General features: G+C 42.1%; 3 protein-coding genes and 1 non-coding gene across 7 annotated transcripts; all 4 read right to left on the bottom strand.

Moving 5' to 3' along the window:
* Positions 1-18584: 18584 nt before the first annotated feature.
* LOC114044862 (nuclear inhibitor of protein phosphatase 1) lies at positions 18585-38262 on the bottom strand. Its single transcript, XM_027864600.1, has 7 exons — positions 38155-38262; positions 36153-36213; positions 29124-29277; positions 26402-26622; positions 23553-23697; positions 22255-22319; positions 18585-21706 (listed from the first exon to the last, which is right to left on the bottom strand). Exons 1-7 carry the CDS (start codon positions 38208-38210, stop codon positions 21353-21355), a joined length of 1056 nt encoding a protein of 351 aa, XP_027720401.1. The 5' UTR covers positions 38211-38262; the 3' UTR covers positions 18585-21352.
* Positions 33335-33501, bottom strand: LOC114045015. The gene has a single exon (XR_003569329.1).
* A 6874-nt stretch (positions 38263-45136) lies between the features above and the next one.
* LOC114044880 (syntaxin-12) lies at positions 45137-74809 on the bottom strand. Its single transcript, XM_027864630.1, has 9 exons — positions 74569-74809; positions 63941-64010; positions 58264-58363; positions 53151-53288; positions 52597-52640; positions 51359-51464; positions 50100-50172; positions 49482-49564; positions 45137-46697 (listed from the first exon to the last, which is right to left on the bottom strand). The coding sequence occupies exons 1-9, from the start codon at positions 74693-74695 to the stop codon at positions 46605-46607; spliced, it is 834 nt and encodes a 277-aa protein (XP_027720431.1). The 5' UTR covers positions 74696-74809; the 3' UTR covers positions 45137-46604.
* Positions 74810-80200: 5391 nt separating this feature from the next.
* LOC114044889 (protein FAM76A) lies at positions 80201-102331 on the bottom strand. 4 transcript variants are annotated; one of them, XM_027864656.1, is made up of 10 exons: positions 102145-102331; positions 99611-99675; positions 97613-97667; positions 96273-96425; positions 93459-93616; positions 89750-89836; positions 89069-89200; positions 84946-85081; positions 83191-83292; positions 80201-82673 (listed from the first exon to the last, which is right to left on the bottom strand). In XM_027864656.1, the coding sequence occupies exons 1-10, from the start codon at positions 102223-102225 to the stop codon at positions 82587-82589; spliced, it is 1056 nt and encodes a 351-aa protein (XP_027720457.1). In that variant the 5' UTR covers positions 102226-102331; the 3' UTR covers positions 80201-82586. The 4 variants fall into 4 exon arrangements, with proteins under 4 accessions (XP_027720457.1, XP_027720456.1, XP_027720459.1 ...); XM_027864655.1 differs by lacking the exon at positions 102145-102331 and adding an exon at positions 101092-101269; XM_027864658.1 differs by lacking the exon at positions 89069-89200.
* Positions 102332-131563: the final 29232 nt, after the last annotated feature.

The raw sequence follows: 131563 nt of genomic DNA, 5'->3' as shown, positions 1-131563 counted from the left end.
TTCAAATTTGCTCTTTCCAAAGTTAACTCAAGACCTCTTAACTACCAGATCCTCACAGCTTTTAATGATTCTTTCCTCCCAACATACACACACAATTATTTTGCATTTATTTATGCCTACACAGGCTGTTTTCTCTGATAGGCTCCCGAAAAAATTTGCATCTCCAGAAACTAGCAATGTGTCTGACAGATAAGTAGGTGCTAGATAAATGCCAGATGAATAGGAATCTCAGCTCACTTCAGGTGCTTAATAAATGCTCATTTATTAAATACCTGGGCTACTTTCCTAATCTGAGATTCTTCAATCCTTAAAAAGATTTGTGATTTTATTTCCTATCCCTTCTGCCACTTCTCCACTCCTACAGCCCATTGAAGATTCCACTCCTTCATGCCTTAGTAAATTACTTCATTGGCTGGTGTGGCCAAAAAAATTAACTGGAAGTCAGCCTATAGGGCAGCGTTAAGAGGGCTGGTTTTAGGGCAGAAGATCTGGGTTTAAATTCCTTAATCCCTGTGTAGCTTGAAACAATTTACTTATCCTTTCTGTAACCATGTTCTGATCCTTAAGGGATTGGGCTAGACGACCTTGAGGTCCCTTGCAACTTGAAATCTGTGATCCCATAAACCTTTTGGGGATGAAACTCTCTGAGGTTGGTCCTTGGATGGCAGACAACACCATGGCCACCATGACTGCACCCATACTTGAGACCTTGACATAAGGAATCCCTCCAACGAGGCAATCAACAAGTATTTATTAAGCACTTACTGGTTGCCAGGCATTGTGCAAGATGCTGGGGATACGATGACAAAAATGAAACCGTCCCAGCCCTCAAGGAAGTTACATTCTACCAGGGGGGACAACACATAGATATGAGTATTTATAAATGTGCATAAAAGGTACAACTAGATGGCGCTGTGGATAGAGTGCCAGGTGGGACTCAGGACTCAGGAAGACTCATCTTCCTGTGTTCAAATCTGGCCTCAGACACTTACCAGCTGTGTAACCCCAGGTAAGTCACTTAACCCTGTTTGCCTTAGTTTCCTCATCTGTAAAATGGAGAATCTGGAGAAGGAAATGGCAAAGCACGCCAGCATCTTTGCCAAGAAAACTCCAAAGGGGGTCACGAAGAGTTGGACACGACTGAACAACAAATTCTGAAAATATACCAAGACACAAAGGTGAAAGCAAAAACAAAGGTGAAGTCAAATAAAAGTGATGGTGAAGAAATGGGTTGAAATACCATGTGTGAAACCTCATAAGACTCTACCCACAAGTGAATCAGGTTTTTTTTTTTTTTTGTGATACAAAATCATAGAATGGGAGGGCACATAAAAGAGTGGAGAGGAAGAAAACAGAGGGGAAATAAATAATGTACCCCAATAAGTCAAAGTCTAATAAATAAGGAAAATAATTCCTCTAGTCTTTCAGAAAGAAGAGAATGGGGTGGGGGGGTGATTGAAACAGAGGGAAAGAAAGGAGGAAATCTTGTTTCAGTGGTGGGAGAGGGTACCACTGATAAACACTCCCATGGTAGAAGAGAAGATGGGAACTTGCAAATTAAAGAGCATAATCTGCAGGGATTTCGCACTTAAAGAGACCACTCATCCTCTCTCAGGAGAATGGAAATCAGAGCTCTGGGGGCAACTGACACCCAGAAGAGGGGGAGAATATAGACCCAGGGAGAAGATTCTGAGGGAAATGGGGGGAAATGACCACAGACAGGGCAAAAGTGAATAATGAACTGTACAATCAGGGACACAGGAAAATTCCTACTATAAGCAATATCCTCTCTGTCACCTGCAGGAATCAGTATTTCTAAGAGTGAGGCACTACAAGAAAAGGGTCAATATCTATTAGGCAATAATATAGAAATTCTTTATGGGAAGAAACCCCAAATAGGTACATTAGAAGCTTTAATTCCATGAGAAGTAGAGAGGATCATGAATCAAAGAATAAAAAATCTAGAATAGACACAAAGGGAAGGATAATAATAAAGAGAATGAAGACAAGGAATTCTTTTTAGACAGGCACAGAAAGTGAATTTTTAAAAAACTAACAAAACAAGTTGAAAGAGGTAGAGAAGACGGGGATGTCGCTGGATTACTTTTCTAAGAGAGGGAAGATCTAACTAGCTAGATAAAAGGAGGAAATAAAAAGGAACTAGTAAGTTAAGCAAAACTTCAAAACTATGGAAAAGGGTAACAAATGGGAAGGAAGGAGCAACAGGGTGAGGAGAAGAGAGCAGGTGGGAACAGGACTGCCTTAAAGTAGATTAAGCAGCAGGCAGCTAGGTGGTGCAGTGGATAGAGCACTAGCCCTGGATTCAGGAGGACCTGAGTTCAAATCTGACCTCAGACACATAACACTAGCTGTGTGACCTTGGGCAAGTCACTTAACCCCATTGCCTAGCAAAAAAATAAATAGATTAAGCATTTTATCTGAAAAGACAGAGTGCTATGATTACAGAGGAAGAGAGAAAAATTCTAATTTGGAAATGAAAAACCCCAATATTAGAAACAAATGGTGGAAAATATAAACCTAGATCCTCATGATATTAAATGTGAATGGATCAAATAAAACAATGATATAGCAGATAAGAAAATAAAACCTCACAATACGCTATGTACAAGAAACACATTTTAAAAACAAAGACATACACAGAGTAAAAATAAGGGACTGGAAAAACAAGAATTGCAATCACACTAATCAAGCACAAACATTCACAATCTAAAAAGAGATCAGCAAGGAAACTACATTATGCTGAAAGGAACCATATACAACAAATCAATACCAATATTAAATTTATATGAACTAAATGTCTTAGCATCTAAATTCATAAAGATTACAATTACAAGAAAACATAGACAATAGATATTAGGACAGGAGATTTCAATGTCCCTCTCTTGGTTTTAGATAGATCAAACAGAAAGATAAACAAAAAGAAAATACAGAATTGAACAAAATGCTGGAGAAACTAGACTTGCAGTGTCTTCTAAATAGGACTGCTAAAAATATACATATTTCTCAGCATCATATGAAACTTTTACAAAAGTTGATCACGTATGTGGGCCAGAGGTATTGCAAATGAATATAAAAAAACAGAAATACTAAATATATAGTTTACAGACTATAACACAATAATAAAAATTATAATCAATTTAGGCAGCACAAAAAAAGGACATGGATCCAAATGAAGAATCAAGAATGAAATCCTAAATAATGAATGGATCAAAGAACAAATTATAGAAACAAGCATTATGTGAAAGAAAATGAAAATAACAAAACAACATTACAAAATTTCTGGAATGCAGCTAAAGCAACAATAAGGGGAATAATATTCCTACAAACACACATTAATAAAATAGAAAATGAGAAGATTAATGAGCTGAATATGTATTTTAAAAATTAGAAAGGTAACACATAAATAAACCTAAAAGATGCACAAATTTTAAAAGATATTAAGAATTAGAGGAGGCCTAGATAAACTGGACCACCCCCCTCCAAAAAAAAAAAAAACTATAGGAATGATGAATAAAACTAAAAGTTGATTCTTTGGAAACACTAATAAAATTGATCAACTTTTAGTCAACCTGATTAAAAAGAAGAGGGATGAATCAAATCAACAAAATAGCAAATAAATGAGATAAAATCACAACAAAACCAGAAGGAAAAAAAATAATTATCAGAATTAAATATGCAGAGTTATATGCTAACAAAACTTCAAATACAAAAGAAATAGATGAATACTATAAAAAATATAAAATACTCAAACTTATAGAAGACCAGATAGAGATCTTAAATAATCCAATATCAGAAAAATAAAAAGAATTAGTTGTAAAGTAACTGCCAAAGGGGGGGTGGGTAGGGAAGGAAACCTACTGCTTCTGATAGATTCAAAAGAGGATTCTGTCAAACTTTTCAAAAACAATTACTATCAATACTAGACAAATTATTCTCAAAAACTGATAAAATACCAGATTCCCTTTATGTCTCATCTAAATGTATACATGACCTTAATATTAAAGATCATGCTATTAAAAATTTAGAAGAAAAACAAATTATAAACCTCTCACAACCATAGGAAGGAGATGGGTTTTTTTTTTTTTTTTTTTGTTTTTTTGCTTTTTGGTGAGGCAATCGGGGTTAAGTGACTTGCCCAGGGTCACACAGCTAGGCCAGATTTGAGGGAGATGTATTCTTAACCAAACAATGGAAAGAGACAATTACAAAAGATAAAATAAATAATTTTCATTACATAAAACTGAAAAGGTTCTAAACAAACAAAATTAATGCACCTAGGATATCAGTCAGTCAGGCAATAAATATTTATTAAGCATTTACTATGTGCCAGGCACCGTGCAAAGTGCTGGAGATACACAAGAGGAAAAAGACAGTCCTTGCCCTCAGGGGGCTCACAATCTAATGGGGGGGGAACATGAAAACAAGCTGTATAGGAAAAATAGGAAGCAAAAAAGGGAGGGTACTAGAATTAAGAGGTATTGGGATAGAAGATGGGATTTTAGTTGGGACCTGAAGGAAACAGAGATGAGGAGCAAGAGAGTACCAGGCATGTGGGATAACCAGAAAAAATTCCCAGAGCCAAGAGACGGAGTGCCTTGTTTGTGAAACAGCCCAGAGGCCAGTGTCACTGGATCGAATAGTACCTGTTGAAGAGAAAGATGTAAGAAAGCTAAAAAGGTAGTAAGGGGTTAGGTTAGGAAGGGCTTTGAACATCAAACAAAGGATTTTGTATTTGATTCTGAAGGCAACTGGGAGGCACTTGACTTTTATTGAGTAGGGGTTGACATGATCAGACATGCACTTTAGGATAATCATTTGACAGCTGAATGGAGGATGGATTGAAGTGAGGAGAGACACCCTCAACCTCATCTCTTTGCAGATGTAAGAGGTCTACAGTATTATAAATTGCATTTATTTTCAGACTTTTTCAATGTGTCAATCAATTATGCTAGATTTTTTCCTTCTTTTTCTGTCTTTTAAAAGATACCATTTATTATACAGTACAGCTATCTAGTATGGAGAGAGAAAAAGGAATATTGGGGGACATTACAGTGAAGGAAAAAAAACAAAAATAAATAAATAAAAATTCATTTAAAACAAGAGAAGAGATAACTGGTAACTTTGGAGAAAGTAGTTTCAGTTGAATGATGAGGTTGGAAGCCAGATTGCAAAAGGCTTTGGCATGAGAGAATAGGAAGTGAAAGCAGAGAGGGTATAAACTTTTTCAAGGCAGGGAAAGGAGAAGAGACCTAGTTTATAGGGATGGTAGTAGGGTCTAGTGAAGTGGTTTTTGTTTTGTTTTGTTTTGTTTTTTTAGGATGAGTGAGACTTGGGCATTTTTGAAGGCTATAGGGAAGGAAGCAACTGGAAGGGTAAGATTTGAGATAGGAAGGGATAATTGAATTGAGGATGAAATCTCCTGGAGAATATGGAAAGAGATGGGATCAAGTGCATGGGAAAGGGGTCAGCCTTGCCAAGAAGGATCATCTCTTTGTCATGGACTGGTAGAAAGGAGGGGAGAGTGGGAGGTGATGTCAAAGGGTTTTGATATGAACAGAATGAATGGAAGGAGAGGGAGGTCATGGTAAATGACCTCAATTTTTTTTCCAGTAAAATAAGAGGCAAAGTCTTCCATTAAGTCGGGGGAAAGGGAGATGTGGAGAGCTAGAGGAGGGAAGAGAAGGTTTTGTATAACTTCTGTGGGGATCAAGATAAGGAATCAATTAGGGCGAAATTAAAAGATTGTCTGGAGGTGGCAAGGGCCTAGTAGAGGCTGAAAATAGTGAATTTGTAATGTTCCCCCTCCTCCTCCCCTTCTCATTAGGAGGTTAGGAGGCTTTCCCCAATCCCAGGGATTTCTAGGTACAATTAGGATGCCAGATCTAAAGCTCTGATGCTTTGACCCTTAAATCTTCCAGAGCCCAGATATCATAGATAGAGATTAAGCAGGGAATTGAGTGAAGCATTACTCCTGCCCTGACCATCAGAGCCAAGACTTCCACTGAGCCTTTTACAATTCGACAAAGCAGTTTCCAATGTCCTTACCCCTCAAAACTGGGGTGGGGATGGCGAGGCCATAGGATCATCAGCTCGAAAATAATCCCGCCATTATTTTGCCTCATAGAAGGCACCAGAACCAAACCACAGACTCTGAAGGAACTAAAGCAGTCTTTGTGGGCTCTGAGTTCTCATGGAACCCTGCACCTATCAACACTTGTCCAGAGGAGAAGTCACTTCCTCTTGTCAATTCCCACCCTCACCCCAGCCCTCAACACCATGCTCAGAATTAATCTTCCTCCTCTCACACGGTTACCAAGAACCAGGTACCTCTGTGTTTGTGGAAGAGAGTCTGACAGAAGGCAGACAGAGGACACTGGGCGGGAACTAGACTGGGTGCCTTGGGTCCCACTGCTTTCACCTCCCTTAACAATCTTGTCAAAGATGCTGTGGAGGGGATTTCTGTAAAGGATAAGGAGTCAGAAGGAAAAAAAAAAAGGCCTCTGAGGTCTCTTCCAGCTTACTAAGTCTATAAAATCATGTTGAGCAGGATCCTCAACATACCCAAAACAGAACTTACTCTTCCCCCCCGCCCCAATCCCACTTCTCCTTCAGGTTTCCCAATTTTTGGAGAAGGCACCAACCAGCATCGTCCTAGCCCCCCAGGTTCCAAACCTCAGCACCATCCTTGACTCTTCTCTCTCCCTCACCCTCAACTGGTCACCAAATCTTGTTCATTCTAACTCAATATTGTAACTAACAATTCTAACAATATTGTAACTCAAGTAATCAATCACCAAATATTTATTAAGTGCCTACTTACGTGCCAAGCCCTGTGCTCTACAACTCTCAAATCGATCCCTCTCTTCTCTTCACTCATCACAGACACTGCCCTAATTTAGGATCGGGAGTTTTACAATGAGGACATAGGTCTACTTGATTCCAATCTCTCCCTTTTCATTAACCCATCCTACCCAGCACATTCTTTGCAAGGAATCTGACCATGTCATTCCCATTCACAAAAAAAGCTTCAGTAGCTCCCATTTCTCTCAAACACTCAAAGGGGTCTCATTGATTTGAGAGTTTTCCTAGTGGTTGTAATCTACGTATCCTCGCCTGTCTCTTATTCATGTCCTCCCATAAACTCATCGTGGGGGTCTACCCAATATATTGAGGACCTGCCTCAATTTCTCCTGACATCATGAGACCAGTGGAGCACTCTATTCACCAGTCATTTCTTCTCACTGATAGTGACCAGTGACCAACCCAAATTTTCCTATCATACAATCTCATGATGATGCTTTAATCCTCTTCATCCATGTATCTCATTGTTTCTATTTCACTACTGACTGCTCATTCATAGCATATGCTTCTCCACTGCCCTCTTGTGGTTCCCATTTTAATTCAGAAGCAGGTGTATTCCATGTCTCACTGTCATATAGCAACCAGTAGAATATTTGTATTAAAGATAGACCTTTTGGGGCAGCTAGGTGGCATAGTGGATAGGGCAGCAGCCCTGAAGTCAAGAAGACCTGAGTTCAAATCCGGCCTCAGACACTTGACACTTACCAGCTGTGTGACTCTGGGCAAGTCACTTAACCCCACTGCCTAGCAAAAAAAACAAAACAACAAGCAAAAAAAGACAGACCTTTCATTCCCTAATTGATAAGCAACAGATGTGAATAAGATGTGAACTCTCAAGAAAAGAAATAAGAACTATAGGTTACTGAGTCATTTTCAGTCACATCTGACTCTTTGTGATCCCATTTGGGGTTTTCTTGTCAAAGATACTATCTACAGATCTACAACCATATGAAAAAATACTCCAATTCACTAACATTTAGAAAAATATAAATTTAAGCAATACTGATGCAGGATTGGTGGAGCCATGAGTTGGTCCAGATGGTGTGGAAAGAATTTTACAACTGTGATACTAAACCATGCATACTCTTTGACCACTACTAGGCCTACACTCCAAAAAAGGTCAAAGAAAGAGAAAAAGGTTCCTATATATACAAAAGTATTTACAACACCTCTTCTTTTGTAGTGGTAAAAGAAACTAATGGGATGCTAATCATGTGGAAAATCGCTGAACAAATTATGGCATATAAATGTAATGGAATACTATTGTATTATAAAAAATGATGAAAGGGGTTTCAGAGAAACCTGGGAAAACTTATATGAACTGATGCAGAATGAAGTGAGCAGAACCAGAAGAACAATTTCTATCATAACAATGCTGTAAAAATGAGCAATTTTGAAAGACTTAAGAACTTTGCTCAACATTATGATCAATCATGATCAATCATGACAGGACAATGTCACCACTTCTTGACAGAGAAATGATCGACTAAATATACAAAATGAGAAACATGCTTTTGGACACCATCAATACGGAAATTTGTTTTGCTTGACTACGTCTCTGTTGTTGTTGTTGCTGTTTTTAGCTTTAAATGTTTCAGTGGATGGGACAGAAAAATTAAAATGTTTGATAGTTGAAAAAAATGACAAATAGATAAGCCTTTGCTTTAATGGGAATATTGGAAGCTTTACAACTTCTTAAAAGCAATCCAGCCCATTTTGCTCCTCATTCAACTCTGGGCCTGACTTGTTCATCTGTACTGTTAGTTTCAGATATACACACTGATGGACAAGCTCAAATAGGGTGTTCTTTCCAATGCATGTTGAAATCGTGGTAATAGGATTTCATAACCCACTTGGCTCTTCTTGTATACCTGGTTAGACTGAACTCCTATGGGTCTCTTCCAGGAGGCGCCATAATGTTCTGGGATTTGATGCTATATTGTGAGCTAGCAGGAGCATTTAGAGGGCCTCACCATCCAATGAGAATCCCTCTTTGACCTGGACTCCGCACTGTAACTCCTCCTTCACAGTGGTGAATACCTTTGCCTAATACACATCTCCCTGTTTATGCTTCACCTGATGTTTATTTGTTATTGTACCTTCCAAGGAATTTTAAATTATTTTGATGGATAAACACAGGGATGTGTTGGTAATGTTTAACAACTAGCCCAAAACACACAATATTTTTATGTTTAAATTACATTAACATTTTCTTCATCACTTCCTTAAGTCTAGACAGCTACAAAATAAATTAAGATTGAGTTTGTAGCATTTGCTGATTTGAGGTATAAATGCTCACCCTGAAAATTTAACAATTAACTCTCGAGAACTGGTATAAGCTAGCTCCAGTAAATGCCTAGCTAGGAGACACTTTACTTTTTAAGAGTCTATAAGGCAGTATTTTGTTCTGCTGAATCAAATGCTTTTTCATAATAAACAAACAGTACAGTGAAATCTTCTATTCTTTACATTTTTTTTCAGTTAATTGTGAAACAGTAAAGGTGCAGTGATTAAGTATCACTTGTGAAAGCCTGATGTTTACCTACTAACACCCTCATTGAAGATGTCCTCAATTTGTGTATAGAACCACGGGACTTTTCCATCAGATTTCCAACAGAAACTTTCTACCTTGTCACCTCCACTAGAATGAGAGCTCCTTGAGAAGAGGGGCTGTCTGATTTCTACGTATATCCTCAGTGCTTAGCTTAGAATAAGCATGAAGTTGAAAACCTCCTCAGTGTCCCCTACCTCTGGGGCCCCTCCTAGACCCGCCATTTGAGCAGGGTGTGTAGGTAATTTGCCTTATCATTTCCCACTCAGCTGCTCTTCTGAATTTCATGGTCTCCAGAAACATCATTCTGCAAGATGAAATCAACTCTGTAACTCAAACTTCCTCAAATACTTTTCCACCCTAGCTTTGACCTTCATCGTTCTCCCCCATTCCCCTTTTCAGTTTCCTATGTGTTGTCTTTCCCAAATAGATTGTGAGCTCCTTGAGGGAGGTGGCTCTTTTATGTAGTTCTTTCAACTCTCAGTGCTTAGTACAGAGCCTGGTGCAGGGGTTTAATAAATGCTTACTGACTCTGACTGATGCGCTTAATAAATACTTTATTCATTCATTCATTGTTTTCTCAGTAGTTACCTTTTTCACTATTAATGACGTCCAAGATTTTTTCCATGCCTTTGGTGTCTTCCCTTTCTTCAGATGTTTTGGGTATTGGTCCTTCAACACCTTCCCAATTATGTTACTTCCAGCATGGATCTCTTCTATATACGCTTTGTCCAATTTGTCTATTCGTTCATCTTCTTCTTGAGCGCCACGTCTACCTCCTCCATAAGCACATCTCTGTAATGTCACAGTCCAGGTGTAATGGGTGCACCATCGTTAATGGAGAAAAGTTTATGTTATAATGATTGGTGCATTATCTAAACCACTCAGAGTGGTAAACCAGCCTACATAATCCTGAATTCACAGACCTCTACAATCTGGCTCCCACCTCCCTTTCCACCTCCTTCATACTAATCTAGCCCAATTGGTTTAGTAGTCGGTCCCTGAATAAATCTACCTTGATACTCCACCTTCCACCTCCTTACATTAATCCACGTCTGGGACGTACTCCCTCCATCCCACCTTTCAGAAACTCTACCTCTTCCTTCAAGGCTGTTTGGTGCCACCTACTTAATGAAGCATTTAGTGACCCTCCCCTGGCAAATGTTGGTGTCTTTTCCCTTCTCAAATTATCTCGTGTACTCATCTTTGTACCTGCTGCAAGCAACTTGAAGGGACAAAATTGTTGTGTTTCCCTAGCACCTAGCATATAGATCTGCACGTGGTAAGCAGCTAATGTTTTCTGAATCAAATTGAATTAGACAGACCACCAGAATCTCAGGTTATAATGGAGGCCTGGCTCTGGCATTCTTCCGAAGCTGACTCTGCCAAGTAGCAGGAAAGAGCAGCAACAGCAGCAGGGGAAGGGCAGCACTGTTTTCAGTCCTTAGAATTAAGGCTTTTGAAATTTTTTTTTCCCTCTTCATCCTTTCCTGACTTTTTAGACAGGCAAGCTGACCCACATCAGAAAAGGTACTAGGTGACTCCAGAAGCCTGATGATGAAGCCTGTTTCCCATCTCTTAGCAGAGACAATGGACTAGGGGAGGCACAGCAAGCTAAGCATTTCAGACACGGGCCATGTAGGAATCGGTTTTGCTTGACTACACATGTTACAAAGGAGGACTTTTCCTTGGGGTGGGGAGAGGTATGGGGTGGAGTGGGTGGGCAGTGAAAGCGATGCCAAAGAAGAGAGAAGAAAGGAAAAATCTTCAAAGAGAACATTCAAAGATAAACAGGACAGAAGGAAGTTCAAATGGGAACATGGATTAGCAGGACAGTGTTGGTATTACTATATTTTTGCATAATTCTTCTAAAAACATATGGAAATGTTCACACTTGTTACTGTTTATTAATTTCATAAAAAAATTTTTTTAAAGCAGTGGCCTGAGTTCCAGGTTCAGCTCTTCACCTTGGGAGCATTAAAAGCTTGCAGGTCCCCAGTGTGAGCTTTCCCTCAGATCCTAGAATGACCCAAGTATCCCCAAGAAAGTTAGAAACCTACATCTGGAATGCTGTATTCCAAGCTCTCCACTCCTTTATCATGATGGCTACAAAATTGTGTGTGAGCCTGACTGTGGCTCCTTGGTACTTTCTTTCTGGCTGCTTGTAGTATTTCTTCTTTGATTCAGAAGCTCTGGATTTTGGCTATAATACTCCGAGAAGTTTTCATTTTGAGGTTTCTTTCAGGAGGTATATTCTATTTCTCTTTGGTCCTCTGGTTCTAAGAGATCTGAGCAGTTTTCTTTCAAAATTTCTTGAAATATGATGTCTAACCTCACTTTTGGTCATGGCTTTCAGTTAGCCCGATGATTCTTAATAGTACTTTTTAATCTGTTTCCCAGGTCAGTTGTTTTTGCTATGAGCTATCTTAAATTTTCTTCTTTTGACTTTAATTTTCTAGTCTCATGGAGTCATTAATTTCTATTTGGTCCTTTCTAATATTCAGTGAAGTTTTTCCCTGCATAGTTTTATACTTACCCGTCTTGTGTCAAGTTATTAATTACCATATCTTTTTTCCATAGCTCTCATTTCATTTACAAAAACTTTTTCTTACTGGCTAGGCAATGTGGTTAAGTGACTTGCCCAGGGTCACACAGCTAGTAAGTGTCAAGTGTCTGAAGCCGGATTTGAACTCAGGTCCTCCTGACTCCAGGGCTGATGCTCTATCCACTGCATACAAAAACTTTTAAAAGTTTTTGCTTTGTTTCTTTCAGGAATACAATAGCTGGAAAACTATACTGGTTCTAAGTGACAGAACTGAAAGCTTCTCTTCAGTTTGGGATTTCTGCCTTGGTTAGTTCAGGCTTCAGACTGGGCTGGAGGGTGGAACTAAACCCCCTCTCCTCTCCTGGGATCAGAAGCACACAGCTACTGCCTCTCACCACACAACTCCTAAGCACAGATTCCCTTCTCAGTCAGTCCTAGATCCGTGCCCTGAACTAGGTGCTGAGCAACAGAGCTACCAGTCGGTATCTGTTCCCACATCCTACACAAAGTTGGTAGGATTTTTTTTTCCTTTGCTGGATTTAGAACCTCTTCTTGTGCTGGAATGTCCCTGGGGGTCTTTCCTGGCTAGACCCCTATCTCCAATGTTGGAAGACCCGTCTTGTCTCTCTACAGGCTGACCTGCACTTTAAAAAAAAAAAAAAGCTGATTTTTCCCAGATTTTCCAATCAGGACTCAGTCTGGTTCATTTTCCAGATCTGTTTGGAGGTGTCATTGGATGGGGAGGGGAGTTTAGGTCTTTGTCCTGCTAGTCTACCTCCATCCTTAGACTATGGCATTGCAGAGACAGCAGTAGCATTAGGAGGTACCACTGTCTCCAGGACCCAGAGACCCTGGATTCTGACACTGGACTACAGAATTTTGGCCCTCTCACATGATCATCCCAAAGGCCCACCTTTTTATTTTACAGATGAGGACAGTGAGAAGTTAAATGACTTACTTGCCCAAGATCACATGGGTAGTAAGTGGCAGGACCAGGATTCAAATCCAGGTCCTCTTATGACAAATGCAATGCTATTTCCAGTGCGGCTTGCTGGACATTCATTTGGCTTCAAAGCTCTTCACAACCTGGTCCCAATCTATCTTCAAGGCCCCACGGAACTTTACCACTCCCATCCCTGGACACACACATTCTGTAATCCCACCAAATTGGTCTTCTCTCTTCCATGTCCATCCTATGCCTCGGCACTTGCCATCCCAGATGCCTACAATGCACTCGTCCCTCCTTACCTCCACCTTATAGTCTCTCTCATCCTTTAGAAAACAGCTCAAGCATCATCCTGAATGAATTAATTGCTAATTCTGTCAGCTGTTTTTCCTCCCAAACTACCTTGTATTTAACTACTTTGTAATATATATTCACTATGTATTTACGTTGTAATTCTTTTAATATATACTTGTTTCCCTCCTCCATGAGATCAGAAGCTCCTTGAGTTTAGGCAGTTCACTCTCTGTACTTGTATATCCAGTATCTAACACAGTGCCTAGCACACAGCGAGGGGCTTAATAACTTTGTTTACTGATTGAGGTGTATCTGAGAGATTGGAATCAGGACACTAGAGACCAGGAACTGGGGAAAGCGGACGTAGTGGAAGCAAGGGTGTAGTAAGGTAACATGGTGCAGTAGAAAGGACCTGGTCACCAAATCAGAAGAGCTGGGCAGGAGTGCTGGTTCACACATTAGTTGTGTGACCCTGGGCAAATCATAACCTCTCAGAACCTGTTTCCTTATCTCCAAAATGGGGATAATATTTGAACCATAGCTCTCCAGGACTGTTATGAGGAAAATGCTTTGTAGTCTTTAAAGGTGAACTTTGAGGATTATGAGGATGGTGTAAGAGAGAAGAGGCATTACTGTGTCTAGTGAGGCAGAGAGAAGGACCAGTGACATAAAAGCAGAAAATGTTAAGCAGGCCCAGAAGGAGAAGCTTGCTATAGGCTGGAAGAAGCCCTGTCCATCTCCTAGCCTCATCCTCTTGTTCCACCACCATGGTCCTGAGCTTGTTTCCCCTAGAGATGGCTCTGCAGAGATACAGGGATGGAGGCACAAACGGAGGAAGCAAAAGTGAGAGACAGGGAGAAAGAGAAGCAAGGAGAGGCAGTGGGGAAGACAAAGGCTGGGCAAGCTGCCTGCATGGGGGAGGGGGGGCCTCCTGTGCTGTTGCTGGAGATGCCTAAGACATGCAGGCAGTCGGAAGATTCTCACTTGGCAAAATCCATTTCCTCTCCAGTGAGTAGTGCAGAGGCCACACCCCACCTGCCCAATCTGTGCCACCAAACCCTTCCCAGAAAAGGATGCCACCTCCTGGTAGCCACTGGCATGGCACATAGCCCCCCACGGGTACTCCCCTGCACCCACACAGATGCTCAGAGGAGCCTTCGTGGAGTGGAAAGCTGTACGTCTTCTTTCTTGACATTTGGAATACCTGCTTCAATAAAGCAGCTACCAAGTACCCACTCTAGGCCAGGCATGTCTGGCGCTGCGGATACAAAGAAAAAATTCCCAAAGTCCCTGCCTTCAAACAGCTTCTAGTTTGCATTCGGCCAGGATGTCCGCGGCCAGTCAGGGCCCTTTCTGGTATTATCCTGGCATTTTTCTCCTTTACTGACTGCAGCTTTCCTTCGTCCTCATCCTCACTTCCCTCCTTATATCATACTTACCTGCACCCATGCCCTCCACTGCCCAGTCCCACTTCTTATTACAGAAGGTAAGTGCCTGGGTACACAGCCGACACTTAAGACACGCTTGTCGAATCTGGGAAGCACCAACCACATGCCGAGGATTCAAGTAACGCGCTCTTTCCCAAGGGTGGCGAGGATGGTGGAGGGTAGGCCAAAGCTGTAGTTGCCTTGGCTGAGCAGAAGGACAGATGGTCCTTTTCCTCTCTCTACCCATTACTTCTTGCATATCCCCCTTTTCTAGATACTTTTTGTGGTGCTCCACACAAGTGGGCTGTGCATACTGGCTGAAAATGGAATCACTTCTTTGTCCATCTACGCTGGAGCAAGGGAGCCTGCTGCAATGCTTGAAGGAGGGCTGGACTTGCAGTCTGAGCTCAGGCTTGTTTTGGAATTCATCACTACTACCTCTGTGTCCTTGAGCAACCCACTGCCTGCTCTGGGCCTGTTGCCTCATCTGTGAGGGTTCCATACAAGCATCTGTCCCGAGCCTATGGGAGCCTGTGCAAAGGGAGCTTCCACCAGGCTCCCTGGCTCCTGGCACGGCACAGCAGTGAGGGATCCTCAAGGTTATCGGTCCTCTGGATCATGCTAAATTCTCATGTATCTGAGAGCAATTCTCTACTATTGTGGCCTGTTATAATTTCTGCTCTGTCCTGTGTCCTCATTTTCCTCCTCAATAAAGTGAGAGGGCTGGACAAAACGATGAACTGGAACAATCCCTGCATTAAGGTGACCTGGACTCAGCTCTGACACAGGCACTGACTCATGGTGCATATGGCCCCTTGGGCGCTCCCTCCCCCAAGTGGCCTGAAGGCTGCTGCTCAGACTCTCTGGGCGCCCTTCTACTCCCCCAGATGCCTTGGAATTGCCTCAAACTCAGTGCATTCTCTTCCCCCGGAATCTGCCTTTCCTCCCAACTTGGCCATTTCTGCCTAGGCCACCATCACCGCTGCCAGTCACACAGGCCCCAGACTTCACAATCATTCACTGCAGGGTGGTGGAAAGAGCCCTGGGGAAGTCACTTAAACCCTCTTGACACTTCTGGGAAATGGAGTGCAGCACACATGTGGTGAGAAACGCACCTAGCCTTAAAGCCCTATCTTTTTATTTTAGATGTCCCTCTTTCACAGCAGACGCCTCCTTGCCCGCCTCATTCCCTGCCACTCCTCCTGCTGCCATCCGAGCCACCGTCCCCATGACTCGCCATGTGTGATGGGCTCCTGATTTCCTAGCTGTTTTCTCTGCTGCTGGAGCATCCTGCACATACTGCCAGAGAAGTACTTCTTCCTAAGGCACAGGTTTGATCACATGACTTCCCTACTTTAAAAGCCTTCTGTGGGTTCCCCTGGGCTCGATGAATAAAATACAAATTCTTTAACAAAGCCTGGCATGTAGGCCTACTAAAACTTAGCTCAAACCTATCCCTCTAGCCTTATTCAAATAATCAACAATATCCTGGGGACACAAAAACAAAAGTAAAACCTTCCCTTCCCCCAAGAGACTTAGATTCTAATTAGGGAGACACCAAATACTGTATGTAAAATATATGCAAAATAAATTGAAGGTTAAGTCGAGGGGGGAAGGTACTAGCAAGCCGGAAAACTTCCCGCAGAAGTTGCCATGTGAAGCAAGTCTTGAAGGAAACCAGAGATTTTACGGGGCAGAGGGGAGAACATTCCAAGCCTGGTCACAGCCTGGGCAACAGCACAAAGACAGGAGAGGAAGCATCACAAATAAGAACAGCAACCTTATTATTCATCTTCCTGTACTCATTGTCCCAGACCAATCAGACTACTTATTGTTTCCTGATTTCATTCCCATTACTATTCCTTTGCTTTTGTGCATGTTACTTTTTGTGGCTAAAATGATCTCTCCCAAGAGAGACTGACTTCTGTAGGCTCAGCCCACTGTCTCAGAGCTGGAAAGGACCTCAGATGCCCATCCCTCAGTGAGCCCCACACCTCCATGAGAACCCCATCTTCAGTTTCTCCAATAAATGGTCACCAGACTTCACTAGCAGACCGTTGGTGAGGGTCTCACTTCTAGGTAACCCTACTTGGGGGTCTTTATGTCAAATCAGAATCTACCTCCTTTTTGCCCCTTTTCCCTGTGTGCTTCCTATTCTGTATTCTGTGAGGTCTTACAGTGAGGAAAATTAATATTATTTAATAACCAATATTTTTCTGTGATCCATCCTTTTCCTCATTTTGACAGACCCCACTTCTGAAGGTCTGACAGTTTCTGAAGGGCATGATTGTGATCAAGCAAAGCTGTCACTCCCAGCCCCCCAATACATCTTTTTTTTTTTTCTTTCTAGTGAGGTAATCAGGGTTAACTGACTTGCCCAGGCTCACACAGCTAGTAAGTATCAAGTGTCTGAGGCCGGATTTGAACTCAGGTCCTCCTGATTTCAAGGCTGGAGCTCTATCCACTGTGGCACTTAGCTGCCCCAATATATCTTGTTAACCAGCTGGATCTATGCCCTCCACAGTGGATGAATCGAGTCCCTGCTTTTCCTAATCAAAGTTAGGGGTGACCTGGTCTATGTGGGGGACACCAAACCAGAAAAGACCTAATAGAGATGACTTGTTTTTCTAGCCAGAAATCACACCTTGTGGTCTCCCCATCCCCACCCCAGTATGAATAGGGAGGAGCTGAGAACTATTAACCTACCTCCTCATTAATACACCCACTAATCAGGATTGCCTTGCCTTTGCCAGGAGAGGTCCAAATCAGGCCAATTAGAAGGAAGATACACCTGGGTTTAAAAAGCCTTTCCGGGCCTCACTCTGGATCTTTGGCACAAATAGAGGCTAGCCACTGACCTTTTTATTATCAGGCTGTATGTCTCTGATAATAAATGATATCCTGCTCAGAGAACTGCCTCCATTTACCTACTTGTTAAATTTCATTCATGACAACAGCACATTTAATTCCTTCTCCATGAAACTTTTCTTCAGATACTTGACTTGGTGATAGTTATCATCCCCCCAAAGTGGTGAAGATGCTGCCGAACTGGGAAGCCACACAACTAACCACCTCCAATACTCCAGACACCATGCCTTCCTTGATGAGACCTGAGCTCCCCTAAGCCTCTCTGCCTCCTGTATCACATCCACTCCAAGGTCGCCTGCAGTTCACCAAACCCAGGTCATTCTTATACTGCTCAGGTACCCCACCCATCCCCCTCCCTCCTCCAAGAAGGCTTCACTGATTTCCTTGGTTCTGGTATCTCCCCGCCCTGGAGACTTGCATCTCAAGGGTGCAGCCCTCTAACATGCACTTAAAATACTGGTCTATCTCTCTGTAGGCTCCTTGATGTCAAAACAGTTATCTCTGTATTTCTTCTAGTGCCCTGCACACAACAGTGGCTTAAATAAATGTTCATTGAATTAAACTTAAAGGTTTGGCCTACACAGCATTTTTCCCGAGCCATGAATTGCTTATTCCATCTTCCGAACTCCTCAGTATCCCAAGAGGCCAAACTGATTCCTGCCCATCTTGAACTACAACTCAAAAGGAGTCCTCTTGCAATGTAGGAAGTCCCCTTCTAATCCACTGATCCCTGTGATGTGGTCGAGCTTATTTAAAATTAAGTGGGGATTTTTACCTTTAAAAAGGCAGTGGGTCTATGAGTGACCATGTCTCTCTCTGCTCCATGCTGAACAAGAGAATTTTGCATAAAGTAGTTTGAATCTGAACAGCTAACGGCAGGGTTCCATTATCCCGAAGCAACGTGCCCAGCCTGTGCTGAGAGGGCTGAGCAGCGGAGAAGCCATCATTGGCCCCAGGTGTTGTAATATAGAATGAAGCACCTCCTCCTTCAGCTGGGCTCCTGAAATGGACAGAATGAAAGCAGAGGGAAAACATTAGGTTTGCTCCACATACAGAAGGAAACACCACGTGTGCATCTCTCACAACAGTTTTATTACCATCAAGGTATAGGCCAGGAGGCTTTGCTGGACAGTGCCCACCTCATCAGAGAGGAACAAAATACAGAAAGTCCCAAAATTTCTGCTTTGAATACAACACACATGCAACAACAACAACAAAAAAAAACCACTTGCCCAGAACTCATAATTCTTTTAATAATTACCTGGACAAGAAAATCTATCATCACCCAAACACATTTTTGAGGCTCTGTATACATATATCCCATAGATTTTAAAAAACTGCTGTAGATCAATCATGTGCATATACCAGACAAACACACACACACTCGCACCCATGAATGGCAAAATATTGTCCTGACCTCAGGTTATTTGTCCTGTGACTGTGAAATGAGGAAACTGACATGGTATCAACAAATCAGAGGCACTTTTTAGGGGGAAAATGTTTTGGACACCCAAGTGGTAGACTCTGGGTTCTTCTAGCTGCTTTCCCTTCAATTCAAGGGAAAAGCAAGCTGTCTGAGGCTATGAGACAGCTAGGAGACTTGGAGGAAATCAGATCTTCAGAGAACTTCAATCATCTACCAGAAACTGCTTTTCATTTCAGGCTGGAGGCATCTTATAGAAGCACTCAGGAAGCTGGAGAAGGAATGCTAGGGGCAGTCAAGATGCCCCTGGCCCCTGGTGCAGTATCTAGAGTTAAAAAATGGAAATAGAAAAACCAAACCAAAAAATGGAAACAAAAAACCAAACCAGTCCCCCAATCCTGTGGTTGATGCCCCACATGCAGAGCGCAGTATATTCTGGGTTGCTGTTAACAACAGAATCTCTTGTAATTAAAAGGGAATGTTATCCCTGCCGACTATGGGAGCCCAAAATCACAGGCATCACAGCATTCAGAATGTATTCGTGCTGGAGTCTGCTCCTGACCCCAAATAACCTGACTTGAAGGCACTTTTCCATCAGCAAACTGATAATGGGGTCCAGTAAATCTAGCCTGTTCAGCTGATTGGACCGAGGGGGGTCGGTGTAAGACCATTCTCCTCAGGGTCCAGGAGGAGGTTCTTATTAATGGCTCTTTGGGGGGAAAATAAGTCCATCCTCTAGATCAATTACTATAAAGGTGGCCAAGTGCTGAGACTTTCCCCACTCCCCTCAATGGTTCATTCCTCTCTATTCTATCCAATTTATTCCATACTAAAATTAGATCCTAGAATAGTAAGAGATACAAGCTTAATTAAAAACCTATTACCTTTATTGAATGGCAAAACTCCACTATCTTAACCTTTGGCTTCAGTTTGTTTCCACCACCACACTGCCTCAAAAACGTGCCTAATTGGTCCCAGGAGGTGGGGGTGCTGCTCAAGGGGTGGGGGGACAGCTTTGTACAAACCATTCTCACACCAAGCATACACCCTTGGTGGGCAGGGCTGCAGCAGCTTTCTCTCCATGATGAAGGTCAGTACATGTTAACCTATTTTACATCCTTCAGCTCCAGCTGGGGGACCTACATAGCTAATAAGAATTTCCACCTTCATCAGGAATCTTCATTTGCAGCACCAAAATGGGAACAGATCAGTACATCCTGGGATGGGAAACACTTCCTAACCATGGGGGAGCAGGTGATGGGGACTGAAACATTAACCCAGCCCAAATGGCAAAAAGTCGCGTTTAATTTACAATGTAGTCAAGGTTACAGGTAAAAAGCTACACAGAAAGTGTGGAAAAAAGTCTATTTCACAAATGTACAAACCTCTGTCCAATGCTCACATTGATGTTCCTACCTTTGCCTCCTGTGTGTGTAGGTCAAGCTCTGAGCTACCAAAGACTCACATTCACAGGGAGGGGAAGGCTGCTGAATCTAGCCATAAAGTCATCCTCTTCGCAAGAGACGGTCAGCCACTTGCCAAACAAAATCATTCAATGTTCAATTTAAACTACCCTCAAATTGGCCATAACCTTTTAAAAAAAATCATCCTTGTAACATATTTTGAGAGGAGAAATAAAGCCTTGAGAAAACAGTACCGTGGAATCAAATAAGAAACATTTGCAAATGGAGTGCTGATGTTTTATAAGAAAATACAGGTAAAATTAAAACCACATTGTAACCCCAAACTACAGACCTGTATCTAACCATTCTCATCCCAACAGCAAGGACAGAAAGGAAAAGGCCTAACTAGGACCTTAACTTGTTGACTCGGGGAAAAGCTTTAAGTTTAAACCTAAATAAGGTTCCCATGAAGAACTTTAGAACTCTCTTCTGACCAGTCTATAATCCATGAGACCCCCTACTGTCACAGGGGAAATTCATTAAAATCAAAACTATGTGGGTATTTCAAGTACAGCAAATACAAATCAGGTCACATGACCTACATCATCAGGAACACCAGCAGCTTTCCTGCCATACAGCCATCCAACTCATCTTGAATTTTTGGAGACGAAGGCCTGGTGTTCATTACAAATGATATACGTATATATATAACTTCAAATAAAAAAAATGATCCTAAAAGGGAGGTCAAAGGGACTAGAGAAAAGGTGGCTAGGCAGTTTAGCTCAAAGGATGCATGAAATAATTTCTATACATAGAAAGTGTTCTGAAGACAGATCTTTAACGGGATATTTCAACCCCAGCCCCAGCCCCAGTCTTAAAATTACATGGTTAGGACACCAAGAGACATTCTGAAAGACGATACTGCACACATGGAAAGTTTTTTTTTCCTCAGTTCATTAGCCCCCCAAACCACCCTTCCACCCAGTTTCCACCCCACCCCAGGACCAAAAATATCAAATCAATAAGGAGGGTGTGGGCTTCTTGCCAGGCCAAGCTTCCTTTGCATATTTCTTCTTCTTGGGCTCGTTTACAGCTTCAGGATTGTAGACCGCAGGGTTTGGTGCAGGGTTCATATTCACTGCTGATGGCACCACAGGGGTCAAGTCCACCTCAGGAGCAAGGTTTGGGTAGGGCATGGGCAGGCCGCCAATGAGCGCAGTCCCATGGATGCCATGGGACTGAGAGCCTGCCTCACTGTGGGTAGGGGGCAGACCCCCATACAATCCTCCGCTGAATGGAAAGTTCTGCATGCGCCTGCTTACTGACTCCTCCAAACTGAGGGAGCCAGGGCCCTCGACACGTTTCTTCTGGGATTTGCAAAGAAAGAGAGTAAAAAAGAAAGAAAAGAGAAAAGTGAAGCAAAATAATGGATGGACCCCTTGCCTTAAATCAAATTCTATGATAACCCTGAAGGTAAGGACAATTCCCCAGCTTCCTGCATCTACCTGTACTGTTGTCTTAGACTCACAGACTCAGAAGGACCTTAAAGGTCAATCAGTCTAAGCACCCAAATAATAGAGATGGAAGAGGCCAAGAAATAAAAGGAAACACTGAACCCTCCTGGAAATAAAATGTTAAACAGACCCATCACTGGAATGCCTTTTTTGTATCCATATCCACAACGGACAGCACACCAAGCTGGCTGTTGGAAGATGCCTCATGAGCACTATGCAGCCCAGGCAGATATAAACCAAGCAATTATCAGGAGACTGGAAAACTGAGACTGACAGAAAGAATCCCAAGAACCCAATGTAATAATTAACTATGCACTCAAACTCCACTTACACGAGGAAAGGGTGTTTAACAAGACCACACCCACAGCTAATGGCACACTACATATACTGCAACCACATACCTTCACTGGGACCACTGCAGTCTGTACCATGTTTCTGAATCTGCCAACAGAAGGATCCACGTCCTCTGCAAAGGGGAGTGAGAACAAGGTGAGTCTGATGCTTAAGTGGGAAGAAGGCAGACAAACCTTCCATAAAGTTCTTCCTGTGGCACTAACCGTCCCTCTGCAACACTATGTTTTTGTACAACTAATCTATGATATTAGAGGCATATGCCACAAGAACAGGGCTACTCAAAGCCTAGCCCAGCATCTGCCACCCAAGTCAATGTTTTGCCACACTTTGCCAACAGACCTGAACTCTCTAAGGGTTCAATTAACTACACTGTGCAGCAGACTGGGGTAACTAACTCCAGCTCTGCAGCTTGTGAACACATTTTACTAAGTCACAATCATGCTCCTGGACTCTCCTATACTCAGCAGGAGACAGATCAGCTAAAATGACTAAGAATACTAACAGTGTGAAGAAGGGCAGCACAGGTAATGCCTTGCCTATACAAACAATGCATCCCTGAAAAAAATGGTCCATAAAATGAATTTCTAAAACCAAAATCCTTTTTTTATAGGCAATTGGGGTTAAATGACTTGCCCAGGGTCACACAGCTAGTAAGTGTCAAGGGTTTGGTCCGAGGCCAGATGTGAACTCAGGTCTTCCTGACTTCAGGGTGGTGCTGTACCCACTGCGCCACCTAGCTGCCCCCCCAATCCTATTTTAAAACAATCCTGCATTGAACCCATTTGCAATATAGGGAATCCCTCTGTTATGTAAATAGAGCGCTAGACTTGGAATTAGGAGACTGGAGTTGGGATCCCTTTTCTGCCACTTGTTAACTACCAACTTAGTCATAAAATAATTAACATTTATAGAGCACTTTATTTATTTATTTATTTTTTGGGCAATTGGGGTTAAGTGACTTGCCCACGGTCAGACAGCTAGCAAGTGTCAAGTGTTTGGTCTGAGGCCGGATTTGAACTCAGGTCCTCCTGACTTCAGGGCTGGTGCTACATCCACTGTGCCACCTAGCTGCCCCTATAGAGTACTTTATATATAGTCTATCTCATCTGACCCTCTCAAAAGCACTTTGCAGCAGGGAGTACAAATTTTATCATTCCCACTTTACAGATAAGGAAACCGAAGCTCAGAGATGAAGACCCTAAGGTTAACAAGGAGCAGAGCCAAGATTTGAACCCAGGTCTCTAACTCCAATCCCAGCTTTCTCTCCACCAAAGAGAACTTTTGCTTGGTTCTCTGAAAGGACAAGCTTCTTCTCCTCAGGGAACCAGCAAGAATACGCGCTCACCTGGATTGATGATCTCATCATCTTCACTGAACGTTACCCTAGAGTTCTTCCGTTTCCGCTTTGGTCTCTGGATGTCCAAATTCCCTTCCTCAATGGTGAGAGTGGAAATCCGTTTGTTATGGGCTGTGTTGAACTCTGTCAAGTTCTAAGGATGGGTTCACAGAGGAGACAGGGAGTCAGTGTACCTACAGATAAAGGTTTCAGGGCAGGGCAACAAGATAAGAGTATCAGGACTAGGAGAGCCTTTGAAAATTCATCTTGTCCTTTCTAGATAGGCAGGGATCTAGGCTGTTGTTAAAAGTCTCAATTTCCTTTGTTCACATGTTCACATACCTAATGATCCTTATTTGTCAGGATCTGGGAACTCCTCTGTGATTAGTGGAACAAAGATCAAAAAAATGAAGTGAGAAAGCAGGGGCAAATATTACTTGGGCTGAATTATTTGCCTGAAGAAAGGTAATTAAGTTAGTCTTTTATGTGTATCATGATGACAGGCAAAGGGAGGTAGCTGGGCGCAGTGAGACTGGGGGAGCTCCAAAGAACTTGGTTTTAAGCAAAAAGGAAAAGCTGCAGGAGCCCCTTCTCCTGTGACCACTAACTTCTGGCATTAAGATTTTGCTCTCCTTGTCTGCTGCCCATTCTATTCATACCTATGGATCCATCTATCTCAATAACTGACTTTGTCTTCAGCACAGTTACTTGCTTTATCTTCTGCTGGACTTACTCCAATCTGCAATGCAGCCCTGGATGCTCCAATTTCTGGAGACCAGTCCTTGGAGGCTGCTTAGCTGTACAGTGTTTCCCTAGCATTTCACTAAGAGTTGGAGAGGAGGATGGGGAGAAGGCAGGAGGGCAAACAGGAGACAGTAATAGCCAAAGGAGCATCTGGCTGCGGAATTATCAAGCCCCAACCCCTCGTTCTACAGAGAAGAAAACAGGCCCAGAGTGCCAAAGCTGGACTAATAATCCATGTCTCCTGGCTCCCGGGGTTCTTTCCACTACACCAATTTCTCATTTTGGCAACACAAAAATGATACGCTTTCTCTCATTTGCCATATTTACACATACATGTGTCTAAAATAATCACATATACATGCATCTATGACACATGGGAACTGCCTAAAATCATATGCACATATGCTGTAAAACCCAATTCCTACAGAGCAAATGAGAGGAAAGGGTTTAATTTTAATCTTGTGAGTTTGTGCCGAGGAAACGAAAAACTGGTGTCATGAAAAGAATGCTGGGAGTCAGGAGACTGGCTTGAGTTTTGCTCCAGATTTGCTATGGATCTATGCAGCTATGGCTCTGGGCAATTATCTCTGTCTGTGAATGTGTACAAATGTATGTATACATACACACACATGACTCCACCTGCACTATCAGCCCATGTATAGACTCAGAGCTTTAAAAACAACATGAAATTTATTGTAGAAAAAGAAAAAAACCTTTGAGGTCAAAAACAATCAGTTTTCAAAAGTTATCCTAGCAATTCTTCAGGGGTCACTGTGGGCTGACTCAGCAGTTTAAAAAAATTAATGTAGGGCATCATGGAGGATATGGACGACTGGAAAAGCAGCAGCCAGTCATGGACTGAAAAGGAAGCATAAGCAAAGGGAGAGTCCAGAGAGCCACATTGGTACCCATTAGAGGAAGGGCTCCAGTGTTGGGGTGTATTCTCCATAGGGGATTCCTAAAGCAATACAGAATAAAAACACACGAGGTGGGAAGTCCTACAGGGGGCTACAATAACTGTGGTGTAAGGAGCACCCACACAAATAAGATCACAGATCCAGCCAAGTATCAGAGGAATATAAGTTAAATTAAAAATGTAAAACTGACTGAATTAAAAGTTTTATGAACAAGATGACTTTTCATTTGTTAGCTCTAATCAAATCAGTCCTGAACATGAGAAATTGTAAGTTTGAGTTTTAAAAAGCAAAGGATCAAATACATTTGTGCATATTTCAGGGTGATAATTATGTGACTGTCTAAAGCAGAAAGTTAACCTGCTTCCATTTTAAAAAGTAACCCAAGGTGGTCAGCAGTAAGGTGCCATAGCATAGAGTGCTGAACCTGAACTCAGGAAGACCTGGGTTCCAATCCCTGCTCAGATACTCAGGAGCTATCTCCTCAGATACTCAGAACCACCTGTAGCCTCAGTTTCCCCAACTGCAAAATGTGAAAAATAATACCTATAGTACCTACCTCACAGGGTTGCTGTGAGGTCCATACAAAAAAAGCATGTAAACGTTCTTTGCAAACTTTAAAGTGTTCTATAAAATGTCAGTTCATATTAAGGTGCATCAGCAGCAGACCCACGGGAAGCAGCTTCCAGGAAAGGCAGACTGTACCGCTCTAGAAATGGCTTCCTCCTGTGGGCAGCAAGGCCCAGAAAACCAGAGTAAGTCCTGTGTTAACATTCTGAGAGTTTCTAAACTTTGTGGTCTACTCAAAGGAACAGCTTAATAAATAGGATAAAGCTTCTATTCTCTCTTTAAGAAGTCAGCTACAGGAGAGGGACGAACACCTGTAACTCACAGCCTACAATGTGGTCCATGAGCCCATGAGGGTGACAAAGCAAGGGAGATGAGATGTCATGAGACAGATGAGCTTAGCCCCCCTCACCAAATAATCTCCCCATTTCCAGGTGTGATGAAGTAAGCCTGCATCACAATGCCCACTCAGCAACAATGCTGATGTACCTCTGGGACTCTGAGGCTCTCTTTGCTGCTGATTCTTTTGTTCTCCCAAGTGGAGAACTACAAATTACAAGAATGGAGGATGTCTCTGCATTATTTACATTCCACACACTAGTCCAAAATATCAAAACAAGACCACAAAATTACATCAAGCTCAGTCTCCTCTTCTGGGAGGCCCAGTAGGCCCTTGAGTTCATCATCCTCTCCACCCATCTTCTCATCTCCTTTCACAGCTGATGGCAATGTCTGAGGCTTCTCACGAAGAGTGTATGCCCGGGTAGAAGCACCAAATGAGACTGTGGAGTCGATGGGGATCTGCTGTGGCTTGTGAGGTTCCAATCGAATGTGACCCAAGAATGTGCCGTGTGCTGGGAAAGATCAGAAAGGTAGGAGTGAGAAATGAGACACTCTGTGGTGTCCCTGAATTTGGAGGGGGGAGAAGATTCTCTACAACCTTCCAGTCCCAAACCACAGTAACCTCCCAGCTCACTAACACCCTGAAGTTTATCCTAATATAGTTTGACAGTAAGAGAACACTCATACACATTCTCTCATTTGAGCCTCACAACAGGCCATGAGGTGAGCAACATAAGTATTCTTATTCTCATGTTATAGATAACAAAACTGAGGTTGAGAGAGACTAAGTAACTAGCCCAAGGTCACAAAGCCAGGAACAATCAGAGCTGGATTTCAAGACCCTAGGTCTCCTGGCCTCTCCCCAACACATCAAGCAACCAGCTCAAGAGACAATTTGCTTATAAGCAATGACTGTATATATGTAGGATTTCTTATATTGCAATCAGGTTTCTCTGGTCAGAAAATTCACGCATTCACTCACACAATCCTGGACACCCCCTTCTTCTGCCTTTTAAAAACCTGGTTCCCTTTCCTGAACTTTGAACGTTTCCAGCTCATTCCCTACAAAGATTCAAATTCAACTGCCCTGGCATTCTGAATGCTACTCTGCTGCCAGGTCACCCTGGTCCAGTCTAAGGTGAAGCAGAAATGTCTCAGTTTCTACCAACTATCACAATGTGTACCGATGCAATGGTTATGAACTGGGCAGCTGAGACCTGTAAACCTGAGTTTCTCTAAGACAGAAAAAGACCTGGCTAAAAGAATGAGTGTTTCAGGACCACCCTGATCCCCTTCCAAGATTTTTCCACTTGAGCTCACCAAAATGAGGATCTGAGACTAACATATATATGAATGAAGAGGGGATTGTGGGAGATGAGGCTCTCCTAAGGCAATGCCAGTGCCATCATATGTCACTCACGGAGAACCAAAGGGGCTGAATAGCCATGAAGCAAGACCTCATGTAATGAACACATGTGGGAAATGAACAAGCTGAAACTTCAGATTCACTGAAGTGATTCTCAAGCTGTATATAAATTATTTGTGGTCAAGTTTTTAATCCAATTTTGGTTTCCAATGGTCACTCAGCATATGTTAAGGCTACCTCTTTTGCTATTAGTTGTCATCTTCTCTGGGCACAAATGAAAATTGTCAGTGATTCACGGAGGCAGCTAAGTGGCTCAATGAATAGAGTGCCAGGCAAGGAGTCAGGAAGACTTGAGTTCAAATTTGACCCCAGGTACTTATAGCTGTGTGACTCTGGGCAAGTCACTTAATCTGTTTGCCTCAGTTTCTTCATCTGTAAAATGGAGATTATAATAGTACTTACTACCCCCTGCAAGGGCTGTTGTGAAGAAAAGATGAAATAACAATTGCAAGGCGCTTAGCACAGTGCTCAGCACATAGGCGCTATATAAATGTTAGCTATTATCGGTCCAAGTAAGCCAACATTCCTAAAGTGAGATCTCTTTAAAAGTATAGTATGAAGGGGGAGAAATGTGTGTGTAAGAGAAATGTCTACATACAGAGTGTACAATACACATGATGGTGGGGAGCGAGGAGGTAGGGGAGAGGAAGAGGAGGAGAGAGCGAGGGAGGGAGACAGGGATGACAGAGAGAGAGAGATTGATGTTGAAAGCTAACACCACAATTGATTATACTCAAGTTTTACACAAGCCAGATTCTGGGATAAAAGTGTAGCACTTATTCAGATTAGTCACAAAGCAATTTTAATATCAGCCAAAGTAAAACAATCAGGATGATGAATTTTCTGCAATAAAAAAATTCAAATTACTTTCCAAGTCAAATAATCCCACACTTACTTTCAAAACTGTTCCCTCTCTCCACTAGTACAGTTAATACTGGCATACTCTGCACAATATTGTGACCTGTCCACTGTTATTTTACAGTAATATCATTACTATACTACAACCAGATCCCACTGCTTTGTCTTTTGGCTGATCACCTCAGGACAGCAGTGACAAACTGAATTAGAGCTCAAGTCCTCCTTGGCATTAAATTCTTTGAATTTTAGGCTCATTTTAGAACACTACTTCCACACAACTAACTGTTCTCCATAATGCTGGTTCATGTAATGCCGCAGTTTCACAGGAGCAATCTCTGATGTTGGGTAGGATTAAGGCCTCTGTCCAAGTGAGGATCTGTCACTTACAAGTTTCTCTATAAATTCTTAGGTTCCAGAAGGCAGCCTCTCCCTAACCCCCACTCCCTGGTCGTAGGGAGGCTGCCTCTCTCTCTGTTTTCCTACTGCCTTCTCTGAAGGAGAGGGAGGGAAGCCTTTCCTATATACCCTCTCCCCCTTTATCATCCAGTTCCCATCATCAGTTATTTCAGGGGAAGAAGATGGCTACAATGGCTGGAAAAGAGCAGGCAAGAGTTAAATTACATTTGCAAAACTGAATGAAAACTTTTAATTTCCCTTTGAATTAGCAGCAAAGTATCATTTAAAAACTGATTAGTCCAAAGTAGTTTTATATGAAGTAAAGTTACTTACTACTGTTGAGATCTATTAGGAAAACTCTCTTCAGATGCTTGTGGTAGACCAAGGCAGCATGGACTCGAGAGCAAGACTGGTGATCAATGGTAAAATCACATAGATCAGGGTTTCTCCCAAACAGGTAATACTTCTTTTCATCAATGATCAGTTTCTAAGGTTGAGTACCAAATAAACAACATTACTTAATCTTGCATTGACAGCTTTCCCCCGAAGCTTTCCAATCATTAAAGATATTTAGTTAAATAGTCTTTTGCAGTCTGATAGTTCTTTGCCGAAGACAAAAATATTTTTTGAGACTATTAGGATGAAGACTTTAGAAATTTTTGATAACGTGGATTCATTACATTTCATAACACTTCTCCTAAACAGAGATCACATGTCAAGTTCAGGAATAAGGTTCAATTTTTTCCCCCACTCACAGAATCTCACATTTGGAAAGGACGCCGGAGGACATTTAATCCAATCCGCCCTTGTCTGTAACAATATCCCAGATAAACAGTGGTTCCAGCTTTTGCTTGAAGACTTCTAGCAACTGGAAATTAATTTGCTTCCATTTCCCATTCTACTTTTGAACAGTTAATTACTACAAAGTTTTCCCCTACACCAAATGGAAATTTGCATCTCTACAACTTCTAAACTCACTACTCCTATTTTGGAGTCAAGCAAAACAAGACATCCCTATTCCATGTGATGGCCTTTCAAATGTTTTAAAAGAGGAATCATGGCTACCCTACGGAGGGCTCCTATTTTCCACAGCTTCTTCAACCAAACCTTTAATAATGCCATCATCTCTGGGCTTCTCCTATTCTGGTGGCCTTTTTCTGGATACATGCCATTCTATCATGGGTCCCCCCAAGCAGCTAATGCTTTCTCTCTCCAAATCCCTGGCCTTTATTCTGTATATACTTATCTAAATATATGTTGTCTCCCCCATTAGAATGTCAAATCCTGAAGCGCAGGGACAACTTAGTTTTATCTTTCTATCAGCAGGCCCTGGTGTATAGCAGCTGCTCTTTAAATAAAGCTCACTGCTGAACTGTCACCCTATGATAAGGGCAGGGGGACGGGGGGGCGCACGCAAGACCCTCAGCTCATTCATTCTCTTTTTAAGTTAACTCGTTTTCTACCCTCTCTCACTATACCATCACCACCACCAAACAACGCTATTTAAAAATTAAACTTTTCATATTGCCTAATTTCAAGCTGAAACTGAAAAGGAAAAGGACAAGGCACAACTAAAGCAACGAGACTGACCTGAACGCATTCATTCGGATTTGCCTATCCAAACCAGTGCTATTCATCACAACAGTCACCCTGGGAAGTTGCTCAGAGCATTCAGAAAACAAATCCTATTTATGAATCCCAGCATAGGCTCAGTCCTACAGGCTGATGGCTTTAACTTTGACCAAAACCACTAGCCTCCAGCGTGACTGCACATCTTATTCACTGGATAAAGCTCTGTGTGACTTTTGACAGTATTCACCTTCAAAGGACAATGGTTGCCAGCCCTGAGGATGCACAAAAGAACACACCACAGATTCTGAAGTCAGCTGCCAAAAGTAAAGGCAGCTCCACAGAAAAGCAAAAGAGGCAGCATATGGGCTCTTCCAAGGTACTCTAGAGAACAAGCCTCACACCTGCAGGACAGGGCTGGGTTTCTTTTTTAAATCAAGTTCCTTTTAAAATCAACTTCATTTTTTAAAAACATATTCTTTCCTAAATAAAGAAGGGTAACAAGGAAGGGTGGCCCAGGGAATGGCACTATTAGGAATCAGGAAATCCTCAGTTACAGGATCCACAGAAGACTACTGCTTCCCTGGCTGCCTCAGTTTTTCTATTACAAAATATAGATAAATGACTTGGAAGACAAAATCTACCACACTGAGGTCACAACATTTTCATTAATTTATTTACACCAAAATAGAGGTGTTTCCAATAAGCTATATCTGTAGCAGATGCCAGGCCCAGTGCAGTGCGAAGGAACGTCAAACTCAAAAAGAAACAAGGCCACTAAAATGCACAAAAGGATCTTTGCCTCAGCATAGTAACTTAGAAAATCACTTATTAACATTTATGTTTTTTAATTTATGTATTTTAATTTATTTCATTAAATATTTCCCAAGTACATTTTAATTTGTTCCTGCATGTCTGACGCCTCTGTCACGGGCCATGGTATTTTTAAATATTCAAACTCATTGACCATAACCTAATTTACTTTGGCTTCAGCTTAAATTAGTTCAAGTTAACCTGGATATGTGGCTCTATGCTCAACACACACAATGTTCAACAGTTGATGCTCAATGGGTGGCTTCCAGTTTGAGCCTGTCGCCTGTGGGCCTGGCAGACCGTGGGTCTGAGTCACTCAGTTACTGAGCTCTATGTAGCACGTGCCCTCCTTCCTGATAGCTCTCTTCTCTCCTGGCTTCAGTATCGTGCATCTCAAACTGTCATGCTCTCATTTTACAGTTGAGAAAATGGGAGTCTCAGAGAATTGCAATGACTCACCCAAGGTCACACAGGTCATGAAGTAACCTAACCAAGCAAGGATCTGAGCCTGAGACCTCTGACTCCAAACCGAGCTTGCCCTTCAAAGCTGGCACCCCTCACTTCTGCTCTTTGCTTCTCTTCTCCTTGGTGACCTTATCTACTCCCATGGCTTCAATTATTAGCAATTATGCAAATGACTCCCAAATTTCTATCTTCCATCTCACTCTTTTCCCTAGGGCTCCCAGGCTGGATCTCCAACTTCTGGCTGGATCTTGTCATCCAGACATACCAACGGAAGCTTAAATTTGGACATGTCTAGGAATGAACTAATTCTCCCTCTAACCTGCCTTTCCCCCTTACCTTCTCCATTCTGGTTAATGGCACCACTACTCTGCCAGTATCCCAAAGAGGTCAATTTTAACTTTTCTTTCTTCCTTGCCCCACATATCCTAGCAGCTGCCAAGCACTTCTACCTTCAAGATATAGCTTGAAGAAAGTAAACGAACATGCCATTTATTAAATGCCTACTATGTGCCAGGCATACTCAGTGCTTTATAAATATTATCTCATCTGATCCTCACAATAATTTGGAGATAGGAGCTATTATTATCTTCATTTTACAGATGAGGAAACTGAGGCAGAGAGGTTTTGGGACTTGCCCAGGGACACACATCAAGTAAGAGTCTTGAGTTGGGATTTGAATCCAGGACTGGTGTTCTATCCACAGCACCACTTAATTGCCCTCAGTTTGGTCCTGAACCCTTTCTCTTCGCCCCACCACCCCCACAAACACCTTTGTCCCATTCTTATTCTCTTTTTATGTAGGCTATAACAACAATCTTTTAACTCTCCATCCTACCTTCATCCTATCCCTTTTCATTCCAACCTTCACACTGCTTCCCAAGTAATCTTCCCAATGCATTGTGACGGTCAAGTCAATCCTCACTCAAAAACCTTCAGGGATTCCCTAGCTGCTACCATATAAAATACAAACTCCAGCATTCGATGCCCCTTAAATTCTGAATCTAACCTACCTTTCTGGCCTCATCTCATTCTAGTCTCGTTCACATATTCTCAAGCCAGTCAAACTGGTCTGTCTTCCACTCTCTCCTGCACTCTGTCTCTGTGCCCCATGCCTAACACAGATTCTCCTTCCATCTCTGCTGCAATCCCACCCAATGTCCTATGCAAAGCTCTTCCCAGAGCCCTCTACACCTCATGCCTCAGGTGAAAGTGATTTTCCTTCTCAAATTGCTCACATCTTTTTGTCTGAACTTCTTTTTTGCATTTATCTCCCTCTGCCTTGTATCAGAGTTATCTGTATCCATGTGTCCTATCATCTTACCTATCTTCACCAACTTGGACAAAGTAAATGCTTTAATAGAAGTCTGTTTGTTGAAGTTTGTTGAAATTCTGAGATAGGCCACAAACTGTAAAAAATATAACATAACAGCTATCCATGCCAAATTTCTCATAGCATTCTCCACTCATGTTTTATAAATATAGATCATGAATTTATGATGGCAAATTGACTCTTTACAGATCTTGAGAATGCCGTCAAATAACGTAAGGCTTATAATAAGTCTGACAACCCACTCCACTGCTCTCAAAGTTACAACCACTTCTCAGACTATGAGATTTCTCTCAATCTGAATTCATTTTAAGCAGGCTAGTCTTGTGCTTTTCAGTCCAGCCATTATTCCTAGTCTGGCTATCATCGGGACTGTACCTTTGAGTTATAACCCAGAGTGCTCACCTCAACATGCTGGGCTTAAAAGACTCATGGTTTACTTTAATATTGCACTTATAAAACCCAGCTATCACAAGGTACATCCCAACCTTCTGGAGCAGCTCAGGATACAGATAGCTTGGTTAGTATCAAGTGCTTGATAATTCCATAGAGATAAGACCTGTTCCGGTCTGTTGCTAATAAAAATGACAAGAAGACACTCTTAGGATTGTGACTTGCCAGTTATGTCTCACCCAGTCATCTAACAGCATTTAAAGAGGACAGAGATTTCACTCTAGGAATCAATAGCCAATCTTACAAATTATGCCTACTTGTCTTCTTCCCCCAATACTGATAATAGAGATGTTGGCTGAATTCTAGTCAAGTCAAGAATTCATCAAAAGCTTAATATGTGCCAGGCACTGTGCTAAGAGACTGGGGAAAAAAAAAAAAGACAAAATCCTGTCCCTACCCTCAGGGAGGTCACAGTCTAATGGAGGAGACAAAATGCAAACTATGCACAAACAAGACATAAACAAGATATACTGGGAGAAGTCTCAGAGGGAGGAAACCTGGGAAAGGCATCGTGTAGATGGTGGGACTTTAGCTGAGACTTGCAGGCAGCCAGAGAAGTCAGAGGTGGAGATGAGGAGGGAGAGGGTTGCAGGCACAGGGGGATGGCCAGTGAAACACTTGAAGTCAGGAGACGGAGAGTAGTTTGTGAGGAATGTTCAGTCAATAAATATTTATTAAGCTCCTACTACATACTAAGCACTGTGCTAAGTGTCAGAGATAGAAAAGCAAAAGACAGACCCTGCCCGCAGGGAGCTCAGTCTAATGGGGGAAACAACTTGCAAACGACCATGCACAAACACGATACAAACGGATCAAGTGGAGGTAATCTCAGAGGGAAGGCACAACAATTAAGAGGGGCTGTGAAAGGCTTCCTGTAGAAGGTGGGATTTTAGCTGGGGCTTGAAGCCAGGAGGGGGAAATGAGGAAGAAGAGAAGTCCAGGCACAGGGGACAGCCAGGAGCATATTACTTGAGAAATAGTAAGGAAGCCATGGGATTGCAGAGTACACGGGTATAAGAGTGAGTGTGTGTGTGGGTGTGTGTGCATGTGCGTGCACGCGCACCCGCAAGCACACACAAACATGTATGTATGTGTGTGTGTGGTGAGGGGGGCTGCAGGTTATAAAGGGCTTTGAACACCAAACAGAGGATGTTCTGTTTAATCCTGGAGACGATCGGGGTCAACGGAATTTATTAACTAAGGGGTGACATGGTTAGCCCTGGATTTTAGGAAAATCTACTGCATAGCTGAAGGGAGGATGGATTAGAGCTGGGACAGCCTGGAGGCAGGGAGATCAACCAGAAGGCCATTGCAATAGTAACTGAATTTCTTCCCTAAGGGTCCTTTAGCAAAGACTATTACAGATTTCTAGAATGCTCTATCATAAAGTGCTTCATATACATTTCAACTCAGTATTCCAGGTTAATCTTCCACTAAATTTCCCAGGTGTCTCTTATCATGTCTCAAAAGTCCCCTGGGCACTTGGAAAGTTATGCCACTGAAATACAAGGTCTGGCAAATTATACCAAGCTTGAAAACCTTTGGGTACAGAACAGTGATGGATTCATCTACCTGTCACTTCAGCCCAGCTTAGCTAAGTCTGGAAAGTTCAGCGAGAGGAGGCTCACTCCCAGGTGATGATTTGGGGGGTTTTTAGACCCAGGGCTTTATGAATGGGTTGTCTACTAAGGGCTGTGATCTGTACTGGTGCACTTCTGAAACCAGATTCACAGACCTTCTGAAGTACTTCGTGCAATAATCTCAACAGGAGGGTCTTGAAAGTTCTACTTCAAAAGTAGAACCTATGACAAAACAACTAGAAGTGACTGGCCTGAGATTAGACTGAATGTGTATGCAGAACAGAGCCAGCTCTTCATTTCAACTCACACTCTAACATAGCGCATTCCAACAGGGACCAATAACAAACAACCCAGTCAGGAGGATCCTTCATACAAGGAGCTGATAGCAGGCTACTTGTCAAGCAGACAGTAGGACAGTACAATGAATAATGTGCAACAAGCAAAGAGAAATCATAATTCAATAATATTGCTTGGACTAAAAATCCTGAGTAAGTGCTGAAACTGATTTAAATCACAGAGGTTGTTTGGTCCACCTCCTTACATGACTTTAGCAACTCTGATCCTGTCTCTTGGTGATAAATATGTTGCAACCTAGGAACAATTCTAACCCCTGAAAGTCTTATATTTAAAAGTTCCATCTGGAGTCTGGTTAAGGACCCTCAGCTTCTAATTATGGGCTCCTTGGACAAAGTCATCATCCTCACTCCAGTTTTAAAAGCATGGCTCCTTATTAGCTTTGTCCAATCCTCTGAGCAAAACTCAAGGACAATCCTTATAAAGGCCTCCTTCCCATGCTCTGTATTCCATGCGATTTATTGAGCTAATTAATTCCCAGTACATTCCACATATCCCAGGCTGCTTCCCAGAAAGAGAAACAGAAGTTTCTTATGGGCCCTTTGCCTGTATCTTCTCCTTAAGAGTTCAAAGATGCATGACCTATTAAAAACCCTTCACTGGGAAGCTGGAGGAGCTAACATATACCTCAGTGTCTGAAAGAGATACATGTAGTTCAATGTGTTACATCATTAAGTGCTTTTAATGAAAAAAATTGGGAACTGAAAATAGCATTACTGGAAAACAAAGCACAGGAATGGGGGTGGGAAGTGACTCATGTTTTCCCATGTTGGAAAAAACACATGATATGTATTTTCATACCTCAATTAACTTGTCTCCTTTGACTACATCCAGATGTAAACCAGGTGGGGGTTTACCTGCCCTAGAAAATAAAGAGAAAAACACCTTCAAGATGAGTACAATGAAAGCTATTTACAGTTTCTGTTCCCATTGAGTGTCGAAGCTCTCAACCAGCCTATAATTAGTTCACGTTCAAGAAGAAATGCCATCTCCTTCGCTGTTATTACAGCTCCTTTCCACTTTTGATGCTGTACTTCTCCAATGATTCAACTGCTCCAAAACAGACTTCAGTTAAGCAATATTTAGAACAGCAGGAAAGAAACCTATATTTTAAAACCATATGTCTACCTTGCAGAGCAGGCCTATAAAGATAGAATGCTTCCAGCACAGTGATCAGAGAATCTGGGCTTGATTCTAAGGCCTGCCAATTATAATCTGAAAAGGCAGAATAAACTAAGAGGTAGCTGGGGCTGAAGGTATGAAATAACATGTCAGGAAAGCTCAAAGTTGGTCAAACCACAGTACAAGTAGAGACCAGTAACTTGGACCTTGAGTTCTGAGATAAAAACAAATGCTGCCCAGCTTGGCGTCATAGGTAACCTTGGCATAGGAACCCCCCTACTTGACATTCTTTGAGGACAAATACATAAAAGAGTACTGGAAGCATCTGCTGGCTATTCCTGTCAGGTAGTACTGTCTCTGTATCCACAATAGCTATGATACCTTGAAATTTGCTGCCCACGAGATCATGTCAATGGAGGCCCAGGGATGTATTCAGTAACAAGAGTCAGGAAAGGGATCATGCTGCATCAAAACCCTTCTACTCTACTCTTTCATGTCATTTCCTATGAAAGCCTATGGTCAAATAAGACCTTGCTCTAGCATCGGGGCTAGACCTCAGTGAAAAAAATGCAACCTTATCAATGTCTGCCTAACCCATAAATATCTAACTAAGAGTAGTAATAACAGTCATCTCATGACCTGGACTACATCCTCCTTAGCACACAATGAAAGAGAAGGTATGTGCCCACCATGTCCAGAAGATGGAATGGATGCTCACCAAGTTCAACCCATTTTGTGCCACAACCTTAAGACTGAATTAATGTAGGTGCCAACAGTCTGTGAATGGAGGTAGCACGCTCTACTCTAGAGGAATCCCTGGATTTGAGGTCTGTGGATTCTGGACACCAATCTTAACTCAGCTATTTTTTAAAACTGTGTAGCCTTGGGCAAATGGTTCTGTATCTCTGGATTTCCATTTTTCTCACTTGTCAAAGGCAGGGGCTGGACTCTAAGCTCTATCTCTAAAGTTTCTTCAAATTCTGCAAGTCTAGCTTTTAAGATGCCTTCCAATTCTGACATCTGATGATCACTGGAGGTCAGTGCCCTCGCTCTGCGCTTGCTTCCTTCCCTCTCTGTCATAAGAAGAGGACTGGAGGGAGCATCTCAAAGAGCACAGGGCTTGGCTGCCAAGGGAAGGCTTTGGGGACCCAGCTTGGGGGGTGGGGGAGGGAGGCCAAAGGTGGAGGAGAAGGAGGGAGGAAAAGCCTCAGACCCAGGGAGCCCTTAGAGATGAGAAGAGGCCAGCTCCAGGCTTCCCATCCCGGGCAACAGCCCTCGGGCAGGACAGGAGAGGATGTCTGCGGTTTCTCTCTCCCTCCAGTCCGTCCGTCCGTCCGTCCGTCCGCCTACCTCTCTCTAGATCCAGGGCTGGCCCCTCTCTGCCTGTCTCAGGCGTCTCGGTCCTCAGGGACCTAAGAGGGAAGGCGGGGGGGGGAGGGAGGGAGCCCCTCCCCCTCCGGCCTCCCCCCTCCCCTCCTCCAGCGGCCTCCAGCCCGACCCCCGGGGCCCGGGCCGCCCAGGTGAGGGGAGAGGAGGAGAGAGGGAAGCAAGGATGGAGGATGGAGGCCGACTCCTCTCTCTGTGCCTCACAAGCCCGCCCGCCCCAGGCCCGAGGCCTGACCGCGGTACCCCGGAGACGCTCCCGCCCCAGAACCGGCCCGCCCCGGACCCCAGCGCTCACCAAGTCGGGCAGTCAAACAGCGGGAGACTAGAGCCTGAGTTCGCGGCTGCCGCCATCTTGCGTCTCCCCCTCCCATTTGGAGAACCCAAAGCATGCCGGGAAGTGGGAGGACTGAACTGGGGAGGGGAGGCGAGGAGAGAGATCCCAGCAGTCCATGCGCGCTCCTCCACCCCCTCCTCCGAAACAGACCCCTCATCTCAAAGACCTAATTGCGAGATCTCCGAGAGCGCACGCGCTCCTCTGTCTCGCCCTTCTCATCTGCCTGCGGGTTTGGCGGTTTGAGCCTTGGCCATTATATTTGGGCCTGTTGAGAACTCCTGTACTTAGAGCCTCCGTTTCTAGTTAACACTGACTAGATGGTCTCTAACATCTTGTGTTTTAAGGCCTCTCCCACCTCTGACATCCTATGTTCTAAGGACCCTCCCAGTTCTGACATTCTCTGTTCTAAAGGCCCTCCCAGCTCTGACATCCTGGGTTCTAAGGGCCCTTTCACCTCTGACATTTTATGTTCTTGGGCTCCTCCTAGCTCTGACATCTTTTGTTCTAGGGCCCTCCCAGCTCTGGCATCCTGGGTTCCAAGGGCCCTCCCAGCTCTTACATTGTGTTCTAAGAGCCCTCCCACCTCTGACATTTTATATTCTAAGATCCCTCCAGCTTTTGATGTGGTCCAAGGGTGCTAGGAACCCCGAAATGCAAGGGTACAGGGCAGGTCTGCCTCGAAAGGATTCACCCACTCAAGCCTTCTTTCAGTCAGAGTAATGAGGTTTTTTTCTAACATGGCCTGGCCAGATTCTAAATCTTCACAATTTAATGGGGGTAAGAAAAAGACTGAGAGGGGCAGCTAGGTGGCACAGTGGATAGAGCAGCGGCCCTGAAGTCAGGAGGACCCGAGTTCAAATATGGCCTCAGACCAAACACTTGACACGTACTAGCTGTGTGACCTTGGAGAAGTCACTTAACCCCGACTGCCTCACCAAAAAAAAAAAGAAAAGAAAAGAAAAGAAAAAGACTGAGAAAATCTGGAAGGGATCAAGAAGCAGCAAGTAGCCTAGGGTGGTCCAAAGGTAACAGGGAAAGGGGGGAGGGGATTAAGGAGTGTCAAGTAAGCTAATTAAGTAATCAAAGTGGGGTGGGCCAGATACCTCAGGCCAATGCCAGGGACTGGGTTCCTGCAATTTGTGGGAAAGTTCAGGGGCTTTTCCTTTTAGAGGTCCAGATCCCATCCCCCCATCATTTTGACATTCTGCAACGGATAACTCTATCCATGGTGTGGAGTCAGAAAGACCAGAGTTTAAATCTCGCCTCACTTACAAACTGTGTGACCCTGGGTAAGTCACTTAACTTCAGTCTGCCTCATTTTCCTCAACTGTAAAATGGGCATAATACCTACCTTTGTAGGGTTGTGAGGATCAAATGAGATAATATTTATGCAGTGTTTAGCGCAGTGCCTGGCACATAGTAGACCTGTAATAAATACTTGTTTCCCTCCTTTCTTGTAGTTCTAATTTTCTGTGTTCTAAAGTCCTTCACAGCATTGACACTTTATGCACTACAGCCGCTTCCAGATGACTTTGTAATGTAAGGTTCCTCCTAAGTCTGACCTTCTGTGTTCTATGGCTCTTTTCAACTTTTACATTTTATGTTCTAAGGTACCTTCCAGTTTTGACATTGTGTTCTGAGGCCCCTTCCAGCTCTGAGGTCCTTTTAAGATCTAATATTCTGTGTGTGCTGTCCTACACACAATTTCTTCTAGCATTCTGTTATTAAGGCTGCTCCCAGCTTTGCCATTTTATATTTTAAGGCCCCTTCTAGCTTTGATATTAGGGCAGCAAGGTGCTGCAGTACAGAGAGCACTGAGTCTGAAGTCAAGAAGATATGAGTTCAAATCTGGGCTCAGACACTTCCTGTCTAGGCAAGTCGTTTCACCCTGTCTGCCTCAGTTTCCTCATCTGTAAAATGAGCTGGAGAAGGAAATGGCAAACCCTTCCAGTATCTTTGCCAAGAAAACCTCAAATGGGGTCATAACAAGTAGACATGACTGAACAACAATAACAATAAACTTTTGATGGTGTACATTCTAAGGTACCTCCCAGCGCTAACATTATATATTCAGTGTTCTAGTATTCTATGTATTAAGTAAGATCTTTCCAAGTCTGACATTCTATGATCTAGCCCAGTTGTTGACATTCTGTATTTCACAGCTGCTGCCAGCTCTGACGTTCTGTGTTCTAAGGGCCCTCCCAGAACTGATATTCTGTGATCTAAGATTCAAAGAGATTATGATATCCCAAGGTCCCCTCTTGCTCTAGGGCCTATATGATTTCTATACTTGCCACCTTCATTCAGTGCCTTTCCCCAAGCTCAGAACAGGGAATCCCGCTTTGTAACTGAAATGTAACTGAAAAGCATGTAGAATAGTCCCACGACTGATTTCTACCTCACTCCATTCCCTTAGCTTTGTCTCTTTTGTGATTAAAAATGACCAGAAATTTCTCCCTTCACCCGGGGCTCACAAAACTTTCATATAAACCTTCATTCAAAGAGACTTCAGCTCCTACTGATATTTCTGCAATGAACTTCAATTGTGTTGTATTTTGCATTTTGAACCAGCTGAAGAAAGGGACTTGGTAGAGGTTTAAGGGGGTTGGTAACATATTACCAGCCATGACTTGTGATGAATGATTATATCAAGGCCAATATATTATCCAGGAAATGAAGGAGACTGATCACATCACAAGTGATGACGGATTAGCAGTCCCATGAAATATTTAAAAGGTCCAGAGAAAGGCTCCCAGCACTTAAGCTAAACAGGAGTTATATGGAATGACATGGATAAGATGTATATGGGATGAGAAAGCAAGGGTTCCTAGCTAGGATGCATCTGCTCAAATGAGTACACATGTCCATGAGATTCCAGAACCACTGAAGCATCAATAGTATGCCTGAAAGGGAAAACAGATAAAAGCCTTTCCTGGGGCAGGACGATGAAGGGATGGAGGAAAGGAGGCTGGAAGTCTATTCTTTCTTCCAATACTGATGATTCAGAGACACCTGCTCTGTCTGTCATTCTTTCCTAAATCTATGCCATGCTAGAAGGTGCTGGATTTAACAGACAAATTCCTTAAAGCCCTGATCAGTTCTGGAGAAAGGCAGCAGCTACACACAGAGAGAAAAGAGGAATTAAGGAACAGCCTTACACAGAAAACCAAAATGGAAGTCCAGGGCTCCTAATTAGTAAATGTTATTTGTGAGAATCTGATAAACTTATGCAGCAGCTTATAATACAGAGTTGAAGTTGGTGGCAAAAGAGGTGGTCCTTTCTCCCTAGTTTGACCATTGGCCAAAGTATCAAGTTGTGTTGGCCAAAGACAAACCCATCAAGCCAGGCCTCAGTTGTCCTGGTTATCTTTACTCTTATACATCCAGCCCTTCCTTTTCTTTTTATTGGACAGGGAGTGCAGCCTCTTGACTCTCCCAAAAGAAACAAATTCTTGGATCCAGAAAGAGGGAAGGAAACAAGTATTTATTAAGTGCTTACTATGTGCCAGGCAGTGTTAAGCAATTTACAAATATTTTCTCATTTGATCCTCACAATAACCCTGGGATGTAGATACTATTATTATCATTCTCATTTTACAGTTGAAGAAACTGAGATAGAGGTTGAGGTACTTGCCTAGGTTCACATATACTAAATGTCAGGGTCTTGCTGATTTCAAGCCCAGCCCTCTATCTACAGGGCCTCCTAGCTGCCTCTAGGCAGAGCTAAAGTGACCTGAGCAAAAGAGCAACATACTCCAATACAAATCAAGGTAACTGATCATCTTTGCAAGGTTCAAGAGCCTTTAAATCACCTGTAAATCACAGAGATGGAAGAAACCTCAGAGGTCTGCAAGTTCAAATTGTATCCCAACGATCCCCCTCTACTGCATCCCTGGACAAGTGACCATCCATCTGACACAAAAAGACTCAAAAGTACTGGGAACCACTGCCTCCCCAACACAGGCCATTCAATTTTTGGACTGCTCACATTCTTCTGGGTAGATCCTGTATCCTACCAGAAATACCTCAGCCAGTCCACAACACTTAGATCTCAGCAAAGAGCTGGTCCCCTTTGTGTATTTCAGTGAGATTTGACATCTTAAACCAGGTAGGGCAAACACCTGGTGAGAAGCTCGTGGTGTAACATAGGAAATTTAGTTGGAATTTAAGAAATTCTGGACTCGTGAGGACATTGGTAGGGCCACTTCTTTCTAGGCATATTTCCTGTCCAGAAACAGAATGAGTTTTTGGCTAACTCAAACAGCATTGTGCTGTGGAGATAGGAATGGGCTAGAATACTGCTTTTCATCTATCACCTTAACCATGTGAAAGTCTATAAACTAGGTTCTAGACAGGAATGCTGAATTCCCTCCATTCTTTCTCTCCAGTTAATTTTGTGACTCATGACTTCAGGAAGATGGGAATAGTTTACACACCTTCTTTTCAGGGAGTGATCTCTGAGAAATAATTATGTCTTTAAAATGGTTTAAGCAACCAAGGAGACCAAGGTTCACTCACTAATTTCCAGGGGTTATACAGATCTTTAAAGCTTTCTGTCCTTTTGATCCATACTTCAGTGGTAACTTTTGGTTAACAATAGGTGTGGTATAGAGGAAACAGCTCTGCATTTAAAGGTAGAGAACCTGGACTGAAAACCCAACTCTGTTCCTTACTCCCTATGTGACCCATGAGCAAATGAATGAATCTTCCTAGGCCTCAGTTTCCTTATTTATTGAGAAAAAAAAAAAAAGTTAAACAAGATGGCCTCTAAGCTCTGTTGGCCACTCTCAATCATTACCCTAGAGGAAGACTCTTTGGCCTTTCCATTTCTTAACACTCAATACACCCAGGTGTACTTTCCCCCAAGAAACCTCAAATGCCATTCTTACCCCTATAATCCTTTCTGTTCTAGCCATGTTTCCTCTGTTTCCAGCACAGCGGATGTGAACACAACCTTTTTGGTACAGGGGGGCAGCTTGTACTATCTGGCCCTCTTAAAATGCAAATAACCTCTTTGTTTGAGTACCCACATCATCAGTGATGTCAGGACAGGCTTGCAGACTGGGATGCAGCCATTTAAGTCCTCAACATTGTGAGCTGTAAAGCCTGGGGTGTTACCTTTGCATTCTGATGTATCCACAATGAGACGGGTGGGAAAGGAGAACTGATCTAAAACTTGGAAATGAATTCCTGGATTAGAAATCAGAAGATACTGGAGGCACATTTGGAATCTGAAGCTCACTTGGGTTATCCAACACCAAATGGATTATAGTAGTTGAAGGCAGTAGGGGAATACAAGAGCCAGGGGACCTGCATTCAGACCCTATCTCACACACATTTGCTAGGATCATGGTAAGTCCTTTTACTTTTCTAAGCCTCCATTGCTTAATCTATGAAATGGAGATGAAAGTACTAAATCACTTTGTAGAGCTTAAGGTTCCACATAAAGGTGTTATTTCTAGTCAAATTTCACTTTAGGGGAAAGTATGACAAATCTTCCCACCCTCCCAAACAAATCGATCAAGCCATCTGAAGGCAAAGCCCACCTAAAATGGAATCTCTCATTCATCATCTTTCCAGTGAGGTATCATGGCAGAATGGCCAAAGCCCTGCACTTGGAGTCATGAAGACCTGGGTTCCAGCCCTGCCTCAGATATTTATTAACTGAAAGACCCTAGGCAAATCCCTTCATCTCTAAGCCTGTTTCATTTCTAAAATGTTGATAATCTAGCACCTACTTCATGGGTGTAAATTATTTCACCAACTTTAAAGTGCCACGTGTGAGAGCTATCATTCCCTAGCTCATACGGTCATGGAGATTCCAAAGGCACTACGCTTTGTGAAGCTGCAGAGGACGAACAAAAGAGCATTTATTGGAACCTTGAGAGACACAGACTGGACTCCTATCTCAGAGGCCTCAGGGAAGGTACATTCTGTAGGAGCTGGGACTGAATCCTAGTTTCATTCATCACACTGTGGCCAAGACCCCCTTCTATCTTGAGGAAGGAACTATCGAGGTCCTAAGTACGAATACCATCCTCAGCAGCCTCTGAAACAGCCGTGAAAGGAGGAGGAGAGGCAGTTTTTTCTATTTCTATAATCTATTTTGCATTAGATGTGAGACAATCATTTCAAAATGTTTGCTTGAGAGCCCAGGATACCAGTGGGTCATGAGACATTCCTCTCTCTACCCTTCCCTCCCACACTAGCCTGAGATTTTAGGAGCTGGCAGACTCCCATTTTCAATATCCTCCCAATGGGCAGGTGGGTTCTAACTTCATTCCACCATACAATTCTGATTTGGCTGAGGAAAGGGGTTCCTGGTTTTGTTCAAATTCTAGGGTTCTCCACACCTTTGGAAGAGATGGGGGAAGAGACTGATAAAGAACAGGCTCACGAGGCATCCATCTGGCATTCCTCTGGATAGACAAACCAAATCCCCCGGAATGTTAGTACAGACTGAGGAACCTAGGATTTCAGTGCTTTGAGGAGACCTCTTCTAGAATCATTCTCCAGGCTGAGGCATGGTAGCGATCTCAAAGGCAGTCTTGGTGGATCACAAACTGTGGCAGGTCCTCCAAAGCTGGAAAGGCTCCACATGGTGGACAGACTGACATAGTATGTCCACTATCTGGGGATCAGTAAATCTGAGCTAAGCTCAGAGAGGCTCATTACTGTATCTTGCATTTTCTCAGTCATCCCAATCCTATGGGACAGACCATCTCCCAAGTCACAGAGGGGTTGGCTATGATCTGTACTGGTAGATGCAGCAAGTACCCACACTATCCCCAGAAGTATTAAAGAAAGAAGGGATCTATTAACTCCACAACCTCATGCCCAGAATTCACCTGGTACCACCACCCTTGCTTTTAGGAGCAGCAGAGTATAGATTCACCACTCAGTCTATCTATCAGAACATTGATTCACATAAATGTACTCGAAAAGCTTTTAAAAATGTTTATTGATGTTAAGTGGATGGAATGGTGGTGCAATAGTGCAAAGAAATGTGTGCAATTCTGGGGCCTTGTTTTTCCTAATTTTCACAGCTGGATGAGTCAAAGAGGATTAAAAAAACACCAACAGAGGCTGAGGGTGGGCAGAGGACGTCGATATACTTGGACTGGCCACTTGCTGGCCAGCTCATCATCAGGTGGTGTGGTTCACGTTTGGGTCAGAGCTGGAAAGGTCGAGCTCACTCCGTTCACCCCAGGCTGACACGCAGGGGAAGTAGACCACATCTGTGTGGCACGAGGGTGGGTTTATTTCAAACATTTTCCGTCCGTCTAAACTATATGCAGAGAGCTGAGTCTCCTGTTCATAAATTAGCTTCACGAGTTAGCATTACCATTCCAAACCAGTATTATTTACAAAACAAACCTTTTACCTGCTCTAGCCTCAGGTTCACAGGACAAGTTATTAAAGAAAACTTCTGGCTAACTTAAAAAATCTCTCTTCCATTCAACACCCAGCAACTTTTGAGGGGTAGGGCCTGGGGGGTGTTCAATTTTGTGACAGCAACAATCACCATTCACCAGGAATGCAGAGTCACAAACTAAATGACAGTAAATTTAAGTCACTACAGATTGTTTGCTCCCAGTTAGCTTGTTACAGGAATGCCACTTTGAAACAGGAGTGATTGCTCAGTCATCCGCTTTCTACAGATAAATGAAAGAAGGGCCCCAGGGAGTGCTAATAAATATATTGATTAACAAGCTCATTTGAAAACCAAAAAGTGCTGCCTGAACACAATCCAAATGAGGCGACCACGGACTGACCTTAACAGAAAACTGAAGGATGAAACTCGAAGTCAAATAGGAGGTGTGCCCTTAATTAAGACTGACCAGTTTGCACTTCCAGCTGAAAACACAGGGCTGAAATCTTCCTAAGCAAATGGAGAATATTTTTCTTGGAAATTCCAAATCAAAATGGCAAGTAAGAAAAATTGCTGGTTTATAAAAGGTTCCTGATGGCCTCCATTACACTGGGTGCCAGAAAATCCTTCTGTTCCGGTTGCTGGTAAAAAGGCCATTCTGGCACACACATAAAAAGACGATAGCACAAGAATGTAGTGTATTACCTGTCAAACGAGAACTTCAAGAACGGAATCTTCGAGGACTCACTCATCAGTGAACATTTGGGACAGAGAGCAATCAAAATACGAGAGAAATCAAAAACCCACATAAGTTAATTCCTAATTTGCAAAACTGATACAATTTGTACATAAACTGATAAAGCCCATCTTCACGGCTCACCAATCCCAAGTCCTAGTCACCAGCGGTTAGTTTCTACCTAGATTGCTAACAGGGAGCTCGGGGATGCTCTCTTGAGGGGATTGGTTTGCTCTGGAGACGCTGACACACTCTTGCTTGGAAGCTGTTCAGCAGGAGTGGACTCTGAGGAAAGCGGCCACTTCATTTGGATAACCACACGATAATGAATATCAAGATTCCTATAGCCACTGCTAGGACAAGCACTAGGATGCAGATCTTCTTCCGGGATTTTTTCTAAAGAAAACAGTTAAAAGACTGATAAGACAACAGTCCAAATCCACCTTCAAAAGGCTTTAAACATTTGCCTTCTCCTAGCAGATCTGAATAATAAACACTGCTATACAAAGGGATTCATGAAGACCTGCTCAAGATAGCAGACTTTGTTGGAACAGAGGGCACTAAACTTAGGACCCCTGAATCCAACTAGCCTAGTTTAAAGTACTGGGTAATGGAATTTATATGAAATTCAGTTGCAGGCCCCCAAACCTAATGATATGGAGAAAGAGAATTTAGAGGTGGTGGCACAAGTTGGAGGTGGGGGGTGACAGGAGCCCTGGGTATGATACTGGTCAATGCTCCCAATACTGTGCCTTAAGCACAGTCAAGTGGTTCAGTACAAGTCCCCAGGAGGATCTGCCTGCATCTTTCCCATCTGCTCTTCCTCCTGACTCTGCTATTTCTGTCAGCGCTGTCTCCATTCGCTCTTGCCAACATGCAGAATCTTGCTTGGGACAGCAGACTCCCTTCTCCCTCTCTGCTCATATCCAGTGAATTGTCAAGTGCACCACTTTCCCCTGGGTAGCACCTCCTACCTCTGTGCACTGCTCTCTTCCCATACCACCACGTGAACCCAGGGACTCACGAATATCTACGGAGACAACTGCGCTTGGCCCTATAGGTCTCTGAAGAACTCTGGAATTGATTATGTGACTTGGGAGATGCTGGCAAAGCCCCACACAGCATGGTATGTCTACATCAAAGCAGGCGCCTTGCTGTTCGCATAGCAGAACTAAAGTAGCTTAAAGGAAAATTTAGAGACATCTTCACCCCAAATGGACTATTTGTGCCCGACCTGAGCTCGTACTGGTCCGATCAGCCACAGTTGGACACGCTGTACCTTGACCCCAACATCATGACGTCATTCTGGTCCTCTTTAAGAGTGAAGGACAACAACTTGCCTCCCAACAGCTGTTCTCCACAGTAGCTCCACAATCCTACCAGACTAATTTTCCTCCTCTAGAGTTTTGGTCATATCACTGCTCTGCCCAAAAACCTTTAGTGTTTGTGGCAGCCTAACAAGCGGCATTCTATCATTAAGGTTCCTTCCAGCTTTGCCACTTTGTGCTTTAAGGCCCTTTCAAGCTTTCAAATTAGGGCAGCTAACTGCCGGGCCTGGACTCAGGAAGACTCATTTTTCCGAGTTCAAATCTGGCCTCAGACACTTACTAGCTGTGTGACCCTGGGCAAGTCACTTAACCCTGGTCTGCATCAGTTTCCTCATTTATAAAATGAGCCAGAGAAGAAAATGGCAAACTGCTCCAGTGTCTTTGCCAAAAAAACCCCAAACAGGGTCACAAAGAGTCGGGCTTGACTGAAATGACTGAACAGGATGGCCTAACTTCAAATCTCTTTGTTGGGCATTCGAGGCCCAGCATGAGCTGGGACCATTTTACCTTTCCAGCCTTAACTCATCCTATTTACATTGCAAGAGAGAGTCAGAATTTTACGTTCCAAGCATGCTGGACAAGGAGATGCCCCTCTCCTCCGTACCAGCCTTTCCAGCTTCCATGTTTTTGCTTAAGCCTTTTCTTCTTCCTAGAAAGTCCTTTTCCTTCTTTGCATATTGAACTCCTACCCACAGTTTATGGCTTAACTCAATACTACCCTCCTTTCTATAGTTTCCACTCATCTCTGCCCCTAGGCTGGTAACAAACTTTTCAAGTTTCCCATAAGAGGGTGGGTGAAGTAAGAGACAGAGATCTGGCCTCTGAGGCAGAAAGACCTGAGTTCAGGTCTCGCCTTTGACATGCCCTGGTTGTATTATCCTGAGTGAGTCAGCTCTTGGTGCCACCAGGTAATTAAGACCCTAAACTGCAGAGAAGGTGTTAATTTGCATGGATAGGGAGTTTATTCCTGGGAGCTCCCTACACCAATGAAATCACAGATCCAGGAAAAAAAAAAGCTATCTATGTATGTCTCATGCCACTCACAAAAACTAAGCTCCACTACTCTCAGGGTCTCTGAGCCTCGGTTTCCTCGTCTCATCTAAAAATGGGAAGAATCTCACGCGTATTATCTGATAGGTAAGCTGTGAACATCCAAATGAGATTACGTATATAAAAGCCCTTTATACGCTTAAGGACAACTCCAGGCACAATGTCCCACCTAAACTCTGTACTGCCTCCAGTAAGTGCACCCAGCAGGCACTCAAAGGAACAAAGCTCAAGTCTAGAGGGACGACACTGAAGCAGCTTAACCCTGAGAAACCCACAGTGACCAAGGCCTAGTGTAAACCTCTATTAGATCTAGACAGGAGAGCTAGGATGGGCCAGCCCACTCCCCAGCACTGAGGAAGCCTTCTCGCATAGGCTGATTCTGCACAGACCGCCTCAATCCAGCTTGCTCTCACTCTAACCAATAGAGACACGAAAGCTCAGCCCTTCATTTTTCAGTCACGCCTGACTCCAGGACACAAAGTGGCGGAGAAGCAAGAGGCCTAAGATTTGAATCACAAGCCGTGGCTTTCCCCCTTGCCTTTCCTGAGCCTCCCTCTCTCTTCTGTAAGATGGAGATCATGAGTAGGGAGCATGCTTCACCACTGATTGGAGAGTTCTCTTGTTTCTAACTATAAAGTATGATATAAATAGAGACCTATTATTATTCAACCAAATTTCCCACATTGCCTACTGAAGAAGTGAGTGAGCAGGACCAAGAGCTGATCACAGCTGCTTGTTTCCAGCATAAATTCCAAAAGGCAGCTGTGGCTGTCCTCTGGGACCGTCGGCCCTCAACATTCACCTGATAGTAGGCGGCTCGCTGTAGCTGATCTGTGGCTCTTTCAACGTGCACCTCAGAGCTCTCCACGTTGGCTTCTATGCTATCTGAAAAAGCAAGAGACACTGGCTGTCAACACACACAGAATCACACACACACACACACACACAGAGAATCACACACACACACCCCCCCAACTCCCACGGCAATGAACTGAGAGCCCTCCCTGCTGTCCCTCTGGTGCTCCTCTCTCTGCTGCCCGGGGCTGCTTGTATATATTGACAGCGCAGAGGAGTCAGGAGTCGCTGATGCTACATTTGTGTGGTTGAGGGAGCTGAAGCTTAGGCACAACAACCGTGGCAAAAAACAGCCCGGCAGACACTTAGGTGATAGAGTTAAGATAGAAATAGGCACATGGAGCTTAGACTGTAAGAAAGCCTGCCATGATTCTTACTTTTAAAATGAGAGGGTATTTGTTATGGGAATTCTGTTTCAATATGTCCAACAATACACACAAGGCTCTTGCGCATAGTCTAACTGTATTCTTTTTCAACACAAATGCAAACACACAGTGAGGCTTTTTCAGGGCCCCTCTCCCCGCCCCCCCTTTTTGTTTTTTGCTAAATCAACAACAGTACATACCAATCAAATCTCCCTGATCATGGATCATCATGGCCAAATCTTTAAATATCTGATTGACGTCCAAAATGTCGGCCTGTAGGACACAACAATCTTAAGCAACATTTTGATTCATTTTCTCTATTCCTTCCTCAGGCCTGTTCCATGCTTCAGTTGTTAACATGAGAGGAATGTATATGTTTGCAAGTGTTTATAAACTTAACCATAGGTACTCAGGACTATTTCCCTATAAATTGTGAGTAAAGATGATGAAGTAATTAATGATGGTCAAACAGTTGAATGATAAGGTCTGAAGCCACAGGCAGAGGGTTTAGAAAACAGCAAGAGGACAGGATGTGGAGGGCACTGTAGATGGTTTTCTCAAGGAATTTAGTCATGAAAGGGAGAGGAGATGTAGGATGATAGCAAAGATGGTCTGGTTGGGTCAACTGAAGATTTTTTTCTTTTTAAAGGAAGGAGATGTATGTTTGTAGGCAGTAGGGAGGCAGCCAGTAGATGGTGAGGGATTGAACATTAGTGAAAGAGAAGGGATGATAGAGATGGCACTATGCTGGAGAAGACAGGATACAATGGGACCAAGGGTGCCTGTAGCGCAGGCCTGCACCACATATGGCCCCAGGGTGATATGTTGTGCAAACCTGTTTTAAATCCCCTACATTTTTCACCGGTTGCAGGCTGAATGTTGAGCAGGCCTGCTGTAGAGGGTTTTGTCCTTCTAGAGAACAGCTATCCTTGCCATGATTCCCACAAACAGACACTTATGGAACATAGCCACTTCTGCTAAAAAACTAGTTTTGAAAAAGTTTGTTCCAACATGACAGATATATTAGGACGTGCAATTTCGCTTGCAAGAAACAGCAAGACTATAGAAACCCAAACCTAGCTGAACAAGTCACTGAAGAATGCACAAAATGCACACACTTCAAACAAGTACCAGCTACCTCAGTTCACACGCGCATTACTGTATAAGTTGTGTTCTGCTACTCTTTTGCATCTGTGAACTTTTCTATGTAAAAAACATTCATTCAACAGCGTAAGCTGAATGAGGTTCAGACTCAGGTCTTTAAGGTCACCCTCTCACCTGTACCCACTGACTTAGCCAGCTTGGGCCCCATGGGAACTGGGTGGCAGATGGAGGACTTATGGCTCTACTTCATAAACTCATGTGTTTTGAGAGAAATTCCTGGAGGAATAATATAACAAAAGGACTCAGATAGCTTCATGGACAGTGCAAACTGCAAAGGCCAGGATCCTCCTCTTACCTCCAGTTGCCTGATCGCAGTTTCTCGCTCCTTGATAAGTTCAAGGTCTTGCTCTGTAATGGCCAACTCATCTTCCTGTGACTGCATCTGATTCCACTCTTCATTGCTAAGGAAGTAACAGATATAGCCACTGAGACTCCACAGCTTCTGAGCAGAAGATGCATATGATATATAATACAGGCATCTGGCTTGCCAGAGAAGCTTCTCCAAGGCTGGTTACCAGGCCTTCTCTAGGGAATTATGGTTATCAAGAGGAAAAGTATGGCATTTAAATAGGATTACAAAATTGAGAATAGAGTAGGGAATGAAGAATCAGAGAGGAATTAGACCGTTAGGAATTTCCTTGAGAAAGTTACAGTCTCAAATTCTTCCATTAAAGCCCGTTTCTGCTCAATATTAGCTGGATGATACTGTCTAACCTCAAATTCTTTAACTGTAAGTGATAGGGCTGGACAAGACCGGAGATCATCTAAGATTCCTCTTGGCTTTAAGTCTATGATGTGCATATCCTGCCTAGGCTAAAGTTTGGGAGTGCTCTTCCTTTGTCTCTTCAAATACAGTGTCCAAAAGTCTGAGTGCAGATTTAAGCTTTAATAACTTAATGTAAGCTTAAACTCTAATAGCTTAAAATGCACTCAGACTTTTAGGACACCCTGAGTATAATGAAGGACCTAACTAAATGAATTTTCAATGGACATTTCTTTTTAACCTAACACTAATGGAGAAAAGTTGGTGCAAAATTAAAGGACACAACAGGCTTATTTTCATATGTCAAAGGTGATAAAGAGGCATATTCTATTTTTCTCTAGATAGACTACATTAAAAATCTAGCACTGGACATTTTCTGTGTGCCAAGCATTTGTTGCTTGTTTATTTCATATTATTCCAAATGTTCCTTGGAATAGGAATTGTGTCCATTTTACAGATGAGATAATATTGGTTAAAAAAAAAAAAGGTAAAAGGCCATAGCCTGGTACACAAACAAGCACATACAAATTCCTGGTCTCTAAGTCTGATGACTATTGTGGAGTCCAGTGCATCAGGGTGACCAACAGCAAAGATGGAGCTTCTTTTTGGAAATTTCTATCTTCCTTGAACTTGGTTCCACCATAAAGCAAGAATCTTAAATCTGCCTTCAGCTGCTGTATTTTATGTAGCTCTGTATTTTTTAAAAATTAAGACACAGTTAAATTCCATTTCCCAACATCTAACAAGATGGAGAGATAATCACACTTTACCTGTCAAATGAGACAAGCTGCTCCTCTCTCTGCCTCTCCTCCACCTATGAAAGAGGAGGGATTATTGCTGCTGGTATCCAGAAACACACCAGAGACACACAGCACACCTGATAGCTTTCGCTTAAATAAGAAAGGAAGAGACATGGTCTGAAGAGGAAGACACTCTGCCACGAGTGAGTGGCTGGGTGTAAAGCGGTTAAAGAGAAATCTGTACTTGGGTCTAGCCTTAAGAGGGAAGACTGATCGAATGGTACCACAGAGAAAACAGATGTGACTGGAGAAATCGATCATCAAGAACCACAGCCTGCCAGGCTAGAGAGGAAAGACTGGAAACTTAGAGGAACACAAAATGTCAGCGAGACAGGTTTTAGAAGGATGACATCAATATTACATTAGAAATTGGCTTTGCACAAGACAGAGCAACTTTAAAACCAGCCTGACATTTTCTGAGGACTGTGTTTGTGCTTAACAGCAAGGAAAACAAAAGCTAAAGAGGAAAGCCTGGGAGAAAAAGTCAGAAAATTGAAACACTTTCCTCTTGGAAACAAACTTACAGAGAGGCGGGATCCTGCTCTCGCTCGGGCGACAGTCTCCTTCTCCTTCTCAGACACTTTCCTCTGAACAGCCTGAAAGTTGTTCAATGCTACAGAGAAGTCATTCATCAAACGCTCCTTCTGAAGTTTCTGCAGGCGCTAAGGAGATGAAATGGAATATTAAATTAGAATTTGAATTTCTTTAAGTATTCAATTCCCACTAAGGCCAAAACTACATGCACACCTGGGCTGCTGAAAACAAAAAAGTGACTATAAAGCAGTCTCCTTCTCCTTCCAAAGCCCTTAGTCCTTGGGAAGACCAATCTGTTCATGTTCTAGGCCAAACTGGCTATTCCTTCTTTTAAGCTAACTCATCATTTCACACTGTTTTGTTTTTTTTCCAGAAACTCAAAAGGGAATTCTAAATCTTTATTCCTCACAAAAGAATGTGATGTGGAAGAAAAAAATACTTCCAAACACAGAATAGATGTTTTTCTTCAAAAAGACCTCTGCCAGAATAAGAAAGCTCTCCTCTAGACCACACCCACAGCTGCCTTGAAACCCCCAGAGGCACCTTCTTCATGGGAAAATTTTAAGTTCAAGGGCTAAGTCTTGGTGACACTAAAAGCCACTCTGTCCAGCTGCAGTACTTGCTTAAACTGTAGACTGGGATGCTCCTGTCCTCATCAACAATCATTTATTTCTCACTAAATTAGAATTTGACCTTGTTTAAATGTAGGCATTTCCCACTATGAGCAAACTACCCTCTTGGGTTGCTGGAAACAATAAGAAAGTGACTACAAAATAGTCTCATTCCACAGACCTAATCCTCGGGAACCCAGGTCTGTTCATTTTCTGGGCCGTGTATTGTGTGTGCCTAGCATATGTAAAATATTATACAAGATGTTAAGGGAATGGAAAGAGACAGGTATTAGAGACATTATAAAGTGACATAAAATATACTTATTATGCATCTACTATGCGCAGAGCCCAGCCTTCAAGGAGTTTGCAACCTAATTAGAGACATATGGGACTTTTGTGTTAAAAATATTTAACACCAAGAGGTACATGCTAAATACCAAATGACCATAAGAAAGTGCAGGATAGTGCAGAGAAGGTCTTTACAAAGATTTGCTTGGAGTTTCAGGATTCCTGAGTGTGGCAAAAAAGATAACAGAGTCAGGGTTGTGATAAATAGAAATGAATGGGGTCACATTCAATCAATCAAAAAGGATCTACACACACACACATACTGAACACAACATGCATTTTTTTATAGGGAAGATGCCAGCAGCTGGAAGAAAGGCTATGGGTGTCCCTTGAGCAGAGTTACAAAGGAAACAGGATCCTAAGAGATAACAGTGAGGCTGAAGTGCATTCCAGACACAAGGAAAGCCAGAGCAAAGATTGAGGTTAGGAAATGGAATGTCCTGTGTGGGGAAGAAGGAAGGCCAGTGTAGCTGTACCAGAGAGTGGGAAAAAGGGGAGTAAGATGGCTAGAAAGGTAAATTGGTACCACACTGGGAAGGGATTAAAAAACTGAACAAAGGAGATACTTCTGTGATGATAGACCTCTACTTTTTATTCTATATAGCTGATCTGTAATTATTCCAGCTAACAGGAGTAGCGAGGTACAATGGAAAGGACATGGGATGTGGAGTAAGAACACCTGAGCTCACTTACTTTGTGACCCTGAGCAAATCACTTAACCTTTCTGCCTCAGTTTCCTCATCTGTAAAAAAAGGATAATAACAGCACCTACCTCCTCAAGTTTTTGTAAGAATCAAATGAGATAATAAATGTAAAGCACTCTGTAACTTAAAGTGCTTTATTAAAGTTAGCTGTTATTTCCTCATATGTGAAATGAGGAGGCAGGGCATGCTGATCCCTTTTTGTCCCTTTCAGCTCTAAATCTGTGAGTCTGTGAGAGGAAAATGATAGCACAGATAATCCAAAAGTGATTTTTCTTTGACTTAGGAACATATTACATAATTTTGGTGGGTAACAAATTTAACCAATTCTATTTTGCTTAAGTTACTTTGTGGTCCCTGACCACACGTTAATTGGGCACAGAGTGTAGACAAACTAGAAATGTATTTGTGTGGGGAGGGGAAGTATGCCCAGGATTAAAACTCTGTCATGAGTAACCCAAAAGCAGATAATCTATACGTAAATACAGTCAACTTGTAATTATCAAGAAAAACTTTATTTTATCATCACTATCACAGAGGAAGATGAACACCTCAGATGGTTAAGCTCTTCATTACTCCCAGAATTTAGCTATTTAGAGGGGATGGTACAACTGGAGCTGGTGAAAATGCGCTTCTTCACTTTGGACCTTCCTGCAGATAGATAAGACAATCCTGAGAAAGGGTGCCTGCCTCCAATGCCAAAGCACCTGTTTACCCAAATAGAGACAACACAAATATAAAGTAATCATCATCTGGCCAACAAAGGAAGTTGTTTTGTTTGATTATGCTTGAATACATTACAAAAGTTTTGTTTTTCTTTTTCAACCGAGCAGTGTAGTGCAGGTGGGGGAAAGAAAAGATTTTTGTTAGATGAAAAAAAAATTAAATTAAAAATAATCTGTTAAGATAACTGCTTTCAACTCCTCACTGAGCTGCAATCTTTACCACACGATATCTTGATAAATAAACTGACATTAGTTAAATTATAAGAGATCTTTCAGTGTCTGATTGCGGCCTATAGGATAAAGATCCACAGTTCCCTGGAATGTTTTGCAAGGAAAAAAATTTTAATTAAATTTTATTTATAAAAAATTATAAAATAATATAACTAATGTCACCAAATTCCTCCATGGCTCAGCTTTTCTATGAAGCCTTCCCTAATTACATCCTCCAAATGGTATGTAATTGCGCTCTTCATCTCCAAGGACATTCTCTCACAATCATACTGCACATTCACAGTTGATCTTAGAGTATAGTTATATGTGTACTCTTTGTGTAAGGCTCACAAGGGCAGGGACTGACATTTAAAAGCATCCACAGTCTGGCTCCCCTTGACCTTTCCTGTCACATGCTTTATGTACGCCCTCTATGTAGCAACCCAACTATATTTTTCACTGTCTCTCTTTTAGTCCTTCCCTCTCCTGTCTCTGTGCTATTGCTTATACTCTCACCTATTCCTTGGCATGGATTTACCTTCCTCATCTCTTCTGTTGAAATATCTTCCCTTCAAGCCCCAATTTAAATGCCGTCTTCTCCATGAAGCCTTTCCCTTTCTGAACAGAAAGTAAACCTTCTGTGCAAAAACTTCTCAAAACACTTTGTCTGGATCTTTCTCTCTATTTGTTACATTCTGTTTGGTATTATGTAATTCTGTTTGTAGACTGCTTATCTCCACTAATTGATGGTAAACTACTTGACAACAGGAGATGGTACATAATCCGATCTTTAGATTTCTAGGATCTAGCATCATGTTCTAGACATAATAGGTGTTTAATCACTGAATGATAGTTTTAGAGCCGGAAGGGGCCTTAGAGACCACCTGATCCAACCCTCTCACTTTACTGAGGAGGAAAGTGAGTTGTGCAAGGGGTGAACGGCAGAGCTGAGAATTGTTTGCTAAACTATTCACCTTTGTATCCCTGTAAAGTACCAAGCACCAAGTCTGCACACTATATGTGTACAATACTTATTGTACTGAAATTTTCTGTTTGAGAGAGAAAGTGATTTCTACTTAACCACGGTATCAACAAACATTTATTGAACACCTATTACTTACTGACCCCGAGGAGCTATATGTGCGTTTATATGTGCATATACATATATATACACACACACACACACACATATATATATATATATATCTATACACACATACATATGTTCTAAAATAATAACAACGTGTCAAGATATTAGAAGACACCCTGTTTTCCAGAGCTATGGCCCAGCAAGCAGGCTGTGCCCTGAGCCTGGCATAACAACAATCCTTTGTACTCACCCTCTGGATGACCTCAGCCATGGCAAAACCCCAGAATTGGGACTTATGATTTCCCTTTTTCCCAAGGGATCCTGATCTAAGAGTTGGAGCTGCAGTTGATGTACTGCAGCCGAAAGTGATCAATCACATCTCCTGACACTCTGAATGATCCTTACACTTGTAATTACTAAGTGAACCGAACCAGGTTACACTCTTGTTCCCACCATACTAACTCTGGTTCTGTACCCCACTGAACAGATCACAAGGCTCAATGACCCTTAAGACTTGAGACAATCGCAAGTCTCAATGATTCTTTTAACTTGGAGACTATTTCCACGTGACCCAAGAACGCCCATATTGTCCCCAAAACGCCTGCATAACCACTCCTGCCTGCCACGGGAACTACTTACTCAAAAACTAAGAATGACTGTGTTGGGTCTTGTCTTTTTGTGGTTTTCATGTTTAAAAACCTTACCCCTGCCACAAGTGAGCAAGCCTTCCTTCTCAGGAGGACTTCTGCTTGCAAACATTTTCTTCACTTTGAAATGAAACTTTTATTTGATTCCTGGCACTTCTTGTCTCTACCTGCTTTGTTCGGCTCCGGCCACCCATAGGTTAGAGGCCAGGAAGTTCCGTTGGCTGACAAACACAATGGAAGATATGGTTAAATGTCATATAAGTTGTACACAACAGGACTCACTGGGGGTTGTGGTAATTAGAGAAGATTTTGTGGAGAAAGTAGGGATTGAGCTGGGCCTTGAAGAGCAGGCAGAACTTTAAGTGGGGTGGATGGCGAAATGGGCATCCAGGACAGGTGAATGTTATGAACAAAGGCACAGAAGCAGGAAATCACACAGCCCATATGCCAGGCAATAAGCCTCACGCTGTTTTTTGAAAAGTCTTAAAAGACCCCCCCCCAAAAAAAGGTACATTTTAAAGAGAGTATCCCTTTTACTTATTACTGCTGTCCACCAGGCTGTTCAGAGAACAGTTCAACCCGTGAATGACTCATTTTGGGTAGGGAAAGAGAAGGGGATACTATGTAAAGAATGATATCTTGGGGAATGAATCTAACCTTGCTTTGCAAATATACAACTGTTAAACATTCACCAGAAGTAAGTATCAAGATTTTCCTTCAACTAAAATCCTTTAGAATATAATCTTTCCTCCAAATGGGGAAAACACCAACCTGTTCTGAAGCCGACAGAGGGAGTGGCAATGATCCCAGCTCTTTCAGGCATTCATTTGTCTCCTTAGCGAGCTGATTTGCAGAATGTTGCAGTTGTTGTCTGAGAGAGAAAGGACTGTTTTAAGATGTCATTATTTCCCGGAGGGCTTTTATAGAATGGATCATTTTATTCCACAACTGAGGGGAAGGACACTTGAAAGTGGAGGGTAGAAATGAGTTTCTTGTGCTCAACAGAATCGAAGCAATGTTGCCAAGGTGATTCTCCTTCCAAGTACACAGCAAAGCAGCATCTGAAGAGTACTAGGCACCTACCTGGATGAGGCTTTCTGAAGGGACTACAGACTAAAATGTTAACTATTTCAGCAGAAAGATACACAAAAACATGAGTGAACAGTGAATAAAGAACACCCATCCTTTGTCAATTCTAGAATGTAGCTGCCAGTTTTGACAGGCGAGGGAGAAGAGCAATTTTTGCTTCTTGTAAAATCTGATTAGCTGGGCTATTATCAAGCTTTTGAGCTGGATACACGCAGTCCTGCATGCCTGGTATTGGTCATAGCCCACTGACTACAGGCTTCTCAGGCAAAGACACGTGAATAAAATGTGCCATAGACAGGACAGTTCTCTTGCACTGCCCATATTTCAGCTTCAGCCGTGGCTCCACACTTGCTTCTGGTCCTAGGTTGGTTCGATCCAAGCCTCCCCTGCCTGATTCTTCTTCCCTCCTAACTAACACAAGGTTAATTTTATATATAAAAGAAGTTGTTAACAATTTGTAGTCCCCTCAGAAAGCCTCTTACCTTGGCAACGTTGCTTCGATTCTGCTGAGCACCAGAAACTCATTCTCACCCTCAACCTATGTAGTTAAGGGGGGAAAACTTACAAGGGGTATGGAATGGAATGAATGAAAGAGTAAAGGAAATGTGATCTGTGAGGTGAGATTGGAGAAGCAGTGGAAATAGGAGACAAATTCCTTGTCTTCATGGTTTCCTTCTTTCTGCCCCCCTTTTAAAGATTTCTGCAGGAATGGTAGGGCCATGTACTTTCTTTTATTTTTTTAGTTTAATGTATTCACTTTTTTCAATTAACAAGCATTTTTTTTCCTCCCTCCCCTGGCCACCATAACTGAATAAAAAAAAAAAAAGAAAATCCTTGTAATAAATATGTAGCATCAAGTAAAGCAAACTCCCATATTGGTCCATGTGCTTCCAATTTATTAAATCTTGTCACTGAAAAGAGGCTTCTAGACCAGAGGAAGTAACTGAAAGAGAGAACTGACAAGTCCCACTTTCCTAAAAGTGGTATACCATGTAGCTATTTAGAGGCTTCTGCAAAGAAGTTCAAATACATGAAAAGCATTTTCTCATCCTCTGAATAAAATGAGAGAGGAAATATTAAAAATATTTTAGAGATGGGGAAATTGCAGTTCCAAGAGCAGAAATGGAGTCAAAACAAAGTGATTAAAAGAACCCAGGAATTCACTGTGCCAATCCATTGTTTTTCCTTCCCTTTTTTTTCTTTTAGAAATTGATGCCTCTTAGGGGCAGCTGGGTGGCGCAGTGGATAGAGCATCTGCCCTGAAGTCAGGAGGACCTGAGTTCAAATCCAGCCTTAGACCAAACACTTGACACTTGCTAGCTGTGTGACCCTGGGGCAAGTCACTTGACCCCAACTGCCTTAAGAAAAAAAAAAAATAAATTGATGCCTCTTGTTTTTGTTTTGCATCACAGTTATTTCCCAATATAATTCCTCACTCCATCCCCATTGATCTTTCCCTCAAAGAAACTAAGAAATACAGTTAGGCATAACCCAGATAATCAACAAACCAAGCAGATAAGTCTGCCAACACGGCTATACGGTCTTCTGGACTGGGAGAGTTTTACCTCTCTACCAAGCAAAGGGGGATGGGTATTTTATACTCTGTTCTCTGGAATCAAGTTCATTTACTGAAATTAATTTACAGTCAGCTAACTTTTAGTGATGTTACAATTTATATTACTATGGTCATTCCACTTTTCTTTCCCATTACATCTACCCTGGTACCTTTGGGCCATTTAAAATATTTTGATGGATCTGTGATCTCACTAGTGTGGGTTTTATTACAAGATAGATGGTCATTCATCCACACTTTCTCACCCTGAGCAACTCGTATCCTCATTCTCCTATGTAGCATATAGGAGGATTTTGTATTCTATACAGCTTTCAATCAACTAACTATATGACAGGAAAGATGGTGGTCTGCTGTACAGTGTCATTTGCAAAAGCCTCCCTGTTCCCTTGGAAAAAAAAACAAAACCTAACACTTTATATGTATGTATATTACTCAAAGATTTTGTAGAGATTGGAAAGTAGGCACAGGGATCAGCAGTTAGTAATCATTTATTGGTTGCTTTTTTTTTTTTTTGTAATGTCAGATATTTTTCCTCATCCTTTGGTATCTTTCCTCTTTCAACAATCTTAAGAATTGAGCCTTCACTTCTAGCATAGACTTGATCTTGGTCAGCTGCTTGGTCTTTCTATTTCAACTTTAATCAATCAACAAGCACGACTGAGCACTGTACTAAATGTTGGAGACACACACACAAAAAAAAAAAAGAAAAGAAAAGAAAAAGGAGGCTTCATGGGGCACATCAAGGAGTATGACGTTCAAGTCCAAATGTGGTGGTTCTACTACCACTGACGGAAAAAAAGGATCTGTTAGAGAATTGCTGACATTTTTCCCCCTCCATTTTTCAGTTGATCATTGTCCTCCTCAGTTCCATCCTTCAATGCTCTTGGAATGACATGGCTTGGTTGAGTTCCTTACCAAGCTTTCTGTAAACCTGTTTGTCCCTCCACTGCTTCACAAGGAAATACTGCTTGTGATTTTCCATCCTCCTCCAACATAAGATTTTGGAAATAAGTCTACATTCTAAACTGGTTGTGCCCTTGACTGTCCCATCTCTTCTTTTGGCAAGGAGATCAAACATCTGCTGGCTGAAGCTAGTCCTAGGCTGTTGGGTTTCTCTGTCGGGGCAGATTTACAATGGTTAAACTATACTAGCTAGTGAGTCTATCCATCTCCCATTTTCAGAGCTGACAGGTTGTTCAGATAAGATGAAATGGTCTCAATTGTGTACCAAAACTAATTTTATTCTTTCTCCTAATCTAAGGGATTGATTGTGATCTTTGTTCTAATAAGTTGATGGCCTAACTGTACACAGTTGATTCACAGATGACTCCTACAAAGGTAAACTGGTAATTTCTCATCTACTAAAATATCTTTGTGATGTTGTTTGGTGTTCATCAATCATATCCATTGCTCATTCCACTTCCCACCTGCAGCCCTGCCTGGTTTCAACTGCAAAGAACAAAGATGCCCCTCTCAGATACAAGCCCATCACTTCTAATTTCAGCACCAGGCTGCTAATTCTAAGCTTTGGATATCCCTCAGATTCCTCTCCCGTCTGACTGAAGGTCTGGAAAGCCTTCCTTTATAGAGGGCAGAAACTGGACTTCCAGCTCCCTCCACTTCTCATCTGCAACTATGGCTGGTTTCAAGTCCATGGAATAAGATGCTTGATGCCAGTACCATCCCACTCCCCCAAACTTTGCTTTCTTCCAGGTAATCCCTGGTATCCTGCCCCACCCCATCCTTTCCAGCTTCCTTTTGTGCATTATCTTTCCCCATTAGATTGTAAGATCCTTGAGGGCAGGGACTGTCTTTTTCTTATTTGTATCCCCAGGGCTTAGCACAGTACTTGGCACAAAGTGAGTGCTTACTAAATGTTTATTGCATCAAGAATTGAATGGAATTGCATCCTCACTCTTCTAGAAGAAAGTACTCATAGTATAGAGGTGAGAGGCTTCTACAAGGCAGTGCCAAAGTCTTAATGCAGTTTTAAGCTCTTAAGACTTTTGGGCCACCCCGTATATAATCTACAAGCTTCTGCCCTCTCTCATTCCTAACTCATACCATGCTTTCCAACATATTTTTCATCATCCTCCCTTACGCTCACCTCTACACTGAAGGCAGTAAGTTTTAAAGTATACGATGATTTAATTGAGATAGTCTTATTAAATTCTTCATAGAAATTTTTCAGTCTTTTTGTCCTCTGAAGGTGATGTTGAAGCACTGTTGTTCAGTTATTTTCAGTCATGTCCTACTCATTTGGGGTTTTATTGGCAAAGACACTGGAGGGGTTTACCAAATTCTTGTCCAGACCATTTTACAGATGAGGAAACTGAGGCAACAGGATGCAGTGACTTGCCCAGGGTCACATAGCTAGTAAGTGTCTGAGGCTGGATTTGAACTAGGGAAGATGAGTCTTCCTGAGTTCAGGCCCAACACTCTATCTATTACTGTACCACCTAGCTGTCCCATGTTGAAACACAAGCTATAATTATTTTGGTGATGGTCCTTTTGCAAATTCTATACAAAATGACCAAATGTCTCATGAAATACTTCTGCAATGACACTCATCTCTTACAGCAGTCACCTACTCTTGACCTCATCAGCTCCTGCATAGGCCATTACAGCCACGTCCTCCTTTGTCTCTCTGTTTCCAGTTTCATCCCTCTCTGCTCCATCCTCCACACAGCTACCAAACTGATAGTCCTAAAACAGAGTGATGAGTGATCCCATCCCTTATCTTTGCAAAAATCTTTTGTGGCTCCAGACTAACTTGCAAAATTCTCATCTTGGCCTTTACAATCCTTCACAATCTGGCCCCAGCCTACCTTTCCAGGATGATTTCACATTACTCCCCTTTACATTTAGAGATCTAGTAGCTAATTTAAGGTTTACAGATGGGCTAGAAAATGTGACCCTTATTTAAAATAAATAAATAAATATACTTTAAAAATATTTCTATTAGAAATAAATATACTGTTAATATTATGAGACAGATTGTTTGGAATTGGTTTCCCATTATAGACTTTCATGAACATTAACTACTAATGAGATTCATTTAAATAAAGATTCCAACCTAATTACAATTTTTTGAGAGGTGAGGCAATTAGGGTTAAGTAACTTGCCCAAGGTCACACAGCTAGTAAGTGTCTAAGGCTGAATTTGAACTCAAGTCCTTCTCACTCCAGGACCAGTGCTTTATTCACTGCGCCCAATAACAATTTGGGAATGGTAGGAGATCCCTTTCCAGCTTCCCCTAAAAGCTATGCTAAACTGCCTCAAGAAGAAGGCAAGCCAGATATTTGAGATTTTAGGTTAGGGAAGTTTATGACCTTCCACTAAATTCCTACTCTGGTGCCATGGAAGTGACTCAAGATTCCTGAAGGCTGTTGGGGGATGGGGAGAGGAGAGAAACTATAGTAGGTGCTATCAAATTAGAAAGACTTCAGTTTGGAGCTTACAGATATATGTCTTGATCTTGGTTCAAAGAAATTTGGCCATCAGGCAGTTCAGCAGGGCCACCTCACAAAGACAGTGCCCTACAGCACTGAAGATTTCTGAGTTTCAGTCAATGGGAGAAGTACCAACTACAATGAAAATCACAGATACTCGAAGTACAAAGCTCATGATAAACTAGCATTAAGTTTTGCTGCTTTCTATACCAGATCCAACTGTGACCTTAACGTTCCACAAGCTCTAATCCTGACCTCCAGAGCCCTGAGCTTCAATAAGCCCTGAAGGACCAAGAGGCCTCAGAAGCCTCAATGTTCTTACAGAGTTACTCACAGATTTTCCTGCAGTTTGCTAGAATCTTGCTTAGTCCCCAGTTGGCTCATCAAATTCTTGATCTGAGCAGCTGGAAAAAAAGAAAAAGAGAAAGATTTTTAATGAGGTGATGGGTAAAGGAAGAAAGTGCATCCATCACAGATGCCCTATACTTCTCTTATTTATCTCTTCATACCTTCCCAAATGCTTATTTATGAGGAAGCATGCTGGGATCAAAACCTAGGAAAATCTATTCTAGTCCAAACTAATGACAAGGTAGCTTTTTCTCTCATAGTATAACTATATCCTTTCTAGACATGAATTGTATCCCCCAGACAAGAGGGGCACTGTTTTGTCACTATGAAGTAAGATTTCACCAACACTCTCCCAGACCCACTATACTTCATTTTACCATGGGTCAACTTTGCCAGGGACCTTATGATTCCAGATTTCAATGAGCACCAATATGATATCACTAGCTTGCCTTCCTCATCAAGTTTTGACTAAATCAGGGCTTCTCAAACTTTCTTCCACTCATGACTTCTTTTCATTTAGACAGTATTTGTTGACCATTGCGTGGCCTGAAGGCATACGCAGTTCAAAGTGTGCATGCTTTGTGTTCAGAACCAAGGCTTCAGTGATGCAACCCGGGCTAACACTGCCAGAAACACCTCGGATTCATTACATGTTTGATTTCGAATTAATTTTTGATCATTGTGCATTCAGAAACTTTTTACTGTTGCCTAATTTTTCACCATCCCACATGTTGTCATGACCCACAGTTTAAAAAGCACCAGCTGGACTAGATTCAGTATTCCTACTTTTTTTTTTTTAATGTCCTTCTTTCTACACTTATCTTTCCTGGCTTAATTTTACCCTCCTCAAGTCTCTAGATTTCTAGGGTCTAGAGCTTGATTTTTTTTTCAAAATAGTATGTATTTTCAGATTGTAATTTTTTTTTTTGTACAGTCCAACTATACAAAACTGGTGGAGTCCTTTAATGCTTCATCATGATATCATGGTGATTTTGGATTCTCAAAGGTTTTGTAAGTGAAGGATAAACCATTGCAGGTCCTATTCAAGCTGAAATGGCTTTTCACTTTGGCCCATTTGACAGACTGTTTGTCTGTCATCCAAGGACCAGTCTAGCTAACTTAAGAAGAGACTCATCACTCAGCTGGCAACAGGATAATGAAATTTTTGGCCACAGTAACTCTCAAAGACAATCTCCTGAGTTGTAGAGAGGTTGTAATCTGACAGATGGCATGGGAGTATCCATACCAATAAAAGCACAGATTTTGAAAAATGGTAGCATCTTAAAGTATAATGTAGTGACAGCTGGCCATGATATAAGAACACTTAGAAAGAAAAATTTCTGCACAGATCAACCATATTTTATCTTCATGTTACAACACAACTTTAAAACAGTCTTCCCCATCCTTTCTGGATTATTGTTAAAACTCCAGGTGGCTTAATGGGCAACTTGTGGGAGTGGTTGGAGGAAAGCAGAATTGAATGAAAAAAACGAGTTATATGGCACAATGGATAGTGCTGGACCTAGAGTCAGGAGGACCTGATTTAAATCCTGCCTCTGATACTTATTACCTTTGTGACCCTGGGTAAGTCACTTATTCTGTCTGCCTTAATTTCCTCATTTGTAAAACAGGGATACTGATAGCATTTATCTTCTAGACTTCTTGTGAAAATCAAATGACATAATATTTTAAAGTGCTTTGCAAACCTTAAAGTGCAATATAAATGCTAGTTATTATAATTCATGAATTAAATTAAAATTTCTGCTGCTACAAATTCATTTTATAGTTCAACATCCTTCAAATTTATAGAATTTGGGGTCACCAGGCCACTGATTTATACCTGATACTGTCATCAAGCTGAAGTGCCCAAATCCTTTCCTGTTGTCAAAAACATGCTAATTAATATCCATTAACGAGCAATACTTTGCTTTTTAGGGGGAAATCTTCCGTCTGAGATAAAATGTTATCTATAACAGCACCAATAGCTCCCTCCACGAAAGTTCTCCTTTGATGCTTCTTGTGGCTTCTAGAGGCTATGCTAGTGCATGCAAGCTCTGAGAGTTTCTACAGTAAGCTGAAAAGGCTCTGAGAATGGTCCCAGGCCATAAACTGTCTGATGGCCCAAGCCCAAGACAGGTAAAAAACAGAAATGACCATCATCAGTAGGCTGACCACAAAGAATGAATTATTTGGCGATTGTGACCCATGAAACAGGCAAAAAATATAAAACAACTCTTGGTTCTGTGTGGCTTTTTTCCAAGATGACAGAAAAGAACCTGTTATTTTAAAGTGTATGACACTTCACTGCTGATGCTTAACATTGAAATGTCTGTCCAATGACTGATTCATTACTGGAGGAACTTCCCACAACCATATTACCATTGTTGCTCTAAATGAAACAAGAAGGCAAACAGAAGCAAAGAGGAAGGACAGTTCACAGTATCTCCCCGGGGGCCAAATAAAGGAGCTAATGAGGTTGCTTTCATTGTGCTCCCAAAGGCATGAAGAAATAGCATTTCATGGGTCACTTGTTCATTGCAAGTAGTACCCAGGATGAAAGAGACAAACTAAGAAAAGTCTGACAAGATTCTCTCAATTAAATCAACATATACCTTGGTACTTGGTAAATTCAACTGAAGAGAGAAAGTAGTAAAAAATATTATTCAAAATTAAGAAATGAAAGTGTTTTAGTGCTTGATAATGCTACAAGAATGCAAATGGACAACAAATCCTTGCAGAAGATTCTGTATATAACCCTCTTCCCTTTCTTACCCAATGAGCCATCCCTTTAGTAATAAAGATTAAAAGAGAAAGAACAAAAATCAGTTTAGTAAAACTAGCCAACCTCAATCACATCTTCCAGTAGATGCAAACTATACCCTTCATCCCCCACCTCTGCAATGAAAGAAGAGAGATGAATTTTCTCAACTCTGGGACCAAACTTGGTTATCATCATTTCATTTGTTTCTTTTTGTTCTTTCTAGCTACACTGTTGTAGTAATTGCGCATACTGTTTTCTTGGTTCTGTTGGATTCCTCCAAAATCAGTCACACAAGTCTTCTCTGGACTCTCTGAATCCTTCCTATTTATTATTCGGAGCAATTTTTCATATTGTTGATAGTTTGCAATTCGTTTGAATGTTGTTCATATCCCCTCACTAATTACACAGTAGGAAAAGGTTCAAAAGATTTTATAGAGAAGAGACGGAGTATGCATACAGATTGGTAGTTGCTAATATCTTTCTCGATCATCTTTTTTGGGTAACAATATCACTCATGATCACCAATAATATCACCAATGACTCATTTTAGGGGGAAATTTTCCCTCTGAGATGTACTGAAATTAATATCTAGGAACAGCTGAACAAATGTGGTATAAAAATATAATGGAATATTATGTTATAAGAAACAATGAAGATGAAAGAGATCAGAAGATTTGTACAAACTGATAAACAGTGAAGAAGGAGAACAAAGAAAATAATGTGCATAATGACTACAATAAGGTAAATGAGATGAACACTAAAACAAAACTGAACACTGTAATTGCATTGGCTAATACTAGTCCCATGGAACAGATGAGGAAACCCTGTCTTCCAACCCTGCCTAGGCGCAGCTGGTGGCAATGAGTACCTGACCTAGAGTCAGGAAGACTGGAGTTCAAGTATGACTTCAGATACTAAGTATGTAATTCTGGGAAAGCCACTTCACCTCTATCTGCCTCAGTTTCATCAACTATAAAATGAGAATAATAATAGTATTTATCCTCCAGAGCTGTTGGGAGGATCAAATGAGATAATATTTGTAAAGAGCTAGGCACAGTGCCTGGTGTAGAGTAGGGCTTAACAAATGGGTGTTTCCTTCCCTTCAATGGAAAACTAAAAGACTATGGGTTTGATCACTGCTATTAGTTGGTCTGACTTGACTGCTTTTCTTTGCTATAAGGGAAGGCTCCTAGTTGAGGGTGGGAAGGTAAATAGAGAGGAAGGAGTACACTTGGAAATGAATATGATTTTTAAAAAACTTTTCTAAAAAAAGAAATAACTAATTGCTAATACATGACAAAACAAACAAACCATGAGAATGGTCTATCCAGTATAAGGGTATGCTTGATGAAATCATAAGAACGGTAAAACTATTTTCACAACAGAACACACCTTCATAATCTCAGACTTGATCAATAGGTACAGAGAACGTGAGATCTCATCTTTTTATTATTTGTTGGTTACGAAAAAGCAATGGACTCAGTCAAACAAAAAGAAGCCTCAAAGGCTCTCTTTCTATGAGTATCTTCTGTGCATATGTTAAGACTGCACCTTGACAGGTACAACCATGGAGATGTACAGAGGTGCTCTCAACAAAGTAGACATTGAAGGAGGCAAAAAATAGGACATACAGGCTCATAAAAGGGGTTCACTAGCACAATAGAGAATATTCTGGTCAGAGTCCAAATAGGAGAACGGATTTCTATAGATGGTGAGAGTCTCTTGTTTGAGAACAACATTGTGCTGATTGAAGGAAGCCCTTTTCCATATTATAGGGCTTCTTCAATGAGGTCTATGGTCACTTTAAAGAGATCAGCCTAGCAATTTACATAGGAAAAAACAACTGAAGGGTGAATGTAAATTGCCTAGATTATGACATACAGTTAGATAGGAAGCTCATTAGTACACACAGCTTGGGCAGGTACTACTGAAAAATAATTATTAGCTCCCAGAATTGAATAGGAAAAACAGAATCACCTGGATTCCATATAAGAAACTGGAGTGCTTTCAATGGAAATGTTATATGCCTGCAAACTATTGAGCCCAAGATGATTTCAGAAGAATCAAAATTATAGGTGACAAAACGGTAATGGAAAGATTCACGGTAGGTACATTATCAGCAATGACATATGCCAGAAGTGGCATAAAGCACATCAATATCATTTTGTTTTGTTTTTCTGTTGTTTTCAGTCACGTCTGATTCTTCATGATTCTATGGACCACAGCATACCAAAACTGTCCATGGGGTTTTCTTGGCAAAGATACTGGAGTGGTTTTCCATTTCCTTCTCCAGTTCATTTTACAGATGAGGAAACTGCGGCAAACAGGGTGAAGTGACTTGCCTGGGTCATACAGCTACTGTCTGAGGCCCCATTTGAACCTGGATCTTCCAGACTCCAGGTGCAATGTTCTATCCACTGCGCCACCTTGCTGCCCACATCAAGAACCTGTATAACTCTAAGAAAGATGTGTGCTCAGTATAGCAAGGGATTAGAGAGAGACAGCCTGAGTGCTGCTCTAATATCCGTGAAGTATTTAAAAAAAAAAAAAAAAAGGCTTCCAAAACACTGGATGAGAAAATCTATTGAGTACTGATGGAAAGTTACAATCATGACAGAAGGGTTACAACCAGCACAGATGTACCTCACCCAAAAGATAAGAAGTCAGAGCCATGGCAGTAGTCAGGCAAATAGAGGCTGACCTTTGTATTTAAATATTGAGATTTAGAAAGTGCTTTCCTTGCAATTCCCCTCTGAGTCTGTGTGAGACTGTCCCCATTTTATAGACAGGGAGGCTGCATGGCAGTGGGTAGAAGGTATCAGGAAGACTGGGTTCGAACTCCACCTCTGACACATTCACTTCATTTCTCTGAACCACAGCTTCCTCATCAATGATAAAGGGCGGGAGCTACACAGGCTAAAACCTCAGCTCTGAGACCCTAAAACTGCCTTCATATCGTTGAATTTTCCTATCAAGAAAGCAGGCTAGGGGCAGCTAGGTGGTGCGGTGAATAGAGCACTGGACCTGGTATCAAGAGCACTGTGTGACCCTGGCCAAGCTGCTTAAAACCCCAACTGCCTCCAAAAAAGGAAAGAAAGCAAGAAAGCAGGCTTTCTTCAGAGCCCAGAGAAGACATGTGAATAGCTCACATGGTTTAGAATAACTTCACATGTATTAAGCATACTGGGATGCACAGCTTTATTGTTGGAAGATGCTACAGAACAGGGAGAAGATAACAATCTTCAGCAATTCTGCATGTTCTTGGTGAAAACATATGGCTATAGAGTTCCTTTGCATCTTGAGCTTTTCTAGGTTCCTTTCTCGAAACTATGAGAGGTTAGGATGGTTTTGTTTGCCAATTCAACATTTTTTTTGGGGGGTGGGGGCTAGGCCATGGGGTTAAGTAACTTGCCCAGGGTCACACAGCTAGGAAGTATGTGTCTGAAGCCGCATTTGAACTCAGGTCCTCCTGACTCCAAGGCCAGTGCTCTATCCACTCTGCCACCTAGCTGCCCCCCAATTCAACATTTTTAAGTGCTTAGTGTGTGCTAAGGATAGTGATAGGCTCTTTAGATAGAAAAGAATGCACAGGATCACTTGCTAGTTGGGGTGAAAGAACTCTTTCTCCTTTGACATACATATTCATTCATTCAATAAACATTTATTAAGTGCTTACTGTGTGCCAGAAGACTGGAAAGGGAAGAGGAAGGGCTTGAATGCCAAACAGAGCATTCTGTATTTGCTTCTGGAGGCAACAGAGATCCACTGGAGTTTACTGCGTAGGGGGTTAACATGATCAGACGCCTGAGAAATAGCCAGAGTAAACACTCACAAGTATGGACAAGCCTTGATCAGAACCCAACTACTTAGAACCCTCAGTTGACCTGGCCTCTTTCTCTCTTTTCAACTTTACACATCTATGGTCCAGGTCTACCTGCTGTTTCTTACACATGGCGCTCCACCTACCCTCTGCTATCCCAACACCAGGAATGCTTCTTACTTCTGCCTCTCAGAATCCCTGGCTCATCTCAAGGGCCCTCTTCTCCGAGAGGCCTTTCCAGTGTCACCAGCAGCCAGTGACTTCCCTTTGTGTATGTATCTTATATACACCTACATATGTATATGTTGCCTTGCCCATTAGAATGCAAGCTCTTTTAGGGAAAGGGCTGTTTTTGCCATTTTTTTTTAAATCCCCAGACTTAGCACAATGCTGAGCGTATAGTAAGCCCTAATAAAAGCTTGTTGATTGAATAATCTGCTGTAAATCAAAAAATTTACAAAGCTACAACTATTGTCCACTCAGCTGAAAGCACCGTGCTGGATAAGTTTTACTCGGGATTTACTTATTACAAGCTAATGGTCAGGATTTCCTGTTTAAAAAAAAGCAAAAACAAAAAACTCTCATTATCAGAAATCAGATAGATGATCCAAAACAATGCTGTGACAGGATTTCCTATTTTTAAAAACCCCTGATAATCAGAAACCAGATGGTCCAAACGAATACACATGCAAGTTCCTCAGTTTTGCTGCATTCCTTTTAAAGCTCTTTATGTATATTTTAGGCACGAGGACATCTTAACTTCCTCTATCACCAACATCTCCAAAGCAAGGACTGGCTAAAAATTTTTGAAAGACTAAGAATAAAATCATCAGGCAGTCTAACAACAGCTGATGTCTCAGTTTCATTATCTGTAAGATGAGATTAGATGATCTCTAAGAACATTTTCAGTTTTAACATCCTATGATTCAAATGAGGATCTGTTCTAAAATAAATATATTTCCTATAATTCAACATCAGGGCTTCAAGGAGTTAACAGTCTCCAAATGAACTCTGATCTATCCAAAACATAAAGTCCGTTGATAAGGAAGATACTGACAACAGCTCTCCAGCATCTGAACCACCAGATGACTCAGTATCTTAAGAAAAAATTGAAGTACATTAGTCAGATTATGGAGACAAAAACATATGCAGTAATTATGACCCTGCAATTTCCCATATATACCAGCACGGAAATTAAAATTGCATTTTCAGTTAAAAAACTGCAATTAAAATTACCAGGAAGAAAAGAGTTAGCAGTGTAACTACAACTGTAGACATCTTAAATGTGGACGCTGTCTGGCTCTAACAAAAACTAGAAACAGGCGACGTAGGCACAACGTCTTCTGTTTATCCTATTATCAAACTCAAAGAACAAGAAATAAATTTTTGAGCATCATGGTTTCAATGAAGTGAAGGGAAATATAGTGAGTGTAGGGGGACAGGGAAACATGCAGAGGTTTGGGATGTGTGAACTTAGCCAGATGACAAATGAGCAAACAGTTAAGGTATTCTTTCTATTTCATCTCTGAACGGCATCACAGATTCTCTACAAAGAGCTGAAAAGGAGGACAGACACTTCAGGCAGAACTGCTGAGGGTTAAAAGTCAGAATAAGAGAAAAGTAAAAGGATCCTAGGATGGTAGTTGGCAAGAAAAAGCTGGGAGAAAAGAGTTCCCCATCCTCAAATTTGTCTTAAGTGAGAAAAAATAAGTTCCACTCATTTACCTGAATTAGTAACATTTATGCCTCTAGTATTGTTAATTAAGAAATGATAACAATGTTACTACTTGCTTGCCAATCTTCCCCAATGAGAACTAACTATGGGTAATATTTAAAATAGACCAGTCTAATAACTGTATCGGCACAGCTCTGTTTTACTATAACTTTAATCCCCCTGAGAAACAAAATCAGATATTAAAACCAAAGAACAAGAAATTAAATATACAGTATCAAAATGAGCAAGATTTAAATGTCAGAAGACCTAAGTCCAAGCCCCAGCTCTTTCACTTATTAGCTCTGTGATGTTGGCCAGTCCCTTAACCTAGCTGAACCTCAATTTCAACACCAGTAAAAACAGGGATAATATTTGCACTATAAACCTCACACGGTTGCTTTGAAACTGTAAAGCACTATATAAATGAGAGTTATTAGTAGCTTATCATAGCATCGTGTCACTAAAGTCATCTTCCAGTATCTCATCATGGCATGGAAGTGACCCTGAGTTTTCAAAGGCTAGGCTAGTGGAATACAAGCTCAAGGAGGTCTCTCAAATCCAGGGATCATATTTTTATTGTCCAAGGACTATTTTGGGCAAGTTTGGTGAGGTTTATTGCCCAAGAATATGAATTTTTTTTGCTACAGTAACTCCTGAGGACTATCTACTAAGTTGTGAGAGAGCTGTACTTTATGTATATTGAAATATATGAACCCTATAACAGGGCTTTGAGGTTAACTTGTATTACAGTCATCTCTAAATGCAACTGGGAAAATCAACTAGTGAGTTTATCAGCTTTAACTTTTTCGATTCACAGAATTTCTATCTACCACATACTGCTTCTTGTTTTGTAAACTACTAATTAAATGCAAAGCAAAGTTTGACACAGTTCTTTAAACTCCTGAACGAGGTAGTAAAAATAGCACTGATCTCTGGATCGGAAGACTCAGGTTTGAGACCAGGGTTCCAGCATATACAAAGTGGAGATAATACTTTATTTCCTTATGAGATTGTTATGAGGAAAGTTTCTTTTTTTGCAAATCTTAAAGCATTATAAATATGCTGTTAATATTAATTGGTAAATATAATCACTCAAGATCAATTACTACTAATGACTAGTCTAGGAATATAGCTCCAATCACTAAAACACATAAAAGTAATGTACCTACAAAGATGATGCCACTTGACCTGGTGTCGTTAAGGTGTATGCTTTTAAATTGTTGTGTTTTTTTCCCACATAGGGAATGGATTACATAATGAGGAAGTAAGACAAGTCACAAACATAACACCTCTAATTGTGGCTTGACATATACTCCTATGTCATTTGGAGTCAGTCACTAAACTTCTCTGTATATGAAATTCATTTCAAGAAACAGCTAATAAGACCAATGGAAACCAAATACTAGCTGCTGCTGTCTAATAGCTAGATTGATTAGGAAGAAATCTCTGAATCTTAAGCTGCCAAGGTAGATTAATAAGACAAATTGTACTCCTTGAATGTTGGGCTGCCAAGGGAAATTAATAAGACATGTTCAGTACTCTTCAGAAACAAACAAAAAACAAACCCATAGTCTCCGTATCCCTGGACACACTACCAGTTCTATGACTATGAAATTCACTGGGTGTTTTAAGTCATACAACCTTCACTTCACCTTAACTGACATTTAAGTTGAATTCCAATTGGTTCAGTACCATAGAGAATACAGAATCGGAAGCTAAACTATTGCACAAAACCTGAACCGAACAGAATGTAAAGGACAAATAGGGTGAAAAACTAGGTGACTGGTTAAACGAGGCAGCCCCCAGGACCAGACTCGAAGCCACAGCATCTAAGGGCCCAGGAAAGCAGGCTGTGGTGGTCAGAACCCTGGATTTGGAGTGAGAAAACTCGGGCTCCAAGTCCTGGATGATTCTGACACTTACTCCCGGTGTAACTTTGGCCTCGCCCCTTTCCTCCTCTGGGCCTCAGTTTCCCCACCCGTAAAATGAGGAATCTGACCTACCGACCAATGAGATGCGGTCAGCTCTAAATTAACCCTTACTGTGGCCCAGTGGGAAGGCCTCCTCCGGGACTTTCTCGAGGGGGGGACTCGGGGAAGGGGGTAGGGCGGAGCAGGCCGGGGAGAAGGGGGGTTGGGGAGGCGCCTCCCGGGTAGACGGCCAGGGTCTGGAGCTGGGCCGGGGGGCCCGGGCTGGCCCTCAGCGCTTCCACGGCCACACCCATTGTAGTCGGGGCGCAGGTAGGGACCCAGGCCCGCTCCCCTCGGGCCCCCGGCCACCCTCGGGCCCCCGGCCTAGCAGCCCTCGGCCCCCACTCACTGGCGTAGCTGATCCTCTGGATGTGGCCGCAGCAAGTATTGAAGATGCTGTCAAAGTCCCGGGGCTGGGGGCCCTGCGGGCCCGAAGGCCCCGCCGTCCGGTACACGTCTAGGGGCCCGTACGACATGGCGAGGGCTGCCTGGCCGGGCCGGGGTCGATCTGGACCGATCTCCAGCCGAAAGGGGACCCGCCGACCAGTGACAGGGAGGAGGAGGAGAAGGAGGAGGATAGAGCCGCGGTGGGAGAGGAGGAGACTGCTGCGTGCGCACCCGGGCCTGGCGCTGCGCGCATGCGCTCGATGCGCCCCGCCCTCCCGGCGGCCCACGTGACGCGACGTAAGAACGCGCGTTGGGGGCGGATGCCGGGAGAGGTTTACATTCTTAGCTTGTGGGGTCGTTATGGTTCCCGATTTTACTTTGCATAAAACAGAACTGGGGCCTCGTCAGGGAAGGGTCCATCACATCTATCCGATCCAGCACCATTCTTCCCTGAGAGCCCCGTGTGGGCAGCCCCCGCTCGCCCTCCCCCCATGTAAATATCTGTCTCTTCGTTTCCGTCCCAGAAACGGTGACCTCATTGTCGGGGAGGGGCTCTGCATTCCAGGGGTACCGGGCGGGGTGGAAGCCGCGGGCTGGAGTGGCTGCGGGTGTCACAGTGTGTGGGAAGGAGCCGAGTGACCGAGGACCAGTCACCCCCCTGGCCTGCAGTGGGGCAGGCGGAAATCCTCTTCGGATGCTTGCTGTGTGTGTGACGCGGGGCAGGGCACCAACCCCCACACCCCCTCCTCCCGTTGTTGTTCAGTTGGGGCGACTCTGGGGTTTTCTTGGCAGAGAGGCTGCAGTGGTTTGCCGTTTCCTTCTCCAGCTCGTTTTACAGATGAAGAACCGAGGCAAACAGGCTTGCCCAGGGTCATCCAGCTAGCACAAGTGTCTGAGGCTGGATTTGAACTCAGGAAGATGTTTTCCTGACTTCAGGCCCGGGGCTCTGAGCGCTGTGCCACCTCGCCGCCCTGGTAACATCCCTTATTAAATGATGGCCTCAGAGTGTAGACAGCCGAAGCCGCAGACTTTGGCTTGCAGAAATAGATACGCTGTTCTTGATTATAATACAGTTCTCTTTCAATGAACCTAGCCCAAGGCATCCACGTTATAAAAAAGCAACGCATCTAGGTAGTTAATGTAACCAAGGACACGAATTCTATAGGTGGATTAGGGATCGAATTGCACCTTGGTGCTGCAACATGGGAAATGGGGAAGTCGGTCCCCACCGCTTCAGTGAACAGTCAGCATCGTCCAGTGGAAAGTGCTAGATTTGGATTCACAAGTCACTCTGTGAGCCTCAGTTTTTTTATATGTAAAATGAAGAGGTTGGATTTGGTGACCTTTAAGATTCCTTCAGTTCCAAATCTGTATTCATTATACAGAATTACAAACCGTTGATCCTGTCAGGAAAGTTTGCTTCCCACTTTTTGCCCTGTTCCAGATGTCTCAGACACACTAGTAAATTTGGATTTCAAAACTGGAAAGAAACTTAGAGATCATCTAATCCCAGCAATTTTATTAAAAATTTTAGAGCATTTTTTTTTCTATTTTAAAAGAGTATATTTAGCTTATAGGATAGAAATTACTTGTCCAAGGTCACAAAGTACCAAAGATAGGACTAAAACCCAGGTCACCTAATTCAATTCTGCCATGTTGATGGAACCAAGTATGCATTTTGAAAGAGCCCAATATTAGAACAGGTTAAACATGAATATTGCAGGTCTCCCTGCCTTAAAATACATTCCCTACTATGCAAATGAGTTTACATAGGGTGGTTTGGGGATGTTGATTAAGTTCACACTAGAAGACCAAAGTCACAATGCCCATTATACTCTGATATAATAATAAGAGCTAGCATTTTTATATTTTATTTATTTTAACGTCTATTTTTAAAAATTTTGAGTTCCAAATTCCCTCCTTCCAGCCCTCCCCCACCCATTGAGAAGGCAAGTAATATGACATCAATTGTACACAAGAAATCTTGCAAAATATTTCCATATTGCCATGTTGCAAAAAAAAGTGAAAAAAATATGCATCAACCTACACTCCGTTCATCACTTCTCTCTCTCTAGAAGTGGATACCATCTTTCATCGTGAATCCTTAGGAATGCTCTTGAATCACTATTGATTAGAGTAGCTAAGTCTTTCAGGGTTGATCCCTGTTACAATGTTTATGTTATGTTATGTTATGGTATGTTATGTTATGGTGTATGATGTTTTCCTGGTTCCACTCACTTCACTTTAATAGCTAGCATATAGCACTTTAGCAAAACACTAAAGCAGGGGTGGGGAACCTGTGGCCCCAAGGCCACATGTAGCCTTCTAGGTCCTTGGGTGCGGCCTTTTGACCGAGTCCAAGTTTTACAGCAAAAATTCTTTTATTAAGGGGATTTGTTCTGTGAAGTTTAGATTGAGTCCAAGGGCCCACTTGAGCACCTAGAGGGCCAGATGTGGCCTCGAGGCCACAAGTTCCCCAACCTTGTCCGATTCTTTGCCACCACAAAAAAGAGCTGCTATAAATAAACATGTAGGTCCTTTCCCCTTTTTTAGGATCTCTTTGGAATACAGACCTAATAGTAGTATTGCTGGACCAAAAGGTACGGGCAATTTTATAGTCCTTTGGGCATAGTTTTTAGGGTTTTTTTGGAGACAATCTGTCAGTTTTTTCAATTGCAATTCCATTTTCTATGTTCAGAAGTTCTTGACAATTATCTCCTATTATTTTCTTCGTTATGGTGTTAAGGATTTCTGTCCTGTCATATTCTTCTGGAAGAGCTATGACCCTTAACAAATCCTGTCTTCAAGATCAGCGTTTTTGCTTACATAGTGAACATGTTTTCTTTTAATGTTATTTTTTGCCTCTCTTCTTATGTGTTGTCCTCCACTTCTTGTATCTGCACCCAACCTATTATTCTCTTTCATTTCTTTGGTGAGGCTCACCATTTTTTGTTCAAGTTTTTCTATTCTGTTCATTATTTTTGTTGTGCAGGACAAGAATGCTGCTCTCAATGTTCTCACTTCTCTTTTAAACCACTTAGGAACAGTGTGTTGTGGTTCCATGTTCTCCTCAGACTCTACAAGGTCTTCTGTCTTATCAAGTGTTGGATCATTTTATTTCATTTTGCAGTATTTATTCATAGATGCCTGAACTCTACTAGATCTGGAAGTCATATTTCCTTCTGTCATTAGTTTTTCCTGTTGATTTATCTGTTTATGTTCAAGGTCTTTGAGATCTCTTCTTTCTGAAATCTTTGGTACTTTCAGTCTCTCTCCATCCCCTTATTTTCCTTATCACTCACTTCCTGACTGCCTCCCTTCTGACGGTGGTTTCTTTGGGAGTGGAATCTCAAAGTGTGTCCGCCCCTTCCCACACTAGACAATTCAAGGTTCCCCAGCCTCTGCCCCAACTGACTTTTGCATGGTCAGAACTGGCCCCAGCTGGATGCTGTGCTATTTCCTTCAGGTTTGGTGGAATGCTTCACACACGTACACACACACATATACACAAACACAAACACACACACACACAGTGTCCTGTCCTGGTGACCTGTCTCATTTCCTCCATTCTGCAGTTTTCTGGCTCAATACCTGCAGTTCAGAGCCTGTTTTTCCCAACACCGGTAGTTCAGAGCTTTGCAGCACTGGTGCTTCTGGGTTGCAGTCCCCAGCAGGCTTTTGCTCCTGAAGGGCTGTGGCCAAGCTGGCTCTTGAGGCCTGAACAAACTTCTTATAGCACTGGAAAGAGGGAGCCGGGGACAGATTATATGAGTGAGTTCTGATATAAGCCTGTGTCGTGTCCTTGGGTCTGCTACTGCAGCCTCACTGCTGGAAGCACATAAGGTGGGGGAGGGTGCTGAGTGAGCTCAAGGTCGGTGAGCCTTAGTTCCTGGGTTTCAAGTTTTCCTATTTTTTACCTTCTTTGGGAATATGGGGGTCCTAGACTATGGCAACAGCTGAATTTGATTTATCTGGGGTGCATAATATCTGTTTTGGAGAGATTTAAGAGGTCATGGGAATCTGAGAAAATATCTAGTCCACCATTTTATTGCTCACATGACTCAGAAGTCCCCTGGCTTCCTTTAAGTCCCAACTAAAATTCCACCTTCTACAGGAAGCCCCAACTGACTTTTGCATGGTCACAACTGGCCCCAGCTGGATGCTGTGCTATTTCCTTCAAGTTTGGTGGAATGCTTCACACACGTACACACACACATGCACACACACTGTCCTGTCCTGGTGACCTAATTTCCTCCATTCTGCAGTTTTCTGGCCCAACACCTGCAGTTCAGAGCCTGTTTCCTAACTCCTCTAAAATCTAAAGGGTTCTAGATGGATGATTTCCCTCTTTTAATTATTCCCAATTAATCTTGGATATAACTTGTTTGTACATATTTGTGTTTGTTGTATCCCCCGCTAGACTGTGAGCTCCTTAAGGGCAGGGACTATTTTTTGCCTCTTTCTGAATCCCCAGCGTTTAGCACAAAGTGCTGGGTACCTAGTAGGTGTTTAATAAATGTCTGACTGCTAAATTCAATGGACTTTTCTCAGTTCTTACCCTAACTCTCTCTGCAGTCAACACTCCTATCCCTACTTCTTCCTGAATACTCTCCCTTCTCTTGGTTTCCGTCACATCGCTCTTTCCTAGTTCTTTATCTGATTAGTTCCTCTTGTACTTGTCTCCCTGACTGGAATGCAGACTCTTTGAGAATAGGGACTGCTTTGTTTGTTCTTTTCGGTATCCCCAGCACCCAGTACAGCATCTGACCCTTTAGCAGGCCTTTAATAAATGCTTGTGGGTTGTTCACTGCCCTCCTTCTGCCCCCTAAGTGTGAGTATCCCCCAAAGCTCAGTCCTAGTCCTCTTTTCTTCTCTTTTCATAATCTCCTTTATGGTTTCATCGATTCCAGTAGGTTGAATTATCACCTCTATGCAAATGATTCCCAAAGCTGGACTGCTATCAAGGATGAAACCTGCATCTCCAGTTGTCTGGGGGACATCTAGTCAGTAACTCAGAGACAACATGTCCAAAAGTGAATTCCATTATCTACCCTCCCATGACCCTTATTTCTTATGATTACTACTACGGTGCTCCAGCCACTCAGGCTCAAAAATAAAGTGTTTTCTAACTATTCCTTCTTCCTCACCCTTTTCCCCACCTCTACATTACAAGATGGGCCTAGGTAGACTCTGACAACCCTTCCAACTCAGAGTCTGTGAAGTCCTATTGATTTAAACTCCGTATTTCTTCAATCTTCTCCTCACTCACCTTTGTTCTCCCTACCTCTGACCTTTCCCTTCTAATTGATCCTTCACACAGTTGCTCTAAACCCTCTTATTAAGGTCTAGGTCTGATCATGTGTTTCTTCCTTGCTGAAAAACCTTCAGTAGTTCCCTATTAAAATAAAATACTGAATTCATTATAGGATCATAGAGTTATCACTAGTAGACCGCTAATTCCAGCCTCCTCATACACAAGGCCACACATAATACAGCTCCAAAACTTACTCTTCTACTCTTTTTTATGTATGTATTTGTTAAGGACAGTCCCTTTTCCTTGGGACTATATATTCACATAATGACCAAACAAGAAATGAATAGAAAAAAAACTGTATTTCAGTCAATATGAATTTTTACACTCTTACTTCTGTCAAAGTCTATACAAACCAAAACATTCCTGCATTTTGGAATTTCCATTATTACAAACATACAAAGAAACAATGGTGTTACTAAAAGTCACCTATTCAATTTCATGATAAAACAGCATCATGATTTTAAAAACCAAAATTTCAAATCCAGGGGCCCCCTCCCTCCCTTTTGAAATCTAAGGAAAGTTAGAAAATGTGTGAATTTGCTTCATATTAAATGTCAAGACTTTTAAAAAAAGATTTAGTACAAAACTAAGCTTGTCATTTTATGGTATCACACTTGATGTAACAATTTCTCAATTTTTAAGGTTTAAAAAACAGTATCTGTCACATTTTTTCAACCTTTTCTTTAAACTCAGAGCAAATATACCTGAAAAGTATTGTCTGACCTTCTTTATTTAAAGGTTCTGACTCAAAAATATACAAAACTAACTGGTACTGCTGGTCTCCCTTGTTTGGAAGGGAACTTAGCATTTCAAATGACAGCATCGCATGGACAACACACATAGTTTATTTATACTCCTTCTACATAAGGCAAAGAGATCCACTTCCAGATCTGGTTTTTTCCAATTTCGTTAATCTATCTGTGAGATTTCTGAGATGTCAACAGACCTGGAAACAGCTATAATATGAAGCCACCAGTGTACTGTATTCTTAACTGTAATACTCTGCTTCTAAGAAATGCAAGGAGGCTGAACTCACATCTATAATTGTGGTAGCTAGGACTCATTCATCTCTTGTGAGTGCGGCGCGCACACACACACACACACACACACACACACACACACACACATCCACACACACCCCCACACCCCCCCTCCATTGTTCTTACTTCAAATTCTGGCCTGGCATCTGATTAATTCTGTTGATGGTTGATGGATTGATGAGGCCAAGGTGATGGGTAACCTACAGTTACTTACCATGTTTCATGGCCCATACTGCAAACCTTAATCCCAGGCAGCTTTCTTTCAAAGGTAACAAAGGTGGGCCCTATTAACAGTATGCAAATGAAACTACAAATCCATCCCCACTATGGAACAAAATAACCCAAAGTGCATTACCTACTGAAGATAAGTCATTGAGTTATCTTGGACAACATACCGAGGATGGACTACATCTAAGAAACACATCTTTCCATTTTATTTCCATCAAAACTTGAGGATGGTATGTGTCTCTCTCTCTCTCTCACACACACACACACACACACACACACACACACTTACTCTCTCTCTCTCTCTCTCTCTCTCTCCCTCTCTCAGTGCTTCCTTATGACTCAAATAGCCCATCCTGAGATGCTTGTCTCATTTGAAGACATGCACTATTTGCAGCTTTTCCAATTCAGAATGTTCCTTGGCAATGATGTGATCTGACAACTGGTGTTGGGAAAGAAAGGGATTTAAAAAGCAAATAAGTGGCAGTGTGAAAGAGTTCAAAATTAATTACATAAAATGATTAGGAAAGTGAGGATGTCCAGTACAACCTGGACAAAACTTTCTGCCATTATCTAAAGAGACAGACTTTTGAAATCCCTGTTCCCTCCCAAAACTTCTCCTTAGATGCCCTTTTCTCAAGGGGTCCTAAAAAAAAAAAAAAGCACCTAATGCCACACTTCTGAATCTGACTGTTTCATTCACCTTAACCATCAACATTATATAACAACTAGGCATTAAACCAGATGAAACTGGCATCCTTTTCTGTAGCCTAAATGGAGATTGGGGTGGTTTTTCCAATAGTTATCACAGCTTTGTCACAAAGAGAACTAGGTGGTCTGAGTATTTCCCTTTCTCAAGAAAAAGGATTTCGGTTTTTGTTTTTTTAAATAAATAAACTTCTGTCTATATATAGTACAAAGTTCACAGAATACTGGGAAAAAAAAAGTATCCCCCGAAGCAGCAATTTTAACGGAGAGTGGAAACCTCCATTGTGTTTAAGTCCTGTTAGGGTGGCAGCTTCTGAGTTGGAAAGGTGGCAGTGATAATATTTACCCAAAGCCAAACTGTTTGCTCATGGGAATTGCAGGATGCAGGGGTGGGGAAAATAATTCCTTCTGCACAAACCAATGAGCAGTTACCACTATAAAAACAAAACAAAACAAAACCAAAAAGCAGTAGAAAAAAAATAGAGATATCCACTTAACCATGACACCCACCAGCATGCGATCCTAATGCAACACACCAGGTATTTCCACCCTGCCCATAGCCAGAGTATAAAGAGGGATGACTGTCACAAAAAGGAGATTCCCAGGGAAGCTTGCAGATCCCAGCATAGCCGTGCCTCCAGGCTAGCCCAAGACTCCATGTTGCTGCTGCTCAAAAAGTTCCCAGGCCATTTTTCACGGAGAAGTCATTGCTCCCGACTTCTCAGACTTTTTGCCCTTTGACAAAGCTGCTGCTTGCTTCAAAAGCTCTCGGTTTTTGGCCTGGAAATACAGTGCAAAGATGAGGTTTTAACAGATGGAGACACGTAACCTACATAGGACAGGAACTGCTGCAAAGGCAGAGGCACATGTGGGAAGAGTAAGAAGCAGGGGGGAAGGACAGAGAAAGCAAAGGAGTCAAAAAGCCACTAATGAGCACGTGTGGCCCCTGAAGGGAACGGAATCACCCTTAAACAAGCCTCATGATCATAAGGAACACCATCACCTTGCTGCACATGGAGTTATACATCCACAAACCAGAGACTGCTGTGTGGTAAATACTTTATAATCCTGATTATCTGAAATTATATTTAGCTTATATGTGGTCAAAGAAGGTACAAAATTATAAAATATATTTTTTGAATGAATTAAATCTGAAAAGGTCTAAGAGTAAGAGATACTTACAGATTTATAGATGATTTATCAAAACTATGAGAAAACAGTTTTCTAAGCCCTTGGTCCTTTAAAATATTGCCAGCTCTGTGTCTCTATTTTACCACATTAAAAGAAAATGCATCACCTGTAACTGCTCTGTTACTTCTTTGTGGGTCTTCTCCATCTGATTCATCTTGGCTCTCATCTGAGACTCCTGGTACTGCAGATCAGCTTTCAATTCAGTAATCTGAAGGGAGACAGAGCAGTCAAAGGGAATGCCTTTGCACTAAGGACTTGAATGACCTCTCAAAACAATCATCTTTAAATCCAGGGATTCCTCCACCTCAAAGTCCATATCTAAATCATCTAAAAACCAATGAACTGATTTTCCCTTTTTTTTTTTTAAATTTTAATTTATTTTGAATTATCAACAATTGATTTTCCTTTTCTTAAACATCTCTAGGAGATTACATCAGCTCCCTAAGTAATATGTTACTAACATAACACAATGTTATGTTAGTAACATATATAGAAATTAGAACATAGATAGAAATAGAATAGAAATAGAAAATTTCTATTTCATGTAGTTTGTATACAAAATCTAATTCTTTAGTTTTTTTAAGACCAACTTCAACCTTTCCTCATGGAAGTAATTTTCCTACACTGCATTTCAGAACTATTCTATAGAACCTCTTCAGTTGCTCCAAATCTCTCCCAATGAATGGTACTGAAACAAGACAGAAACATAATTACCATAATTAGAGGAAGAGTACTTTGCGGCTAGTTGCATTTAAAAACCCTCTTACTTAAAATAAAATCTTCTATCGCTCCTTTAGCTCTTAAATCGTTGATCCTAAGACTCCTACATATTTTTCTTTGGGGCTCGGACATTCAGTTGTATTCTTTTGCTCTTTAAATGCATTAACTTATATTTCTCCCTGCTGATATTCAATTTTTTGCCTGTTTCTCTGATTTATGAATCATTTTAAACTTCATTCCTAGCTTCTATTCTAAATGAGATGCTAGAAGCAGTGCTGGGCCTATGAAAGGCTGATGTTATTGACAAGATAGTAACCAACAGCCTCAGCAAGTTCAATTTCTAGCTAATAAAGAGAACATAGTTGAACCACCCACTTTCTCTTCCTAGCAAAAAATATATACTTTGGTTTAAAATAGTAGTGAATATATAGGCATAAAGAAGAATTTTATGAAGTGAGGACCACTCTCTACTATAATCTTCCAAATTAAGAAGCTGATTCCAAGACTTATATGAAGTGATGCAAAGTGAAATGAGCAAAACCAGAAGAACACTATACACAGTAACAGCAACACTGTGTGATGATCAATGACTTCGCTCTTCTCAGCAATACAATCACCCAAGACAATTATAAAGGACTCATGATGGAAAATGCCATCCACCTCCACATAAAAAAAAAAAACAGATGGACTCTGAATGCAGATAGAACCATACAATTTTCACTTTATTTTTTCGAGGTTTTTTTCCTTTTGTTCTGTTTATTCTTTCACAACTAAGACTAATCGGGATTACACACATATAACTGATATCAAATTGCTTATGGTTTTAGGAAGAGGGGAGGGAGAGGAGAAAAATTTGGAACTCAACATTTGGTAGAAATGAATGCTAACAATTACCTATACATGTAATTGGAAAAAATACTATTTTAAAAAAAAGAAGCCGATTCCAAATATCACACAAGAGCAAACTATGAAAGAAATGATAGAACAAAAGAGAGTGCAAAAAAAACTGGACACTTTTCACAAGATACCTATCTAGAAAGCAACCTTCCTATCCTCAAAGATGTGCTATATCATATGTATGTATCATACATAGGCACACGCAGACACACACACGCAGAAATGTCTGACCCAAACATTATACCTTCTTCTCTTTTTCCAGGATCATCTGGTCCTTCTGATGAAGCATCTTCTTCAGCGTGGCCACTTCCTCCTTGAGTTGGGCCATGATGACAAAGTGATCAGTGCCTGGAGAGTCCAGGGCCAAATCTGGTGAAAAGCTGCTTTTAAAAAAGAGGGAGAGCAAGAGATTAGAGGAATCTCCTGACTCCTCTGTTTGTGGTCCCTGGAGCCAGGCTCCACTTAGGGTCATTGAACAACTGAACATGGTACATCTGAACCATTCCAACAGCATACCTGCAATACTGCAGTCTTTTCCTTCACATTTAGTACTCACATAATGCCTCAGCAGCACTGCGGAGGTTTTGTGTCTGTGTTATTTTAAAGCTCTGGTTGACTTGACATATTAAAATGTGATTGTTTTGTTCTGAATGGAATGTCAGACTAGTTTCCTGAACAAATGACAATGTGGAGGACTCTGCATTAACTTCTCAGATGTAATCTCTCTGCACTTTAGAAAAGAAAGAGCTATAATTTGGTAGAACTGTTGGAACAGCTGCATTCTAACCCAGAGGCAATCCCATCTTAGAGTAATACATGAAAGGAGACTTGGTTAGGAGAAAAACTAGGTTTCCCCCAACGGTTAAGTAATTTAGCATTAAAGAGCTTTAACCATCTGGCTACTGTTTTATTCTGACTGTCAGACACAAAGGAAAAAGAGGGGAGAAGTGATATAACCCTAGGACCACATGCTGGTGTTTCCTCCTGGATTCCAGAGTAGGACGAGTCCAGAAGGTTCCATTTTGCCATAATGATAGCAGACTGTCCTTGCCACCTACTACCTGAGTGCACTGAACCTCTCCGGGCCTTAGTATAAGATGAAGGGGGGTCCGACCAAATGACCCCAATATCCTTTCCAGCTCTACATCTATGAATCTAGCATTCTATCTCCCCCACCTCTTCTCATCTATACAATTCCCAAATGAAACTCTAATTTCACCTAATTAGCCTTAAATTGGGATTAGTGAATTTAGTGAAGTAAACTCAGTGACATTAAAGCACATGCTCAAATGCAGGTGGTTTCCACCCATGCAAAAAAAAAAACAAACCATCAACAACAAAAACAAAACTAAAAACAAAAAACTGGAGACAGAGGTAGTTAAGATGTAAGAAGGGGTGAGCAGAAGCAGAACAGCCACTCCTTGTTACAATCACATGGTGAGACAAAGGGAAAAAACCAACGGGGCCAGAGAGTGGCCTGTGATGCTTGTGGGGAAGCAGCGGCTGGCATGCAGGGGCTAATTTGCAATGCCTCCTACAGATGAGGCAGAGCTAAGAGTGTGGCGCGACATGGGAGGATCCTGGCCCAGACACTGGGCCTTGGACCCTAAGGAGTAGCCTTTCTTTTTAGGAGAGATGGCTCTCCTCTCTAAGGAGAGCTTACAGAAAGGATCTACAGCTGAAGAAGGTAAAACAAGTAAAAGTGATGAAATAGTTCAAAATTATGTTGGTGACCTGGATTAGGAGAACTGTGGGACCCAGGGCTATCTCAGACACTGAGCAAGAGGACACTGTTTCTGCAAAGAATACCTTCAGGTTAGAGTATTTCTCCCCTGACCACCCCATCTTATCATGGCCCAATCAGTGGCAATTCTGGCAGCTCTAAACCCCAACCATCCTCCAGAATGAACACAGGCAGACTCAGCACAGAAGCTTTCCAGGAAGGGCCCAAAATATCAAAATGCACATATGTGGCATATACAGAAGAGAATTAATTGGAAGCCTCTTACTATAGTTTAGTCAAGCTCCATAATCCCATAGAGAGGCCGAGGACCAGGGATCTGAAAGTCAATCCTGATTCCAAAATTAACCATTTAACCCTGAACAAGAAACTCAACCTCTCTACAATGATGATAATAGCTAACATTTGTAAGAGCACTTTTAAGGTTTTGCAAAGTGCATTAACATTTATTTAATCCATAAAGCTGCTGGCTCTCTGTGTAAACAGATCATAAGACATTCATGGCTTTTCATTCTATTCAAGTATTAACAGCCTCATTTTAGATGAGGAAATAAGGCACAAAAGAGTGATCCAATGATCTGCCCTCAAATCAACAAGCACTTATTAAGCACCTACTCTATACCAAATACTGTGCCAGGTATGGAACTGAATCCAAGGTTTTCTGGTTCCATTAACCCAGACGAATGGAGAGACAGAAGGAGGAAAGGAGAATAATCAAATGAAAAGAAAGCTAGGACAAAAAATGTTTGTTTGAAAGAGTCAGTCCCAAGGCTGGCTACCAAATACTGACAGAATGTTACCTGTTGAGACCATTGTGACTTAAGAGAGTTAGACAAATGGGATTAAAAGCAACTGCTGGATTTGTTTCCTAGAGAAAAGAGTAGGAAGGAAACGAGGGTTTTTCCCTCCAAATTTGATATTTTTTGACACAATTTCAACAAGGCAAATCTGCAAAGAGGAGTGAAAGGAAGCAGTAAAGAAGGAAATTTTATAGGAAGTTGGAAAAGAAATTAAAGGCTAAGAAATCCTAAGAATGTGAAATTTCTGGTTAATGTAATTAATGAAATAATGGGGTTTACACAAGATCAAGCTATCAGATAAGGGAAATGTAAAGTTTCATGAGATTAGTGAAAAGGAAGGGACAAGAAAGAAAGTGGGAAGTTTCAGAAACTTGCATAAGATGAATACCAAAAATCAAAGGGGTGAAATATAAGGAAAGGATGAGCAAATTTTTTAAAAGTCAGAACAGCAAAGGAGGGAAGGTGTTATTAATGCACTGAAAATTAAGGAATTGTGGGGTAGTTGTAATAATTGATTGTTTAGAAATATAGGGACTAGAAGAGTTAGTTATGTACAGCAGAGGAGCTCAATAAATACACTGATTTGACTGTCACTGTTACAGAATGGTCAGAGAGACTATATTTTTAAAAAAGAAAACAGGAAGCAGAAAGAAGTAGTCCAAAGGGACTGAAGAGGGCTGGATAAGGAAAACTTATTTTTACTCATATTTAAGCTTAAAAATTTCCTGCTAAGAAGAAAAATTACAGTAAAGTGGAAAAGAAATGCATAAAGATTTGTAACACAGAAATCTTAGAATAGAATTGGTGTATTTTTTAAAACAATGTATATTTATAGGCATTTCCAAAATTCATAAAAAAAAAACAAACAAACAAACAAACTATGAGAAGGAAACATGTGAATAGCTCTTTAGAAGAAAGCTTCTTTGTAAAATCTGGAAAAATTGCTACTGATCCCTTAGTTGAGAGGGTATCTATTATAACACAGGACATTCTGAAATTTTGTGTTTCTTGTATTAAGTCTTACTGCTCACTAGGCAGGACAGTGTCCCACCAGAGAAAAGCAGACACCCTAGGTAACTGGTTTATAACTCGAACAGCAGTCAAAATGGAAAGGGATTAGTTTAGCTCTAACTGTGGAGCAGAATCTAAAGTAAGGCCAAAATAAAGTAATCCAAGAAACCCAAAATGACAGAGAATCAATCACTTTGCAGTAAACTTTACAGTACGCTGGATATTTTTTTTCAGGTAGTTTAACCTTATCCCAGTGAAGGATCTCACATAAGTGGCAGATAAGCTTTTTGGAAGGCCCTGGCCTTGGCCTCACTGCCTGGTTTTAGCAGCCTTCACTTTAAATCCTGCTGCCGCCGATGCTCACGCCTTCCAATGTTTCCTTGCAGGCCCGACCAGGCAAGCTGGAGGTGACGAGAAACAACTGCACTAGCCCCAGGATATTTGGGGCTTCTCCAGAACACTGAATCTGACTAGAAAGAAGAAATTCCTTACAGCTCATTCCCCCACTTAATTTGCACATTTAAATTAGACTTTTTCAACAAGTAGATTCAAGAAGTCCAGAACCAATGGGACCAGCTATCAGAAGAGCAGCTGTGAGGGATCTGAAATGAGCTGAAATGATGGCTTAATGGGTGATAAGTGAATTTAAAAGACCTTCTATCCCACTAAAATCAATAAAAGACAGCCCTGGAGAGCCTGCACGATGATCTGCTCCCGATTTCAGTCTACTCTGGAGGGAGATCCTTCAGGGGGACACTTTCCAGAACGGAGATAATTCCAAGGATTTAGGGGAAGAGCATGTCAGGTGATCTCACTTCAGGATGCCAGTGCCTGGAGGAACAGGATAATGGTTGGCACCAAGACTCTGTTGGGAAGCAGCCCACTGCACCAACACGGACGGGGCACTCTGGATATTAGGACAAAGCAGCTCGTAAGAGGAAGGAACGCTGAGAAGGAGAGAGGAAAGCGAGGAATAAAAATATGCATTTATACAAGTTTAAAATCAAATATATATCTACATATCTATTTCTATCTCATACTTTCCTTATACAGCTTCTGAACTGGTCACAGAAAGGTCTCACCTTTTCTTTCTGAACAGAAGAAGATGACATGAACTGAACCAGCCTTCACATTTACAATCTATTTTCCCTCTAACTTGCCTGCTCTGCCTATCAGACTAACAAGACTCATATACTACGGGGTGCTCCCAGTAGAGTCCACAATGAGAAGGCGGCCCACAGTTGTTCCCAACCTAGAACTACTCCTGCTACTGTGAAAGGCTATGCCTGATGGCCTACAGGATTTAAGGGCTAGAGGATCATTAAAACTGCTATAAATTCATTGAGGAGAACAGAACCATAGACAAATACCAACAAATGAAGGCAGTGATACAAGCACTTGTGTCTAGCAGCAAAACATTCTGAAACGTGCCCCTTTTGTAGAAACTGCACATGCATCTCATCACACACACACACACACACACACAGCTAGCTCACCTGTCTCCATTAGCTGTGATAGCATCAAACTTAGGTTTCTTCTTTGGAATTTCATTCTGAATTGAAGATGTAGACAGTGTTTTTTGGCTTTTAAACAACAAAAAGGGGAACACATTAGAAACAGATAAACAAAATGCTGAAGTTTCATTTCCAAACGTGACTACCACAAAAGGCCCAGGTTATAGTTATATAATGTGTGAACTCATTTTCATATTATTTAAGTGAATCATGCAAACAAATTGCTTTTCGGGGAGGCTAGGTGGTACAGTGGATAGAGCACCAGCCCTGGATTCAGGAGGACCTGAGTTCAAATCCAGCCTCAGACACATAACACTTACTAGCTGTGTGACCCTGGGCAAGTCACTTAACCCTCACTGCCCAACCAAAAAAACAGAAAAACAAAAAAACAACAAATTGCTTTTCAATTGCAGATCTTAGTTCCTAAGTGGCTGAATAGCTAAAATAGCAGCTTGCATTGACATGGTTCTTTACAGTTTAAAATAACAATAACCCACATTCCTACATTAGTTCTAACAAAGCACTTTCTCTAAAATGACCTGGGAAGTAGGTAGCCTAGGTATTGTTATCCCCATTTTGCACATGAGGGAAAAAACCGAGAAGGGTCAGGAGACTTGGCCAAAGTCATCCCTACCAATAAAACAGCAGAACCAGAACGCATTTTGTACACCAACCACATCATGGTGCCCTGCACAAACAACCTCAACATTAAATTTCTGGGCTGCATTAGTGGTCATGAAACTCAGGTCAATAAAGACTTGATCTTAATTAATTTGCTAGGCAAAGAGACCCATCACAGCATCAAAAACTGCTGCTCTATGGAAGTGAATGTTGAGAACTAAAAATAAATTAATTAATTTAAAAAAAAAAACCTGCTGCTCTAGAGACCTATGGGGGTTACCCTTATTCTGTTTCTGAAATCACCAAAAGCTGAAATATAGCTCAAACCTATCTCTGGTCTTCACTTAGTTTAATCATATACATATATTAACACAACCAAAGTTGCCATAGTCTAAAGAAGCCAACTTTGGACCATCTCTAGATATGGCAGCACAAGTGAAGCCCAACCCTATTTCGAGCTCTACATTCTATCTCTGAGAATTCAAAGCTAGCTAGAAGACAGACTCACCTAATGCTAAAGTATGGCATAAAGCAGGTTAAATATCCCCCAACCTCAATTGTTGCTCTGAGGTCCCCCATGCCCTTACTACAGTTAATTTCAACAAGTTTTAACTTCACTTTATTAGACTGCTTTAGATGCCAGGAAAAATGATGTGGAATAGTGGAAAGAACACTGGAGCTAGCATAAAGGATCTCGGTGAGTTCCAATCCCAGCTTTGCCACTGACTGTGTGACTCTGGCTAAGCCATTATATACTTCTCCTGGTCTCTTTTCTCGTTAATGAAATGTTCTTATTTATTATCTGAGGACCTAGCCTAATGGAACTCCTTAATCAGCATTTCCCATAATGTATTTTTAAAAATTTTTTATTAATTTATTTTGATTTATTAATGATTACTTTCATAAACTTTTGAGTTTAAAATTTTTCTCCACCTCCCTCCCCAAGAGGGTGCACAATCTGATATAGGCTATACATATACATTACTATTAAACATATTTTTACATTAGTCATGTTGTAAGGAAGAATTAGAACCAACAGGAGGAACCACAAGAAAGAGGAAACAAAACAGAAGAAAAAAAACAGCAAATAGTATGCTTTGATCTGCGTTCAAACTCCACAGTTCTTTCTTTGGATGTGGATAGCATTTTCCATCTTGAGACCTCTGGAGATGTCTTAGAACCTTGCATTGCTGAGAAGGGTTAATCTATCAATATTAATCATAGCACATCATGGCTGTTACCATGTACAATGCTCTCCTGGTTCTGCTCGCTTTACTCAGTCCTTCCAGGTTTTTCTGAGGTCTGCCCACTCATCATTTCTTATAGCACAATAGTATTCCACTACATTCATATACCACAATTTGTTCAGGCATTCCCCAATTGATGGGCATCCTGTCAATTTCCAATTCTTTGCCACCACAAAAAAAGCTGCTATAAATATTTTTGTATATGTGGGTCCCTTTTCCCATTCTTTGACCTATTTGGGATACAGCCCTGGAAGCGCTATTGCTGGGTCAAAGGGTATGGACATTTTTATAACCCTTTGGGTATAGTTCCAAATTGTTCTCCAAAATGGTTGGATTGTTTCACAACTCCACCAACAATGCATTAGTGTTCCATTTTTCTCACATCTTCTCCAACATTTACCATTTACCTGTTTTGTCATGTTGGCCAATCTGATAGGTGTGATGTGGTACCTCAGAGTTGTTTTGATTTGCATTTCTCTAATCAATAGTGATTTAGAGCATTTTTTCATATGACTATAGATGGCTTTAATTTCTTCATCTGAAAACTGCCTGTTCATATCCTTTGACCATTTATCGAGCGGGGAATGACTTGTATTCTTATAAATTTGACTTAGTTCTCTATATATTTTAGAAATGAGGCCCTTATCAGAGATAATAAAGATAATCCGTAAAAATTCTTTCCTAGTTTTCTGCTTCCCTCCTAATCTTGGCTGCACTGGCTTTGTTTGTGCAAAAACTTTTCAATTTAATATAATCAAAATGATCCATTTTGCATTTCATAATGTTCTCTATCTCCTGTTTGGTCATAAATTTTCCTGTTCTCCATAAATCTGACAGGTAAACTATTCCTTGCTCTCCCAATCTGTTTATAGTATCAGCCTTTATATCTAAATCATGAACCCATTTTGACTTTCTTTTGGTATATGGTGTGAGATTCTGGTCTACGCCTAGTTTTTGCTATACTCATTTCCAGTTTTCCCAGCAGTTTTTGTCAAATAGTGAGTTCTTATCCCAGAAGCTGGGGTCTTTGGATTTATCAAATAACAGATTACTATAGTCATTGACTACTGTGTCTTGCATACTTAATCTATTCCACTGATCCACCACTCTATTTCTTAGCCAATACCAAGCAGTTTTGATGATTGCTGCTTTATAATACAATTTAAGACCTGGAATGGCTAGACCACCTTCCCCTGCATTTCTTTTCATTAGTTCCCTTGATATTCCAGACCTTTTGTTCTTCCAAATGAATCTTGTTATTATTTTTTCTAACTCTATAAAATAATTTTTGGTAGTTTGACTGATATGGCACTGAATAAGTAAATTAGCTTAGACAGAATTGTCATTTTTATTATATGAGCTTGGCCTACCCATGAGCAACTGATGTTTTTTCCAATTATTTAGATGACTTTATTTGTGTGAAAAGTGTTTTGTAATTGTGTTCATATAGTTCCTCGGCTTGTTTCAGTAGGTAGACTCCTAAATATTTTATAATGTCTACAGTAACTTTAAATAGCATTTCCCATAATGTGCTGGATATTTTAAAAAGAAGTCTGTGATCAGAGTCACGACAGGACCTCTTTCTGATTGGTCCTCCAAGTGAAAAGGTCTGGAATGTGGTTCAGACATTTGCTTAAATGAAGAGTAAAACAAAGTTCTCTTGCCTCAAAAGACAAAATAAAAATAACAAAGCTTCCCCCATAAAGAGTAGTTAACTTTGGCTACAACCCTATTCATTCCAGGGGACTTAGCATCATCCAGTCTGGCTTTTCAGCTAGAAAGCTGGCAGTGGCAGTGGTGGCGGCAGCGGCTCTCTGCCTCACCTGTTAAAATGGCTCCCGGCGCTCAGCCGGCTGTACTGCTCCTTCTCTTGGTGGCCTGCTCTGGAAGAGCTGCTCAGGTGCTTCCGCTGCTCTCTGGTTTTCTGTAGGACTCGCTTGTACGATAACGTACACAGCCAACATAGCAACTTTCCATCCACCTGAAAGACCAAAACAAGTGAAAATGGAGATGCTTATATCTCTCTTTCTCCCCAACTCAGAAAACACAGGCTGGTGCTGAAATTTTCCAAAAGAGAAGACCTTGGGGCATGGGGGCTGGGGAGCAGAGAAGAACGTGACTGTAGTAACCATCACCTTCAAATCAGAGGGGTTATCAAGGAGAAACAGGGCGAGTGTGATTCTGCTTAGCCTTGAAAGACAAACCGAACCAGGAGCAATAGGTCTAAGCTGTGAAGAGGTAAACTCCTCTTGATTTAAGGAAAAGCTCCTTAACATTCTGAGCTATTGAGATATGGAATGAGTGGCCTTCATAGGGAATGAATTTCCTACCACAAGGGTCTTTTAGCCAAGGCTGCACGATCAATTGTTAAACATCATGTAGAGGGATTCTTTTTCAACTACAGCTTAGACTAGATCAGGAGGTCCATGGATAGATTCGAGGAGGGTCCATAAACTTGGAAGGAAAAAAAATTATATCTTTATTTTCACTAATCCTTGGTTTCCTTTAAAATCATTTGTATTTTATCTTATGCATTTAAAAAACATCATTTTGAGAAGGGGCCTATAGGTTTCACTGGGCTGCCAAAAAGGTTCAGAGACCCAAAACAGGGTAAGAACCCTGGACTGGATGGGTCCTGGGGTCCCTTCCAAATTCTGTGAGATTCTGTGACAAAAATGTCTCTGTGAAGCTAAGAAGGAAGTTAGGGAAGGGAGTGGGGAGGGGAAAAGAGGAAGGGGTGAAATACAGTCTATATAGCTCTTTCAATATCTCTGCTGTGTCACAGTGGTAAATTGGGTAAATTTCCAAAAGGAAAAATATCCCCTGAGTAAAGTATAACAGAGAGGAATGATCCCACATTAAGATATCTAATGCCTTTCCTCCCGACATGAGGGGAAAAGGAGGCATGATTATAAGCAATGTTTTACCTTAAGAACAGCACCAAATAAATGATGTTCAACAAAACCTTAAAAATATGAATCCATAAACGCAGCACAAGTGTAGGAAACACATTCAGTTAGGCTTAAGCCAAAATGGAAACCCAAGATCAGTTCTGATGGAGTTTTTTTCATTCTTTATCTAGCCTAGATCTCATTAAGGACTTTTCTTATGCTTTATCAAAAAACCTATGTGACCCAATGGAAACAGCCCAGGACAGAAGTCATGATGCTAGGTGTTCAATTCTTGCATTCTGCCACTTACTAGATACATAGGTGAGTCACTTTACCTTTTCTCATCTCAGTATTCCCTTCTATAAAATGGAAATATCATCTGCCTACCTCAGAGGCTTATGAGAACCAAATGAGATGATAAAGGTGAAAAGGCTTTGTACACAATAAAATTATATATAAAAATAATAATAGTTAATATTTAGATGGTATTTGAAGCTATCATTGGTATTGTCTTGCCAGTCCATTCAGTATGCCTTTTGTATTTTTTACTTTTAGCAAAGAAGAAAAGATCTGATTTTTCCAAATGTTAGCCCAAAGGTGTGATTAAAAAAAGTAAGGCTTTCTCTGGGAAACTTAACCTAGTAGCACAATGTAATTCAATAAATATATAGGGAACTGATGCAGAGGCAAGTAAGCAGCTCCAGGAAAATACACACAATGACAATGGAAATGGAAAGAAGAAACTGAACACTATAACTATAATGACCAAGCCTGGCCATCAGAAGAGCAGAGAATATGTGCTTCCCTCCATTCTCTGCACAGATGGAGAATGAATGGTCAGATATAGCTGATGTGTTAACTGATTTTTGAACTGCTTGTTTCCTCTTTCTTTTCTAATCTTCGTTACAAGAGATTCCTCTTGGGGTAAGAGAGGGAAAGATATATATTTGGAAATGAAAATGTAAAAAAAAAAAAAAGATGTTAATAAAAAGTACTTTAAATCCAGGGTACAATGTTGAACACTAGTGGGAAAGGTAGAGGACAGAATTATTAAAGTGCAATACTTCCGGAATGCATGCTTTCATAGGTGTGACCACTCCTTCTACTACACCTTTGTCAGCTGCTGTAACCAAAAATACTCATTGCCTAGTGGCCAATAGTGATGAGTTTCCCCATATTTCGTGAAGCTAAACGCTGGGTGATAGACAAGAGTCCAGTCCGAGCCCCTCCCTCTGAGACTCCCCAGCTTAGTAGGCCTTGTCAGAACTTGTACTAATGTACCCTAGAGTAGCCTTTGAGAATTCATAGTCACATCCACGTCCTTATGAGGCAGCAGAGTAGGCTCTACTACAGGATTAGTGGAGAACAAAGAACAAATAAGACATTTAATTCTGTCCTGATGGAAATTTCTGCACTCATGGAATTTATAATCCAAAATCCACTGAAAGAATGAAATGTTTAAAAAAAAAATGGATCTTCCCTTCTAACTCATTTAAAAAGAGGGCCTACTCTCCATTAAAGTAATACCTAGTAAATATCCAATTACCCATCAAGACAAAACTAACTGGGTAGATGATCCTATGCATGAACTTGAAAAAAACCAGGTCATCAAATTTACCTTGGTCACAAGAAGTTGGCAAAAATGTTAAATAATATATCCCGTAAAACTTGATAATTCTGAATAATAATAATTATTCCTGACTTGTTTTCTTTAACAAAAGCACATGGGGGAAAAAAAAGACTCACCTTCTTCCTGTCATCTTTCCTGTCAAAGGCACACTGTTGTTTGCACTGTTCACAAGAGTATGGTGGTCCATACTTCTTCTCTGAGTTTGTACAGCGCTGACATTTATTGCCAATAAATGCTGCAATGATGTTGCAATACTGACAAGGCTTGGGCTTAAAAAGAAGAGAGAAGGGTTAGATAAAAGCTTAGTACAACAGCTACATAACAATAAAAGTGTGTTGCTTTTTACACAGGAATGGTGGATTTTTTAGCTTGTCCTGCCCTCTCCCACTTTGAGGCCATTGTGTATGCTCTGACCAACGGTGGCTCATTCTCCACCTAATGAAGTCCTTCTCTTCTTTCAAGGCCCTGCACAGTTATCACCTCTTCCATATCCTGATCCTTTATATCCAAGGGATCCCTCAATTTCTTGAATTTCTCAGGCTACTCTGACCTCTCCTACACATGCCATCATTTTCTAATGTTCATCTGACTTAGTGTCTCACATCCCTACTATATCATAAGTGTCTGAAGAGCACAACTATGATTTTTCATCTTTATATCACTAACACCAGTGTCTTTGCATGTAATAAGCACTCAAAAAGATATCTGTTCAACTGGAAAAATACGTCCACTTTTCTGCGCAATGTACTTCAAAGTGCTAAAAAGAAATCAACAGAACCAGTCCTCTGTAGAAAGCAACAAATTCTTTCAAATTTCTGAAAAAAAAAAACAAAACATAACATCTTTTGCTTTGTGGTGCCCAAAAATTCTGTGTGTTTAGTTGAAAACTGAACTAAAATGATCATTCATGAGGTTAAATAAGTTTAACCATTTACTCTACAAGGCAGTTGATTCAGCTGGTTCCTGCTCTTCAAAGAGCTGCTAAAGCCAGGCTTAAGGTTCGTGGCAGGCGAGTTTTAAAGGACCTCACAGATGAATACAGAGAAGCATGGAAAGACTTCTAAGAACTCAGGCCAAATGAGGACAAGCAAAGCCAGGAAGAATAGATACTATACACAATGACTAATGATAAAATTGGAAGGAACAATGACGACAACAACAGAAACCAAGCAAACGCTGTACTTGTAATCGTACAAGCACACACGGCCCTGCAGAAGAGCTGAGGAAATGCCTCCCCCTTCCTCGGCAGAGGTCACCGACATGGGCAGGGGAACACTGCAGCCCCCGGTCAACGAGGGTGACAAGTAGGCCAGCCTGGTGGGACTGACCTCCTCCCCCTCATTACAGCTATGGCCCTCCTAGGGAAAGGATCTATTTGGAAATGAAGGCAATGTAAAAACAAAAGTTACCACTAAAGCATTTTAAAAAAAGTAACTCTTGAGGGAAGTCTACTTACTGTTCCATACAACTTTACATTCTGAGCACATTTCTTGCATATCGTATTGGTCTTACTGTTAAGGGAAAAACACATAAAGGTCTTCATAAAGAAAAATTGTTTTACCTAGAGAAATAATCGATCCCTAAAGAATGGCAAATTGCCTTTCAAAGAGCATTTTAGTGATAATATTCATGTCAACTGAAATATTACTGTGTGGTCAGTAACTCTGCTAATACTCCGCTACCTACAGAATACAGAGCTGTGAAAATAAATCATTTAATAAAATTACTTCAGGTAGAGGCTATACTTTCATTTCTGGCAACTGGGGGCAATTTTATTTTTGGGGGGAGGAGGATGTCAATCAAGAATCTGGCAGATATGGAGACTAAATTATTTAGTAGTTGCTAGTATTTCCAATACCACCAAACAGTATAACTGGTAACTTCTGTTATAGACTGGGTCAGCAAAAAATATGAAATCAGAACTGGAAGGTCTACAAGTGAATTATTAGTAGGAAAAAAAAATCCTCAATAAACAACAAAGAATTTTGAGGTTTGAAATTAAGATACATTAGGAGAAGTATGCAGGACAAATTTAGAAGGCTTTACTCAACTGCTATTTCATATTTTCTTTTATAAGCAAAGGCATAAGAAAATCACAAATGTGGAAGAAAATTGTTGAAGCTGTGATTTTAATATTTGTCTACAGCTTGTGCAATAGTTCATTTTCCATAAAGTCTAAGCTCATGAAAAAAGTAAGTGTTCCCTCATACCCTTTTTGAAATTCTAAGGGCCATAATACAAACCAAATGTGCCTATGAGCTAATGATCCAGGTTTGCAAAAATGATCAGATTCCCCTCCTAGGCCCATTGACTTCAGGGAAGTTTCGGCCTAATGTCGCATGCAACTGGAAACAATATTTAGAACAATCCCATGGCTCTAAGAGAATATAAAAATATTAACACCCCAATATATTCTAAAATGTTATGACTAAATATCTTCCCAGGCTAACTGTAAAAGAGAAATACCACAGAGCTTTAAACTGATCTTTTGAAAGAAAGAAAAGAAAGGAAATCTAAACAAGATTGAAAAAATTACTTGTCTAAAATATTTTCCAGAGCAATTATCTTCTATTTCTGAAGTATAAGTTAACTTGTTAGAATTCAAATGAGGACCTCTGAGGAGGTATTGCCAATAGCTCCTCATTTTTATGTTGCTTTGAGGTTTATAAGGAGTTTTGCTAACAATATCTGTACCAGGCAGGTAGTGGAAATATTTGATCATCCTCATTTTACAGATAAGCAAACAAGCTCAGAGAACTGAAGAGAGGCAAGGTCACACATTTAGTAAGTGCTTGAGGCCCAACTCTTGAGGTACCCCAGTATAAGAGATAGCTCTTGCTGGCAGATATGAATCTCTTCATTCAAACAGCTTTTCAATTACACATAAGCCTATCACCAAAACTCTTTATTCCCATTATATTCAAAATTATAAGCTTGCACATGCTAACACTTAGAAAACAAGAAAGAAAAAAGGAACGTTTGCTAAGTGTGACAAGAACCCTGACCTGAAGGCTGAATGCTGAGGTTCTACATGAATTAGTCAACTGGCCTTGCTGAGAAGGCTGATCTGCAAGGGAAGGCCCAGAGGGTTGCTCACACTGACAAGCTCTTTGTTGATTCTAGTAAGCTGTCAGGTAATATTCACTTCTTAATGAGGTGATATAAGTGAAGCAGGAATATAAGTTTCACACGTGGTCAGAGATAGTAACTGGAACTTAGAACAAGACTGCCATGTTTCCCAAAGTACCTCATTTCCTCTTTGTAATGCAGAGATAGAAGGCTCAAGAGAACAGTATTTTTAAAAAGGTAAGTCACAATAATGAAATGGCCAGGGGCTAAAAAATAAGCAGCATGAGTAAGAAGTTAAGCATTTTAAGAGTACAATGGTTTCTTCTAGGAGGAAAGATGTTTCTAAAAAAGACAAGAGAAAAACCACTATCAATGGAAACTTTACCTTTCCTGCTGGAATTCAGTCCGACAGTAGGTGCATTTAACCATAGGATGGGCAATACGACACTCCTGTAACAAAATACAATTGTTAAAATTGGGTGTTAAAAACTTATTAACAAAAACCACAAATGGAGACCACACTGCATGCTGGAAAGAACCCTAGAAATTATTTGTGTAACTTTGGCAAGTCATTTACTTCTACCTCAGTCTAAGGTAATGCAAAATGGGGAGGATGAGTTCTGAGATCTCTGTCCATTCCTGAGAGACCATACCAGATAGAGAAGAAAGAGCACAGGATTTGGAACCAGGGAACCGAGGTTTAAATAATGGCTCTGCTACTTGCTACACATATACTTAGGCTAGTTCCTCACCTCTCTGGGCACCAGTTTCTCAGTAAACAAGCATTTGTTAAGCATCTACTATGTGCCAGGTACATAGTAAGGAAAGGCAAAAACAAGGTTCCTGTTCTCAAGGAGCTCGCAGTCCAGAGGGGAGAAATCATGTAAATGACTATGCACATATTAGATATATACAGGGTAAATGGAAAGTGATCTCAGAAGGGGAACCAGGAAAGGCATCCCGGAGAAAGTGGAGTTTGAGCTCAGCCTTGAAGGAATGGAGAAGGGAACGAGGGACATTCCCAGGGGGGTCTAGAATGAGGAAAATTGAGTGTTGTGTCTAAGGAACAGCAAGTAAGCCAGTGTAACTGGATAGAAGAGTATGTGGAAGGGAGGAGTGTAAAAAGACTATAAAGGTAGGAAGGAACCAGGTTATGAAGGGTTTTAAATGCCAGAGGATTTTATAATTGATTCTGGAGGATCTTGGGGTTGGGGGTGACATGGTCAGATCATCTGTAAAGTGAGAAGGCTGGACTAGGTAATCTCTAAGGATAATAATCCAAAATGCATACATATACCTATTTCTTGGAACCCAAATAGATGAGACCACAAGAGACACTCAATTACCAAAGTTCTCCAGATAGCTAATAAACACTGGCAGAAGGAAGATGCCTCACTCTCAGCAGTAATACATAAAAAACTCACTGCCAAATAAGAAAGATAGATTATTGCTTACTTTAGAATATTTAATGTGTCATACTCCAGAAATAGTCACCCAGATACCTGCTTGGCTAGGTGACTTATTAATATGATGTCACTTCTCTATGCTCAATTCACCTGAAAACTGGGGACAATGCTGCCTGATGGGAAATCTTGACATAAAAGTAATGCAAGTCTAAAAAAATTACCAGCAACTGGTCCAAGTCAGAGGATCAGCAAGTTAGAAGGGCAAGGAACCTTAGATAAACAATCTTTTGTGATCTCCTCATCTTAGAGATGTGGAAATTAAGACCAAGAGAGATGAAGCAATTGCCCAAGCACTACAGGATTTAGAGCTGGAAGGGACCTTAAAGATTATTTAGGCCAGGCCAGACCCCACAACTAAGGAAAGTGAGGCCCTAAGGGGTTGATAATTTGCCAGACTCACCAAAGTATTTAAGTTGTAAAGGTCAGATTCAAATCTAATTCCTCTGCTCCCAAATCCAATGCTTTTCCCACTACACCACTTATACCAGAAAGCAGCAGTGAAATGAGACAGAATGCTCATTTTGAGGCTGAAAATCTTTTGACTTCTTCCACTTGTCTTGCTTTTCGGCCAAAAACCTATTCAATGTTGCCTCTAGGATGAGTGGCGTAGCGACGCTTCTTTGAATTCCTATTAACAACAGTACAAATAACGATCAACAGCTAATATCTACAGAAGTGCTTTAACGTTTACAAAGCACTTTATTCACCTGTTGACGTGAGGCAGAAGCTATTTTTATTCCTGAATTATAAAGAAGAGAACAGAGGCTCGGGGTCACACTGCTGGGAAGGATCTTCCTGACTCCACTTCAGTCCCTCACTGACTCACAAGTCCTTAGGCATCATCAGCTCCTCCCAGAAGACCACCAACCCCTTCCCCTCGGAAAAGGGGTGATTCCTGCCCCTCCCTTAGGAGGCGGCGGGGCCAGAGACGAGCGCGCTGAACTTGCAATCAGGAAGACCTGGGCTCGCGTCCTGTCACTTGCCAGCGGGGGAAGCCCGGACAAGTCCCTCCACCTCTCTGGGCCTCAGTTTCCCCAGAGGCACAACGAGGGAGCTGACCTCCATCCCTTCCAGCTCTATTCACGCAGACGATCCTCGGACGCCAGCAGCGGGCCGCCCGCGAAGAGATCGAGATGGGCTGGTGCCCTGCCCCCCAGGCCGGGCCGTGGAACCAGCCCCGGGCCGTTGCTAAGCACCGGAGGAAGCCGCGGGCGGGCTGGCCCTCGGGGGCCTCGGGGAAGCCCCACGGGGGCGCGGCAGGGCGGAAGCCGGGCCGGGGTGTCCGCACCTTTTGTTTCCGCCCCCTCTCCCCACTGCCCCGGCGCCGGGCGCGAGCTGGAGGAACCACCGGCCCCCGTCAACACCCGCTGCGCGGGCAGCCAACGGCCACCGCCCCCTCGCGGCCGCCCAGCCCCGCCCCGGTCCGGACGTCCCGCCGCCCGCCGCCGCTCACCTTGCACAGCTGCTGCCCCTGGGACAGCGCCTCGAAGGGGAAGCGCTGGTGGCATTTGGTGCAGGCGTAGAGCGCCGCCATGTCCCGCTCCGGGCCTCAGGCCCTAGCCGCGCTCCGAGCTCGCCCCGCCTCGAGCTTAGCTTCTCACCCTGACAGATTCAGCCCTAACCTGTAGCCACCCGAGGCGGTGGCGGCACCAGCGGGGAGGGGAGGGGCGGGGCGGGCGTGATGGCGTTTCCCGCCCACTCATTGGCCGGACCCGACGTCCATCCCAACAGGAGAGGCGGAGTCTGGAGGCTTGGGAAGTTTCGATTGGACCGACCGGACAGACGCCATAGGTGACGCAACGAAACCGCGGTTATGTAAAAGCCTGGGTCACGCGGGAGGGCGGTCGAGAGGGGCGGGGCCCACGGTGGAAGGTTTCGCTCTGCTCCTGCGAGCTTTAAGCGTCTGGGCTGCGCCTACGCCCTTTTCACTGCCTTCTTTTCTGCCTGCCCACTCCCCACAGTTGCCACCCATCCCTGGGGGGTGGGGGGGTGGACAAAAAAATACAAACAAACAAACCTTCAAGTCTCGCGAGAGATTTCTGCCCTGGCTCCCAGGGAAGTTGAAAGGCGTTGCGCGAGTGCCGCACCTCCTCCAAGGAAAGGGGCGGGGTTTGATGGGAGGCGTGAAGATGGGCACGAGGGGGCGGGGCCTGGGAGGGAGAGGGGAGGGGTGGAGCTCTAGAAGAGAGGGAGGTAACTAGGGGGCAGGGGAGGGAGGAGGGGTAGAGACAGAGCCCAGGCAGGGAAAAGGAGGAGCTGTAGCATCCTTGCAAGAGTCTGTGGCCTAGCGTCCTGGCGTAGAACTTGCCACTGGACCCAGATGGCCCTGAAGGAGAAAGTGGGGCTGTTGACTTTGCACAACCCTCCGTCACTTACGCCCAATTCACTTGGACGTCTGTTGGTTCATTCTCTGCTGCCTATAAACATGCCCATATCGCTTCTCCGTTCTCACTTGATTCTGCCATCCCTACTAAGTATCGTCGTACTACTCTTCTGCCCTTTGTAGCTAAACCTCAGTAGGCACCTCCACTTTCTCTCCTCTCACTCTCTTCTTGACCCCTTACAATCTGGCTGCTGACTTTATCATACCACTGAAACTGCTCTCTCCAAAGTTACCAGTGATCTCTTTATTCTGGCCTTTTCCATCCTCATTCTCCTTGACCTCTCTGCAGCCTCTGACACTATTGATCACTCTCTCCTCCCTGATATTCTCTTCTCTCTAGGTTTTTGGGACACCGCTCTCTTCTGCTCTTTCTCCTACCTATCTGACCATTCCTCCTTAGTTTCCTTTGCTAGATCCTCTTCCAGATCATGCCCTCTGACTTTAGGTGTGACTCAGGGTTCTGTCCTGGGCCCTCTTCTCTTCTTCTGTACCCCTTTACTTGATCTCATCAGCTCCCATGGATTTAATTACCACCTTCACACTGATGATTCTCACATCTACCTTAACTCTCCCAATCTCTCTGCTGACCTCCAATCTCACATCTCTAACTGACTTTCAGATATCTCCATCGATGTCCAGTAGACATCTGAAACTAAGAACGTCCAAAACAGAACTCATTATCTTTCTTCCTAAACCCCTCCCCTGACCCCCACCTTCCCTATTACGATAACAGGCAACACTGTCCTCCCAGCCCCTCAGGTTAAAAACCTAAGAGTCATCCTGGACTCCTCACTATCTCTCACCCCACATTTCCAAGCTATTGCCAAGGCCTGCTGATTTCATCTTTGCAACATTTCTTGAATATGTCCCCTTCTCTCTCCAGGCACTGCCACCACCTTGGTGCAGGCCCTTATCACCTCATGCCTCAATTAGTGCAATACGCGGCTTGTGGGTCTGCCTGCCTCAAGTCTCTCCCCACTGTAATCTAGTCTCCATTCAGCACTATAAAACACAAATGTTACCGTGTCACCCCATAAACTCTAGTCGCTCCATATTGCCTCCAGGGCCAAATACAAAATGCTCTGTTTGCCATTCAAAGCCCTTTATAACCTAGTCTCCTCCTGCCTTTCCAGTCTTCTTATATGTTACTCCCAACACCTACTCTTCAATACCATGACACTGGCCTCCTGGCTATTCATGAACAAGACCATCTGTCTCTCTGCTCTAAGTGGTCTCTCGTAACCTGGATCACTTTCCCTCTTCTACTCCAACTACTGACCTCCCTGGCTTCCTTTGAAGTTCCAACTGAAATCCCACCTTCTACGGGAAGCTTTCCTCAATTCCAGTGCCTTCCTGCTGTTAATTATTTCCTATTTATCCTGTGTAGCTTGGGGTGTATGTGTGTGTGTGTGTGCGTGTATGTTTGTATGCTATTGATATGTCATCAAGAAAAATGTTAAGGAGCATAGATTCCTGAGGAACTCCACCAAAGACCTTTCAAGTTGATCATTGATGACTACTCTGGGTCTGGCAAATTAACCAATTTTAAACCCACCTAATTGTACAAATATCTAAGCCCCATCCCTGTATTTTGTTCACAAGAATAATATGAGGGACTTTGTCAGGTGCCTTACTAAAAGCTAGGTAAACATCTTCTGCAGAATTCCCATCATCTAACAATCTTGGAACCCTCTCAAAAAAAGCACATGAAGTTAGCACAGGTTTGACCCTGTCACTCTCTTGCTCAGGAGGCTGACTCAAGACAAAGTATAAACTTCTCTGACATTCTTTATAATATGACTCCAATCTATTTTTTGGGAATGATTTTCAGTTACTTCCACTCCCGTACTATATACTCCAACCCAACCGGCCTTCCTGATGTGCCCCATCCATGACACCTCCTCACCCCTCCACGCCGCTGCATGAGCCACCCTCCAAGTCTGGAATTTTCTCTCTTCTTACATCTTCCCCTTAGAATCCCTTGTTGTTCTTGTTCAATTGATGGTTGCTGTTGTGTCCGACTCTTGGGGTTTTCTTGGCAAAGAGACTGGAGTAATTAGCCATTTCCTTCTCCAGCTCATTTTACATGTGAGGAAACTGAGGCAAACGACTTGCCCAGGGTCACACATCTTGTAAGTGTCTCAGAAAGATGAGTCTTCCCGATTCCAAGCCCTGGTGCTCTGTCCACTTTGCCACCTCATTGCCCAATCAGAATCCCTAGCTTCCTTCAGAGTTCCCCTCCTATGCCACCTCCTAGAGGAGGCCCTGATTGATTTTTAGTGTTCTTCCACCCCAAAAATTACTTTTCAATTTTTCTTTCTATTTCTAGGACCCAGCACAGCACTATAGGACCATAGTAAGCCCTTAATAAATGCCTGTTGAATTGAAATTAATTGAAACCATGCCTGTTGTTGGTGAAATTGTTAGCTCTTTGTAATCTCTGCCTTTTTTCCCCCACATATTCATTAACTATCCCTTTCCTCACATACTCAAAATCTTTTCTAGGAATCTAAGTGAAGCTTACTGGCCTGTGGTTTGCAGATGTCATTCCCTGCCCCCCACCCCACTTTTTTAAAATGAAGAATTAATAAAATATTTGCTCTTCAGTTTTGAGGCACCTGTCCCATCCTCTGTGAACTTTCTGAGATCACTGACAGTAGCTTAGCAACCATATCCAACATTTCATTCAGTATGATGATGTGAAGTAGTTTATGTGGTGATTTGACCTTAACAAAAGTCTGTTAAATAAATGAATTGATCTGTAATATGTAGCTAATAAGTTTTACCATCTGCCATGCAGAGCTGTTGTGAGGAACCTGCTTAGTGAGCTCTTAAGTCATATCCATGAAGCACCTAGGCTCCCCTGACCCCTACATATGGGCCCCCAGAAAGGCCCAAGGTTTGAGGCTCTTCTTGGCTCAACATAAAACCAAACCCTCAGTGTGTTTATTTTTTACGAGGCCAACCAGAGGGCCTATCAGTTTAAAACAAAAGGCATTTAATGTAATCGAATGGCATGATAAATGACAAGAAATATTCCCTCCTCTTTCTCCACCATTCGAAACCCACATATCAGTGGACAAGGGCCACATTCTCCCACATCATGGGGAGGGAAAACATGAAACCAGATACACCCCTCTGGGAATTAACTTCCCAATTTGGCATTTACAGTTTTATAAATTGGGTTCCTAAGGGGTTGACTACAGTGTCAGACTCTTTGGGTCTGTACCCGTAAAATTATAGCTCAGGACACCCCCACCAGTTTGTTTACCTTTCATACAGCTTAAAGTAAAATCTAATAGAGCTTAAAAAGAGCAGTAGCTGTAAAACACTGCTCCCCATAAACCTGGGAGCTCTCTCCCCAAATATATCTCTAGAAAGAGTGGGCATTTGCTCACTGTGGTAGTGAGATGCTCATAGGGGACACATAGCCAAGGTAGTTCATATCTCCCATAGCGCCAGGCCCCAGCATCCCTCCCCTTCTTGTGGTGCACACTTGCTGTTCTATCCTGGACACAGCATCTTTGTTGGATGGATCAGTTCAGCTGGACTCCCTGGACCAGCTTCTTGCCTTAGCCCAGATTTCTACTGCCAGGGTTAGTCTTGACTTGAACCCTGCCATAGTCAGCCAGAAGTCACACTCATTGAAGGTGCTTCCTTCTCCCGATTCTGTCTGTCTGTACTTCCTGCTGGGTGCACTGGGCACATCCCACTGGCTGAGCAGCTCTGCTGCAAGGTACCATGGTCAACGGTGAAAAAATTCCCTCCCTTCAACCCCCAAATGCCATCTGGTAAAGGCTCAGGGATCCCACTTCCCAAATCTGCTCCTTGCCTTGAACACACCTTGGCTACTTCCAGGGCTGGCAGGCTTAGCTTTTTCAACCCCACCAGGCACACAGACAATCTTCAGCCAGCTATTGCCAACTTCCAATTCAATCAGAGATACCTTTTCAGACTTTGTAAAGGGATAACAGTGTAGCAGCCCTTAGTTTAATATGTTAACACTTTATTATCTGCCCCTTTCTGTCCTTTCACCAGCCCCATCCTAAGATGCTTGGATTGATTGACCAATCCAAGATATGGATTGATTGACTGGTATGTTGGGAGGATCAAATACGATTGTGTGTAAAGTGCTATATAGGTATCATATAACGCATATCAATCAAGAAACATTTAATAAGCTCCTACTATGTGCCAGGCACTGTGCTAAGTGCTGGGGATACAAAAGAGACAAAAGACAGTCCCTGCCCTCAAGGAGCTTACAGTCTAATAGAGGAGACAACATGCAAATACATATATACAAAGCAAGCTAAATGCAGGAAAAATAGGACATAATTAACAGAGGGAAAAGTATGGGAATGAAGGGAGATTGAGAAAGGCTTCCTGTAGAAGGTGGAATTTTAGCTGGGACTTGAAAGAAGCAGAGATGAGGAGGGAGAATGCTTCAGGGAGGGGGAGAGGCAGAGAGATTGGCCGGGGCTGAGAGATGGAGGATCTTGTTCATGGAGCAGCCAGGAGGTCAGGGTCGCTGGATCAAAGAGTATGATGGGGATTAAGGTGGAAGAGGACTGCAAGAGAGGGGTAGGCTATGAAGGGCTTTGAGCACCAATGAGACCATTTTGTATTTGCTCCTGGAGGTGTTGTGTGCAAGGAGCACATCTGGCGATAGATAGATAGATAGACAGATAGATAATGATGATGGATGGATGGATGGATGATACATAGATCGACCTTCTGGGATATGTGTCCCGGAAGCTGCTATCGCAGGCTGTCCCTATCTGTCATCTTGAGATACTACTTTTCCACTGGGGCAGCAGGCTGCATCGAGGGAGGAATGCTGTCCAGGACTAGGAGGGGCTGCTATGTTGTTCCATAACAAAGTTATGTCCGAAGTAGTGTGTTCAATTGCGGGCGCTGCATTTTATCCGGGACGTTAACCAACTCGAGCTGGGGTCCTGACCCCTTGTGGGGTCCTGGACCCCTTTGTCAGTCTGGAGAAGCCTGTGGATCCCGCCTTGGAGTGATGTTTTTAAATGCACAAAATAAAATACGTAAGATGACAAAGGAAACTAATTATATTGAAACATAGTTATAAAAATATTAAAATGCCAAAGTTCACAGGCTCGTCGGTGCAGCAGAGCCGCAAATGTCATCTGCTGGGTGTTTGGAGTTGCTTCTATTCTCTGCTGCCATCTGCGGGTTTTGAACTGTAATGCATCTTCTTTACTAAGCTGCGGCTGCCACCTGCTGGTTGTCAGCTGTGATACGGCTTCTACTGGGCAGGGGCGGTCCTTCAGCTCGTGACTATAGTCCCAGGAACTATATTTCATTCTTTCTGGGATATAGACCCCAGCTAGCTAAGGATGCTACCTGGCTCCCACCCCACCTCTTATTTTCAAGCTTTTACAATTTATTGATCAGTTGTGCTGATTTTTTTTTCCTCTTGTTTTTCTTTTCATCCTAAAAAAAAAAAGTTACATGGAATGGATCTCTGGGAGGGGAGGAGGGATATCAGGGAAAATAATGGTGATGTAAAAAAAAAATCAATAAAGGCTTAATTTTTAAAAAGCGTCTTCTGGACTGGACTTCCCTCTGTTACTGCTCAAATTCAGTCCAAACTATTGAGTTTGATCAAAGTTCATTGCGTAGAGTGCTGGGCCTAGAGTCAGTAAGACTCCTTCCTGAGTTCAAATTTGGCCTCAGACACTTACTAGTTGTGTGACCCTGGGGAAGTCACTTAACCTCGTTTGCCTTAGTTCCTCACCTGTAAAATGAGCTGGAGAAGGAAATGTCAAACCACTCCAGTGTCTTTACCAAGAAAAAAACCCAAATGGGGTCATGAAGAGTCAGGCATGACCAAAACAACAAATCAAAGTTCCTTTGGCCTCCTGTCATATCTCTAGGCTTGCTGGGCTATGCTTCCTTCAAAACACCCAAAGAACTTCATTTTGCAAAACTGTGAAGACGCTGAATGGCCATGGGATGAAGACATTTCAGCCTCATCATGTCCCTAGTTGCCATGGAAATCATCTAAAGAGCAATATTGAAAAGGGTGGGTAGAGGTAGTAAAGTCACACTTTCCTCAGCCAAATAAATTTCTGGAATCTCTATGTAAATATTAGCTATCATTATTCATACCCAGGCCATGCCATCTTAATCAGAAATTGGCCCCAGTCTTTAGGGTACTATACCCTCTAAGCCTGGAATAACCCTCCCTACTGCTCTAGGAGATAGATAGACCAACTGACCTTCTGGGATATGTATCCCAGAAACAGCTATCCCAGACTATCCCTGTCTGTCATCTTGAGATATTGCTTTTCCACTGGGGCAGCAGGGAGGGAGGAATGCTGTCCAGGATTAGGGAGGAGATCTGCTATGTTTGTTCCATAACAAAGCTATGTCTGAAATAGTGTATTCAATTCCTGGTGCTGCATTTTATCAGGGATGTTAACCAACAGGGGTTCTGAACCTTTTTGAGGTCTTGGACCCCTCTGTCAATCTGGAGAAACCTGTGGATCCCACCTCAGAATAATGCTTTTAAATGCACAAAATAAAATAGTAAGATGACAAAAGGAAACCAATTATATTGAAACAGTTATAAAAATACCAAAATAAAACAAGTTCACAGACTGAAGATTAAAAGCTAGACAGCTGAGCTACAGAGCCTTTAGAAGACAAGTAGGATGGTGAAAGGGAAAGGCTTCAAGGCCTTTCTATATGAACATTAGCTGAAGAAATGAAGAAAATTTAATTGGGGGGGGCTATCACGAAAGCTATATGTGAAAGGCTGTCTGGTGGACAAGAGATTTTTTCTGATTGGCTCTAGAAGGCAGAAGTAGGAGCAAATTTAAGCCTAATGGCACCCCCCCACACACACACAGCTTCCTAATAATTAGTATTATCCAAAGTAGCATGAACTACCTCAGGAGGCAGTGGGGTCCTCCATCCTGGAGATATTCAAGCAAAGATTTGTTAGCTAGGCATACAGGGGATTTCTGCATATTCGGTGGACTAGCCAGGCTTCAAGGTCCCTTCCAACTCTGTGAGTTTCAATCAATATTTATTAAGTGCCAAGCTTAATAATTTATTAAGCGCCATTTATTATGTGCCAAGCGCTGTGCTAAGCCATGGGGATATAAAAAGAGACAAAAAACAGTCCGTGCTCTCAAGAAGTTTACATTCTAATGGGGAGTACAAAATGCAAACAATTATATACAAAGCAAGCTATATACAAGATAAATAGGAAATAATTAACAGAAGGAAGGTACTAGAGGGGTCAGAGAAGGAGTTTTAGTTGGGACGTCAGTCAGTAGTTTGAGCAGAGGAAAGAGAGCATTCCAAGCACTGGGGACAGCCAGAGAATGCCTGGAGCTGAGAAATTTGCTTGTTCATGGAACATCCAGGAGACGAGTGCCGCTGGATGGAGGAGTGGGTGTCAGAGAATAAGGTGTAAGATAACTGGAAAGGTAGGAGGGGATTAGGTTTTGAATGCCAAACAGCATTTTGTATTTGCCCTTGGGGGCAGTAGGAAGCCACTAGAGTTTATTAAGTGGGGTGTGTGTGTGTGTGTGTGTGACAGAGAGAGAGAGATATGATATTTTGGCCAAACTGGGCTTTCTCTTGGGTCCCCATCACCAATCAAGGTTCCAGAGCGTATGAACAGGTATTCCTGCCTGGGGCAATACCCTCTGTGGATAGTAATTTCTGAAAATGACAAGTAAACTGACCAGCTACTTTGTTTGACCACTTATGGGGAGCTCACCACCTCCCCAAACAGACTGCTCAATTTATAGCCAGCTTGAGTTGTTGGGAAGTTTTTCCATATTTTAAGCTAAAATCCACCTCCCTGTAACTTCTGCCTGTTAGTTTTGGTTCATGGAAATACAGAATTTCAGAGTCGGAAGAGAGCTCAGAGAATTTCTATTAAAACTATCCCTAAAGCAGGGAATTGCGTCCATAACACTCTTTATTAATGGTCACCTCCATTGAGGAAGGTACCTAGGCCAGCCGTGTCTTTGTTTCTCTCCACTTCTGCACTCTAGGATTCTCCACCATGCTCCCACCATTGGGTACCTCAACTACTCCACCCTATCCCATGGTCTTCCCAGGGTTGAGTGTAAGCTCCCTGAAGGCAGGGATTATCTTTCTTTTTTTCTGGTTTCTGTATTTCAAATACTTAGCACAGTGCCTGGCACATAGTTCGTGCTTAATAAATGTTTGTTGACTGACTGACTGCTTCCTGTTATGGCCTTTAGGGTCAAACAGGAAAAGTCCAATTCCTCATTCACAGGACAGCCCTCTAAATTCTTTTTTTCTGGGAGGGGCGAGGCAATTGGGGTTAAGTGACTTGGCCAGAGTCACACAGCTAGTGTTATGTGTCTGAGGCTGGATTTGAACTCAGGTCCTTCTGACTCCAAGGCCGGTGGTCTAAGCCCTCCAAATTCTTCAAGATGACCAGCATGTCCCCTCAGATCTTGTCTTCATGTGAAACATCCCACTTCCTTCAACATATGCTTATACGATATAATGTGCAATGTCAAGCGCCTACTTTATATAGGGACCAGCTTTTAAGTTACCTTGCCCACCCTCCACTAGAGGTGCTCTATCTTGTCAGCATTCAGTGGAGTGCTGGTAAATGTTTAACAGCTGGTTGGTGGAGGGCAGGGGGATGTTTTGAAACACTTTTAAGGTTTTGATTGCTGTTCACTTGTTTTTTCAGTTGTGTCTTAACTCTTCATGACCCCATTTGGGATTTTCTTGACAGAGATACTAACTTGGTTTACCATTTCCTTCTACAGCTATTTTACAGATGAGGAAACTGAGGAAAACAGGGTTAAGTGACTTGCCCAGGGTCACGCAGCTACTAAGTATCTGAGGTCAGATTTGAACTCAGGAAGATGAGTCTTCCTGACTTCAGGTCCAGCACTCTATCCACTAGCTGCACCATTTTTAAGTTTAAACTTCACTATTAACATTTTCTCCAACACTTTCTTAGATCTCCAATCAATACAATAATAGATCAAGCACTGATTTGTATCAATTTGCCATTTCCGAGGTGTCAATACTCAAACTGAAAATTTAACAACCAGCTCTCTGGAGTTGATTCAGGTTGGCTCCAGTGCACCCCTTCTCCAGCATCCTTCTGAAACTGTGACATCCAGAACTAAAAACAATACTCTACTGATCATCCAATCCAACCTTTTGTTTTTTACACATAGGGAAACTGAGACTGACCAGAGCAGAGAACTGGAAAACCATCATCTCCCATTTCTTGGGAGCAATGCAAGTTATGTCTGCTGCCCCTTCCACAGGACAAGTCTTTGTACACTAGGGAAAACCTTGGATTTGGCATCAGGAGATCTGGGTTTGGATCCTGGCTCTGACCTTTCCAAGCCCTGTGACCTTGGGCAAGTCATTTAACCTCAGGGAGTGAGTCTCAATTTCCTCCTTTATAAAATGGGAATAACAGTACTCATACCATCTGCCTCATGCAGCTGTCATAAGGAAAGCACTTTGTAAACCCTGAAGTGTAGTAGGATCTGGAGATTTTATCCTATCTGGAGGCAGCAAGCATGGGTCTTCCTCCTCTGCTAAGTCTTCCCTTCTCTAGGAGGCAGCTAGATGGCGTAGTGGATAGAGCACCAGCCCTGAAGTCAGGAGGACCTGAGTTCAAATTAGGACTCAAACCAAACACTTGACACTTACTAGCTCTGTGACCCTGGGCAAGTCACTTAACCCCAATTGCCTAAAAAATAATAATAATAATAATAATTTGGACCTACATTTGAGTCCTGGCAGCACTGCTATTTTTTACTGTGTAATCTTGGGTGACCTATTTAGTCTCTCTGGGTCTCAGTTTCCCTATGTGTAAAAAAGAAAAGGTTGGATTGTATGATTGGTAAAGCCTCACGGCTACTGGGTGGCACAGTGGATAGTGCATTGGACATGGAGATAGGAAGACCTGAGTTCCTAATCCAGTCACACGACCCTGAGCAAGTCATTTAACCTGTTTGCCTCAGTTTCTTCATCTGTAAAATGAGGCTAATGAATAGAACCTACCTACCAGAGTTGTTGAAAGGATCAAATAAGATAATATCTGTACATTTAATTTCTATTTTATTTTTTCCTTAATTACATGTAGTGAGATAATATTTGTACAGAACCTAGCACAGCGCCTGGCACATGGTAGGTGCTTAATAAATGCTTCTTTCCTACCTCCCTTTTTTCTCTGGCTCTAATTTTCTATTTTCATAGAACTATAGATTCACAGCTGCAAGGAGAACTTAGAAGCCCTCATTTTACAGATGAGGAAACAGAGGAACAGAGAAATAAGATTTGCTATACGGTAAGTGGCAAAGCTCAAATGTGAGCCCAGTTCGTCTGACTCTGGAGCCCATATTCTTCCTGCCAAAGCACACCCCCTCCAACTCTTAGATTTCTGTTCCTCAGCAGCAGGAGGGGCCATCACAGCTTCTCCTGAATATAGCCCCACTTAGATACTGTTGACCACCAAGCCCTCTCCTTGCCACCAGCACGCCCACTCCCAGCTCCATTTGCCCCTGAGTTTCCTTTTCCACAATGAATGCCTCCTGTATCCACTCTGTTCTGTGCTGCAGAGCAGAGAAAATGAAACTGAGCCTTAACAGGGAAACAGAAACTGACCCGAGCATCACTGGAGGAGAGCCAAAGGAAAAGATTATTATCAAAAGGGGACCAGCAGCCACACAGAGCACTTCTCCAGGTGGTGTCCTGTCTGACCAGCTAAGGCTCTTTCAACAGGGCTTCTCAAGCCAAGGTAAAAGGAAAATGCCTTTTTCTCCCCTTTCAATTCTCCACTCTAAAGAATTTAATTTAGTGAGAGTTTTGTTTTTTTGGAATTCTTTTGAGAGGAGTGTTGCAAGAGACTGGATGGTTGTCAGTCAGGGATGCTGCAGAAGGGAATGAATTATGCAGGGAGTCCCAGGGATGAGGGCAGCAGCTGAGGCTGGACTTCTCAGGTCCATTGCAACCCTTCGGATTCTAGGATGGTTGTGGGGGGTTGGCTTGGCCATGGAAGGGAACAGAGTTCTAGTCCCCATCTCACTACTGATGGGCTGGGTGACTTAAAGCAACCTTCTAGCCTTCTCTAGGCATCTGTTTCTCCCTCTCTAAAAAAATGGGATTGGACTCTTTTGGGGTGGTTGGACTCAGTGATTTCTAAAAGCCCCTTTTAGTTTGAACCATCTCCAAGTAGAGTTCAGGAGGCAGGCTCCCCAGCAGCTCTGAGACAGCTTGGTAGAACAAAGGAGCTCACAACTGCAAGGGACATACTTCTAAAGTCTAACCCAACCTCCTCATTGCCCACATGAGGAAACAGAGACTTGCTGGGAGTCACACAGTGAGTTTCAGATCTCTGTCTAAGGAGTGTTCCAACACTGCCTTTCATATCATGGGATTGTAATTAGGCCACAAGGGATGATCTCCATGTAGCTAGGAATTCTTGCATTTGGGAGTAAATTTAGTTGCAAGAGGGAGGAAAGGGGATGTCGGCATCAGCCCAGAGGACAGGCCAATGGTACAGTTGTGCCAGAGCACAAGAAGACCCAGGAAGAGAGACCTTGGGGGGGAAGGGGTCACTGCATTAGGATCCTGGGGATGGCTGTGCCACATGTCACCTACCAGAGAACTGCAAGGGAAGCTATGAGGAGGAAACATGCCTTCCCCATGCTACCATCCTAGGTCCAATCCCATGAGCCCCATATTAGTAGGGCAATGGCTATTTGAGACGGGAAGACCCTCAGGGTTTCTGACCAAATGGAACAATTGCTATTTCCACTCACTCTGAACCATCAGAGTCCAAACAATGATTAAATGAGGCTTGGGCTCTGATCAATTGTTGGCCAATCAGTAAGAGCCAGAGTGCTGTTTAACTGCTGTGTGGATGCTGGTAAGAATGGCTTGGGGGTAGGATCATGCATTATGACCAGGTGGGATTTATACCAGGAATGCAGGGCTGGTTCAATATTAGGAAAACTATGAACATAATTGGCCATATCAATAACAAGACCAACAGAAATCATATGATTATCTCAATAGATGCATAAAAAGCCTTTGACTGAACAATACCCATTTCTATTTAAAACACTAGAAAGGAATAATTGCAGCTTACCTTAAAATAATAAGTAATATTTATCTGAAACAATCAGCAAGCATTATCTGTAATGGGGATGAGCTAGAAGCTTTCCCAATACAATCAGGGGTGAAGTAAGGATGCCCATTATCACCTATATTATTCAATATTGTACTAAAAATGCTAGCTATTGCAATAAGAGAAGTCAAAGAAATTGAAGGAATTAGAATAGGCAGTGAGGAAACAAAACTATCACTCTGCAGATGATTATGATGGTATACTTAGAGAATCCTAGAGAATCAACTGAAAAACCAGTGGAAATATTAACTTTAGCAAAGTTGCAGGATACAAAATAAATCCATATATTACCAACAAAGTCCAACAGTAAGAGATAGAAAGAGAAATTCCATTAAAATAACCTTAGACAATATAAAATACTTGGGAGCCTACCTGACAAGACAAACCCAGGAACTATGAACACAATTACAAAATACTTTTCATACAAATAAAGTCAGATCTAAACAATTAGAAAAATATTAATCGCTTGTAGGTGGGCTGAGTCAATATAACAAAAATGATAATTCTACCTACATTAATATATTTATTTAGTGCCATACCAAACAACCAAAAATATTTTATAGAGCTAGAAAAAATAATAACAAAATTCATCTAGAAGAACAAAGGTTCAGGAACATCAAAGGAATCCATGAAAAAATATGAAGGAAGGTGGTCTAGCCATACCAGATTTCAAACAGTATTATAAAATGATAATTATCAAAACAATCTGGTATTGGTTAAGAAATAGAGTGGTAGATTAGTGGAATAGATTACGTACACGATACAGTATAGTAAATGATCATAGTAATCTAGTATATGATAAACCCAAAGATCCAACCTTTGGGGACAGAAACTCATTATTTTACAAAAACTGCTGGGAAAACTGGAAAACAGTATGGTAGAAACTAGGTATAGACCAACATCTCAGACTGTATACCAAGATAAGGTCAAAATGGATACATGATTTACACATAAAGAGTGATACCATAAATAAATTAGGAGAGCATGGAATAGTTTATCTGTCAGATCTATGGATAAGGGAAGAATTTAGCAACAAACGATATATAGGGAGCATTATAAAATAATTTTGATTATGTAAAATTTAAAACGCAAACTAAACCAACGCAATCAAAATTAGAAGAAAAGCAGAAAACTGCGGAAAAGTTTCACAAGTGTCTCTGATAAAGGCTTCATTTCTCAAATATATAGAGAGCTGAGTCAAATTTATAAGAATACAAGTCATTTCCCAGTTGATAAGTGGTCAAAGGATATGAATAGGCAGTTTATAGACAAATCAAAGCTATCTATAGTCATATAAAAAAATGCTCTAAATCACTATTGATTTGGGAAATGCAAATTAAAACAACCCCGAGCTACCATCTCACACTTATCAGATTGGCTAATATGACAAAAGAGGAAAATGATAAATGTTGGAGGGGATGTGGGAAAACTAGGACACTAATACACTGTTGGTGGAGTTGTGAACTGATCCAACTATTCTGGAGAACAATTTGGAACTATGCCCATAGGGCTATATAAAACTCTGCATACCCTTTGATCCAGAAATAGGACTGCTAGGTCTGTATCAAAGAGATTAAAAAAAAGTGTGGGGGGGGAGGATCTATTTGCACACAAATATTTATAGCAGCTCTTTTTGTGGTGTGAAAAAATTGGAAATCAAGGGTATGCCCATCAATCGGGGAATGGGTGAACAAGTTGTGGCATATGATTGTGATGGAATATTTTGTGCTATAAGAAATGACAAGCAGGATAATTTCAGAAAAACCTGGAAAGACTTACATGGACTGATGCAAAGTCAAGTGAGCAAAACCAAGAGAATGCTGTACACAGTAACAGCAACATCGTACAATGAAGAACTGCGAATGACTTGTGTATTCTCAGCAATAGTCATCCAAGACTCATGATGAAACATGCTATCCACCTCCAGAGAAAGAACTGATAGTGTTTGAATACAAACTGAAGCATGCTATTTCTCTCTCTCTCTCTCTCTCTCTCTCTCTCTCTCTCTCTCTCTCTCTCTCACACACACACACACACACACACATCCTTTTTGTTACTGTTGTTGCTGTTGGAGTCTTCTTGTACAGAATGACTAATATGGAAATATTTTACATGATTGCACATGTATAACCTATATTGGATGGCTTACCGTCTCAGGAAGGTAGGAGGGGAGGCAAGAAAAGAAGGATAGAATTTGGAAAGTAAAACTTTTAAAAAATGTTTAAAATTATTTTAACAGGTAATTGAGGGAAAAATAAAATATCATTAAAAAAAAAAAGGAACAGCTTGGGATGGGAGGGAAGCAGGCAGAGCCATGACTGGTCATGTTTGTATCAAGGAAATTGACATGAAATGAGTCCCTCAGTTCAGTGGAAGGTTAGGAACCCACGGGAAAAGACTCAGGCTGCAGAACACTGGGTGCGGGGGAAGAGGAGAGTGGAGTAGGGATGAAACCACCCCTCCTTGCGCAACACCATCTGTATCCTATTTCGACTAATTATTCCTGCTAACCAGGTGCTAAACTCTATTGTTTCTCCACCACTGAAGCAGAGTAAATGCTGCTGCCTTTGCCTTCCAAATTGTGCACCCTCAGGAAAAGCTGTGATCACCCCATCCTAACTATTATTGATCTGAAGGATGGGGGTGGTGCAGAGGGCGTTCCCTGGGCCCAGTACCTTTGGGGCTGAAAGACAAGGAGTGGTCTCGACAGGCTTCTGCAAATGAGTGGCAGAGCTATGCCGCTGGAAGGCATCATGACAATGGCTGGCATCTCTAGGGAGCTTGGAGGTTCAACAAACACTTCCCCCTCAACAACCTTGTGAGGCAAGTAGGATTAGCCCCATTATGCAGAAGAGGAAACCAAAGCAGGGAGAGGTTACATCCCATGGGTAGCTCATCAGTGTTGGGGCCAGGATGCACTCCCTTCTGACTCAGTTTCCTCATCTGAGAAATGAGGCCATTGTTCCCAATGACATCTAAACCTATGATTCTGCCACTTCCAGTCCAGACACTGTGCCCCACCATGCCAGCAACGAATCTGGTTCTACCACCTGGCACAGAAAAAAAAGACCAGTGTCAAAGTGGCAAGGATGAGAAAAGACAGAAGTAGCCCATGTTAGAGGGGCTTTGGGGGGAAAAAAACCCTAGTAGAGGAGCTGTGAGTTGGTCCAATCATGCTTGAGAACAATTTAGAATCATATGAGAAACTGAGTTAAACAACCCTTTGACCTAGCAGCTAGGTGACCCAGTGGACGGAGCTCTGGACCTTGAATCGGGAAGAGCTGAGTTCAAATCGTGCCTCGCCAGTTGTGTGACCCTGGGCAAATCACTTAACCTGTCTGCCTCAGTTTCCCCATCTATAGAATGGGCCCCAAAATGGCCTACCTCCCAGAATAGGGAGGATAAAATGAGTTAGCATTTTATTAGCTATTATGAAGGCATTCACTTAGGGAGGATGCCATAAGTGGAAGAGTTTGCATCTTTTACTTTTTGCAGCTTTTTTTTGTAATAACAAAAAAGACAAAAGTGAGTGCTTATTAATTGGGGGATGGCTGAACAAACTGCGGTTATGTGAATAAATGAGGGACTATCATTGCTTCATGAGAAATAAGGCACATGGAAAGATTCAGAAAAAAAGGAGAAAATCGCAGCGTAGCACTTGCCACATGGCTGCTTCGTATTCCAGGTGCTCTGTGGGTCTGTATCCACTCAGAACCATAGCTTCTGAAAGCCTAAGCCAGGATTGGAACCCGGGTCTCTTCTCCATTCTGGCCCTCTACCCATTACACCGTGTTTTGGCTTCCTCATACGCACAAAGAAGGGGTTGAAATAGATGTTCTCTGAGTTCAAATTCTGCATACATTTATTAAGAGCCCGTGAGAGATGTGGCTGGGAAGCTCTGAGAAGCCAGGGTGCTTGGGATTTGGGGGTTTGGGGCTTGGAAGTGAGAGTGTGCTCTAGAGGAATCAAGCTAAACTGTGAACCTGGGCCCCCTTTTCTCCCCAGGGACTGAGGAGGTACAAAGGAGGAGGGGGATTAGGCCTTCTGAAATAAATATCTCTGTATAAAAGCTAAAAATCAAACAATTAACAAAAACAAACAAATGAGCAGCTAGGTGGTGCGGTGGATAGAGCCTCGGCCCTGGAGTCAGGAAGACCTGAGTTCAAATGTGACCTCAGACGCTTGATACTTACTAGCTGTGTGACCCTGGGCAAGTCACTTAACCCCGACTGCCTCACCAAAAAAAGCAAAAATAAACCTTTGGTAGGAAGAATAAAGAGAGAGGGGAGGCAACATTTGGTTAAGGCAGAAGTCCCTGTTTTCAAAGAGCTCACAGTCTGGGCAGGAGAGAAAACAAACATCCCTAACTATAATCAGGAAGGGGAAGCATTAAGGGGCAGCTAGATGGTACAATGGATAGAATGCTGCCTCCGGAGTCAGGAGGACCTGAGTTCAAGTTTGGCCTCAGACAGGTAAGTCCCTTAACCCCCATTGCCTCCCCCGAGAAGAGACAGGAGAAGTGTTAGAAAGATATATGTTTGTTGGATTGTGAAGGGATTCCAGAGCCTCAGCTCCTGTTCTTACCTCTGCTTTTCCAATGACATCAAGGAGATACTCTGATGAGTCCAGGGATGGTTGGGGGATCTGAGATGCCCTTGAGTATAGGGTGGGAGGAGCAGGTAGTTCTGTGCGACTGGGGGGGGGGGGGGTCTGAGCGGGCTGGTTCCTGGGGAGACCATCTAGGGAGGATGCTGTGGAAGCAGGGTTTGTGTGTTCTCCCTTTTCCAAAAGCTTAGGTTTAGGAGGAAAAGTAATGGTGTCAGCAGCCTTTAAAAGGGTTGCCAAGAGAGCTCCTTCATTTTGGTACACTGTGAGGGCTGTGTGGGGGTTTAATGTGGAAGCTGGAGGGAAGGGGTGACCGGGATTAGGTGTCGATCCAGGAGCCATAAACATGTGATCATATTAATTCTTATGAAAATAATTATTAATTAAACTATATTATATGCACATGAATATACATATAATATAGAATGTAAATTACAATATATGATCTCACACGCAAGGCTGTTGTAGGGGATAGAGTCTAAGCTAGGAGTTGGGAAGAGTCAAATTAAAATCCTGCCTCTGAACTTAGGAGCTGTGGGATCCTGGGCAAGTGACTCAGCCTTTTGGTGCCTCAGGCAACTGCCTGGGACTTACCTACTAACTTACTATGGCTAAAAATAGCTAACATTTATACAGCGTTGACTGTGTGCCAGGCACTATGCTAAGCGATTTACAATTATGATCTCATTTGATCCTCACAAAAGCCCTGGCAGGTTGGTGTTATTATTAACACCCCCATTTTACAGATAAGGAAACTGAGACAAACAGGTTAAGTGACTTGCCCAGGGTCCCACAGCTAGTAAGTGAGGCTGTATTTCAACTCAGGTCTTCCTGACTCTAAGTGCAGCACTCTGTGCACTATGGCGCCCCCTAGCTGCCCCTAAATCAAGATGTGTTCTCACATAGGATTCCTTATGCTGCTAAAATCACAGATGATTAGTCAGTCAATCTATATCTATGTATTTCTATTTATCTACCTATAACATACACACATATATAGACACATACAGAGAGGGGGAGGTGGCACCAACCCTGCCAGGCCATCTCCCTGCCTCCAGGCTCTCTTGTTATATTAGCTTGCTCACTCAATCTAGAAAAGGTATGTAGTGTGTAATGTGGGTATCAGGTATAAGACAAGTTTATTTCCTCCACCAAGGAAAATTCTTAAGACAAAAAGATATGCACAATGAATCAGAAGACATAAAATATTTCCAGTAACCTCTCCGACTCATCATTCTCTCCCAGTTGGTAAGATGGAAGAAATAGTTTACTTTCCCCTCAACCCCGCACTGCCATACGATAGTGTCTAACCAGCCAAGCACAGCGGGTCTTTAGTCCTTTGGGTTGCAGGATGGTCCTGCCAGTGGTCATGGCTCCAATAAGAAATGGGCTGTTACAGGAAGCCCTTCTTGCTGGGCAGCTTGCCTCTGCCTTGGGGATCCAAGAATCCTTGCCCTCATGAGGTAGCTGCCACGATTGAAAAGACCCATTTGTCAGGGTTGCTATTGGTTGACCTGTCCGCCACAAAGGGATAAAGCATAGGAAGACAGCTGGGGACTCAGCTCACACATGTTCCTGGTGTCATGCCTGGCCACTGTGGCTGCTGGGGGCAAGGGAAAGGAGAGATGGAGTGAGAAACTCCCTCCCCTCCCCCCTACTGACAGGCGAGGGAGAGAAAGTGCTGGACGCATCCATCCCAAAAGAGAAGTACCCCAATGAGGACCCTAGGAGAAGTTAGCTCTTCTTATAGCACACAGAGGAATCATCTTTAACACACACACACACACACACACACACACACACACACACACACACACATACCCCAAGTCAGGGGAACTGCTAATAATAAGTAGCTATGTCATTTCAACACCAGTCCATTGAATTGGTGTGTGTGTGTGTGTGTGTGTGTGTCTGTGTGTCTGTGTGTCTGTGTGTGTAAGAGAGCTGGAGTCAGAGCTCTGAGCCACTCAGATCCAAGTCCCAGCTCTGCCCCTTATTAGCCCAGCCTCTCTAGGCCTCAGTTTACTCAATTATAAAATGGGAGGATGGCGCTAGAGGAGGGGCTAGCCCTCACACTAGAGATGTTGGTTCTCCCTGAATACTCCACACACCCCCAACTTTCACCTGTGGCTCCAAGAAGCTGTAGCATGTGCGGTGGCCACACCCCAGTAGAACGGTCAGCAGGTCGCTAAAGCAGGTTGAGGGTAACCGAGAGGCCTTAAACTGGTTGGTGAGTTAGGAGATGTCTACCCCAAGCATGGGGAGATTTCGCCCAGGGAATAGGCAGATGGGAACAATCAGCTGACACAGGTTCTGTGGAGATCTTAGAGCTTGGTGAGACCTCGAAGACGCCAAGGTCATCCACTGCAGCCTGGGCCATCGCCAGTCGTCCTGACTCTTGTCCTGCCACCGGACGTCGATGACTCTGGAAGAGAGGGTGAGGCTGATGACTTTGTACAGCTCTGCCTCACTGAAATCCAATTCACTCATGGGTCAAGATATCATCCTCTGATGTCATTGGTCTTCTTGGAAAACTAAGGGCGAATAAGAACAATATGTATGTATGTATGCATGTTGTTTAGTTGTTTTTTTTAGTCATGTCCTACTCTTCTTGACCCCATTTGGGGTTTTCTGGGCAAAGATACTGAGGTGGTTTGCCATTTCCTTTTCCAGCTCGTTTTACAGATGAGGAAACTGAGGCAAACAGGATGAAGTGACTTGCCCAGGGTCACACAGCTAGTAAGTGTCTGAGGCTGGATTTGAACTCAGGAAGATGAGTCTTCTTGACTTCAGGCCCGGTGCTCTACCCACTGTACCACCAAGCTGCCTCATATGTAAGTATATGCATACTTAAAAATGAATATACACATATATACATATAACATGTCTACACATCTACATGAATAATGTATATATATACATATAATAATACATGTATATTATATACATAATAGCCAACATTTACATAATCTTCAAGATTTGCAAAGTTTTTAATAATATATTTATTGTATTATATTATGTTAGTGTAGTGTAGTATGTTAAATATCTCATTTGTCTTCACAACAACCCTGTGAAGTAGAGGCTTTTTTTAATACTCGTTTAACAGGTGAGGACACTGAGTCTGAAGTAAAGTGACTTGCCCAGGGTCACACAGCCATTAACAAAGAGGGGCTTCTTTGACAGTTGATGACTAGTGGAGCTATTTATGCCTATGGTGCTGAGCCCCAGGAGGCAATGGGGTCTAGAGCACTGGACTTGAAGGTCCAGCCCCTGCGGCTCACCTGTAGGAGTTCAGGCAAATCCCTTGGTCTCTCTGAGCCTCAGCTTCTGCATGTGTAAAGTAAGGTTCATAATGATAATTCAGATTTATTTTTTGGTCCAGGCCAGTGATTTGGTTGGTTTGGGGAACTCCTAGTATATACACTCTCCGCTTCTCTAAATCTGCAGGTCACTTGAAACTTAGGGTCCAAGAGAATCACTGATTGCACTGATAAGTTGAGTGACTTGTCCAGGGTCACACAGCCACAATGGGTCAGAGGCAAGAGGTGTGAACTTGCTTTCATCTGACTCCAAAGCTGGCTTTCTATCCACCACCCCATCTTGTTTCTCATACTTAGGTAGCACTTCATAAGACTATTGGAGGAAATCAGATGAGGAACAGAATAGAATAATGGATAGTGTACCTAATTTGGAATCAGAAAGATCTGGGTTTAAATCTTGACTTAGATACTTAGCTGTGTAATCCTGAGCAAGTCACTCAATTGTTCTCTGCCTCAGTTTCCTCAGCTGTAAAATGCGGGAGTCAGATTCAGTGGCTTTGCATTTCCAAATGAAAGCTGCATCCCTAGTTATTTGTCCTTCCCACCCTGGCTCACCTCTGTGATCTGCTGAATGAGAGGTATCTGTGTTGGGGATGGAGGTCATGACCACCCTCATTACGCCTCCAGCTGTGGACCCCTCACCTGACTCAGCTCCTCTTTGTTGCAGGATTGTTGACCTTTGTGCTGCCAGCCCTGGGCCTCACAGGTGTGGGCATCACCGACAGTTCTGTGGCCTCATACCTGATGAGCTGATCAGCAGGGATGAATGGTGGTGTTGTGCCAGCCAGTGGACTTGCCGCCATCCTAGAAAGCCTTGGTAAGTGGGGCCCTCTAGGCCCAGGAATGGGATTGCATCCATTGTCCATAAAGGGGAAGTAAATTGAGGTCACACGGCCAGTTTGTGGCAGGACCTGTGACTGAGAACTCAAGTCTAGGGCTCTCTCCTCTACCTCTCTGTATATCACAATGAACTCTGCGGGGTCCATAGCTCTGTTTCTCTTCAAGGTACCGCCTTAGAACTATAGAATCTGAGGTAGAAGGACCCTCAGAGGCCATATGGTCCACTAGCCTGAGAGTGAATAACATTCTTTCGCTGGAATGAAAGAATATTCTTACTAAAGCAGAAGGTTCACATTTCTCTTTGAGGCCTCCATGGGTGGGCCTTTCTCCCCTTAGCAATGGATCCCCATCTCTGAGTTCCTTATCCCATTGGGAACTCTGGGCTTATTTTCCAGGACCTGGGGTGAACACCACTATGCCAGCTTGGTGTGGGAGCCAAGACTAGCTATGAGGTCCATCAGAATTTCATATGCCAAAAGAAGTGTGAGAATGAAGGGGTGAGTAGGAGCAGATGTCTACCACTAACTCTGACCAGACAATCAGAGTCCATGTGAACCTTGCTGACCAGCAAGGAAATGGGCTTAGCTTTCTGGATGAATAAACTGAATAAATCTGCTTACCAAAAAGTTCATTGTCTGTCTCTGACTTACCCATGTTGAGGAACCTCAAGCCAGTGAAGTGTTGGTGGGTAATGACTTCCACCCATCTCATCTCTAATCTAATCTCCATCCTCCCTTCTCTCTGATGACACAGCCCCATCACAACTGAAAATCCTGTGCTCCAACTGCCCAGGAAGGTCTGGGGCCTAGAATCACATTAGGTCTGGAAGGGATGGTGGCCAGGCTGCCGGACTCAGTGGCAGCAGCTGAATTGGAATTTCACCTCTGCCACTTACAAGCTATATGACCCTGGGAAAGTCACTGAACCTCTCTGAGAATTCATTTTTCTCACCTAAAAATGGAAAGAGAATATGTAGACTACCTATCACACTGTATTGGGAGGATAAAATGAAGTGGTGTGTGTTCTGCAATGCTTTGTAAGTCTTACAAAGCACTATATAAATGTCAACTAAAGAAAATAAGAACTGAGAGGTCCCTTAGAACATAGAATGTCAGAACTGGGAGGGCCCTCAGAACACAGAATGTCAGAGCTGGGAGAGCCTGCCTTAGAACCCAGAATGTCAGAGCTGGGAGGGCCCTCAGAACTCAGAATGTCAGAGCTGGGAGGGCCCTCAGAACCCAGAATGTCAGGGCTCAGAGGACCCTTAGAACACAGAATGTCAGAGCACAGAGGGCCCTTAGAACATAGAATGTCAGAGCTGGGAAGACCCTCAGAACCCAGAATGTCAGAGCTGGGAGGGCCCTCAGAACACAGAATATCAGAGCTGGGAGGGCCCTTAGAACCCAGAATGTCAGAGCTGGGAGGACCCTTAGAACCCAGAATGTCAGAGCTGGGAAGGCCCTTAGAACCCAGAATGTCAGGGCTCAGAGGACCTTTAGAACACAGAATGTCAGAGCACAGAGGGCCCTCAGAACACAGAACATGAGAGTTGGGAGGGGCCTTAGGGATTATCTTTTGTAACCTCATTTTACAGAAGAAAAGAGAGCCCAGAGAGGGGACAGTGTCTTCCTCTAACACAGCTGTTAGCAGCAGAGTCAAGACTAAAATCTAGGTGTCTCTAGTCTTGTGCTTCCCCGCCCTGCCCCCACTCCAGTAGACTGCCTCTGAGGTCTGTTTTTATAACAACCAGACCAGAATTTAAATCTTCAAATACAGATTGTCTCTCTCAAAGTGGTCAGCTTGAAGTCTATTCACTTATTCCAACCACGCGGCCATCATTCTGAACCTTTTTCTTTGGCCTCACCTGATGCTTGCTCCAGACAGGGTCCCTGTTGGAAGTCTTCTTCTGGCCTCCATCCCTCTAGTTACTCAGGAGGTGGCATATTTGAGGTGCCCTATAAATGTTTCTGAAACCTCGTTGCTATCATATCAGCTGAGACCACATCTCATATATTCCATGGCACCCAGAGACCTCATTGCATCACTGTACCTCGATCAGCTCCTGAGAACAGTGATGCTTTAAGCTTTCTTGCCCAACCAACTCCTTTTCAAATAGATGCCCTACCAGACCCCTTAAAGCCCTGTCAGGGTATTAGATAATCTAATAAACTTATAACCCCCTTGGTTTCAATGGCTATAAATGGTTAAAAACCACCCTTCCAGGCAATATTTGCATTCTAAGAGCTGGCTGTTTTGATCCAGACAGTGTATAGGGTGGGCTCACAAGGAAATAATGGGGGAATTCCAAGCACCACTACCCACTTGCCATATAGCACCTTTAGGCAAAGGAATCTATTGAGTGCTTCTCCAATTGAACCCATCCTCCTGCCCTCCATCTTGCCTGCCCTCAAGTAACTTGTAGTCTGTGCCTAAAGGGAGGGGTATTTAGGCAAGGCAAACTTCCATTGGCAGACTGATAAAAAATACACAACTTGGTGGATGTTTCATCTGAATGAACAAGAATGAATGAATGAAACATTAATTAAGCACTTACTATGTGCAAGGCACTATTGGGAATATGTATAGAAAAGTTAGACAGTTTCTGCTCTTAGGAAGTTCACTGCACTCTAATTGAGGAGATGACATATTGAGGAAGGTTTCAGCTGCAAGTCAGATGGAAAAGTCCCATGATCCTTAGGGTGCAGTGACAAAGCAAGAGATGATGTTTTGTCCTTAATGTTATTAGATAAAATCAAATCAGATCAGTTTCTAATATTGAACCATTTGACACTGGGATGTAAGTATCACTGTTCCTGAGGCTCTTGGGTCCTGGGTTGTCTTCATCAGGGTCCAATAGGGGATAGTAGTCAAGGTAGTAGTGGTCATTTGACTTGCCTGGCACACGCTGTCTCTCGTCTCTGTAAGGGGACCTTGCTGGTTTAGCTGGGCTCACTTGCCTGTCCTGTGAGTGACAGATGGTGGCCCCTTCTCCATAGGTCACTTCCCCAGATGATGTCCGTGAGGGATGGAAGCAAGATCAGTGGGCTAAGGGTGCTTCCACTCCCAGGGTTCTAGTGCCCATCTGCCTTTTGGTAGCAGTGGGTCATCAGTTGTCGATTATGGTGATGAAGAAGGCAGACCCCTTTTCCATAATAATATCCCCCTTGATGGCTATAGGGGCTGGGCTGACAGCAGGTCTGGTGGTTTGGGGGTACTGCTATTCTCCAGGCTCTTAGGTTCAAGGTTCTGGGCTGTTTCCATAAAAGTCTGAGGAGAGATGCTGGTCAATATGGGAGTGCTGGTTCTTCTTGCCTGGCATATATTGCTTTCTATTTACACCTCAGATACAGTATACCAGGTGTACCAGAAGCTGTGCTTCTGATCCCAGGATGGGGAAGAAAGTGGGGAGGAAAAAGAAGAGGAATACAATGAGGACAGAATCAGGACAGAGAGGAGGAGAGGACTGAGGTGTTTAGAATTTGTAGGCAGCTGAGCCAGGAAGGCTTTAGGGAGGACCAGGGCAAGGATTAAGGAGCCTCTAGTATGTATCAAAATTTGTGGAATGCAAACAAAGCAGTACTTAATATAAAATTTATATCTCTAAATACTTACACCAATAAAAGGGAAAGAGCAGATTTGAGCATGCAACTAAAAAAACTAGAAAAAGAAGAAATTAAAAATCTCCATTTAAACACCAAAATAGAAATCCTGCAAATCAAAGGAGAGAGTAATAAAATTGAAAGTTTAAAAAAAGCCCATTGAACTAATAAATAAAACTAGGAACTGGTTTTATGGGGGGAAATAATGAAATAGATAAGCCATTGGTTAATTTAATTTAAAAATAGAAGGAGAAAACCAAATTACTAGTATCAACAATGAAAAGGGTGAATGCACAGTGAAGATGAAATTCAAGCAATTACTAAGAACTATTTTGTCCAATTATATGCCAATAAAACTGACAATCTAAGTGAAATGGATGAATATTTATAAAACATAAATTGCCCAGATTAACAGAAGAGGAAATAACCCCATTTTCAAAAAAGAAATTGAACGAGCCATAAATGAGCTCCTTAAGAAAAAAAATAACCAGGACCAGATAGATTTATAAGCGACTTCTACCAAACATTTAAAGAATAATGAGCCCCAATACTATATAAACTATTTGGGGAAAAAATAGATAAAGAAGAATTCTACCAAATTCCTTCTGTGACACAAATATAGTTTTGATATGTAAACCAGGAAAAGTAAAAATACAGGAGGAAAACTGTAGACCAATTTCTGAAATGAATATTGATGCAAAAATTTTAAATAAGATACTAACAAAGAGATTACACCAATGTGTCACAAGATCATACACTTACGACCAGGTAGGATTTACACCAGGAAAGCAGGGCTCGTTCAATATTAGGAAACCTATAAAAAGATTGACCATATCAATAACAAAAACCATTTGATTATATCAATAAATTTCAAAAAAGCTTTTGACAAAATACAACACTCATTTCTACTAAAACTCTAGAAAACATAGGAACAAATGAAACTTTTTTTTTTTTGATGAGGCAATTGGGGTTAAGTGACTTGCCCAGAATCACACAGCTAGTAACTGTTAAGTAACTGAGACTGGATTTGAACTCAGGTCCTCCTGACTCTAAGGCCGGAGCTCTATCCACCGTGCCACCTAGCTGCCCCTGAAACTCTTCTTAAAATGATGAATAGTATCTATCCAAAACCAAGAGCAAACATTATCTATAATGAGGTTAAACTAGAAGCCTTCCCAATAAGACCAGAGATGAAACAAGGATGTCCATTGTCTCCATTGCTTTTCAATATTGTACTAGAAGTGCTGGCTATAGCAATAAGACAAGAAAAAGAAATCGAAGGAGTAGGAATAGGCAATGAGGAAACAAGGCTATCATTTTTTGCAGGTGATGTGATGGTATATTTAGAGAATCTAAGAGAGTCAACTAAAAAAACTTGAAACAACAACTTTAGCAAAGTTACAGGATATAAAATGAATGTACATAAACCATCTCCATTTCTGTATATTACCAACAAAGTCCAGCAGAAAGAGCTAGAAAGAGAAATTCCATTTAAAATAACTTCAGAGAGCATAAAATACTTGGGAGTCTACCTGCCAAGACACACACAAGAACTACAGGACAATTACAAAACACTTTTCATGCAAATAAAGACAGATATAAACAACTGGAGAAATATTAATTGCTCATGGGTAGGCTGAGCCAATACAATAAAAATGACAATACTTATTCAGTGCCATACCAAACCAGTAAAGAATTATTTTATAAAGCTAGAAAAAATTATAACAAAATTCATCTAGACGAACAAAAGGTCAAGAATATTAAGGGAACTAGGGAAAAATTCTAGTGGAAAACTGGAAAAAAGAAAATGAAGGGAGGTAACCTAGCATAACAGATTTCAAATTATCCTACAAAGTGGTAATCATCAAAACAATCTGACCCTGGATAAAAAATAGAGTGGTTGATCAATGGAATAGATTTAGTACATAGTATACAGAAGTATATGACCATAGCAACCTAATATTTGATAAACCCAAAGATCCCAGCTATTGGGACAAGAACTCACTACCATATGTCCCGGCATAATCATTGCAGATTTTTTTAAATCACAGATTTTATGCCAATTTTTTTCTTTTTGCAACAAAGTAGGGTGGGACCATTATGTGAAACTTTTTAAAAATTATGCTGATATTTCTTAAAAATAATTTATTATTAAACTGTCTTCAGTGGGAGATTAGGATGCACAGAATACTACTGACAATGTGTGTACACTGAGAATTCTAGGCTCCTGGTTTGAAATGCTCAAGAGATAAATGTGTATCCATATGCCACTGGTGAATACATTGCTGCTTTGCTTTGTTTACCTTTTAAGTGGGGTGACAAACAGAATTATACCATGCAACGATTATACGATGAAAGGATATAAACCAATTTTTGGGCTGAAAAAACAGGGTGTGACAATTATGCAGTTCTATGTGGTATTTGGGAAAAAAAACTGGAAAACTGGAAAGTAGTCTGGCAGAAACTAGGCATAGAATAACATCTCACAAGGTATACCAAGAGAAGCTCAAAATGGGTACCTGATTTAGATATAAAGAATGATATCAGGGGGCAGCTAGGTGGTACAGTGGATAGGGCACCAGCCTGGAGTCAGGAGGACCTGAATTCAAATCTGACCTCAGACACCTGACACATCAGCTGTGTGACCCTGGGCAAGTCACTTAACCCCATTGTCTAGCTCCCCCCTCAAAAAAAAAAAGAATGGTATCATAAATAAATTAGGGGAACATGGAGAAATTAGCCTCTCAGATCTATGGATAAGGGAAGAGTTCATGACCAAACAAGAGATAGAGAGGATCACAGGAGATAAAAGTGGATAATTTTGTTTACATTAAATTAAAAAGGTTTTGCACAAACAAAACCAATGCAGCCAAATTGGAAGGAAAGTAGGAAACGGGGGAAAACATTTTTCAGTAAGTTTCTTGGGTAAAGGTCTCATTTCTCAAATAGATAGGGAACTGAGTCAAATTTATAAAAAAATAAAAAGCCATTCTTCAATTGATCTGTGGTCAAAAGACATAAACAGGAAGTTTTCAGAAGAAATTGAAACTATTAATAATTATATGAAAAATGTTTTAAATCACTAATAATTAGAGAAATGAAAATTAAAAGAACTGAGCTACCACCTCATACCTATCAGAGTAACTAACACGACTGAAAAGGAAAATGACAAATGCTAGAGGAATGTGGAGAAAGTAGGGACACTAACGCACTGCTGGTGGAATTGTGAACTGTTCATTTGGAGAACAATTTGGAACTATGCCCAAAAGGCTATGAAACTGTGCATACGCTTTGATATAGCAATACTGCTACTAGGTCTGTATCCCAAAGAAATTAAAGAAAAAGGAAAAGGACCTATATGTACAAAAACATTTATAGCAGATCTTTTTGTGGTGGCAAAGAATTGGAAACTGAGGGAATGCCCATCAATTGAGGAATGACTGAACAGGTTGTGGTATATGATTGTGATGGAATGCTATTGTGCTATAAGAAATGATGAACAGGCTGACTTCAGAAAAACCTGGGAAGACTTAAATGAACTGATGCAAAGTGAATTTGTCCACAGTAACAGCCATGTTTTACAATGATAAACTGTGAAAGACTGAGCTACTCTCATTAATATAATGATCCAAGTCAGCTCCAAAGGACCCATAACATTCACGCGCAGAGAAAGAACTGATGAACTCTGAATGCTAATTGAAGCATATTTTTCCATTTTCTTAATTTTTCTTGCTTTTTATTTTTTTACAAAATGGCTAAATGTAAAAATATGTTTTGCATGACTTCATATGTAGGGGGTGGTGGTAAAAAAATCAAATCAAATCTCATAAACACTGCCAGAAAAAAGAATGGAACCTTTAGTGCAGAAGGAGGAAGATTGGGAGTGGAGTGAGTGGGGTGGGAGTGAATGTTCTCTAAGAATTTGGCTTCTAGTCCTG

The sequence above is a fragment of the Vombatus ursinus genome, unplaced genomic scaffold (assembly GCF_900497805.2).
Source record: "Vombatus ursinus unplaced genomic scaffold, bare-nosed wombat genome assembly UNPS02014775.1, whole genome shotgun sequence".
Classification (NCBI taxonomy): Eukaryota; Metazoa; Chordata; class Mammalia; order Diprotodontia; family Vombatidae; genus Vombatus; species Vombatus ursinus.
This window is presented reverse-complemented; position numbering and strand designations above follow the sequence as displayed.

What these genes read in the sequence shown, in the direction of transcription:
- LOC114044862 (XM_027864600.1), bottom strand. Translation starts at nt 38,210, where the DNA reads ATGGCGGCAGCCGCGAACTCAGGCTCTAGTCTCCCGCTGTTTGACTGC. An exon ending in CTGTTTGACTGCCCGACTTG is followed by an intron (nt 36,214 to 38,154) that starts GTGAGCGCTGGG and finishes TTTATTTTCTAG; the next exon opens with GGCAGGTAAACCCCCACCTG. An exon ending in CCTAATAGATCTCAACAGTA is followed by an intron (nt 26,623 to 29,123) that starts GTAAGTAACTTT and finishes GATCTTTCCCAG; the next exon opens with CACACGGCACATTCTTGGGT.
- LOC114044880 (XM_027864630.1), bottom strand. Translation starts at nt 74,695, where the DNA reads ATGTCGTACGGGCCCCTAGACGTGTACCGGACGGCGGGGCCTTCGGGC. An exon ending in AGCAAACTGCAGGAAAATCT is followed by an intron (nt 58,364 to 63,940) that starts GTGAGTAACTCT and finishes TTTCTCTCTCAG; the next exon opens with ACAACAACTGCAACATTCTG. An exon ending in CTGCGATCAGGCAACTGGAG is followed by an intron (nt 50,173 to 51,358) that starts GTAAGAGGAGGA and finishes TGTGTCCTACAG; the next exon opens with GCCGACATTTTGGACGTCAA.
- LOC114044889 (XM_027864655.1), bottom strand. Translation starts at nt 101,211, where the DNA reads ATGAGCATTCTGTCTCATTTCACTGCTGCTTTCTGGTATAAGTGGTGT. An exon ending in ACTGAATTCCAGCAGGAAAG is followed by an intron (nt 97,668 to 99,610) that starts GTAAAGTTTCCA and finishes TTCCCTTAACAG; the next exon opens with TAAGACCAATACGATATGCA. An exon ending in ATCACAGCTAATGGAGACAG is followed by an intron (nt 89,201 to 89,749) that starts GTGAGCTAGCTG and finishes TCTCCTTCTCAG; the next exon opens with CGTTCCTTCCTCTTACGAGC.